This window comes from Nannobrachium achirus, assembly GCF_963921795.1.
Source record: "Nannobrachium achirus genome assembly, chromosome: 13".
Classification (NCBI taxonomy): Eukaryota; Metazoa; Chordata; class Actinopteri; order Myctophiformes; family Myctophidae; genus Nannobrachium; species Nannobrachium achirus.
In genome coordinates this window covers 2,455,353-2,577,248 of record NC_137833.1, presented here as the reverse complement: position 1 = coordinate 2,577,248, position 121,896 = coordinate 2,455,353, and the positions used below count along the sequence as shown (strand labels likewise).

The following is a 121,896-nucleotide window of genomic DNA, read 5'->3' as shown; positions in this document are numbered from 1 at the left end:
TAAGTTAAACTTCAACACGGAAAGAGTGGTGACTCGCTGCTGCGGTAGAGCAGAGGTGATGATGATGATGATCACACAGTGTGGCAGAGCGGAGAGTATACTATAGACGTTGGATAATCATCATAATAATAAACATTATAGGCTATTGTCGGCTATTTTCCACAGTAACGATTGTAGCCTATTAAAGCAGTCATTAAACTCTCAGTAGCCCAACTGTTACAGATGCGACCGGCCAGGGGTGCGTTCAAGAGTATCGTTTTTACGTGAACCGATACCCGATAGTATCGACGTCATGCGATCGATAACATTAAAAGTATCGCAGACGATACCCATCCCTACTTTATAAACATGGCGTCCAGTGATCCAGCGTGCAGACTCCTTTTTTGGGGGGTTCTGACCTCTGCCCCGGCACCTGGTGTTTAGTTGAGTGGATGGTGTGTGGTTTATCGTTTTGTTTCTCCCTTACTTTCACATTGTCGTCCTGAAAACAAAACTCAGGGTGGGTGTTTTAAAATTATTATTCAATCATGGGGTCGTCCCCGCTGTTGTTGGAGCCCCCCACCCCCACCACAGGGACCCTCAGGAAGGAGTGGACCTTGCCCTCGCCGCCGCCCCCGGGGCCGCCGGCGGAGAAGGTGGCGAGGCTGCTCTCCGACACGGTGGTGAAGGCCAGGTGGTCGTGCTCCAGGATGGCCAGACGGTCCCCAGCCTTGGGCTCCTTCTTCAGGTAGAACATCTTGCGGAGCTGCTTGAGCTGCTGCAGCTCACAGAAGGTCTCCAGCACCACCAGGATGACGATCAGGCCCAGGATCAGGTACACTGCACACACAAGACACAAGACAAGAAGACAAAGGCAAAGCAAATACAGTAAGGGTGATTGTCATGTTATTCATGTTGAGGAGGACCAACAGTGGAAATATAGTTTGTGGAGTTTATGTTTTTTTTTCCCCGTTAATGAATGCCATACTACTAGTCCGGCTGCCCCTGAGGTGGGGTCTGATATTTTGTATATAGTTTTTTTTTATTGGCCTAAAATATTGTCTATATACATACAGTCATGAATCCACCTGCTGACCGTCTGTCAGCATTGAGCAATTTCTTTTATAGGGGGTGAAGTTTTGGGGCCCATCACTTACTATACACTATACTATAAAGGAAAAAAATACCTCCAAAGAATCTGCTTTAAGTAGCATGAGAGGGCCTGAGGGGTCAAACTAGGGATTTTTTAATGATTCTGAATCCATTGCAAGCATTAATTTGGCATGAAAAACATTCCTTGGTCTGAAAACAGACACACAAAAATATGGTTTAGTGATGAGTCATCACTTTTCACAATTTCGTGGGGGGCTTTTTAAGCCCAAGGAAGGTTTTTCATGCAAAACAAATGCTTGCAATGGATTCAGAATAATTATAAACCCCTAGTTTGAGCCCTCACATGCTACTTAAAGCAAATTTTTTGGGGGTATTTTTTTCCTTTATTGTATAGTGTATAGTAAGTGAATGGGACAAACCTATACCCCCTATAAATAAGATTGCTCAATGCTGACAGGCGGTCAGCAGGTGGTTTCATGAATGTATGTATATAGACAAATTTTAGGCCAATAAAAAAAACTGTATACCAAATATCATACCTATGCCATAAAAGCCAAGTTGGCAGCCGGACTATACAGGGGTCTTCAACGTTTTCAGGCCAAGGACCCCTTAGTTAACTTAACCTTAGTCAATCCTTAATTAACTTGACCTTCCACTCTGTACTTAGTCTGCTCTTTTTCCCCTCTACACCAAACCTCTTTGCAGAAGCTGCGAGGCGTTGTGAGCTTGTAGATCAGCTTTTTTGGTTAAAGTTCTCGGAATATGGACGCAAGGGTTCAAGTGGTTGATATTAAAAAAAGAGATCACACAAATATTTGGAGGACCCCCTGTAGTAACTGAGGACCCCCTGTCGAAGACCCCTGCCCTTTTACTTATACTATGTGGTCAGTGGTCACACAAAACCATCAAAAGTTGCAGATCTACAAGCTTGAAATGTGGCGTGAAGTTAATCAAACTACCGTAATTGATTTAATCGATTACAAATATTTTATTTTAATGCAAAATCAAATTTCTTTATTACAATTTCATGTATTTTTTAAATATAGTAGCAAAAATATTGAAAATAGCGGATCGAAAAGCTAACACCTTGTGGCAATGACCTTGAAAATCATCTCTTACCTGTACCATGCATGCTCTAAATTAAAATGTTTATTTTTGCCAAAGGTTAGTACTGTCAGCCACACAACATGTGTTATTGTCCTATTAGATCACCAGAGGGCAGTGTGTAGCTTGCCTCACAGCAGAGCAGTGTGCTGAGGCTTTCAGAGCAAGGAGAAGCAGGACATTTATACCCACCAGGCCACTGTCGTCTTAGTCGGGTGGAAACCTCATAATTATGTCCAAAACCGATACTTTTCAGGATTCAAAATAGCAACAGTAGCGGATGGACAAGCTCAAAGCGTGTTGCGAAGGATCTGCTACTTTTGTGTGACGCTGTAATATCGTCAAGTAGGGCGTTAATTTACGACACAAAAAGTTACAAATATGAAGTTAATAGTCCAGTTCAATATGTCCAAAAAGGGGGGATTATGAGGGATTATGAAAACTATACATTTTTGGAAACTTCAGCAAGAATTTGTTGTGCACAAAAAAATCCCTTAGGGATTTTGCAAATGGAATCATGGATTTTCTGATTTGTTATACTCTGAAGTTTCCAAAAATGTGAACGAAATTACACAAGTGACTGGACTATAAGAGGTTTCTACCCTACAGCCACGATATCACATCAGTGGTTGACAAAGCAGTCGATCCCTGGTCAAATAAAATTCAACTTATAGTCAACTTTTTCTTGAAAAACGGACGCTAAAATAAAAAATAATGCCGAAAATATTTTATAAAAAAGATTAAGCTTCATAATATGTGTTTCAATTAAAAAATTACCACAAAAAGCGTAAAATAATGATAAAATAATCATTTTGGCCATTGTCAGGATGACTTTGTTTATATCCCACTTCTATTCTTTTATGGTACAGCTCGTTCCAGAGGCCTTGGAGCCACACAGTATAACTATAGTGTCTGACCATTCTTCTTTGCAGAACTACCTTGGCACGGACATGAGTGGTAATGTATTTCTAACCATGATATCATGTTACATAAACTTGACCACCACCACCTAATGCATTGTCTCCTCATTTCCTCATTGATTATTGATTGATCTGAATTCCTCCACACTTCCTAATCCTAATACCTTCTTCAGGTAGAAAATCTTCCTGAGCTGTTTTAAGTGCTTCAGCTCACTGCACGTCTCCAGACACACCAACATTACAATCAGACCCAGCATCAGATACACTGTGTGCACACACAAGCAAAGCAGGGAAGGGATTATGCCAGATACAGTAGGCCTTGGTAGTAGGGTTGGGCGATATGGAATATCACTATATATTTTTAGCCAATATATAAAATAGAAATAAAATAAAATAAAAAGAAAATGCGGAATTACTGGATCTACAAGTTCCCAGCATGTCGCAATGGGATGCATTGTTAGCTCTTGTAGATCAGGTATTTTTTGCTATGTTAGAAAATGTTTTAAAGTGTAGAATAGGGATTAAGCTGTTAAAACCCAGCAAAGACATACTTATGTATTGATATATTGCCCAGCCCTGCTATGGAGAGCCTCGTGTTGATTTAGAAAGAGAAAGGAAATATACTAAAATCATCTTACCTTCAGCATGTATTGGTTATTTAGCCAGAGGAATACTTTCAGCCACATAGAACGTGTTAATGCTCTATAAGGTCAGCAGGGGGCAGCAGTGTGCAGCTTAGCAGAGCAGAGCAGTGTTATTAAGCTCTAAGCTGTGTTACATGCAGGCCTGGAATTTCATAATTTTCAGGGCGTGGCCACTTGGCCTTTGGTGTTGTAAATGTTTTGGGGGCACAAAAGCCAAATGTCAGGGCAGGAAGGCCATCAAATGTTACTCCATTTAAACAATTAATTGAATTTAATGGTTAAGGATGATTATACATAATATGTTGACCATCTGCAGTGAAATAAATCAATTATTATATAATATGATCCATGCTCAGCCATGCACCAATCAAAGTCACTGGATTGGTTTAAAGATGGGGACACTGGTGTCTACATGACAAGAAAGAGAAATTGGTGTGTACAGATTATGAGACAGAGACAGAGGAGAAAGTGGTCCAGTCAGCTGGGGCATTAAGGCCACTGTGGCCTCAGGGGATGCCAGCTGGGGCATTAAGGCCACTGTGGCCTCAGGGGATGCCAGCTGGGGCATTAAGGCCACTGTGGCCTCAGGGGATGCCAGCTGGGGCATTAAGGCCACTGTGGCCTCAGGGGATGACAGTCAGCTGGGGCATTAAGGCCACTGTGGCCTCAGGGGCATTAAGGCCACTGTGGCCTCAGGGGCATTAAGGCCACTGTGGCCTCAGGGGATGCCAGCTGGGGCATTAAGGCCACTGTGGCCTCAGGGGCATTAAGGCCACTGTGGCCTCAGGGGCATTAAGGCCACTGTGGCCTCAGGGGATGCCAGTCAGCTGGGGCATTAAGGCCACTGTGGCCTCAGGGGATGCCAGTTCTTTGAGGTGCACAAGGCCAAACTCAGGGACAACAACGGCCATGGCCTTCGTGGCCTCCCTGAAATTCCTGCCCTGGTTGCATGCAGTTAGATTTTTATTTATTTAATGAACCTTTACTTAACCAAGCAAGACAAATGAAGAACAGATGATAATGTATTGTCCAGAGCAATCAAGAATCAGTGATCACTTGTGATTATTATTATTATTATTTTAGAAATGATTTAAATTCTCTTTATTCAGGACAGGTTCATCCAGCTACTCACTGCCTCACAAACAAAACAATGCATGAAAATACAGTGGTGGACATTTACCAACTAACTACATTATCTGAAGTTCTTCTGTATCTTCTGTTTACTCAATACTCAATACTGTTATATACTCAATACTAATATATTTGTATATATTTGTATTTTTGGAAACTTTTATACTCCAATACTTTTCAAAGACAAATATTGCACTTTTGACTCCACTACATATATACAATATCGGTATCGGCAGATACAAATTCCAGTTGTTTGGTGATCGGTATCTGCCCCAGAAATCTCAATCGGAGCATCTCTAGTTACACACAAGTTAGTAACAAAGAATGAGCAATGCAAACCGAGGAGTGAAAATATAATAGAAATGAAATAGGAAGTAAAGATTATTGGTGAAAAAGGAAAATGGCTGCAAAATGAAACAGACCTCAGTGGACCAATCATTGTGCTTTAACTGATGGAACCAAATGAGCTGATGGGACACTTTCCATTTCCACACAGAGTTATGGGGATCCTTGAAATAATTCACACTTCCACTTCAGGTGCAGGTGTGTTAAGAGTCCAATGCAGCCGAAGGTCCCTCTGTACCTTCAGTAGTCTTAACAGTTAGACCAGTGAAGGTAACAGTTAGTTAGTTGTCTTTTCTAACTACTGTTTTTAATAACCTGCCAAAGATCATGTCCTACCAAGACCAGGCATACATTTACCAGTGATCCTAAACTCCCATTTTCATAAATTACATTTCATATATCTTTAATTGCCTATCTACAAGCTCATAATATGTCGCATGTGAGCTTAAGAGCTGTTATTTTCAAAGAATAAAAAAAGTAACCTTCCCAGAATGTGGATGCTAGCGTCGTTAAAGTGGTTAAATATTGTCAGTGCATATAACCACACCCTTGAGGGAAACTTTCTGTAACTAAAATAACTGTAGGCATTTCATGTTCAATACATAACAGGCATTGACACTAAGGCTTGCCCACCTGCCCTCGGCAGGTAAATACAACTTTCGGGCAGGTGAAGTTTGCTTTCAGGTTGCCCGACCAGGCAAGCGCTCATTTGAGTCTATAAACACGAGATATCTGTCTAAACACCTGACTCTGTCTTCGGGTCTGTGTAATGTGAAATAAGAGCACTGTTTACCTATAATGTGCTGTTCTTACTGTTGCTAGTGCTACAAAACCATAGACATATTCAATTATAGTCATATCTGCCATGTGCAAATTCAAAGCCTACAGGCCAAACAGAAATGTAATTGTCAACGACAAAAAACACAATTAAAATTGTAAATCGCAATTATTTGAGTGACAATTAATGGTCAAGTAAAATGTCATAATAGAAGGTATGCGCGTGACATCACTGTTGCTGGAAGTTATGTGGGAACACGCCTACTGAGTGGCAAAACACTAATTTCTGCCATTGACAGCCCATACATCCAAACAGAAAAGTCCTATCTGATTGTATTAAACAAAGTTAAACTCACCAACATTGCGGCTGTACTGAAAGCTTGAATTATCCTCTTTCTATCTGCAAAGTTTTTGTTTCATAAAAATCCACCATAGGCATGTTATGAGCTACTTTCTGTCAAGACATTCTGTGCAGATGATAATTTTTTCCAAGTGTCAGAGTTTGGAAGCACTCGTTTTCAACAACACAACATCCTGCTGCCTCCTGCATTATGTGCCATGTAGAAACAGGTGGTATGCAGGGCCGTTGAGTGATTTGCAACTAGCACTTCCAAACTCCAATGCTCCATGCTGCTCAGTGTTTTGCCACTCAGTCTGGATTAGGGGGGCGGGTCCCAGTGGACGTGCAATCGTGCATACCCTCTATAGTGACAGACGGCCCTACTCACCCGTGATGCCCACTTTGTAGAGCTCTCTGTACTTCTGCTCCACGGCCTCCCCGGGCACGTAGTCCCCCAGGCCGATGGTGCTGAGCGAGATGAAGCAGAAGTAGAAGGACTCCAGGAAGTTCCAGTTCTCCTCCAGCGCAGAGAAGATGGCGGCAGGAACCAGGAAGAAGGAGGCCACGGCCACGGCGGCCAGCAGCGTGGCGTGGACGATGGCCACCAGGGGTTTGGACAGCCCCCAGCGTCTGTGTGGATGGATAGATAAGATAGATAAGATAGATACCTTTATTGTCCCAAGAGGGAAAATCAGTTGCCATGAGGCAGCACAGCAGTTTTAAGGTTACAAGATACAGAGAAGTAAGAAAAGAAAAAAAAGTACTGTTGTGAACAGTCCAGAAAAAAGCAAGGAACAATAATAAAAAAAAGAAAATATACATAAAGTGTCAAAAAAGCTACCAAAACAAAAATAATATATACTTGAAGTGTAAAAAAAAAAAAATCAACGGACAAAGTGTCACGTCACAAACAAATAGCAATACTTAAAGCACAACTTATCAATGCAGCGCCAAACAAAAGTGTTCATAACAGTCAATGCTAGTCAGTGCAACACAAGTATCTCACCACCATGCCAACACAGCAATAGTACTCAATACTACAACCAGGGTTCCCACACATATTTACCAATTAATTTCCAAAACTTTTCCAGAATATTTAACCCAATTTCCAGGACTATATAACAATAATTCAGCTCAATAACAGGTTGCTTACTCCTACGCGCAATGCCCAGAGACAGGTAGAGTATGCCAGTGGTTCTCAACCTTTTCAGGCTGTGACCCCCGAAATAATCATATGTGAACTGGGGACCCGGCACACTGACGAGCACTAAGAGTTGAGGAATTTTGTATAACACGTTTATATTGTGAAAATAGCAGATCTACATGCTCACAACGCCTTGCGTTGCGAGGCGTTGTGAGCATGTAGATCGGCTATTTTCACAATTTCTGCCTCTAATATTTGACAATTTGGCCAATGTTTAATTTGTCATTTCAGAGGTATTAACAAAATCAATAACCAAAGACAATGCATAGCTATTTTTTCCAGGACCTTCCAGGACCCTTGATCAATTCCAAAACTTTTCAGTACTGGAAAAATATTTTTCTAATTTCAAAATATTTCCAGGAATTTCATGACCCCGGGAACCCTGTACAACAAACCCAAAATTGCAGGGCCAAACAATAAGTGTCCATAGTCAGTGCAAATAAATCAAGAATAAAAAAGTAAAACATTAAAAAGCAAGAAAGGGTGACAGTGACAGTGACAGCAAGAAGCAACCCTCCCTGGGAAATTACTTTAGAGTTCAGAGTCAGTCCAACTATTGTTCCAGTTTAGTTAGGTAACACTTGTCCTAGGTTGTCCTAGTTGGCCTTGGCAAGCGACCACCGTGTGTCTCGCTGTAGAGCTTGAGAGAGTGGACAGGGTGGACAGGGTGGACAGGGTGGACAGGGTGGACAGGATGGACAGAGTGGACAGGGTGGACAGGGTGGACAGGGTGGACAGAGTGGACAGAGTGGACAGGGTGGACAGGGTGGACAGGATGGACAGAGTGGACAGGGTGGACAGGGTGGACAGGGTGGACAGGGTGGACAGAGTGGACAGGATGGACAGAGTGGACAGGGTGGACAGGGTGGACAGGATGGACAGAGTGGACAGGGTGGACAGAGTGGACAGGGTGGACAGGGTGGACAGGGCTGTCAACGTTAGGGCCGCGAATCTTCTGCCATCTCGCAATTCTTCTGATTCTCATTCTCGATTCAAAGAAATGGATTCTCATTTGATTTAACCCATTTAACCCACAATCTGTAGTTCTCACTTTCAAGATAAAAAAAATCAATAAAAACAGATAAAAACAATGCAGATTTTTCTATTAGCCAACGCTAAAATCTGACATGACACAAATGTCTAAGCGGTTTTAATGCGTTCAAAATCATTCCCAATCGGTTTTATCTATTTTATTTCACAACAGTCATATAGTTTTCATCTGGAGAAAGCAAGTGAAGCCTACAGTAGTTATAACAAACAGCCCAAACAAAAAGATTATAGAATAAATACTAGGGTCGCTTGTAAAGATTCTTGGCTTTGATGGTATGTCAGATTAGGTGTAGTTCTAACCACTTGATGCAGAAACAAAACATAATTGCCTTGTTGCAAGTAACATTAGCATCAGCTGGAAGCACACACACCCCTCCCCTCTGCTGCTGAACTGAAAGCTGAACTGGAGTGGGTTTTGTTTTCCCCCCTAAAACCCATGAATATGATTGAAGACATAATAACGTTTACTGTGATTATGGTATAAAGCTCACATTTCATATCACGCGCCATACAATAAGAACCGTAACTTTAAAAAATGCCAATTCCACTATTTTTCAACGTGTAAACGATTACGACGATTAAGCAAACAACTGTGATGGGGGCGAGTGTGAGATACTTGTGCCAGGCAGGCAGGCCTACCTGTGTATGTAGGAGATGGGCCTACCTGTGTATGTAGGAGATGGGCCTCCTACCTGTGTATGTAGGAGATGGGCCTACCTATGTATGTAGGAGATGGGCCTACCTGTGTATGTAGGAGATGGGCCTACCTGTGTATGTAGGAGATGGGCCTACCTGTGTATGTAGGAGATGGGCCTACCTGTGTATGTAGGAGATGGGCCTCCTACCTGTGTATGTAGGAGATGGGCCTCCTACCTGTGTATGTAGGAGATGGGCCTACCTGTGTATGTAGGAGATGGGCCTACCTGTGTATGTAGGAGATGGGCCTCCTACCTGTGTATGTAGGAGATGGGCCTACCTGTGTATGTAGGAGATGGGCCTACCTGTGTATGTAGGAGATGGGCCTCCTACCTGTGTATGTAGGATATGGGCCTACCTGTGTATGTAGGATATGGGCCTACCTGTGTATGTAGGAGATGGGCCTACCTGTGTATGTAGGAGATGGGCCTACCTGTGTATGTAGGAGATGGGCCTACCTGTGTATGTAGGAGATGGGCCTACCTGTGTATGTAGGAGATGGGCCTACCTGTGTATGTAGGAGATGGGTCTCCTACCTGTGTATGTAGGAGATGGGTCTCCTACCTGTGTATGTAGGAGATGGGCCTACCTGTGTATGTAGGAGATGGGCCTCCTACCTGTGTAAGTAGGAGATGGGCCTACCTGTGTATGTAGGAGATGGGCCTACCTGTGTATGTAGGAGATGGGCCTACCTGTGTATGTAGGAGATGGGCCTACCTGTGTATGTAGGAGATGGGCCTACCTGTGTATGTAGGAGATGGGCCTACCTGTGTATGTAGGAGATGGGCCTCCTACCTGTGTATGTAGGAGATGGGCCTACCTGTGTATGTAGGAGATGGGCCTACCTGTGTATGTAGGAGATGGGCCTCCTACCTGTGTATGTAGGATATGGGCCTACCTGTGTATGTAGGATATGGGCCTACCTGTGTATGTAGGAGATGGGCCTACCTGTGTATGTAGGAGATGGGCCTACCTGTGTATGTAGGAGATGGGCCTACCTGTGTATGTAGGAGATGGGCCTACCTGTGTATGTAGGAGATGGGCCTACCTGTGTATGTAGGAGATGGGTCTCCTACCTGTGTATGTAGGAGATGGGTCTCCTACCTGTGTATGTAGGAGATGGGCCTACCTGTGTATGTAGGAGATGGGCCTCCTACCTGTGTATGTAGGAGATGGGCCTACCTGTGTATGTAGGAGATGGGCCTACCTGTGTATGTAGGAGATGGGCCTACCTGTGTATGTAGGAGATGGGCCTACCTGTGTATGTAGGAGATGGGCCTACCTGTGTATGTAGGAGATGGGCCTACCTGTGTATGTAGGAGATGGGCCTACCTGTGTATGTAGGAGATGGGCCTCCGCGTGCTGAAGACCATGATCCTCTGCACCACGGCGGTGAGGAAGAGTAGGGTGAAGGGGATGCCGATCACAGAGTAGACGATGCAGAAGGCTTTACCCCCGTCTGACAGTGGTGCAGTATGGCCATATCCTGTGTACACACACAACACACAGAACATTGAATATACACACAAACAAGAAACAAGTGTGACCATAGGGTACCAAAGGTAAGCCTGTCACAATTATTACATAATGGCCTGATCGTAATTATTTGAGACATATCGTAATTATTTAGCATTATCGTCAGAACTGTCTCCATTCATCTGTGTTCTGTTGAAAGATAACAGCCGATCCACAAGTTCATAACCCCATCGCGTTGCAACACGTTGTGCGCTTGTGCACTATAAAATTATTGCATGCGTGTCCTGTTTTGGCCATTAGTTATTTTGATTATTGGTAATGGTCATTGTCATTCATTTCTTTGTATAGGCCTTTTTCCAGTGCTGCCTTGTAGCTGTGGGGTCGTGCACAGCCTTACACAGGTGCCGCTTGACACCGCAGTTATGGTTGCCACTCTATTGGTCATAAATGCCCATGTAATTTTTGTTTACACAGCCCAGATGTTATTTTATTCGTACATTTAATGTTTAATGCCAAAAATACAAATACACCACAATTGGTGTCAATTGTCAACTAAACGTTCATGATAGTGACTGACAGCCCGGTCCATAGGATGCACACTGAACCCTGAGAAGGTGTTACTACGCTGGGATAAAATAAGAAGCTGACATGTTCTGGTCAAGTGGACTTAGCAACAGAGTTAAACATTCCAGGGCACACTGACAGGACAATGTCAATTAGACTCATCATTCACTGGGGAAGTGTGTGTGTGTGTGTGTGTGTGTGTGTGTGTGTGAGAGAGAGAGAAGTCACCTATTCAATTTCATTTATGTGTATCAGTTCTGCAAATATGTTTCAACACATACAGTAGCTGTTTTAGCTGTTTTAGAAAACATTTTAAAGTATACGTTCTGGGTTTCCACTGAGACCTAAGGGTTATTACCACCTCCTGAGCAGGGCCCAATTTAGGTCCTGGGAACCTTATCTGGCTTGTAGAGCCGCTACTGTTGATGCTTTAGTTTAGTGTGATGCTGTAGTATGGTTAAATTATATAAAAAAAAAACACACAAAAGTTAAAATATGGAAACAGAGCTTTCTGCCCGACAGCAATGAAACATAGCACAGTTGGCTTAGTTTTTGTGGTGGAATTGTTGAAAAGAGCCATTTCATGTCTATTTGTATAGACATGTGACAATAGTGTGTGGTTGTAATTGCAGACTCTGAGTGAAGAGTTAAACACTGAGGATTTACAATGTAGATAGGAGTCCTGGAGATAAAACATGGCATGCATGTCAACATTTTGATTTCCTACTTTTACATTTGAGAATTCATCTTTTTTTTTTATATTTAACGTAAAAAGAAAGACGATTTAACAAAAACAACACCGGTACCTCCTGTACATAGACCGTTAACCCTTACTGTTCACACTTCACACTTTAAATAGCTGCATTGTTATCAAGGCATGCCAGGTATGAGCACAGAGCGTCACTAACCACACCGCTCCCGTCATGACAGCGTCATGCTGGTTCTTACATAAAGTGTGTCCAGTCAACAGAGAGGGTGTGTCTCTGCTCTCTACCGTAGATGATGTTTGAAACCTAAACAAGGAACTGTCAGCTTGATCTACAGGACTGACAGCTGGATATTCCTGTATTCTGAAACTTCAAAGATAAATACTGACTGATATGATCAGAGATGGTCTGATACCATGTTTTCCTTCCCCATAACTTGCATATAGCAGGGTTCCCACACATTTTTACAAATTTATTTCCAAAACTTTTCCAGAATATTTAACCCAATTTCCAGGATTATATAACAATAATTCAGCTCAATAACGAGTCACTTCCTCTTATGCGCAATGCCCAAAGACAGGTAGTGTATGCCAGTGGTTCTCAACCTTTTCAGGCCGTGACGTGACCCCCGAAATCATATTGGAACTGGGGACCCCGGCACCCTGACGAACACTAAGAGTAGAGGAATTTTGTATAACACGGTTTTATTGTGAAAATAGCAGATCTACATGCTCACAACGCCTCGCAACATGTAGATCTGCTATTTTCACAATTTCTGCCTCTAATATTTGGCCAATGTTTAATTTGTCATTTCAGAGGTATTAACAAAATGAATAACCAAAGACAACGCATAGCTATTTTTTCCAGGACCCTTGATCAATTCCAAAATGTTTCCAGTACTGGAAAAATGTTTTTCTAATTTCAAAATATTTCCAGGAATTTCATGACCGTGGGAACCCTGATATAGGTCGATACCGAGTACCGATCCGTTACCAGTGTGTAATTTTACCCATTACGACCTGGAATTATTTTATGTTTAGCTATTGAAAAATAGCAGATCTACAGCTTGTAGATCTGTTATTTTTGAGAAATCATGAAATGTGTGCAAATCTTTGAATATATATTTTTCAAATCACCCTTTTGCAACTCAAATCTCTGCTTCTGGGGGTCCCTGGAACAAAATATTTTGAGATGGGGGTCCGTGGCCAATTACTTGTAATTTTGGGGGTCCTTGACAAGTTTGAGAACCCCTGATTTAGAAGGAGTTAGACATTTATAGAATCGGGTCAAAATTCAAAGACTTTCACAAATGTTCACGATTTTTCAAAAATAGCAGATCTACAAGCTCGAGGTTTTATATCTGCTATTTTTGAATAGCTAAAGCATAAAACAATGGTTAAAGTAATAATCACGTTCCAAGTCTTAATGGTAAATCTATGACAGTGGTTCTCAAAGTGGGGTCCGGGGACCATCTGGGTTCCTTGAGGGGGTTCCATATGGACCCTTACAGGCCTGTAACACTGAGAGTAAGGTACGGTATGTGGGTCCATGAAATTAAAAAGGTTTGAGAACCCTGGTCTAGGAATAAATCAAAATGCCATTAATAATTGTTGAAGTGCAGCTACAAGTTTAAGTTAGTAAAATAAAAATGTAGTACAGCAAAGAGTAAAATACAGTTATGAAACATCAACTGAAGCATTCAAAATATGACTGTAAATGAAACCTCATCATGTGATAAATGACGTGGTATGGGGATGGCATAGATACCAGCATGTTATTACAGTAACGGCAGCTTTTCCGAACAACAACTTTACATATTATGGAGACTAAAGTTCCTCAGGAAACCTCAAAGGGGTCAAGTCAAGTCAAATGACATTTATTCATACAGCTCATTTCATACGACAAGCGCAGACTCAATGTGCTGCAAAGAAAATGCAAATAAACACAAAAAAATTGAAAATGCAAAGGTCAGCAATGACACAAAAGTGTGCAATAATAATTACAAATAATCGGTAACCAATCATTTCATGTAATAATAATCTATCCCGATTTTTGTCAAGCTATTATAGGCTAAAATGTCCCAAAGAAATTCTACACTAGATAAAACAGCCGATCTACAAGCTCACTCAGTATGTTCTGCATGACACAACGACAACGTAGAAAATACTGCCTCAGTCGTCAATTGACTTGTTGATACTGTACATAAACAGATATAAAAATATTCATATTAATATATTAATAATCCAAAACGTCCTAGATAGAATATTAAAGTATTCTACGGTTGCAGCCCTAGATGGGATTGAACTTCCTAATGTATAACATGGCCCTACAGTACATACTGTAGGTGATACACAGCTCTGATATCCGAGGTGTGTAGTCCTGTATTCTGACACCTCAAACATAAATACTGCCATATGCTGTCAAGGAGCAGTGAAGGGACTAAAGTTCTTCCAAGAACCCGCATGCCACCTGCCAACCATACCAGTGTTTTACGCAACACAAGATAAGACAAGATAAAGACGGCCGATGCACCGAATCTGTTCTGATGGGAAGTGAAGTCTGCACAACATCTTATCTCACAGTAGGGCTGTCACAATTATTACATAATCGTTTCGTCGCAATTATTTGACATAATCGCATTTATTTTGTCATAATAACAACGCGTCGCGAGTGCGACACCTTGGGTGCGTTTATATGCACAGATGTATTCCACTTATATTCAGAATGACTGCTCATTCAGAATAGAAATGCTCATATAAACGTTTAGGAATGGCCATTCCGGTCTGACCCGAATAAATTTTCATTCTGGTCTGAAGAGGTGGTTTATGCCGTTTCAATCGGGATACATTTGTCATATAAACGCTTCATTCGGAATGAACTGCTGTCTGAACTGTCCCCCCCCCCCCCTTCTCCGACCTGAAGTAGGCCTACTTTGCGCATGCCCAAAGTTCTATTCCGAATGAATCCTTTGGTCATGTAAACGACAGTGGAATGAGGGATACTTGTATTCAGGTCCCATGTAAACGTTTGGGTATGAAGCTCTATTCGTAATAAGTTCATTCTGAATGCCATTCTGAATGTGCATATAAACGCACCCCTTGTGAGCTTGTAGATTGGCTATTTCCACGATCAATGTTCTTTTTCAAGTATAAAGTTGTCAAATATGTCAGTCATTTCTTTGCATTATTTAGGTTATGTGTCATATCTGCCATGTGCAACTTCAAAGCCTACAAGCCAAACAGGAATGAAATTGTCAACGACAAAAACACAATTAAATCGTTAATCGCAACTATTAGCGTGACAATTAATGGTCATGTAAGACGTCATAATCGTGACATCCACATCTCCCAGAAATAACATTTTCTGCTGGGACCTAAAAGACAGTGAGCTGACTTCCCTTCCTTCTCCATGTGTACGTATTTTAGTTCAGCACCTGTAGTGTACATTGTTTTTGGGATGTGCGTGCTTCCCTTTGGACCCCATTACGTTAATTGATAGTCACTGTCGGTAAACAAAACCTTTGTTTGCACGTGATAAACAGACTAAAGCCTGCAGCATGTACAGTCCCTGGAATGTATGGTGTTGTTTGGATTAAGACTTCGAAGAAGTACTTCGATTACTGGTATTTACTTAAGTAAAACTATAAGTAGCAACAGGGATTCCACCAGACCAGTTCAGTGTAATAACAATATACCACAGTGGTAATTATATACAGTAGTTGGGTGTTCCATCATGTGTTAATGGTTCTCAAACTGGGGTCCAGGGACCCACCAGGGAGGGGTCCTTGTGGAAGTTCCATGGGGTTCTGAGCAAAATCAGTTAATATCACAATCAGTTTAACAATCAGTTTAACAATTTGAATAAGCGACCTGACGGTCGCTTATCTCCCGGATTAGGGAGTCTTACTGGTTTATGGGTTGTTGACATGTTTGAGAAGCACTGATGTACGTGACACCAACCTGTTACACAGTCTACGATCTCACAGGAGAACGTGCACTGAGGCTGAACGATCATCTCTATTGAGATATTTGAGGTATTATGTTTTGTCCATATTGTGCAGCCCCAGTGTGATAATGAAACGAACACAAACGGAACGTAAATGCGGCCAATTGTTGCACCGCCGGTGAGATTGCCCGCGCCTCCCTCCCTAACCTCTCATTGAACAAACATTGGTTGGTACAGTGCAAAACAATATAAAGCAATATAAATACCTAACAATTGTACAACTACACTACTCACTCTGTGTTTCATTGGTGGGCTGAGGACAGTTCAGAAACCGGCCTACCCATGACATCATCGATGAGGATTCCAAGCAAATAGAAAGCTAAATCTTTCACTTTCACTAAGTTGGAAATCTTGTTTGAGAATTACCAAAGTTTCCAACCGGTGAGGTTACTGGTAGGCAGGTTTCTGTCCACAGCCCTCCTCTGAGACACAGATAAAGTAGACAGAAAATGTGCCATCTTATAAATAAGATTAGTGGGGACCAATTATAGAAAAGATAGGTTGAAAATGGGTGTTGGTGGCTAGTGGGAGGCTGGGAGCCTACCTCCTGCATGGAGGGGAATCCAAATGGACCTTTACTGGTCTGCAAGGGTCCATTTGGTTCCATTTGGACGTTCTCATCTCAGAGTTACTGGCCTGGGGTCCTTGAAATTAAAACGTTTGAGAATCACCGGCTTACTATAAGGTCGGGAGTTGACCTCTCTAAATCAGTGGTTCTCAACCTGTGGGTCGGGACCCCCAGGGGGGGTCCCCAGATGATTAACTTAATGTGCAACATTGTTCTCTCACTCAACAGTAAACAAACCAACATACAGTTTAAGTGTATAGAGGGCTAACTGAACTGCACATTTATAAAGTGACAATTTAAGAACTTTTTAATACCTCTAAAATGACAGACAATACACTGGCCAAATTGTCAAATAATAGAGGCAGAAATTGTGAAAATAGCAGATCTACATGCTCACAACGCCTCACGTTGCGAGGCGTTCTGAGCATGTAGATCGGCTATTTTCACAATAGAACCGTGTTATACAAAACGTAATGCCTCAACTCTTAGTGCTCGTGAGGGTCCCCAGTTCAAATATGATTATTTTGGGGGTCGCGGCCTGAATAGGTTGAGAACCACTGGCCTATAATTGAAGGCGGACGACCGGACGTAGCTGACTGAGTAGAGAGGCTGCCTGGGAAACAGAAGGTCCCCAGTTCACGTCCAGGCCCTGGCCTACGGGACGCGCCACAGTGTCCCAGAGCAAGACACTTAACCCCGGCCTTAACTGCTCGCCACTGCTCCTGCTACTTAGGATGGATTGAGTGCAGATACCACCTTTATTTAACCGTACTGTTTACAGTCTCTGTCGAGGTGAAAACCTCACGTCCAAAACTGTCACTTTTCAGGATTCAAATTCAAAAACAGCAAAAGCAGCAGATCTAAAAGCTCAAAGCAACGTTGCTTCGCACTTAGGGCTGTCACGATATGACATTTTACATGACGATTAATTGTCACTCAAATAATTGGCGATTAACGATTTAATTGTGTATTTTTTGTCGTTGATAATTACATTTCTGTTTGGCTTTTAGGCTTTGAAGTTGCATATGGTAGATATGACACATAACCTAAATATACAAATACATTACTGACATATTTGACAACTTACTACTTAAAAAATAACATTGATAGTGGAAATAGCCGATCTACAAGCTCACAACGCGTCGCGATGCGACGCGTTGTGAGCTTGTAGATCTGCTATTTCCACTATTTCTGACATTTTTCAACATTCACGATTATGACGATTATGACAAAATAATTGCGATAATGTCAAATAATCACGATTAGACGATTATGTAATAATTGTGACAGCCCTATTCGCACTGCGTTTCCAGCTTGTGGATCTGCTACTTTTGATGCTTCTGTGTGACGCTGTAGTCTAGTGTGATCAAGTAAAATATGGAGATATGGGGTTTTCTGCCCGACAGTAACAAAATGCTAATGAACACCGAGACAAATACCGCACGGAAAGGAGTGCAGCAGACCACATTATTATTACGATCACTGTAATGTCGGGCTGTCTGTCATACTTCCTCTTTTACAACCAAGCTACAGTTGTGTTCTATTTTTGGCCCTACAGCGGGGCTGGTCCCTTTCAGGTAAGGCAGGTTGTGGGTCAGGGTGTTGGGTTACGTTTGTCAGACGAGGTGCAGGTGCTGCTGGGGAAAAGAGAACAAAGGACTGGCATGTGTGTGGAAAGTGGAAATGAAAGCAGCATGGTGGTGGAGATGCTGGGAATTAACCTTCATTACAAAGAGAAGCCAGGTCTAATAATACCTTGTCATCGTGCGACAGACAGTGTCGCCCACAAAATGTAGATCTGCCGTTTTTTTGTAGCCTATTACTTTAATGATCATCAACTATCACATAAGTAATGTAATTCTTAAAAATGCATTATTAAATACAAAAATACAAATCATACAGACCCTGTTACCCAGAGTGATAATATGTAGGGTCAATAAGTAGAATGTAGAGAGAACAGTTAGTGCATCAAGACATCATACCAGGTAAACAATGAACCTAGTAGTAGCATCAGTCTAAAAACAAACCAAACCATGTAAATAACACGCACATCTGATACTATAGATACCAGGTAAACAATGAACCTAGTAGTAGCATCAGTCTAACAACAAACCAAACCATGTAAAGACAATGAACCTGGCATCTGTCAAAATCAACTTTATATGTGTGGTCAAGAAAAAACAAATGTACCAAAAAAAAAAACACAGACACTTGGATCAAGACCATCTCGGGGCGGCATAGCTCAGGGGTAGAGAAACCGTTATTAGAGCACGAAGGGTTCCCAGTTCGAATCCGGGCTCCCCCTGAGTTAATGTCGAAGAGTCCTTGAGCAAGACTCTGAACCCCACATTGCTCCCGGTGAGCAGGTTGGTGAGTTCAGTCGCCGGTGTATGAATGTGTGCGTGAATGGGTGAATGTAATGCACAATCTATGTAAAGCGCCTTGGATAAAAGCACTATATAGCCTAAATGCACCATTTACAATTTACCATTTCAACAACAACTTGATCCAACCAAGGCACCCTCAAGTCCGACATCTCATTAGTCCTACATTGGTTAAGGTTAGGTTTAGGCATAGTTTTACAGAGGTTAGGATTAGGGTTAGGCATAGACCATTCACCAGGTTAGCATTCACCAGCGTCGGACTAATGGGACGTCGGACCAATACCATGGCAACAACACACACACACACACACACACACACACACACACACACACACACACACAGTCACACACACACACACACACACACACACACACACACACACACACACACACACACAGTAACACACACCTGTGGTGGAGAGCACCGTGCTGGCGAAGAACAGCGCGGAGGTGAAGTCCCAGTTCCAGTGGGCCGAGGCGTTGTTCAGGACCGACACCCCGTAGTTGCTGGCCTCCAGCGCGCGGCGGAGGAACTCCTCCAGGCGGGCCTCGGACAGGCACTGGTTGTCCCGCAGGAACTGCCGCTTGACGTCGCGCAGCTCGCGGCGCAGGCGGTCCTCGTAGGGCAGCTCCACGGAGCTGAAGACCACCGCGCCCAGCACCAGGTAGAGCAGGTAGCCCAGAACCAGCAGCACGAAGTACCAGGAGGAGCGGTGCGTGCGCAGGAGCCGCGAGCACGAGCTCATGCTGCTCAGAGACTGGAGCATTTTGGTAGTATTAGTATTATTACGGTCGTTGCGCGCTGCACCGCGTTTTTTCGGGACGAATATTTCGGAGCGAATTTCGGAGCACGTAAAATAAAGAAATCAACCTCCTCACGTTTGCACACTGCCGTGCCGCCCCGACGCCCGTTTCGTATTTATTTTCGGACCACCCTGTGGGTCCCTTGGTCTCTCTCGTCTCTCCTACCCTGAAAAACACATTTCGCAGCGAAAAAACGCAGCAGTGTGCAACCAATTATTATTATGTTGTGAGTTCCTCTCCTCCGAGGCTATTATTCAGGTGTCGTTCCAAATGCAACCATATAAACCCAGAAATGTCTCCACTCTCCTCATGAATAAAGCCTTCTCTTTCGCGGGCAAACGCTCTTAAAAATGCTCATTTCACGGTTAAAAAAACACATAAAAACAGCTCCTTTCGTGGACAAAACCCCCACTTAAAAATAAAACGCTGCTTTCGCTGCCTCTTCTTTGTGTGTCAGTGATGTGATGTGGATGTGGCCGTTGAGGAAGCCAGCGTGACGTGACGTCGCGTGCTTGATTTGTGCGTCGTCGTACGACGGTGTAGAGCGTTTTACTTATAGCCGATCTGCAAGCTCACATCGCTATGCGGAGGCGACGCGCTGTGAGCTTGTACATCTGCTACGAGTCTCTCTTCCCCTTTCTGTCCAGGTGGGGTGATCCCATGGTTCGAAGGGACAGCTAGGCGAATGAATGAATAATACCCCATGGTTCGGAGGGATGGTCACAATGCTATTGGCTTGTTGGTTGACAGGTAACCCCCAGAGTAGTGTCGTCACTCTCATACCGAATTCGCTCTTTGATTTGATTTGATTAAAAAAAGAAGAAAATATATATACCGGTAGACCTATTTGATTTGATTTTGATAAACATAAATATAAGTTATAGGGATTCTATCCTCACCCCATATGGAGACTTGAATTCATGGATATTTTTAACCCTAAATGATGACCCCCCCCCCCCAATGATCTTCATATACAGAGAGCATATTTCATAGTATGTGTTATTTATTGTATATATGTTTTGTATGCATAATATTTACTTGAAACAAGTAGGTATACGTTTAAAACAAACAGTGAACAAAACAGATAGGGTCAAACACAATACCACAACATTACACACACCCACACACACACACACACACACACACACACACACACACACACACACACACACACACACACACACACACATTATGGATAGCTGGCCACCTTTTCAAACACCTTATTCTATTGGGAGAAAAGAAAAATAATCAATTTGTGAAATCATACTAACAGACCTCTACCGCAGGCAGGCCTACTCCTACGGGCTGGGGCCAAGCCCCCAGGCATACTCCTAGGGGCCAAGCCCCCAGAACAGCTGGGAAACTGTGGGAAACTGAAATGATTATAGTAAACTGTGGGAAACTGAAATGTGTTGTATATAATAAAATATTAAACTGTGGGGAACTGAAATGTGTTACCCCCATGTCTGGCAGCACCTGTGTCAACATCAGTGTGTGTTGGGCAGGAGGAGTAGGACAACGGCTCTACGTCCCCCTGGTGGACTCCAGTGGAAACACACCAAAATAATACCATATAGATTGGGAAAAAAGGAAAACCTCCCCCCCCAAAAAAAGACCTGTCACAAACTGTGACATTTACTCTGTGTTGGCATGTTTTTCACAAACCGCTAGACGTACAGTATTTCTCCGCTTGGCAATGTTTATTCAGTATAACTAAACCAATTTCCAAAATTTCCAGCATCATATTTATCCTTCACATTAAGCGTATCATCTGGGGACCCCCCACAGGTTTATCCTTCACATTCAGCTTATCATCTGGGGACCCCCCACAGGTTTATCCTTCACATTAAGCTTATCATCTGGGGACCCCCCACAGGTTTATCCTTCACATTAAGCTTATCATCTGGGGACCCCCCACAGGTTTATCCTTCACATTAAGCTTATCATCTGGGGACCCCCCCCCCCCCCCCCCCCACCAATGCCTCTATTCTTAGTAAAACTGACCTGATTTGTACTTATACTTGGACAGTTTTCTTTTCCGTCAACACCAAGTCTCTTCACCAAATAGCCGATCTACAAGCTCATTTTGTTCGCCCAGCATAGGTGTAACGCCCAGGATTCCAACCCAGGTCTCCTGAGTGAACGCCTAAACAATAAACATCTTAAATAAACATCTTAACCATCAGACTAAGGGATCACTTCTATAGCAATGGAGGGAAAACTGGACGTCTTTGCACTGTTGTAGCTGATGTGACCCCTTTCTCTGACCCTGTTTTGTTTTGTTTACTATAGTTTATATACTTTTATTTCATGTATATTTTGTAGCATTTATTTTGTGTTGTGTCCGGTTTTGTTATATGTGTAGGTGGTGTTTGTCCAAAAAAAAGAAAAAAAAAGGGACACAGATCAAATTACACTGTACTTCTAAACAATGTCATGATGCATGTAACCTGTTGTACCCAAATAAACAAATATGAAAAAAACAACAACAAAAAAAGACCTAAGGAATATCCCTATAGAGCATCGCAGCGGAAGTTGATTCCTGGGGTCACTTAATATTCCCCATTCATTTTCGCCATAGACCTTTACAAATATATTTATAACAATTATGTTAAGCCTCGAACCAAGCCATCCAGGATGGAGGTGAATCATGATCATATAACCTTTGATCCTATGTGAACACATATTTTAATATTACATTATTTGATATACTACATTTAATAACTACCCTTTGTTTAGCGATTTTCAAAATGTTCTTTTCATAGAAAAAAAGGTTATATGATCATGATTCACCTCCATCCTGGATGGCTTGGTTCGAGGCTTAACATAATTGTTATAAATATTTTTGTAAAAGTCTATGGCGAAAATGAATGGGGAATATTAAGTGACCCCAGGAATCCACTTCCGCTGCGATGCTCTATGGACCGGGGGAGATACCAGACTTTGGACCGGGGGAGATACCAGACTTTTTGAGGACATCAGGCTGAGGCAGTGAGACACTCTGCTACAGGCATGTTGGGGTTCAAGTGGTTTAAGCATTGTAAGAAAGCAGTATCAACTTCAGGTGTGTGAAGTCATGGTGCCATCACATGACACACATGGATGTAGTTTTATTGTATAAAAGGTACATCCACTTTAAATTCAACTGTACGGTAAAAAAAAAAGAAGAAAGAAACGCATGAAAAACCTTGATGTTGAAAATACAACATAAACCTCAAATTACATCATTAACATGTTCCCATAGTCTACCACCAATTCCTTATAAACATTAACATGTTCCCATAGTCTACCACCAATTCCTTATAAACATTAATATGTTCCCATAGTCTACCACCAATTCCTTATCATTCTGAGGTGACATCATTAACATGTTCCCATAGTCTACCACCAATTCCTTATCATTCTGAGGTGTCCCTCAAACAAATTACACCCTCTTTATAGCATTACTGAAATGTAAACACTTTTCAGAAAGCAAGTGATTCATAGCAGACAAAAAGTAATAATCCTGAAATCTACCCTTTTAAAAAAGGTAAAATTGCTCTCATCTACAGGCCATAATCATAGTCGGGTTTCCCTTCCATGTAAGTCTTATAGAAAGCCCGGTAGGTGTCCACACTGTGCATGGTGGCTTTGACAGTAGCATCCTCAAACATGAGTTCTTTCCACTTCTTCAGTTCTGGAGTTCCATCCAGGCAACTGCAAACACAGAGACAATTCACTATAAACAACAGTGCTGGAAGAAGTACTAGTTTCTTCTTCTTCTTTTTCTTGTTAAGTAAGTAGCATACCAGCATTTTCAAGTAAAAGTTCTCAATTAAAATCTTTACTTGAGTTAAGTACTTACTTTATTCAAAATATACTTTATAGAAACAACAGTAGTCGTTTTGCAGAAATATAACTTTTTTTTCTCCATAACTTTTCAAAATTGGTCAAAAACGATTGATAGGCTCACAACGCCTTTCATCACGAGACATAGTGAGCTTGTAGATCAGCTATTTTCGAATAGCCATTTTTACACCTCTAAATGCTAGTTTTCATTTTTGTTATCACAATTGGCATTCTCACTACAGTAGAGGCACGCCGTGACATCATCAACAATATTAGCCAAACAGATAGCCAGATTTACCTTGTTTTTGCGTGTCATAACAGCTTTAAGTGCAGAAGAATGAAATACTTACTGCAGCAGCTCCAGCATCTCCAGTCTCTCAAACCACGGCCACATCATGTAGTCGATCATCGAGATGGAATCCCCACCGTAGAATTTAGTTTTGTTTTTGACTAAGACCTGAAAAACAAACGGTAGTTATTTTATTTACCACAGTATAAACAGTTCTGTCAAAGTAACACCATCTGGGGAATGTAAAATTCAACTAGTAAACGCAAAATTGTCTTTTCTTTTTTTAACGGTGTAGGCTAGCTGTCTATAATAGTGTGTGTTTTATTTAAAATATAACTTCAAATAATGCAACCCCCAAAGGGCAAAACAGCAACTTGCCTCGTTTAACTTGACAAACTTGTCTTTCAGTTCGTTTTCCAGTGGAGTTACATCCTCACCCTTGTTTCTGCCCATTGGGATCTTGTAGAAGTATGGCGTTACCTGTGAGCAGAAGATACATAGGCAATTGATTATGTATACAGTAAAATCTAAGAACAAAATTTACCTCCATTTCTACACTCCGCTAGCATTTCCCTCAACACCAGATCTCTTTGCCGAAAAAAGCTCACAACGTTGGGATGTGTTACGAGCTTGTATATGTGCTATTTTTGCTGAATGTTTGCCCCATAGTGTTGTATGGGTGATTTAATGTTTGGACTCTGGAGGGCATGACACGGCACAACCATAGTGTTGTATGGGTGATTTAATGTTTGGACTCTGGAGGGCATGACACGGCACAACAAATATACTGGACAGCATCTACATGCATCAGGACCGTGCAGAGAATGTTAGAGAGGCAGGGGCTGAAATCTCTAAAAGGGCCTTTTGGTGAAAATATCGAAAATAGCAGACCTCCAAGCTCACAACGCGTCGCAGCACGACGCGTTGTGAGCTTGAAGGTCGCCTATTTTCGGTACTTGATACCACACTGAACTAACCATTATCAAGTCAATACTGGAGATGTGGTGTAAGGCATGGATTTCTACACAGAGAGGGCAATTCTTTCAGCATAAGATGCTGCATTCAAGTTCAGGAGAGTTTGGATAAGGCTTGGATGCTGCCTTCCGGTATGGCATGGAAAGAGGGGGAATTTGCATTTCTTTCACCACAGTAAAAACTGCATTCATGGTCTGGAGAGGACACTTTTTACTGACGGGTAAAAGGGCAGCGTGCACGCGCCTGACAAGCGTGACCGGACCAATACCACACTGAGGATCTTACTGTGTAGTTTAGAGACGGTGTGCATGTACTGTACATAGTGTACATGTACTGTACATAGTGTACATGTAGTGTGCATGTACTGTACATAGTGTACATGTACTGTACATAGTGTACATGTACTGTACATGTACTGTACCTTGCTCCAGTGTTCCAGCATCATCTTCTGCTGAGCTTTCTCAAAAGGATCTGCAGGCAGCAGTTTAGTTCCAGAGTAGACTTCGTCCAGGTACTCACAGGTGATTGGAGACTCGTAGATCACCTGACCATTACCTGTCTCCAGAGTTGGAACCAGGCCAAGCGGGTTCTTCTCCAGGAACCATTCAGGTTTATCCTTCAGATTGATGTTGATGGTCTCATGCCTGTCAAAACAAACACAATGATGTTGATGGTCTCATGCCTGTCAAAACAAACACAATGATGTTGATGGTCTCATGCCTGTCAAAACAAACACAATGATGTTGATGGTCTCATGTCTGACAAAACAAACACAATGATGTTGATGGTCTCATGTCTGACAAAACAAACACAATGATGTTGATGGTCTCATGCCTGTCAAAACAAACACAATGATGTTGATGGTCTCATGTCTGACAAAACAAACACAATGATGTTGATGGTCTCATGCCTGTCAAAACAAACACAATGATGTTGATGGTCTCATGCCTGTCAAAACAAACACAATGATGTTGATGGTCTCATGCCTGTCAAAACAAACACAATGATGTTGATGGTCTCATGTCTGACAAAACAAACACAATGATGTTGATGGTCTCATGCCTGTCAAAACAAACACAATGATGTTGATGGTCTCATGTCTGACAAAACAAACACAATGATGTTGATGGTCTCATGCCTGTCAAAACAAACACAATGATGTTGATGGTCTCATGTCTGACAAAACAAACACAATGATGTTGATGGTCTCATGCCTGTCAAAACAAACACAATGATGTTGATGGTCTCATGTCTGACAAAACAAACACAATGATGTTGATGGTCTCATGCCTGTCAAAACAAACACAATGATGTTGATGGTCTCATGTCTGACAAAACAAACACAATGATGTTGATGGTCTCATGCCTGTCAAAACAAACACAATGATGTTGATGGTCTCATGTCTGTCAAAACAAACACAATGATGTTGATGGTCTCATGTCTGTCAAAACAAACACAATGATGTTGATGGTCTCATGTCTGTCAAAACAAACACAATGATGTTGATGGTCTCATGTCTGTCAAAACAAACACAATGATGTTGATGGTCTCATGTCTGACAAAACAAACACAATGATGTTGATGGTCTCATGCCTGTCAAAACAAACACAATGATGTTGATGGTCTCATGTCTGTCAAAACAAACACAATGATGTTGATGGTCTCATGTCTGTCAAAACAAACACAATGATGTTGATGGTCTCATGTCTGACAAAACAAACACAATGATGTTGATGGTCTCATGCCTGTCAAAACAAACACAATGATGTTGATGGTCTCATGCCTGATAAAACAAATGTAACTAGGTACAATACACATGTCAACATACTGTACTGTGTGATACAGCATCCTTTTAATACAGTGGTCCTCAAACTCGAGGACTTCCAGAACTCTCAGGGGCCCTTTCCACCTAAAGAACCTTGGTTCAAGAACCAGTGCTGTTCAACTTTCTTGGAACCTTGGTTCGTTTTTTTGCGTTTCCTCCAAACCAACTTTTACGGTTCGGAACCAACTGGGTTCTCGGTGGAAAAGCTCACCTCTGGTTCATCCCATAGGCGGGAGAAAGAACCAGAACCGGTTCTTTGCCAGTGGAGAAGTGCCCTCAGAGTTACAGGCCTGTAAGGGTCCACTTGGAAGACCCTCAAGGAACCCTGAGGGTCCCTGGACCCCACTTTGAGAACCATCGCTGTACATACTGATACATAGGCGTGCTCCAATTGAATGAAGAGAGGGTTAAATGCTACAAGGTAACTAAACAAAATATAGTACAAACAAAACAATCTTAACCTAGACCAGTAAAACCACCTGAGAACAGTAGTAGCTTTTTTTTATTTTATAAAAGATCGTTTTTCCGTATCTGTGAAATCTGACAATTTAAACCGATCGATCGGAGCACCCCTAGATAGATACAAACCTCATATTTCCAAAACCTTTCAGGATTCAAATTCAAAAATAGCGAAAGATTTAGAAAAACGTGTCGCTTCGCATGCCGTCTCAAGCTTGTGGATCTGCTGTGAAGCTGTAGTAGTATACACACATGCATGATCAAGCTGGGAATTCATTTATGAAAAAACCCAAAAAGTTTGAACATGGAGATAGGAGGTTTCTTTAGGCCTATATACAGCAAAGATATACATGTATATAGTGTGTGCCAGCGGCTACGTCATTGTAGTCCTTAGCGGCCATTTCTTGGGTCAAAACACAGGTGTTTCAATTGTTTGATTGCATAGAACTAATGCTATAGTCTAATCAGAACACCTGTGTAAGGCTGTGTCTACCCAAGAAATGGCCACTCTTAGAACTACATTTGGCACACCCTATAAAGAAAACAAATCTGTGCAATATTTTGAATGTAAATGTTTCGCACTTGATTCCTTTGGCGTGGAGCACTAATCTGGCCCTCTGGGCAAAGGGACAGAACCTCATGCTGTACAGTCTGATGTGGTCTTTAGGCACTGGGCCTGGGGCGGCGCTGCCTGAAACACAAACAAACACATGCCCACATTACACATCTGACAGTAGGAAGATACGGAGCTGTTTGCCAGTGGTTCTCAATCATTTTCATGTCAAGGATCCCAAAAATATATATTGTATGGGGCTGTTAAGTCTGACATCATTTTGTAGGCAGAGGAGAACTTTTGGGGCCAAAAGGCCCCAGCGCCCGTGAATCTTATTACTATTTTTACTATTTACTATTTTTTCTACTCTTTGGTGTTGAAAGGAAAGGGGTAGAATTATACTTTAGTCATTATTTTTGTCTCGGATCTGTTGAAATAGCGAGGGACAGATATTGACAATAAATCTGCTTGGAGGTCTGACTACAAAATGATGTCACAGCTTAAAAGCCCCATAATTGGCCATGGACCCCAACCTAAAATATTTCCCTGTACAAGAAGATGCTATTTTTGAATATTAAAAATAAAGTGGTTAAACAGATTGCAATTATGCTATATTATTTATTTTCTGGGGACCGCCCCTGGAACCCCTACAACAGGGGTCTTCAACAGGGGGTCCGGGACCCCTAGGGGGTCCTCAGCGTTACTACAGGGGGTCCTCTAAATCATTTTGTGATAACTTTTCTACAATAACCACTTGAACCCTATAGTATCCCTATTCTGTGTGGAACATTAAGAATAGCCGATCTACAAGCTCACAATGCCTTAAACCAACAACATACACTGATGATATTGCTGTCAAACAAGTCTAAGCTGTCTCAGAAATCTATGAAAATGTTTAATCTGCAACACCATTTTATATGATGTGTAGTGGGGGTCCCTACTTTATCTCTCTTTCAGCTAAGCGGTCCTTGGCCTGAAAACATTGAAGACTCCTGCCCTACAAGGGGGAACATGTCTCCATTCAGACATATCTCCATTCCGACAGTGACTTCTTATTGCAGCTCTTATTGTCGGAGTGGCGACACTCCCATGGGCCTAAGGTTTAGGGTTAGGGTTAGAGATAGGGTTAGTGTCTGAATGGAGACATGTCGGAAAGGAGACATGTCTGAATGGAGACATGTCGACATTTAACGGTACAATAGTTGCATGTCACTCAGTCATTCATCCACTATAAGGGTCACTCTATTAGAATCATGTTAGTTTTTTTTCCCTGAGGAAAAGTATGTCATTCTGCATTTAATTCATACAACTACAGCATTTCATACACTTAATTCATTCTTATTTCTGGACAAATCAGAAGACTCATTATTACTGCCAAAGCATAACACTGAATTGAGTGCAAAATCACCATGACTTTGCAAAATGTCACAACTGAGTCATATGACATTTATGTGGGCTGAAGAACACTTGAAAGGCAGACAGGGCGGAACAAGGAAATGGAATGCAATGCATTGAAATCAACTAATGATTAATGAACCTTTATTTGCTATGACTCACTGTAACCTGTATAGCAAGTTATATTATGTAAGAACAATAAGAGATGCATGTGACAGAACAAAGAATCTTCAGATCCTTTCAGTTCCAGCACATGTGGTCTAATCGGTGCATTATATAAAGATGAATAATAACAGTAGACTAATATGAGTCTTCAATATACTGTACAGTAGCCTAGCTTGATGATGGTTGAATTGGAATCTCGCAGTATAGCTTGCATATTTGTATATGTAGTCAGAAGTAGAATGGACTGCAGCTTGCAATAATAATAATATTAAGTCACATTATGTGCATTAGTAATAATAATAATAATAAAATGTGCGCCTTACCTTTGGCGAACGATTTCTGTGTTGCCATTGTGTGGTGTTGTAAGTGCAGGTTTTAGACGGACGGACACTCAACAAAAGCAGAAGCGGTCAAGTGGCTGAAAGCAACCAACTGTGCTTTTAAAACACAATCAGAATCAGTTACACAATCAGTTGCGCGCTGCACACAAATAGCAGATCTACATGTTCACCACGCGTAGTGATGTGACGCGTTGTGAGCTTGTAGATCTGGCATATTTGCGCATGACATTGCCCGGCCCCCGTATGGGCGTGTCGGAGGAAGTAAGCAGCCAATGGCGAAAGGTGGCGGGTCCACCTAGCTGTGACGTAAAGACGTAGCCCTGAATACATGACGGTCGTGTTTCCACTTCAACCTGGCTTCTAGCGAGGTGGACAATAAGCAACAGTTTGAGCTAAAAACGTCAGATTAAAAAAATAAAGTGCGTGCAAACCAAGTCTCATTTCGGTCAGAAATGATGCCGTTCACTCAGAATTACATCCGCTCCCGGATTGTTTAATAGAAAGCCTTTTCATCTGACAGATTTCTGCTTTTCATTGTTTTTCCTGGTTTTCCCAGAGCCCTGACTAGTGGAGAATCCATAGAGTTATTGGGGAGAATCACGCAAAGACGCAAAATCTTTCGGATAACATTTTTTTTATTAAACAATCCAGGAGCGGCATTTATTTCTTGTTGAACGGCATCATTTCTGACCGAAATGAGACTTGGTTAAGCACTTTATTTCTGAAATCTGACGCCTGTAAGGGGGGGGGGGGGGGGAGAAAAAAAGAAAGGGGCGGCTCCTTAGAGCATGTTGTGGTTGTCAAGGATACAAGCCTACTACACAACCCCGACTGCTCCTCGCTTGTGTAGAAAAAGTGTAATTATTCGTGCAATGATATAATTATTTAGTGAAATAATACAAAAATATATATATATTTTTAAATGGAAGAAGTTGGACATTTAGAAGTCAGGTATGTAGGCCAATACTAATTAAGCTATCTCCTTACAGCTGCTTTTAATCATCATTGTCCCTGTAACTTCTTAATTGTTTATACCCATAATGACAAACCAGTCACAGGGTTTTCAGCAATTAATAGCAATTGTATAAATAGATAGATAGATAGATAGATAGATAGATAGATAGATAGATAGATAGATAGATAGATAGATAGATAGATACCTTTATTATCCCAAGGGGGAAATTCAGTTGTCCAGTTGTACAGGCTTTCAATATAAAATATTCAAGCATGTTCAAATCATGTACTAGGCTACTTTACATTACTACTTCAGACTTTATGTATGTATGTATGTATGTATGTATGTATGTATGTATGTATGTATGTATGTATGTATGTATAGTATGTATGTATTCCCATAAGGTTGGCAATTCTTAGGCTACTGTTTAGAGTTGACTAATCCCATGACTTCTTTGTTTTCCAGGTGGGCACAAGGGTTCACAAAGCAACGTGTTGAGTTTATTGACAAGGACACAGTGTGTTATGTCAGTGGGAATTTCATAGTTTTCCTGAACACAGAGACCAGAGTGAGCAATGTGCTTCAGGGTCCTGGCCGAGGCATTGGAGCGTTGGCTGCTAATGGTCAATGTAGAATACTGGCATTCTCTGAACACAAGTTAAAACCATCTATATTTGTGTACAGCTACCCCCAACTAGCACTGAAGAATGAACTAAAAGGTGAGGCATTATAGAAGCACTGATATTTTAGTAAGTAGCAATAGAGGGTATGCGCATGCATAAAGTGAATGGCAAATTGAATGGCAAATCGAGTGGCAAAGTGAGTGGCAAAGTGAGTTTAACGTAGTTTAACATCGTATAATGCAATCACATAGGACTTTTCTGTTTGGATGTACAGTATGGGCTGTCAAGGCCAGATAAAGTTTTTTTTTTGCCACTCAGGCGTTCCCACGTAACTTCCGGGTAAGATGATGATGATGTCACACGCATACCCTCTATAGTAGAAATACTATGGGACCTAAGTAAAGGTCCCATATTTGTCTTTGTGTAAAAGAAGTAATGGCATCAAAATATACGACCTGCAAGCTCACAACACGTCACAATGCGACATGTTGTGTGTATGTAGATCAGTTTTTTAGAAAAGCATAGTATAAGTTAGGGTATAATTGATTATATATTTTGTAATAATCTAAATCTACAAAGTTACTTGTAACTAAATTCACTAAAATCAAATATTTGTAATGCAATACTTGGCTCTGAGATGTAGCCTACTGGAGTAAAAGTATTATATGGAAAATGGAAGTAATGTAAAAAATACCTACTGTAAATGTAGCCTACGTATATAACTTTCCACCACTGATGTCGGCCCATTAGAGCAGTCATATTTTCCAACAAAACTGCATGCCAAGGTCAAGTTTTTCTGGATTTGTTGATCATTTTTCTAGGAGCAGCACAGCTGGACTACACATCTCTGGCATTAAGTGACAGTGGTCCTTACTTGGCCTGCTACGCCTCTTCTCCAGACCATACTATAACAGTGTGGTACGTCCCAGACCATAACTTTAAAGTATTCCTTTACTCGTCTAGGCATATTATTAACATGTAAACTATAACTACTGTATGCAGGAATTGGGAAAACGCAGAGCGCATCTGTTGGCAACCCCACTCTGGGAAGGATGTTATTTCACTGGTGTTCAACCCCATGAACTGGCTCCAGATCTGTGCTCTGGGTTCTGCATCCGTCACCGTGTGGAATATTGAAAAGAGTGACGGCTTTCATATCATGCAACAAAGGTAACCTTTAGCTCTGCATACACCTTCACATCTCAATCTATCATTAGGACATACTGTAATATCGTTATGACCTGCCATCTGCCTGATATTAAACCCATGTGCGAACACTTTATCCAGAGTACACCCCAAAATACACACTCTCAGTCAGCACAACAGGTTATTCTGACATGAGCACCTTACATTCTTGTGCATTCGTTATATCCCCAACTTCCAGACAGATCTCCAAATCGTTGCCCATTTGACTCTTGGGAAGGAAGCATGAACTATGAACTTATTCGAGTAGTGTAACTGTTTTATATGACCTGAGGTAACCTGTATGTGTCCTGTGATTGTGAAGGCCTTCAGTTGGCCATTACAGGGGCATGCCCGGCATATATGGGCATATAATGACGACATGAGTGATCTCCATATATGGGCATGAAGGGACAAGGATTGACAGATAAGGAGATCCGGCCGCTATGCCCATATATGGTCACAGTGTTTCCATATACGATGGAGTTGTAACTGTGGCGCCATAGCTGGCTGGGCTCACATGCAATTCACATTCATAAATTATTGCCTCCTTATAATTAATAATCAGTCCATTTATCTATATTGCTGAATGCTGATACAGTCTAAGGTTGTTATGACACCTTGCCTATTGCGGCTGCTTACTATAGCCTACTGGAGGCCTGAATTATAGGTGAAGTGAATGTGTCACTCAGACTGTCCCCAAACTCATTATTTCATTTGGATGCCTTCTACCCTCAATGTTTGTGTTTGTGTTAATTTAACTAGGAGAGTGTACAAATGGAACCAAAAGTAAACTACAGTGGGTCCATTTGGTTCCATTTGTATTCTCTCTGAGCGTGGGGTGACAGTGGCTCAGGAGGTAGAGCGGCTGCATGGTAATCGGAACGATCCCAGTTCGATCCCGGGCTCCCCTGTGTTAGTGTCAAAGTATCCTTGAGCAAAACACTGAATCGCTAACTGCTCCAGATGAGCATGTATGATTTCCTCCACCACCAGGGTGTGAATGTGTGAATGCAATGCACATTGTAAAGACTATAGAGCTTTGGACAAAGGTGCATATATAAAAGCACAATTTACTGCATATGAATTTAGATACATTTGTACATTGCCGTACATAATTGAAGCAATTGAGTTATTTCTGTATTACAGTGTGATAGATCTACCAGGTTCTGATGGGTCCGTGGTTGACAAGGAAGTGATCCCTTCGCACACTGTCAATGACAGACTAACCTACATGGGTCCTCAGATGCCTGCGTCAGCCATCTCAGGGCTGACGGGAGACAATGCAGATGACTTTGTGGTACTGTCCTTCTTTTACCTTGTCTACAAACTAATAAATAAGACAATCAATATAAAATAACCACTAGCTGGTGGAATTGTGTGTTTCGCCAACATAGTGATCCTTGTGAGAACGAAATTGCATGCATTCATACCACATTATGGCAAAGATTCACAACTGAACATCAACACAAAAGATTACCTGCACGCCAATTGCACGGTACATGAAGGATGTATTAAGCATCGTTTCTGTGCTTTTAGACTTTTAATCCAGGTGTGCAAAAGTTTTTACAGTGTTTTTGCTACCCTACATGTCCTGTTGTTAAATAATTCTTTCTCCATCATCATCCCAAACTGTTGTTTCCACAGCCACAGAATTGCACCAGAGCAAGAGTGACTCCTACTGCCCTCTGCTGGACAGCCAGCTCACAGCTGTATGTTGGCTGTAAGGAAGGCTTTCTGTTGCTTGTTGACCCAGCCATTCCCTGTGCTTCAGTCCTGTTCAACCCCACAGGTACGTGTGTACAGTAGGACACGGACACACATGCATGTGCACGTGCACACACACATGTGCACGTGCACACGTATGCACACAACTCATTGATTAAATCATGCCTGCATGCTTCTGTCTGCTATCTGAAAACTCATGCATGCCTGAATTTCTCACAATACAATGCAGATATTTAACCATGTGAACCGTCAATACTTAATAAACTTGACCTTTCACTCTGTACTTAGTCTGCTCTTTTTCTCAAGATCTACAAGCTTGTAGATCTGCTATTTTCGGCTGAAGTTCTCAGAATATGAACACTATGGTTCAAGTGGTTAATATAAAAGGAGAAAAAAGGTTTCTGATTTCAGATTTGGAGGACCCCCTGTAGTAACTCTGAGGACCCCCTAGGGGTCCCGGCCCCCCTGTTGAAGACCCTTGGGTTAAATGCAGAGGTCCCATGCAGATCAGTGAAGTAGAACTTAAACATGCAAAGAATAAAATGTCATTTTCCACATTTGCACTACTCATAAGCACCTGGTTGAGTGAGTTTATTTTGGGACAGTTTGGAGACAAGGTCTGATGAAGAGCCGTTAGGCTCGAAACGTTACCACAAGTAAACTTAATGTTTGGGAGCAAAAATCGGTGTGCAGACTTTTATTGTTCTAACAGTTTGGAGACAACTCATTTAATTAAGTGTTTTTTTTTCTTGCCAATTCAGCTGTGGATTCCGTTCGTGAACTAAGAAACAGCTGCTTTGAAAGCTTAGTACTTCACACAGATGGATTGATAGTGTCAGGAAAGGTATGCATGTGTACTCCCCTGAACTCTCTGCTTCAGAAAGGTCATATTTGCAGCACTATTGTGTTCCATCTGATATAGTGAATGTGATATCTACATAAATAAATGTCGCTGTTTACAGGAGAACGTGATCCATCGTCTGCACGTCAAAGGGGTTCAAACGGAGATCACTCAAACATGGCATCTGGAGGAGCCTGTCGCAGCGCTCAAATACTCTCCCGACTACGAGACATTACTTTTAGTCTCCAATAAGGTGACCACTTATTGATTTAGCTGTATATATTTATATATACAGCATTATATATTATACAGCAGTATATATTACAGTATATATTCCATGCATTCTTCTGTGATAGAAGAAAGAAACATGACATGAAAATAGAAGCTCCTATAATTTGGAAGCAAATGTAACATTTCCAGTAAACTCTGACTCAAGTTTGGTCCAAATCAAGGTTACTGTATACATATCCATCTTGGAAAAAATTGAATTTCTTGAAACTTTCATATATTCTAGATAGTTTAAGAAACACAGGATAAGATATACATTGCACATTCAGTGAATTATTCCAAACCTTTTTTTGTTACATTTAAAAATGTATGACATACAGCTCATGAATATCAAAAGTCCATATTTCAAAATGTTACAATATTACACGAGACCACTCAAAACAAGGATTTATAATAGAGAAATGTCAACCCTCTGAAGTCAGAGTTGCTTGAAGACCAGTGGGAAGTTTCCGAAGTCAGTTATGATTTGGGGTGCTATGGCATCTGCAATGCTTTTTCATATTCAACATTTTCTAGATGGATCTGTATGTCTGTGTGATTTCACCTCCGTTTATACCAGGGGAGGATCTACAGGTACAAACCGACCCAGCTGGACAGAGTGGTCAAGGTTGTTGATGTTCTCAGTGGCAACTTTGTGGCAGGAGCTTCATTGCACAGGGACAATGACGGTGTTTCTATGGTAAGGCAAGAAAGTCTCATAGAAAATTCATAGCCCTGAATCTCCTGATTGTCTTTGATTTAGTACATTACACACTTTACGTGTTTTCTTTCTGTGATTGTCTTTGATTTAGTACATTACACACTTTACGTGTTTTCTTTCTGTGGCTTTCAGTCAGTGAGGGATTCGGGAGAAGTGCAGCTGTGGTCTACAGATGGCTCCTGCATTGGCTCGCTAGATATTCAAGCAAAGGTGGGATGCACAACATACAGTTTGGACAAGTCTAGTCATAGAGGGGGTTTCAACAGGGGCCCTCAGAGGTGCTACACAGGGGTCGCCAAATCTTTGTGCGTTAGGACGATCTTCTTTTACACTAGCACCATACTCTGAGGGATCTGAAAATATCAGATCTACAAGCTCACAATGCCTCACAAGGCATTGTCAGCTTGTCTGAAAATGCACATCAACATGAATCCAACATATTAATAGAAAAGATCCCTGCTTCATCTCTCGCTCTCAGCTAAAGGGGTTCTTGGCCTGAAAAAGGTTGAAGACCCCTGATTTAAAATCGTTAAAATGAATTGCTGTATAGAAGTGTCTGTCTTTGTGTGTGTTGTTTAGGTGACAAGCGTGGCTTGCTGTCCTGTTGCACAGTACGCCGCCGTGGGGACCGCATCGGGACATGTCCTCTTTATTGACCTGACCAGGAAGGAGCGTCCTCGTCTGGTTCATAAAGTTCACCTCTACGACAGGCCTGTCCACCACCTGCTGCAAGTGGACTTACATTTATACCTGTATTATTAATAGGATTTTTGTTGCATTCATTATTGATGGTGAACGATTTAGATTCCATCACACGATGAAGTAGACGTGATGTGTTGCGTTGTGAACTTGTAGATTGGCTATTTTTGTCCATACAACAGCGTTGAACAATGGTGTGCAAATTAAGCAAGTTGTGTTTGGTCAGGTAATTCAGTTCCTCATCAAGAAGATAATTCGAATTCCTTTGAGACAGCTCTGAAATCAATTTCATTTTGATGGAATGAGAGAAGCCAAGGCACTCCAGTTCAAGTGGAAAAAACATAAAATGGCTTTATTTCACTGGCAAGCTCAGCTCTATATATAATACAAAAATAGAGTGATTTACAGCCAACTTAATGGTGAAAAATACCAGTACACAGAGGGCAGCCAGGCAGCCTGCACAGAGTAAATCTACTGTAACTACTATCCTGACATGTTAGCAAGCGGTCACCATTTTTGGGTTCACAGTCATTATCCCCATGTCTACCATTTAGTCCAGATGCTGGCTCAAAAACTGCTGACTGCAAAAGACTACTTCTAGTCTTCCAGGTTAATATTTTAATCATGTTCTATTTATAGCATTTGCTAATGATATAAAGGTGTTCTATCTTCTTTCATTTGAAGTCAAGTTCCTTGGTCTCCATCATTGCCTTAAGAAATACCCATGCCTTCAAAGAACACTGTCTCGTTAAAAACGACTGGTTTGTGTGTGTGAGAGAGAAGTCACCTATTCAATTTCATTTCTGTATCAGTTCTGCAAACATGTTGCAAACATGCAGCTGTTCTAGCTATTTTAGAAAACATTTGAAAGTATAAGTTCTGGGTTCCCCAGACCTCAGGGTTATTACCAGTTCCTGAGCAGGCCCCAAATTAGGTTCTGTGAACCTTATCTGACTGAAACTGAGCCATAGCTTATGGAAACAAACCCAGAAGCTGTGCAACGTGTGCGTTTCTATGTTGCAGTTTCGACCAAGGAGGGAACTACCTTCTCACAGGTGCCTCAGATGCACATGTCTATCTACTGGATCCAAAGCCATCAAAGAGATTTTCAGTCATAGGCTACACAGGTAGATATTTTGTATTAAAGGTTTAAATTAAACTGAATTGCTTTGCTCTATGCTTATTCTACTAAAGGAGGCAATAATGGAAATACAGCAAGTCTTTCTTTGGTGCACAGAATTATTATTATTAGACGGGTTTCTGGTCCACGTTACACTGATAAAACTAGATGAGTGCGCAGGGTCCGTACCAAAATTAGCCAATGAAACCAGCGCTCCCCAAAACAACAGGTTTGGGGATTGGACGGAATTGATTACATGATACAGTCAGCTGTGCATTTAGTCTCAATGTTTGTAAACAAGAAACCCGTCTATGCTAGCGATTGACATATGGTTACTATTAGGCAGACATACTTTATCTTGGTTACTTGTTTCTCTCTATCACAAAATGTTAAAGGGATGTTTCTCTTAAAAAAAAAGAAAACACTTTTGTCTAATCAGTCTTTTGGGAGCACCCGGGACAGTTTTTGAGTTGCTTGATTCAGTATTTAGATAATTTATATTAATTTGATCAGACACGACATTAACTCAGGGGGAGCCCTGATTCAAACTGGGAACCCTTCGGTAACCCTTCGTGCTCTAATGACGGTTTCTCTACCCCTGAGCTATGCCACCCCGTCTAGACAGATCCTCGGTTATGAAATAAATTGGACAGCACAAGACTGCACTCTCACTGCATTCTCTATTGCTTCACAGTTGTTGCCGGGTCGATTGTGCAACTTTCCACCCAGTGTGTTAGGGACAGCGACCAGGTGAAAGTGCTTGCTCTGTGTTCCGGACAGAAGGACAAAGTGCACGAGGGCAGCCTGGTCACAGTGCTCACCCTGCCTGTGAAGGTCCTTACGGGTACGCTGCCTGTGAAGGACCTTACGGGTACGCTGTCGCTGCTTGTATTGGTTTTGGTACTCTGCTGGTATTGTTTCCAGTGGTACAGAACCCAAGTACATTCATACAAAACAATTAAACATTTAGACAAATAATGTACTTTTTACAACACTGCATATATCTGAAAACATTGCTATAGGTTCACGGTTTCCTATAGTTTCAAATGTACAGAATGTTATTTAGGTAGCATGTTGTTTAGACATATGCTAGCTAGGTCAATTGTTTACTTGGTAGGCCTATATCAACTTACGTGATAATTTAGTTTATTGACTAAGGTTCATGCTTACTCATATTCTAGTTTCATATTTGTAACTAAGGGGTCCGGGCCGGTATTCCGACACTAAAACTAACCCTAACTCTACCCCTAACCCTAAACTTAACCTCAGTAACTAACAGCGGCCCGTCGGGATAGTGAGCGGACCCCGTAACTAAGTTGCTCGAGCGTCAGCTAAATTGTAGCATCTATGATTTTCAGGATCAGGGTGTATAGACCGGTTTGGCCGTCTGTCTAAGGACATCCTACAGGGGTCCACGTACAAAGTAACTCCTGCGCTGCAGTCATGTGTCCTGGGAGTGAATGAGTTCTTTGCATACTGTCACCAGAGGAAAACGCTTCAGAAATTCACACTGCCTCAGGTGAGGATCTATCTATCCACATCTGTTTATCTTGTGATCGGTTTGCAGGGGTTCTCAAAACTTAAAAAGGGTCTTCAACAAGGGTTCCGGGACCCCTGGGGTCCTCCAAATCTTTGTGTGATAGAAACCTTTTTTTCTCCTTTTTTATATTGACCACTTGAACCCCAGCGTCCATATTCTGAGAACTTTAGCCAAAAATAGCAGATCTACAAGCTCGGCTATTTTCAGCAAAGAGGTTTTGTAGAGGGGAAAAGAGCAGACCAAGTAGAGAGTGAAAGGTCAACTTTATTACGTATTGACGGTTCAAGTGGTTAAACATCTGAAAACACAAATTGACATGAATCCAAAATACAATGATGATTGTGCTGTCAAACGATGAAACTATATGGAATCTACAAAAAGGGTGTGTGGGGGTCCCTGCTTCTTCTCTCTCTCAACTAAGGGGTCCTTGGCCTGAAAACGATGAAGACTCCTGTAAGCGCTATACAAATATTGCTCCCCCATAATATCCTGACCTCTCTGCCCCAGGATAAAGGTCCTCTCTCCAGTCACAGAGAGGTGCAGCTGAGACCCGTGCAGGAGGTGAAGGGCCATCCTCTGGGTCCCGCCACCCTGGTCCTGTCACCCCACCTCCCCTGGCTCGCCTCTGGGGGCCGGGACGGTCTGCTGCGTGTCTGGGAGAGCACCTCTTTGGTAGGAGCTTTAACGAATGTCTGCAAAAATAAAGGTGTCATCTGTCTTATCTATCTATCTATCTATCTATCTATCTATCTATCTATCTATCTATCTATCTATCTACCTACCTACCTACCTACCTACCTACCTACCTACCTACCTACCTACCTACCTACCTACCTACCTACTTGTCTTTCTGTCTGTCTATATTGTAACTGTTGAAATCCAATCATCCAATCATGGTTCAATTCAAGATTCAAAGATTTGTCACATGATGTGTTGGTGGCTTTTCTGTTTGCTAAAGTACAGTAATGTCCAAATAGAAGCCATAATACAATTAAGATAATCAGTAATGGCAATAAGGCAATACAGTTCTTGTCTGAGGCAATGATGTGCTGTACTAAACATTATTGACAGAGAATAACACAGTTCAACTGTTATACAAAATTAAATGTTGTTAATGAGCCACCAAGTTAAATTGGAAAACCACTTTCAACATTGATACATTGTGGGGGTCTTGGCTTGCAGAGTACATCTGCAAGCCATGACCCTCCATGCAGTTCTAGGCAACACAGAAGGGTGGGGACCTTTTTCTTTAATTCCACACAACTCCTCTAAGGTTCAATGTTGAAAATGGGTGGTTGTCCTCCTTTAACTGTGAATGATAGACAGGCTAAGCAGCTATAACAAAAAACATTGTAGTAGATGCACATGAATAAAGTTCTCAGTCGCCACGACTGATTTCAGTCATTTGGATTCCATAGAAGCTGGCTTCCATGTCTTCAATGGAATCCTGTTGCACAGGGAAAATAATTATCTTAAAATATAATTTTAAGATAACCCCTAGGGCCAGGGGGTCCTCAGAGTTACTACAGGGGGTCCAATATATATAATTTTAAGCTTAGAGCATTTAAAGTAGTCAAACTAGCAATATGTTCGTCTTCCATAGAATCCTAATGGTCTCGGAGAATTCATATAAAAGCAAAGGTTAAGCATCAACTGTCATTTTTCACCTGGTTTGGCAGTATGTAGAACAGTGGGAATAATATTACTAAAACATAATTTTACACATTGTTTTAATTGTTTAGGAAACAGCGCTGCATGTGAAAGGAGCCCCCAACAAATCGCACAACATTATTCTTCAGTCATGAGGTTTTATTTTGCTTTTTTAACCCATTATGAGATCCATGTTTCAACTGTTGCTGTGTGCAGGAGCGATGTGCTGAGGTCCAGTGTCATTCCCGCCGTCTGGGCGGCATTGGGAGAGTTTCCTTCTCCGCTGACGGCCAGACACTGCTCACAGCCGGCCGTGCCGACGGATCCCTGGTCTGCACCCAGCTCAGGTAAATGGTAAATGGTGCATTTATATAGCGCTTTTATCCAAGGCGCTTTACATAGATTGTGCATTACATTCACCCATTCACACACAGATTCAACCAGGGGTTCAGAGTCTTGCCCAAGGACTCTTCGACATTTACTCAGGGGGAGCCTGGATTTGAACTGGGAACCCTTCAGGAACCCTTCGTGCTCTAATGACGGTTTCTCTACCCCTGAGCTATGCCGGCCCCAGGTGCAGTGCTTCTCAAATGTCTAGGACCCCCAGAATTCATGTATTTGGCCGCAGAGTCCCATCTGAAAAGGTTTTGTGCCAGGGACCCCCAGAAGAAAAAACATTTGTGTGCTTTTGAAACCTATTGAAATATAAATTATCGCCTACAATGATATGCCCAAATTAGGGATGCCAGGTTGAAAGCGTGGCACGAAGTACAGTGACGTACTTGCATTTTTGGGCCATTATGTCAGAAACATGTCAATTTCTCAAAAGGTTTTAAAAACAAATAGTCGAAATATCTGATCTACAAGCTCACACAGCTTCGGCTATTTTATCTTTGCAGTAGTTGCGACCATAGGTCGCATTTACTATCAAACCCTGCACAAAGTGTAAGTCAGTCCGTCAGTCTGTCTGTCACACCTCACACGTCACACTCTTGCCCTGCTCATATCTCCGCAACCGTTGCCCCGATCCATGCCAAATTTTGCACACACCTTCCTTACCTGCCAAACTACAACCTCCAAGGACCCCCGGAGCTCCAGGGACCTGGGGGGACCCCCAGATGTAAAAAATGACCAAATGTGCTAAACTGACCAAATGACCACCCCCACGGGGCTGCTCACGGGGAATTCCCGGGGACCACCCACTCCTGGTGCTCCAGAACGGATGCAAAAGTGGTGGCGCCCCCAGTGGAGGACCCCCTACACTGCAGCTCACATAAAATGCCGTAACTCCGGCTAGGAGCGACCGGGACAGCCGGGGCCGGTACCTATTCGTCCGCCTTGCCGGCGCGGAGACCCCACCCCTCATTTCTCACATGGCCCTCTTCTAGCGCCACCATGAGGCCGATTCTTGCAAAACACATTTTTGGACACTGCTCCTACAATTTTTGCCCTAAAATCACGCAAATCGGTACACAGTATGTCTACACTCATCCCATCAACATGAATCTCTCCCATATAGCGCCACCTCCAGGCCGATTTTTAAAAACACATTTTTGGACACTGCTCCTACAGATTTTGCCCTAAAATCACGAAAATCACTACACAGTATGTCTACACTCATGTCATCAACATGGATCAGGAAGATTTTGGCAAAACACATTTTTGCCCTATTTGTGGAGATAAGTGACCTACGGTCGCTTATCTCCCGATTAGGGAGTGTTACTGGTAAGTATAGGCTATATAGGGCTTAAGTGGCTAACATTTCTGAGGTGGGGGGGGGGGGGGGGTGTCAGCTTTTGCCAGATGTCAGAAGCAGGGGCTCCAAGGAAAAATACATTAACCACTGTCTTAATGCCATTATTAGTGCACTGAACACTAGAGGGCACAGTTGCTCACAACCTGCATATGAGTCTCTAAAGGAGCATGTCTTATTTTACTCACTCACTGTGTGTGTGTGTGTGTGTGTGTGTGTGTGTGTGTGTGTGTGTGTGTGTGTGTGTGTGTGTGTGTGTGTGTGTGTGTGTGTGTGTGTGTGTGTGTAATGATAGGCTAATGATAATGAATGATATTGAATATAGTATGTAGCCTACATGTCTATGTCTAGACATGTGCTACACAAATGTAGTGTAGCACATGTCTAGACATACATATGTAGTCACAAAGGCTTTACAGAGCAGGGTAAATAAACAATGATGAACATTAGGGGAAAACTACAACAAAAGATCAATACCGGTATTTAAAAAGCACAGTAGGCATAAAATGAAAAATAGACACATACAGATATAATAAATGAAGCAAAAATAAAAAAATAAATGTACAAAAAGCATTTAACATAGAGGTGGGTTTTCAGGCAGGAGTTAAAAGATGACACAGATTTTACACGTCTTAGGTCAACAGGTAGGGCGTTCCAAAGCTTAGCGGCCCGGACTGCAAAAGCCCGCAGCCACCTTTTGTGACAAGCTCTGGTGTAGGAGTCTCCAGGAGGCCCTGGTCTGAGGATCTGAGAATTCACACCGGCTTGTAGGCTTACAGCATGTCAGAAATATGACTTGGAGCCTGACCATTCACAGCTTTAAAAGTCATCAGTAAAATCTTAAAATCAATTCTAAAACCAACGGGTGACCAGTGCAGGGCAACTAGAATGGGGGTGATATGGTCACAGTTTCTTAGAATTGGTTAACAGTTTGGCAGCTGAGTTCTGCACTAATTGGAGACGTGATGCTACAGAGAGGCTTACAGAGGCTGTAATAAATAGAGTTACAGTAGTCTAAACGAGAAGAAATAAACGTGTGAATTGCCTTTTCTAGATCTGCAGCTGACAGGAAACCTTTAATTCTTCACTTCCAATTTACATCCTGAATGAGTTAGGTAATCTCCTCTGATTGGATAAAATTGGTACAGTATTCTGACCTGAAAATGCCCATTTTCCTGTGGAGAGACAGGGAGAACGATGTTTCTGAACTGTAGCAACGAATATTGAGATATCTGACAGTCCAGTGTTCTTTAATAATACATAATAATTTGCTGTTTGATGCAGAATAAAATCTTCAGGTGTTTGCAAAGGGGACGAAGCTACGCAATCCAGCCAGTCTACCGGTATGTTCCATCTACTGGAGAGGGATCTGAATGCAGAGGACAGTGTTCTCAGTCATTTGGAACCACTGTTCACCGCCCGTTCTGCACACACACAACGACACGAGCAGGTAAACTATGGTTACGCTTCAAATATTCTACATTCCTCTGTTTATCATCAAACTTTTAGATTTGAAAAGTATCAGTAGCATAGATCACTGGTACCCAAGCAAATTGATATACTCCCCCAAATAAATATGTATTTTGGCCGCAGACGCCCTTTTGAAAAGAGTTTGTGCTAGGCACCCCACTTGAACCCCAGCATGACCATTCTGGGCGCAACATTCGCCCCCAAATACTACATCTACAAGCTCACGGCTTGTAGATGTAAGCCTCGTGCCACAACCCTGAAACAGTGGTAAATCAGCCAACAACCCACGACCCTCGAATGGTAAATTGCTTTTCTACCACTTCTACCATATAAATGAAAGAAAACACAGTTGTAACTTGCAAAGCTATTTAGTTATACAACTGCAACACAACAGTGGGCGGGGTCCATGAGCCAACTCAAGGTTGTTGACTGATTTACCACTGTTGTAAGCCAATCAGAATCCAGTATCTGAACAGTTTCTGACTAAGTTAACCCCTGAAGAGGATGTTGAAGCTTATCTGGAAGTGTTCGGGCGCACCGCCACAAAAGGTGGTAGAATTACCTTTTTTTGGCCAAAGGATTTGGTGTAGACAGTGTAAACGGGAAAAACAAATCACTCCAAAGTACAGTTGCAAATCAGCTTGTTTCACCAAGACTATTTGGTTTATGAGTGCAATATTGGTGTATTGTCTGTAACTGTGTTTGTGAACACGTTTCTCTCCACAGACACACGATAGAGCAGAGTCTGTGGATGTGACAGAGGAGGAGGCTGCAGATCACACCTGGCTGGAGCAGCAGCATCAGGCGGTCAGTGATGGAGGAATGAATGAATGAATGAATGAATGCAGTAGGTGGTTGGTGGCAGTACAGTACAGTATGTGTGTGTCAAGAGCTACTAGAGGACATTGACATTACCTTTACGTCAATGCCGCACTATAGATTATTCTCTGCAAGTAAAATTAAGGAATTCCAAATTTACTTGTGTAAAAGTACAAAGTATAAGGAACAAAATTTTCTTAAAATACCAAAAGTAGAAAGTACTCATTATGCAGAATATCCCATTTCAATGTATACAAATCTTTTGAAATAAGACGATCTACAAGCTTGAGCTTGTAGATCAGCTATTTTTATAAGGCCAAAATATATAGGGCTGAACTGGAGTGGGTTTTCTGTCTTGTGTGATAATGATAATAATCAAAATACACAAAGTAACTAATAACTTTTTTTTTTAAATAATTGTGGTGAAAAAAAAAAATGCCTGTGGAGTACTGAAAATGGGAAATACTCCAGTAAAATAAAAATGCCTCAAAATTGTACTTGTTACTTTACACCACTGAATGGATGGATGAATGGATGAATGGATGGATGGATGGATGGATGGATGGATGGATGGAGGGATGGATGGATGAATGGATGAATGGATGGATGGATGGATGGATGGATGGATGGATGGATGGATGGATGGATGGATGGATGGATGGATGGATGGATGGATGGATGGATGGATGGATGGATGGATGGATGGATGGATGGATGGATGGATGGATGGATGGATGAATGGATGGATGGATGGATGGATGGATGGATGGATGGATGGATGGATGGATGGATGGATGGATGGATGGATGGATGGATGGATGGATGGATGGATGAATGAATGAATGAATGAATGAATGAATACAGTAGCTGTGGTTGGTGTGAGACTCATGTTTGCAGGAAACACTGACATGACCTTTACACGTTCACTCAGTGCCTGGTTCTGATAGCAGCTGTGTTGATGTTGGCAGCATTATTCTTGCACTTTGCAGCACTTTGATTTCTCATTGCTCAATAATATCGTGTGGGAACATCGACCGCAGAACGTGTCTAAGAAGCAAGATAAGGATTTGTATTATTTATTGAAATGCATTGAGACATTTCTGGCACAGGGATGCCATCCTCTACGCCAGTAGAGGATTCCATGGTCCCTCCCCTTAACTCTGACAGTGTACTTTGTACACTGTCAGAGTTACAGACTTGTATCGGTCAATTTAGACCCCTTTAAAGGAACCCACAGGGTCCCTGGAATCCACTTTGAGAACCACTGTTCTATGCCAGACTCGACACAATATAAATATTCTCTTTTAAATATTAATATTTCACAATTCAAAACATACTACCCTGCAAACCACCTACCACCCACCCACCCACCCACTCAGTCACTCACACACCCCACAAATACATCCGTAACCCACATACAATCCTACATATACGTACAATGTCATATACACACAGAATTCCACATTTTACATTATTATATTACTTTTGAAACCTATTCAAATATAAATGATTGCCTATAATGTGCAAATTTGGTACGCCAGGTTAAAAGTGGTAGAATGTGTGTAGAATGTGTCTGTAGGGCTTTATAAATATTGATGCAATGAAAAGTATGAACAAGAGATAAATAATAACTACTGGATCCATTGGAACACTGGTTATTGTGTCCATTATAACGGTTTTAGACTATAATTCTACTATATACTGTATGTTGGCTACCTTGTCACCTTGTTGATAACAATGTGTATAATTGAGTATACACAAAAGGTGTGTAAATAAATACACACGGTATATACACACAGAAGGTGTGGCACTCTTTGTGTCGTGTTCCACCTTGTTCACAGTTATGGGAAAGAGGTAGACTTAGATACTCTTTAAGCCCTCATTAATGCTGCTATAGGCCATGCAAACAGTCCCAAGTGATTCGTGATCACTTTATCTCTTTTACTCAAGTCGCATCACGTCCGGGCCATTAACTATTCCGTGGTACATAATTGTCTTATATAAACTCATACCTGATTTAAGAGTCAGATCACATACCATAGACGTGTTGTTGTTTGTGTAAAGGTGTTGCGCAAATTGGCAGGGGCACATACGTTGTCAGTGTCTAGCTAGCAGTTGTGGTAAACGTCATGGAAATACACTGAGAATATTCCACTGTAAATGTTTTATGAGATGTAGACAGTATTATGCACCACAAATAAGGAAAATGTCCAAACAGTCATTATGATGAAATAGATATGTAATATGTAATACACCAGTAAGACTCCCTAATCGGGAGATAAGCGACCGCCAGGTCGCAGCGTGATTTTAGGGCAAAATCTGTAGGAGCAGTGTCCAAAAATGTGTTTAAAAAATTCGGAATGATGGTGGCGCTATATGGGACAGATCCATGTTGATGACATGAGTGTAGACATACTATGTACCGATTTGCGTGATTTTAGGGCAAAATCTGTAGGAGCAGTGTCCAAAAATGTGTTTTAAAAAAATCGTCCTGAAGGTGGCGCTATATGGGACAGATTCATGTTGATGACATGAGTGTAGACATACTATGTACCGATTTGTGTGATTTTAGGGCAAAAATTGTAGGAGCAGTGTCCATAAATGTGTTTTGCAAGAATCGACCTCATGGTAGCGCTAGAAGAGAGTCGTGTGAGAATTGATGGGTGGTGGTTGTGGTTTGGCAAAAGTGTGACGTGTGACGTGTGACAGACTGTAGCATTATTTGCGGGACACTTCCGGTTAACAGCAGACATAAGCTCACGTCGCGTCGCAGATGCAACCGTTGTTAGCTTGTAGATCACTCTCGGCTGCGGCGCCGGAAGCTGCCTGCACATTCTGTTTTTTGGGTAATCTCTTTCTACGCAGGTACGTATTGTTCTCTTTATTCAGTTTGTCCCACTGTTGAGCACAAAGACCTTCTACCCACAACGGGCTGAAGAACATTGGAAATGTCGTGTGACATCACGGTAGTGATGTCATAGTACTGATTAGCAAATGTAAAACTAATACAATTGCACTTATTGACATCATCACACAATGGCTCTCACAACGACATCATCACAACCCTGTAATTGTCCTATATGTCCTGAATTGACAAATAAACAATAGTCATTTAGTAACAGCAAGAAGAAACTTTTCCCTGAACACGATTGGCGAACTGCTGATGTTAACTTGGACGATACGTCTGAACGGAGGCCCAAAGAGACGCTTCCATGCTGCTGTCATAGTGGAGCACAAGGTGTTCTCCTTTGGAAGAGGTGACAACAATAACAGAGATCACATTGAGGTTCATGTCTTCAACACTGTGTCTTTGTGCTGGATGAGGCTGTCCCCAGTTACACCTGGAAGAGGAGAACTTCACCTTGAGGTTCCCTCCAGTCGCTGCTACCACACAGCTGTGCTGATAGAATATACCATCTACATCTGGGGAGGACGTATTAACAAACCATATAAGAACTGCAACTTGCTTTATGCATTTGATGTAGACACCCACAGATGGTTCAAGCCCAAGGTTTCTGGAACCATTCCAGAGGCAAGGGAGGACCACTCAGCCTGTGTCTTGGAGAAGGTCATGTTTATCCATGGAGGATACAACACTAGTGTGTATACCGGTAGATACTATAATGACATCTACAAGATGGACACAAACACAATGGTCTGGTCTTTAATTAACACCAGAGGTACTCCAGTATGTGTTTCATGTCGTCACTCTGCCACCATAATCGGGACAAAGATGTTTGTATTTGGTGGCTGGAGGAACGATGACACCTACGACAACAAGATCAGAGTGTTTGACACAGAGACCAACTGTTGGCTGAACACACCTCTAGAAGAGCTTCTTCCAGAAGGACGCAGCTCTCCTTCAGCCTTCGCCTACAATGGAGAGCTGTACATATTTGGCGGCTACAAATGGGGAAAGAGATTCAATGATCTGTGGAAATTCAACCCAGAGACCTTCTCCTGGAAGTTTGAGCCCAAAGGAAAAGGCCCCGATGGGATGTTTAGGATGTGCTGTTGCATGGTGGGAGATCGTGTCATTCTCTTTGGAGGATTTGACAAACCTGATGACCTGTACATCTTAGACTTAAGTCCTAGTCTGAAGACGTTATGCAAGCTAGCTGTTATTCAGTACGGACTGGAGCGGTCTGGACTCCCACACAACATCAGGTGGGAACTGGTAGCCATGACTACCAACAGCAACAAATAAAATAACATTTAGGGAAAACATCTGGCCTGATTTACGGTACATTGCAGCCAAATCCAGCCTGAATCAGATCTGTGTCACATCCAGATTGGAATCTGATTGGTTCCAAGTGACCATGTGACCATTTAAACCAATCAGATTCCAATCTGGATGTGACACAGATCTGATTCAGGCTGGATTTGGCCTGCATTGTAAATCAGGCCTATTGTCTGCTCCCCAACCCGAGAAGGTAAGAAAACAAACAAACAAATGGTACTTCTTCCTGATGAAGGTGTGAACAGACACAGGATTCTCTTCTTCATGGACACAGCCCGACCCAACTCATAACCCACGCCTAGAGACGGCTGCGTTACCTCTGCAACGATCACTGAAACACAAAGACACAAAAAAACATTTTTAATCGTTTCAATATTTGAACAGAAATGTTATTTATTGGCTTTGGTCATATGGGTAATTTTTCTTTTTTTTTTGTTCCCCTGTTGCTCCCCATGGCAGTCCTTATGGCAGTTTACTCCTCCCCTCACACATCTCTGTGTGTTGTCACTGCTGTCTGTCTTGGTCAGTCACCTACCAGTGAGGAGCCCCCATCGTGAGGATGTAGAGCAGGGGTGGGCAACTTTGATGATGGAGAGGGCCACTATATTTTCACACTCACTCCAGAGTGCCACAATGCATATACAGCCAAAAATAGCCGATCTACAAGCTTAAAACGCGTCGCAGTGCGACAAGTTTTGAGCTTGTAGATCTGCTATTTTTCATTTTTTTTTAATTGGAAGCCGGAATTATTTTTACTTATTATTATTATCCTGAAGAGTAAAACTTTTATGTTATTCACTTAATACAAAATACACTGGACATAAGAAAATGACTAGCACTAGTCATAAGCCAATAATATAGAATGAAGTAATTAAAGCGGGTCATGTTTGCATGTTTGGAATTGTAACAGCTGAAATCAATAATATATCAGTATTCCGATATTAACCTGCGGGCCGCATTAAGTGAATGTGGGGGCCGCATGTGGCCCCCGGGCCGCCAGTTGCCCATGTATATGATGTAGAGCATCCAAAACAACATGTTACGTGAGGGGGCTTTGGAATAGCAGCCCTGGTGTAACATACCGCATAAGACAAGCACACATGAAATAGAAAACCGTGGGGGGGAAAGTCTTCATCCCATTCTCTATGGAAGTGGTAGGTTTTGGGGTTCTTTGTAATGCTATACTGACTCTTGAAAACAAAGCATTGCATTGAGGGGTTTGCCTACTTTAGAAGCCATGGAGGGTAGGGTGCATCAAAATATACATTTGCAACCGGCTGTTCCATTCCATTGATAAAAGTGTTCCAATGCGAATATTCCACTTTAAATGTTTTATGAGATATAGACAGTATTGTGCACCAAAAATAAGGAACATGTCCAAACAGTCTTTATGATGAAATAGATATGTAATATGTAATACATAAACTGGGTATAAAAAGTCCAACAAATAAAAACAGAATTAGCTTTCATAATTTGTCACATAACAGGTTTACAGGTGTAAGGGCACGGTCACACTGTACTTTTATTCTACAGTAAAGTTGATGTGTTGAATGTGTGTTGGTGAGTAAAGTGGTGTTCCTCAGGGCTCTGGTTCAGGGTGTTAAAGTAGTGCCCCAGTAGGTCTTCAATCTGCTGAGGGTTGTAGTCCATCACCTGGACCACATGTCCATCCTGGGCTCCTGGGATCATGGCAGACAGACCTTCACACAACACACACCTATTGTTAGCATCAACACCTGTGGAGAGGAGAGGAGTTTCGTGGGGCTTAAGGGGTTAATCTGCCTAATGATATATTGTTATAAAAGCAATCAATTAACATTTTATTGTGTTGATTAATTCTGCGTTCTTGTCTGTCGCTGACCACGCCCACATATGAAGATGACTGACATGATGGTAGTTAAAACCTTTTTTTTCTTTTTTTTTTAAATAATTTTTATCCCACAACGGGCTGAAGAACATTGGAAATGTCTTTGTGACATCACGGTAGTGATGTCATAGTACTGATTAGCAAATGTAAAACTAATACAATTGCACTTATTGACATCATCACACAATGGCTCTCACAACGACATCATCACAACCCTGTAATTGTCCTATATGTCCTGAATTGACAAATAAACAATAGTCATTTAGTAACAGCAAGAAGAAACTTTTCCCTGAACACGATTGGTGAGAACTGCTGATGTTAACTTGGACGATACGTCTGAACGGAGGCCCAAAGAGACGCTTCCATGCTGCTGTCATAGTGGAGCACAAGGTGTTCTCCTTTGGAAGATGGAGATGGAACATTGAGGTTCATGTCTTCAACACTGTGTCTTTGCGCTGGATGAGGTTGTCTCCAGTTACACCTGGAAGAGGAGAACTTCACCTTGAGGTTCCCTCCAGTCGCTGCTACCACACAGCTGTGCTGATAGAATATACCATCTACATCTGGGGAGGACGTATTACCAAACCATTTGAGAACTGCAACTTGCTTTATGCATTTGATGTCGACACCCACAGATGGTTTAAGCCCAAGGTTTCTGGAACTGTTCCAGAGGCAAGGGAGGACCACTCAGCCTGTGTCTCGGGGAAGGTCATGTTTATCCATGGAGGATACAACTACACTGTGAATAGATACTATAATGACATCTACAAGATGGACACAAACACAATGGTCTGGTCTTTAATTAACACCAGAGGTACTCCAGCACGTGTTTCACATCGTCACTCTGCCACCATCATCGGGACAAAGATGTTTGTATTTGGTGGCTGGGGGTTCGATTATACCTACGACAAGATCAGAGTGTTTGACACAGAGACCAACTGTTGGCTGAACACACCTCTAGAACAGCTTCTTCCAGACGGACGCATCTCTCCTTCAGCCTTCGCCTACAATGGAGAGCTGTACATATTTGGCGGCTACAAAATTGGAAAGAGATTAAATGATCTGTGGAAATTAAACCCAGAGACCTTCTCCTGGAAGAAGTTTGAGCCCAAAGGAAAAGGCCCTGGTGGGATGTATAGGATGTGCTGTTGCATCGTGGGAGATCGTGTCATTCTCTTTGGAGGATTTGACAAACCTGATGACCTGTACATCTTAGACTTAAGTCCTAGTCTGAAGACGTTATGCAAGCTAGCTGTTATTCAGTACGGACTGGAGCGGTCTGGACTCCCACACAACATCAGGTGGGAACTAGCAGCCATGACTACCTAGCCTGATTTCAGACTCATCTCACGCTTTAGTCTGAAACTGTGCCCTATTCTGAGCGATTTACGGGGGAGGGACTTTTTTGCGAGCGTGCGCGCGTCCGCTGCGAGACGCACGGTGGACGCGACGCATGGTCGCGGAGTGTGTGTGTGATTGTGTGTGTGTCTGTCTGTGCCAGTGATTGCTTCCACACAGAACTGCGACCAGAAACATGTAATCAACATTAACAGCTTGGTGAAATAAGTGCGCGCGCGCGTGTGTGTGTGTGTGTGTGTGTGTGTACCTTCCTCAGCCTGCCTGTCTGTGTGAACTTCATTTGAATCGTTTCAACTGCTGCGCGGATTGGATATTCGTTAGACCCACCCCCACCCCCCGCGCTCATTGGAGCAGCCGAAAATAAAAAACGATTCATGTACTCAGCTCCAGACCAGAGAAAAAGTCCACTCTGAGAGTGGGCGGTAGTGATGCGCGGGCCGACCCGGTGCCCCCACCCGCCCGCCAACCCGCCCGCGTGCGGGTGGGTGGGTCAAGGTTTGAGACTCAATATTGGCGGGCGGCGGGCGGGCGGGTTATCACCACTCTCATGTGCAAAAAATAAATAAGAATAATCACCTGTTCTTATTTGCCTTTTATTCTTAATAAGAGTAGTCCTATAAGAATAAGAATATAACGTTTGAATACGAGCATGAGCGAGCGAGCATGTTTTAAAATGCGCCAGAGAGGAGCGAGGTTTCTCCTCCGCTCCTTGGTGCGAGGACCGTCCCAATTCCGCTCCTGTTGGGCCCGCGAACCGCATTTTGACAACATTAGACACAACGTGAGCGCTGCACCTGATACACGTGTTATCATATCCTATGGATGGGACTGTTATCAAAATTGTCATACCTTAGCCAAGGCTCAGTAGTCAGACTACCAACTACCAGTAGCTGGGTAGTCCCAATATCAACCTTAATATCAGCCTTGAGAAAGAAAAAAAAAATTGTTCCCGAAGCGGGATTCGATACCGCTATGAGGTGGTTACCAGCCACCCGACGCTACCGTTCACGCCACTATAAACGACGGAGCCGCGCCGTCTCAGGCGCCGATGAGCCCCGAGAGCCGCCGCCGAGGGAGCGGTAGCGACCGAGTCGCCGCGGCGAACGGTGCGAACGGCGCATGAGCCGACTCAGCAGCGTTACCGAATTATGTGCCGTTATGGACAGAATAGTAAATTTTGACCAGGGGACTGCTCCCGTTACCGAGTCATGTGTAAAACCAAGCAAAAAACAAAAGTCCGCCAGCTGCCTTGGTTAGCTCAGTCGGTAGCGTCGGGGACTAGTAATCCGACGGCCGGGGTTCGATTCTCACTGACGGAGCGACCAGTATACTGTTCCTGTGAACGTGCATTGGCGCATGCGCATTGCAATGACAAGTCTATGGGCGATAACGGATCTACCAGCTCCTGGTAGTTGGTAGTCCGACTACTGAGCCTTGGCCAAGGCATGACAGGGGTGAAAACAGACCCATACCAAGGGAGGATAACACGGAGATCGGCTGGCACAGCAGAAGAATGCACAAACAATTCAGCAGGATTTCACTTACCGTATGTGTCTCTGTCATCCACACAAGTCCGTTTATAGCTAAATACTTTGTGTCGGGTAAGTTATATAACCAGCCAGTCAACGGATACGATTTGAAACACAACTTTCGCAAGTGAGGCGGATTTTTTGACTCAATGAACCAACCACGCTCGCCTCGAGCGAGGGCAAAATCTCGATATTCCGACGGCCTGAAAGTCCAACGGCACGGAGATCCGAATCCGATGTCTCAGAGAGAGAGAGCCCCCCCCCTCATGCGCAGATCGAGGTTGGCATGATTAAAACAATTAATTAATTAGCCTAAAAGCCAGCAAATAAATAGCCAGATCTGAGCACATATCAATATATAAGGCCAAATCTAATTAAAAAAAGTATAAAAGCTATTTGAGATGTTTATAGATTAGAATCTTTACACACCTGCTCCCAAATAATTAATTATATAATTCAAGTTCACTGCGCATATATTATGTAGGTCATTTCAATTAAGCTCTTGCACTCAATTGTGTCAGCGCTCGTCTGAAAAGAGTCGAGCAGCTCCCGCCTCCCTTAGTTTAAACTAGGTTATAAAATGACATATAGGCTATATAGAATAGATTTTCAGTCAAGAAGTGAATGAAAACGTAGGCCAGTGCTTTCTTATTGTCCATGCTGGATTATTATTTCTTCAAATTGACTGCATCCATCCTGGATCACACAATAAGAGGTAACATCCAGGTCTTTATTATCCATCATGCTTTCAAATCAAACAAAGTAATCACTCATAGGCCTATGTGTGATGATGTGTGAGACCAAGTTTAACATCTTAAACATCACATGCTGCGCATCCAAAGTCAGCCGCCTCTCCTCCTCTTTCTCTCCTCCCCCTGTGTGTCTCCGCTCTCATATAGGCTACTAAATTGAACAGCCTTTCGGACTTTAAGTCACTCGGACTTTAAGGCCATCGGAAAATCACCATGCGCCCACCTCGAGTCGCTCCCATGATCCCATCTCTCTAATCTGGTGAATCAATAACCAACAGAATGTAATATTGTCCGTCTTTTGCTGTCTGCACTGTATAAATATGATTGACATAAAACCTGAAACGCCATTCTTACCCCGACGATGCCCCAGAGAGAATGAACGTCTTTGAATGAATGTCTTTTAGGCTAAACCCCAATTTGAACAACACGTTTGTTTATTTAGCCCATGACAATATTGTGCTACTGTAAACCTTTCTGTAAAGCGACGTTGGGTACTTAGAAGAGCCGTATACAGATGAGCTATTCTGGAGATGATATACCATCTTTTTTTTAAATGCGGGTTGCGGGGCGGGCGGATTCGTTGATTTGTATATTGTTCTGCGGGGCGGGCGCGGGCGGGTTACGTTTCGTGCGGGCTGTGGGTCGTGCGGGTTATGAAAAAAACCTGACCCGCGCATCACTAGTGGGCGGGGTCTATGGTCTGGAAGCAGGCTAATGACTACCAACAGCAACAAATAAAATAACATTTAGGGAAAACATCTGGCCTAGATATGGCCTATATCTTGGCACAAACAGATATGGCCTATATCTTGGCACAAACAGATATGGCCTATATCTTGGCACAAACAGGTATGGCCTACATCTTGGCACAAACAGATATGGCCTATATCTTGGCACAAACAGATATGGCCTATATCTTGGCACAAACAGATATGGCCTACATCTTGGCACAAACAGATATGGCCTACATCTTGGCACAAACAGGTATGGCCTACATCTTGGCACAAACAGGTATGGCCTACATCTTGGCACAAACAGATATGGCCTACATCTTGGCACAAACAGATATGGCCTACATCTTGGCACAAACAGATATGGCCTACATCTTGGCACAAACAGATATGGCCTACATCTTGGCACAAACAGATATGGCCTACATCTTGGCACAAACAGATATGGCCTACATCTTGGCTCAAACAGATATGGCCTACATCTTGGCACAAACAGGTATGGCCTACATCTTGGCACAAACAGGTATGGCCTACATCTTGGCACAAACAGGTATGGCCTACATCTTGGCACAAACAGGTATGGCCTACATCTTGGCACAAACAGATATGGCCTACATCTTGGCACAAACAGATATGGCCTACATCTTGGCACAAACAGGTATGGCCTACATCTTGGCACAAACAGGTATGGCCTACATCTTGGCACAAACAGGTATGGCCTACATCTTGGCACAAACAGATATGGCCTACATCTTGGCACAAACAGGTATGGCCTACATCTTGGCACAAACAGGTATGGCCTACATCTTGGCACAAACAGATATGGCCTACATCTTGGCACAAACAGATATGGCCTACATCTTGGCACAAACAGGTATGGCCTACATCTTGGCACAAACAGGTATGGCCTACATCTTGGCACAAACAGGTATGGCCTACATCTTGGCACAAACAGATATGGCCTACATCTTGGCACAAACAGGTATGGCCTACATCTTGGCACAAACAGGTATGGCCTACATCTTGGCACAAACAGATATGGCCTACATCTTGGCACAAACAGGTATGGCCTACATCTTGGCACAAACAGATATGGCCTACATCGTGGCACAAACGGCTCAAAGTTTGGATCACATGACCACATGGGGTGGCAATGCAGCCAATGAGAAGCTTCCGCGTGTGGGTCTTGCCTCACCCAACAGCTTCTGATTGGCTGCGTTGCCACCCCATGTGGTCATGTGATCCAAGATGGCCGCGGTGTGAATAAGGTCAATTATTGGCTAAGCTCAGCTAGACTCACTGTGATTGGCCAGTGGAAGGCTTAATGAAATTAACCCATAAAGCAAAAAATAAATATATTAAAAAATATATAATAATAATAATAATCCCAAGTCTTAAATCTATTTTCAGGTGGGATTTTTGAAACATGGCGTGCGCAGCACACACCAATATTTGGGGTGTTTCCCTGACGTTCTGAACTGCCTTCACTGAATGTGGTTTGCTGCCCTGAAAATGCATTGGCAGAATACACCCTCATAGGTAGAAGTAGGGGAAATATATTTTTTTAGGGTTTTATTTTAGTTTTATTTATTTTTTGATAAGTGAGGATAGAAACAGAGCAGGAGAAAAACACAGGATAGAAACGGGTCAAATAATCAAATGATATAAGCCTAACATACAGACTTGTACAGATAGCATAATGTATAAATATGTACATGTTTAGAACAAATAGCATCATACAGATAAAATAATCAATAAAAAGGAAAGGTGTTATGCTATCACATGCGAGAGCTTCCAACATAAAAAAAAGGCCCTAAAAAGTCTTATTTGGGATGTTCCGTTTAGGCAGGGTGTTTAACTGTACTTGTACTGTACTACATTTCAGTTGTATTGACTATACTTGTACTGCTCTCCATTTTTGTCTAATAAAATAATCAATCAATCAATCATTATTGCATCTTGTTTTTTCTAGTGTTTCTGCGTTTAGTTAATATTTCTTTCTTCTGTTCTGACGTCACAACTCCACAGGTTGCCGAGGCAGAAAGCCTGCAGTATTCTCCGATAAAAGAAGATTTGAGGAAAAATATCCAAGAACTGCGTGACACAGTAAGTGAGCTGTATTTTGAACTATATCAGGGGTCTTCAACAGGGGGTCCGGGACCCCTGGGGGGGTCCTCATAGTTACCACAGGGGGGCCGCCAAATCTTTGTGTGATAGGACCATGTTTTTACATCAACCATTTGAACCCTAGAATCCCTAGTGGAACATTAGCCAAAAAAATAGCAGATCTACAAGCTTACAACGCCTCGCGCTGCGAGGCGTTGTAAGCTTGTAGATCGACTATTTTGTGGCAAAGAGATTTGTAGAGGGAAAAGAAGAGAAAGTATTTGTCGGTTCAAGTGGTTAAATATTTGAAAATACACCTTACATGATGACAGTGCTGTCAAACAAAGCTGTCTAAGAAATCATTTTTTATATTGTAAACATAAAACACATTTAAATTAGCTCTTGAAACTCAATGAATGAAAAGTACAAAACGAACGGTGCGAACCTTCACTTGAGCATGAGCCCGTCGAAGCTTGATTCATGCTTGATTGGACGCCGATGACGTGCACCGGAAATAGCAGGTCTACAAGCTCACTTGAACTTGTAGATCTGCTATTTTTGGCTTGCGGCAACTAAGTATAAATCAAGCCCTATAAGCGCTCAGTGAGATCACTCACAGATGTTGGAAGATCAAAACATTGACACATGCAACGCTGTCTGTTTGTTTATTGAATCCGACCCAAAATGCTTCCTATTCAAACAAACCCACTCATAGCGTGTTGACTTGCTGTTACCCACTGTTTATAGCAGTGGACAATGGACAACATAATCACTAAGTAAGGTACGTTTTAGTTCTAACAGTCTAGCATTCATTATGCTGACATGAAGGTGCTGTAGGTGAATTATTTTGGTTAATAGAACATTCATTGTTTGCCCGGTAACAGGGGTCTCCCCTCCAATCAGGGGTCTCCCCTTCTCTCCAGCATTTTAATAAACAGATTTCATCCAATCAGGAGAGAGAACCTACACATCAGCTTCAGTTTCTATCATCAGTGGTTCTCAAACTTTTTCATGTCAAGGACCCCCAGAAATGTAGGTATTTGACCGCGGACCCCCATCTCAAAATATGTTGTTCCAGGGACCCCCCAGAAGCAAAGATTTGAGTAACAAAAGTTTGCCTTAAAAAAATGGCACTCGGTGCTGCGCTGTGAGCTTGTAGATTTTCTATTTTTCAATAGTTAAAGCATAAAATGATGATGTTTCCCTGTGGCGTTCAGGTCCAGCAGGTGATGTTAGTATGTTCCTGTGACGTTCAGGTGATGTTAGTATGTTCCCTGTGACGTTCAGGTGATGTTAGTATGTTCCCTGTGATGTTCAGGTGATGTTAGTATGTTCCCTGTGACGTTCAGGTGATGTTAGTATGTTCCCTGTGGTGTTCAGGTGATGTTAGTATGTTCTCTGTGACGTTCAGGTGATGTTAGTATGTTCCCTGTGACGTTCAGGTGATGTTAGTATGTTCCCTGTGACGTTCAGGTGATGTTAGTATGTTCCCTGTAGCGTTCAGGTGATGTTAGTATGTTCCCTGTGACGTTCAGGTGATGTTAGTATGTTCCCTGTGACGTTCAGGTGATGTTAGTATGTTCCCTGTGGTGTTCAGGTGATGTTAGTATGTTCCTTGTAGCGTTCAGGTGATGTTAGTATGTTCCTGTGACGTTCAGGTGATGTTAGTATGTTCTCTGTGACGTTCAGGTGATGTTAGTATGTTCCCTGTGACGTTCAGGTGATGTTAGTATGTTCCCTGTGACGTTCAGGTGATGTTAGTATGTTCTCGACGTTCAGGTGATGTTAGTATGTTCCCTGTGACGTTCAGGTGATGTTAGTATGTTCCCTGTGACGTTCAGGTGATGTTAGTATGTTCCCTGTGGTGTTCAGGTGATGTTAGTATGTTCCTTGTAGCGTTCAGGTGATGTTAGTATGTTCTCTGTGACGTTCAGGTGATGTTAGTATGTTCCCTGTGACGTTCAGGTGATGTTAGTATGTTCCCTGTGACGTTCAGGTGATGTTAGTATGTTCCCTGTGATGTTCAGGTGATGTTAGTATGTTCCCTGTGACGTTCAGGTGATGTTAGTATGTTCCCTGTGGTGTTCAGGTGATGTTAGTATGTTCCTTGTAGCGTTCAGGTGATGTTAGTATGTTCCTGTGACGTTCAGGTGATGTTAGTATGTTCTCTGTGACGTTCAGGTGATGTTAGTATGTTCCCTGTGACGTTTAGGTGATGTTAGTATGTTCCCTGTGACGTTCAGGTGATGTTAGTATGTTCCCTGTGACGTTCAGGTGATGTTAGTATGTTCCCTGTGGTGTTCAGGTGATGTTAGTATGTTCCTTGTAGCGTTCAGGTGATGTTAGTATGTTCCCTGTGGTGTTCAGGTGATGTTAGTATGTTCCCTGTAGCGTTCAGGTGATGTTAGTATGTTCCCTGTGACGTTCAGGTGATGTTAGTATGTTCCCTGTGACGTTCAGGTGATGTTAGTATGTTCCCTGTGACGTTCAGGTGATGTTAGTATGTTCCCTGTGACGTTCAGGTGATGTTAGTATGTTCCCTGTGACGTTCAGGTGATGTTAGTATGTTCCCTGTGACGTTCAGGTGATGTTAGTATGTTCCTTGTGACGTTCAGGTGATGTTAGTATGTTCCCTGTGACGTTCAGGTGATGTTAGTATGTTCCTTGTGACGTTCAGGTGATGTTAGTATGTTCCCTGTGACGTTCAGGTGATGTTAGTATGTTCTCTGTGACGTTCAGGTGATGTTAGTATGTTCTCTGTGACGTTCAGGTGATGTTAGTATGTTCCTTGTGACGTTCAGGTGATGTTAGTATGTTCCCTGTGACGTTCAGGTGATGTTAGTATGTTCCCTGTGACGTTCAGGTGATGTTAGTATGTTCCTGTGACGTTCAGGTGATGTTAGTATGTTCCTTGTGACGTTCAGGTGATGTTAGTATGTTCCCTGTGACGTTCAGGTGATGTTAGTATGTTCTCTGTGACGTTCAGGTGATGTTAGTATGTTCCCTGTGACGTTCAGGTGATGTTAGTATGTTCCCTGTGATGTTCAGGTGATGTTAGTATGTTCCCTGTGACGTTCAGGTGATGTTAGTATGTTCCCTGTGACGTTCAGGTGATGTTAGTATGTTCCTGTGACGTTCAGGTGATGTTAGTATGTTCCCTGTAGCGTTCAGGTGATGTTAGTATGTTCCTTGTGACGTTCAGGTGATGTTAGTATGTTCCCTGTGACGTTCAGGTGATGTTAGTATGTTCCCTGTGACGTTCAGGTGATGTTAGTATGTTCCTTGTGACGTTCAGGTGATGTTAGTATGTTCCCTGTGACGTTCAGGTGATGTTAGTATGTTCCCTGTGACGTTCAGGTGATGTTAGTATGTTCCCTGTGACGTTCAGGTGATGTTAGTATGTTCTCTGTGACGTTCAGGTGATGTTAGTATGTTCTCTGTGACGTTCAGGTGATGTTAGTATGTTCTCTGTGACGTTCAGGTGATGTTAGTATGTTCTCTGTGACGTTCAGGTGATGTTAGTATGTTCCTGTGACGTTCAGGTGATGTTAGTATGTTCTCTGTGACGTTCAGGTGATGTTAGTATGTTCCCTGTGATGTTCAGGTGATGTTAGTATGTTCTCTGTGACGTTCAGGTGATGTTAGTATGTTCCCTGTGATGTTCAGGTGATGTTAGTATGTTCTCTGTGACGTTCAGGTGATGTTAGTATGTTCCCTGTGATGTTCAGGTGATGTTAGTATGTTCTCTGTGACGTTCAGGTGATGTTAGTATGTTCCCTGTGATGTTCAGGTGATGTTAGTATGTTCTCTGTGACGTTCAGGTGATGTTAGTATGTTCCCTGTAGCGTTCAGGTGATGTTAGTATGTTCCTGTGACGTTCAGGTGATGTTAGTATGTTCCCTGTGACGTTCAGGTGATGTTAGTATGTTCCCTGTGACGTTCAGGTGATGTTAGTATGTTCCCTGTGACGTTCAGGTGATGTTAGTATGTTCCTGTGACGTTCAGGTGATGTTAGTAATCCCCTGTGACGTTCAGGTGATGTTAGTATGTTCCTTGTGACGTTCAGGTGATGTTAGTATGTTCCCTGTGACGTTCAGGTGATGTTAGTATGTTCCTGTGACGTTCAGGTGATGTTAGTATGTTCCCTGTGACGTTCAGGTGATGTTAGTATGTTCCCTGTGACGTTCAGGTGATGTTAGTATGTTCTCTGTGACGTTCAGGTGATGTTAGTATGTTCCCTGTGACGTTCAGGTGATGTTAGTATGTTCCTGTGACGTTCAGGTGATGTTAGTATGTTCTCTGTGACGTTCAGGTGATGTTAGTATGTTCCCTGTGACGTTCAGGTGATGTTAGTATGTTCTCTGTGACGTTCAGGTGATGTTAGTATGTTCCCTGTGACGTTCAGGTGATGTTAGTATGTCCCTGTGGCGTTCAGGTGATGTTAGTATGTTCCTGTGACGTTCAGGTGATGTTAGTATGTTCCCTGTGACGTTCAGGTGATGTTAGTATGTTCCTTGTGACGTTCAGGTGATGTTAGTATGTTCCCTGTGGCGTTCAGGTGATGTTAGTATGTTCCTGTGACGTTCAGGTGATGTTAGTATGTTCCCTGTGACGTTCAGGTGATGTTAGTATGTTCCCTGTGACGTTCAGGTGATGTTAGTATGTTCTCTGTGACGTTCAGGTGATGTTAGTATGTTCCCTGTGACGTTCAGGTGATGTTAGTATGTTCCTTGTGACGTTCAGGTGATGTTAGTATGTTCCTGTGACGTTCAGGTGATGTTAGTATGTTCTCTGTGACGTTCAGGTGATGTTAGTATGTTCCCTGTGATGTTCAGGTGATGTTAGTATGTTCTCTGTGACGTTCAGGTGATGTTAGTATGTTCCCTGTGATGTTCAGGTGATGTTAGTATGTTCCCTGTAGCGTTCAGGTGATGTTAGTATGTTCCCTGTAGCGTTCAGGTGATGTTAGTATGTTCCCTGTGACGTTCAGGTGATGTTAGTATGTTCCCTGTAGCGTTCAGGTGATGTTAGTATGTTCCCTGTGACGTTCAGGTGATGTTAGTATGTTCCCTGTAGCGTTCAGGTGATGTTAGTATGTTCCCTGTGACGTTCAGGTGATGTTAGTATGTTCCCTGTAGCGTTCAGGTGATGTTAGTATGTTCCCTGTGACGTTCAGGTGATGTTAGTATGTTCCCTGTGACGTTCAGGTGATGTTAGTATGTTCCCTGTGACGTTCAGGTGATGTTAGTATGTTCCTTGTGACGTTCAGGTGATGTTAGTATGTTCCTGTGACGTTCAGGTGATGTTAGTATGTTCCCTGTGACGTTCAGGTGATGTTAGTATGTTCTCTGTGACGTTCAGGTGATGTTAGTATGTTCCCTGTGACGTTCAGGTGGTGTTAGTATGTTCCCTGTGACGTTCAGGTGATGTTAGTATGTTCCTTGTGACGTTCAGGTGATGTTAGTATGTTCCCTGTGACGTTCAGGTGATGTTAGTATGTTCCCTGTAGCGTTCAGGTGATGTTAGTATGTTCCTGTGACGTTCAGGTGATGTTAGTATGTTCCCTGTAGCGTTCAGGTGATGTTAGTATGTTCTCTGTGACGTTCAGGTGATGTTAGTATGTTCCCTGTAGCGTTCAGGTGATGTTAGTATGTTCCCTGTAGCGTTCAGGTGATGTTAGTATGTTCCTGTGACGTTCAGGTGATGTTAGTATGTTCCCTGTAGCGTTCAGGTGATGTTAGTATGTTCCCTGTGACGTTCAGGTGATGTTAGTATGTTCCCTGTAGCGTTCAGGTGATGTTAGTATGTTCCCTGTGACGTTCAGGTGATGTTAGTATGTTCCCTGTGACGTTCAGGTGATGTTAGTATGTTCCCTGTGACGTTCAGGTGATGTTAGTATGTTCCTTGTGACGTTCAGGTGATGTTAGTATGTTCCTGTGACGTTCAGGTGATGTTAGTATGTTCCCTGTGACGTTCAGGTGATGTTAGTATGTTCTCTGTGACGTTCAGGTGATGTTAGTATGTTCCCTGTGACGTTCAGGTGGTGTTAGTATGTTCCCTGTGACGTTCAGGTGATGTTAGTATGTTCCTTGTGACGTTCAGGTGATGTTAGTATGTTCCCTGTGACGTTCAGGTGATGTTAGTATGTTCCCTGTAGCGTTCAGGTGATGTTAGTATGTTCCTGTGACGTTCAGGTGATGTTAGTATGTTCCCTGTAGCGTTCAGGTGATGTTAGTATGTTCTCTGTGACGTTCAGGTGATGTTAGTATGTTCCCTGTAGCGTTCAGGTGATGTTAGTATGTTCCCTGTAGCGTTCAGGTGATGTTAGTATGTTCCTGTGACGTTCAGGTGATGTTAGTATGTTCCCTGTAGCGTTCAGGTGATGTTAGTATGTTCTCTGTGACGTTCAGGTGATGTTAGTATGTTCCCTGTAGCGTTCAGGTGATGTTAGTATGTTCCTTGTGACGTTCAGGTCCAGAGGCTGATGCGCGAGAACCAGGAGCTGCCAGAGGCGGAGCTTCTGGAGCTGCAGGACTTCAACCTGGACGTGGAGGAGCAGAAGAGGATGGAGGCCAAGGGGCAACAGGAGCTCACACAGGTCAGGGCTCAAGTTCACTCTCACACACACATGCTTCACACACACATGCTTCACACACACATGCTTCATAAACACATGCTTCATAAACACATGCTTCATAAACACATGCTTCATAAACACATGCTTCATAAACACATGCTTCATACACACATGCTTCACACACACATGCTTCACACACACATGTTTCATACACACATGCTTCATACACACATGCTTCATACACACATGCTTCACACACACATGCTTCACACACACATGCTTCACACACACATGTTTCATACACACATGCTTCACACACACATGCTTCATACACACATGCTTCATAAACACATGCTTCATACACACATGCTTCATACACACATGCTTCATACACACATGCTTCACACACACATGCTTCACAAACACATGCTTCACACACACATGCTTCACACACACATGCTTCATACACACATGCTTCATAAACACATGCTTCACACACACATGCTTCACACACACATGCTTCATACACACATGCTTCATAAACACATGCTTCACACACACATGCTTCACACACACATGCTTCACACACACATGCTTCACACACACATGCTTCACACACACATGCTTCATACACACATGCTTCATACACACATGCTTCACACACATGCTTCACACACACATGCTTCACACACACATGCTTCACACACACATGCTTCACACACACATGCTTCACACACACATGCTTCATACACACATGCTTCATAAACACATGCTTCACACACACATGCTTCACACACACATGCTTCATACACACATGCTTCACACACACATGCTTCACACACACATGCTTCATACACACATGCTTCACACACACATGCTTCACACACACATGCTTCATACACACATGCTTCACACACACATGCTTCACACACACATGCTTCACACACACATGCTTCATACACACATGCTTCACACACACATGCTTCATACACACATGCTTCATACACACATGCTTCACACACACATGCTTCACACACACATGCTTCACACACACATGCTTCATACACACATGCTTCATACACACATGCTTCATACACACATGCTTCATACACACATGCTTCATACACACATGCTTCATACACACATGCTTCACACACACATGCTTCATACACACATGCTTCACACACACATGCTTCACACACACATGCTTCACACACACATGCTTCATAAACACATGCTTCATACACACATGCTTCATACACACATGCTTCACACACACATGCTTCACACACACATGCTTCATACACACATGCTTCATACACACATGCTTCATACACACATGCTTCATACACACATGCTTCATACACACATGCTTCACACACACACATGCTTCATACACACATGCTTCACACACACATGCTTCACACACACATGCTTCACACACACATGCTTCATAAACACATGCTTCATACACACATGCTTCATACACACATGCTTCATACACACATGCTTCATACACACATGCTTCACACACACATGCTTCACACACACATGCTTCACACACACATGCTTCATACACACATGCTTCACACACACATGCTTCATACACACATGCTTCATAAACACATGCTTCACACACACATGCTTCATACACACATGCTTCATAAACATGCTTCATACACACATGCTTCACACACACATGCTTCATACACACATGCTTCATACACACATGCTTCATACACACATGCTTCATACACACATGCTTCATACACACATGCTTCATACACACATGCTTCATACACACATGCTTCATACACACATGCTTCATACACACATGCTTCATACACACATGCTTCATAAACACATGCTTCATACACACATGCTTCATACACACATGCTTCATACACACATGCTTCATACACACATGCTTCATACACACATGCTTCATACACACATGCTTCATACACACATGCTTCATACACACATGCTTCATACACACATGCTTCATACACACATGCTTCACATACACACATGCTTCATACACACATGCTTCACACACACATGCTTCATACACACATGCTTCACACACACATGCTTCATACACACATGCTTCACACACACATGCTTCATACACACATGCTTCACACACACATGCTTCACACACACATGCTTCACACACACATGCTTCACACACACATGCTTCATAAACACATGCTTCATACACACATGCTTCATAAACACATGCTTCATAAACACATGCTTCACACACACATGCTTCATAAACACATGCTTCATAAACACATGCTTCACACACACATGCTTCACACACACATGCTTCATAAACACATGCTTCATACACACATGCTTCATACACACATGCTTCACACACACATGCTTCATAAACACATGCTTCACACACACATGCTTCATACACACATGCTTCATACACACATGCTTCACACACACATGCTTCATAAACACATGCTTCATAAACACATGCTTCATAAACACATGCTTCATACACACATGCTTCATACACACATGCTTCATAAACACATGCTTCACACACACATGCTTCATAAACACATGCTTCATAAACACATGCTTCATACACACATGCTTCATACACACATGCTTCATACACACATGCTTCACACACACATGCTTCATAAACACATGCTTCACACACATGCTTCATAAACACATGCTTCATACACACATGCTTCACACACACATGCTTCATAAACACATGCTTCATAAACACATGCTTCACACACACATGCTTCATAAACACATGCTTCATAAACACATGCTTCACACACACATGCTCCATAAACACATGCTTCATACACACATGCTTCATAAACACATGCTTCACACACACATGCTTCATACACACATGCTTCACACACATGCTTCACACACACATGCTTCATAAACACATGCTTCACACACACATGCTTCATAAACACATGCTTCACACACACATGCTTCACACACACATGCTTCATAAACACATGCTTCACACACACATGCTTCACACACACATGCTTCATAAACACATGCTTCATACACACATGCTTCATAAACACATGCTTCATACAGGTCAGAGGAGTCACCTTTCCTGTTTTCCCGTGCAGTGACATAGCACCTGTTTACCTGTTTACCAGCTAACACATCCCTGGACGTGATAACGGGGCTGTGGCGTCGTACCGGCGTAATTCTTATCACGTTCCTGGACGTATAATTGGCATCGGTTAATAGGAAAGAAACACCACGCTTGACTCAACTTGGCAGCCATTTGACTTGTAGTTTTCTTTCAGTGAGATGTAGATCTGCTAGTGTCTATTAATTGTATGACAAAGTGTATTTGATTGAGTGGACACACACACACGCACGCGCACACACCACGGCACGCACGCACACACACTATCCAGGGACGTGCTGGCCATTGAGAAAAGCGGAACAACTCCCGAACTAGGGATGTTAATCGACGCATTATTTGCGAATCGACGCGTCGTGGCCGAAAATCGACGCGTCAAACGACTTTTTTCACTTTTTTTTCCGCTAAGCAGCAGCTGAGAGGAGAGCAGCACAACGGCGCATTACTTTAAACAACACAACGTATGCTGCACCCATCAGAACTTGCATCAAAGCCCTAATAATAATGATAATACATAATTGCTCTTCCTTGTTAGCATGGAGTCTGTTCTCTAGAGACTAGAAGCGGAGTGACAATAAGTCCATGGAACGTGCGGGAGCGCTGACCGCTCGCTCTCATATATCCCCGGTGTGTCGCATTAACGTTAACGACGAGTAGTGTGGTTTGTGATCATCGCACACAACGGCGACGCTGCCATTAACAAGCGAGCTTTCGTGTCAAGCATGCATGCAGAGGCAGGAGGTAAACAAAATGCATCCAGTCCATAGAGTCGCACTGCTATGACGCGCGCATCATCCCGTAGTAGTCCGCGGACCTGACTAGCGCCGCATGCATGCAACAGTCTCCGACACAGACACACACACCCGGTCCTCTCACATTTGGAAAACATTAACGCTTATAACCTTTTTGAACAACGATTAAAACAGTCATTTTTGGGGGGAAAACTTTCGAAAAATAAAAAAATATATATATTTTTCGATTTTTCGACTCGTACTTTTTGAGTCGCGGTGAGCATGAGTCGATCGACGCGTCGATTTTCGATTTTTTTTCACATCCCTATCCCGAACGGCCGGTTCATTCCCGGTCGGTCCAGGCCGGCCAGTAGGAAAGAATTTAAAATAAAATGTCGGCCTTTGTTCCATTTTGGGGGCTGGGCGGCCAACAAAGTAAATTGTCACTGTTGGGCAGAAACCTCGTATCTCCAAGTTTCAAATGTGTAAATTTTTTCGCGAAGCAAAGCCCTGCTTCATCATACAAGGCCGACGCACAAAAGTAGTGAAAACAGCAGATCTACAAGCACACAACGGCTCGCGGTGCGAGGCGTTGTGTGCTTGCAGATCGGCTGTTTTCACTAGTTTAATTCATTTTTTAAATGATAAATACAAAACAAACGGTTTTGGACATACAAGGTTTCCACCCGACAACGACGAAATATAATAACTCATGTAATTGGCCCACTGGCTTGTCACTTGATGACAATGGCAAATCTTTGGAGAAGCTAACCACTGCAGCCTGCGGGAAGTCTGCAGCATGTCTGCAGACGTGGGTCTGAAGACCCGGGTTTGCAGACCCATACTACTTGACTTTACTGCCCCTAGTGCTTCGGTGACTGTGCAGACATTGTAGTCACTTGGACAGGGCGTTTATCGTGGGCTTGCCCAGGCCTTACGGCCTGGGCATAAATAGAACGATTGCATTCACCACGGCTTCGTAACTCGCGCGGCCGGCCCTGGCCCGCTCTTCGCGGCCACTCGCGCCTGCGGCGCTCGGGGGCGAAGAGCAGGACCAAGGTCCGCTGGCCTTCGCGCCGCTTGCAATGTCGTGGACAATCGAGCGGCTCCGCCTGGAGCTAAGGCTGCCACTGGGAGCAGTAGAGAGGTTGACCTGGGTCTGCAGTGCTGGGTCTGCAAACAGGTCTGCAGTGCAGACCTGTTTGCAGACCCAGGTCTCGCAGACGCCTTCCCGTCTGCGAGACCTCTACAATGAGGGCCTCTACAATGAGGGCCTCTCCAACTCTTTTTCCCGGGCTGAATTAGGGGCCCAGCACGTCCCTGACACTATCACTATGCACACAAATATGGAGAGCCAGGTTTATCCGTATGGAGCTTATATTGAGCTAACAAAGTGTTTTAAACCTCAGGTGAGAAATGAAATCAAGCTGGAGAACCTGGCTAAACAGTATCTCCATGACCTTCTCAAGAGAGAGTGCTGGGATTCTATGAAGGTCAAAGGTAAAGCCGTGAAGGTAAGGTTGCTCTCATCATCAATAGATTTCTTTACTACAGCAATGTTTCGAAGATGCTCTTATCCAGAGCGACTTACAATAAGTAAACAATAAGTCAAACACATACAGTACATCAAATACAGAGAGACAATGTAGTGACCCAAGCTTACAAAATACAGTATGAATGAATAATTTAAGTGGGAATCACTGATCTACAGTGGTGTCGTGAAGGCTATTTTGCATGGTAACATGTCATTTGGTCGAACACCCTTTGGCTCGACCACCACACTCTAACCCAAACCTAATCTTAACCTCAGTAAAACTATGCCTAACCCAGTAACCCTAACCCTAACCTCAGTAACCGTGACGCGGGTGATTATCTAACCTGCCGACGCTGTTCGACCCAACGGGAGTTCGATCTATGGGGCAGTCCCCGTTTTGGTCACATATGAATACAGGCTTGCCTTGACAGTTTGACTTGTGTGCCTTGGGGGCACAACATTTCTGAAACCCACTGATCTAAACTAAACACTTTTGACTTGGACACCTGCAGACAGGGGCGTCGCACCAAATTCTGGGCCCTGGGTACAAGGATTCACTGCGGGCCCCCCATGGATGTTCTTCATAGGAGGGGGGGTTTAACCCATTTAGACTGGGAACGCATTATTTTCTGCTTTAAAGGAGCTATAGTCAACTTTTTCATTGTAGGGCCGACACTGTTTACATCCTAGTCTATAGACTAGAATGTAAACAAAGTGTCGGTCTGACAATGGCCACAATGATTAGTTTATCATTAGTTTACGCTTTTCGTGGTCATTTTTGAATAGAAACACACATATGAAGCTTATTTCTTTATAAAATATTTTCGAAACATTATTTTTATTTTAGCATCCGTTTTTCAAGAAAAAGTTGACTATAGCTCCTTTAACTATTGAAAAATTGCAGATATACAAGCTCACAATGCGGCACTCAGTGCCCCGCTGTGAGCTTGTAGATCTGCTGAAAAATCGTGAAAATTTGTCTTTGAATATTTTTGACCCGATACTATAAATGTCTTCTGAATCCTTCTAAGGTTTTTGGAAAAACGCATGTTTCTATGTCAGTGGTGCTCAAACATTTTCATGTGAAGGAACCCCAAAATTATATGTATTGGGCCATGGACCCCCATCTCAAAATATTTAGTTCCAGGGACCCGCCAGAAGCAAAATCTGAGTTACAAATGTTCGCTTAAATAAAATACATGTTCAAAGATTTGCACACATTTTCAGGACTTTTTCCCCTGCCTGCAGGCGTTCCACTGTGAAGACGAGGTGAAGAATTTCCCCATGAAGGAGCGAACGCAGAGGGAGCTGGACGAGCTGTTCAGAGTGCAGAGCATCAGGAAGACTGAGATGATCCACAACATGGTGAGGCAGTGTGCTGCTCAGAGTGGGGGTCCTTGAGATGATCCACAACATGGTGAGGCAGTGTGCTGCTCAGAGTGGGGGTCCTTGAGATGATCCACAACATGGTGAGGCAGTGTGCTGCTCAGAGTGGGGGTCCTTGAGATGATCCACAACATGGTGAGGCAGTGTGCTGCTCAGAGTGGGGGTCCTTGAGATGATCCACAACATGGTGAGGCAGTGTGCTGCTCAGAGAGGGGGTCCTTGAGATGATCCACAACATGGTGAGGCAGTGTGCTGCTCAGAGTGGGGGTCCTTGAGATGATCCACAACATGGTGAGGCAGTGTGCTGCTCAGAGTGGGGGTCCTTGAGATGATCCACAACATGGTGAGGCAGTGTGCTGCTCAGAGAGGGGGTCCTTGAGATGATCCACAACATGGTGAGGCAGTGTGCTGCTCAGAGTGGGGGTCCTTGAGATGATCCACAACATGGTGAGGCAGTGTGCTGCTCAGAGTGGGGGTCCTTGAGATGATCCACAGCATGGTGAGGCAGTGTGCTGCTCAGAGTGGGGGTCCTTGAGGGGAGTTTCCAGGGGGTCCAGCAATATAAGTTAATATAGCATCAAGATCACTTTAACCCTATATATACTAGTAAGATGCCTAAGGGCGACAAGTTTTAGAGCAAGGTCGCACCATGTCTTGGCCATCTGGCCAGTAATGTATATCGGACAGTTACCCATACATGGTGACCCCTGGTACCCATATATGGAGATCCATGTACTGTATATGGAGATATGCTGTGAGGGCCCACACATGCTTACTCAGTTATCTGACACCATACATAAATCCCTTTTATGCCCATATATGGAGATCCCTGTAGAACCAGCCACACAGATATGGGCTGTCTTCCTCCAATATGGCCGTTCCCATATGAAGTCCTGTTAGATATGGGCTTAATATTGATGACATCAGGGATCACCATAAGGGCGACCGAGCCTTTGAGGCCATAGCCCCAAAGCTCTGGAACGCCCTCCCCCTGGACCTAAAAACGTCCCCCTCAGAGGCCTCCTTTAAGAGGCATCTAAAAATACACCTGTTCAGACAGGCCTTTGGTCACTTATAGGCATCCCTGTTTTTACTGTTCTTTTGTATTCCTTGTTACTGTGGGTGTTTTAATTTATTGGTGTCTTCTCTGCAACTGTAGAGCTTATTCTTATTTTTATTCTATTTTGTATCTCTGCAACTGTAGAGCTTACTTTTTTATTGATTATTGTGTATCTGTAAAGCACTCTGTGCATTCGTGCTGTGAAGATGTGCTATATAAATAAAGTTCATTCATTCATTCATATATGGGCATGAAAGGGATTCTGTTCGTGTGGTTCCCCTGACATCACAGTGATGTTAGAGCGTGAAACCCATATACCGTAAAAAAGCGTACACGGACAGACGGACGGCCGGAGACATGATGTGCCGTTTCTCATACTAAACTGCGACCGTCGGTCGCAATCAGTGGTTCTCAAACCTTTTCATGTCAAGGACCCCCAAATTGATACTGTACATATTTGGCCGAAGACCAAATTTGTGTCAAATTGTTCCAATACTTTCACGATTTTCAAAAATAGCAGATGTACAAGCTCACAGCACGGCACAAAGTGACGCTGTGAGCTTGTATATCTGCTATCTTTGAATAGCCAACGTGTAAATGATAAAGTGGTTCAAATGACTGTGATGCTGTATTAACACATTGTATTGGGGACCCCCTGGAACCACCCCAAGGACCCCCGCACCCCACTTTGAGGACCACTGCATATATACCGCACATCAGCTGCAGTATTTGAAAATAGCAGATCTAAAAGCTCACAACGTGTCATTATGGCTTGCCACGTGTTGCGAGCTTGTAGATCTGCTATTTTAACAACACAAATCTTGTAACAAAATATTTAGCCTGAGGCTCACATACCTGTGAACACCTTACTGAACAACACGGCCCATATTTTATGACTTTCAATTTCATCACACAAACAGAGACAGAGGGGGAAAAAACAAGACATCAACAAACAGACAGACAAACACGACCCACATTCCCCAAAAAAGTAGAACAAAAAAATCAACAACTTTGAAACAGAAATATAACGGGTGTGACAAACATCAGACATCCTGAAAGTCAGCTTTTGTGTGTGTGTGTGTGTGTGTGTGTGTGTGTGTGTGTGTGTGTATGAATGTGTGCGTGCGTGCGTGCGCGTGCGCGCGTGCGTGCGTGCGTGCGTGCGTGCGTGCGTGTGTGTGTGTGTGTGAGTGTGTGCGTGCGTGCGTGCGTGTGTGTGCGTAGTCTAGAAGATACAACAATACAAATTTATGAGTCGGATTTTTCTTTTTTATCTTCCTCTTGAATCTTGCGGCAAGACAAAAACAACTTTGTGGCTGGAATGTTATTTAACGCTCGCCAAGAAATGTTTGTTCCACTTTCGTCTGAAGTTTTGACCTTTTCAACGTCGTTACTTTTCAAGATGTTTGAAACAGATCCAGACCCCTCAGGGTCATGACCCCTCCACATGTGAACAGTGGTAAAAAGTACTCAAATTGTTTTACTTAAGTAAAAGTATCAATACTGTAATATAGAAAGTCACAAGTAAAAGTCTGGAATTAAAAATGTACTTGCGTAAAAGTACAAAAGTATTGGTATGAAAATGTACTTAAAGTACCAAAGTTATTGATATGAAAATGTAGGCCTATACTTAAAGTACCAAAAGCAGAAAGTACCCATTATGCAGAATGTTCCATTTCACAAGTTTTCAAATGTATAAAATGTACAAAAACCTTTTGAAAATAGCAGATTTAAAAGCTCACAATGCATAGCATAGCAAGCTTGTAGATCGTCTATTTTCAAATAACCAAAGTTTAAATAGGGCTGAAGTGGTTAATGTACAGTCTGTAAAAATAATAAAAACCTACTAGTAATTAAAGTTTTCAAATAATTGTAGTGGAGCAAAAGTGAAATATTTGCCTCCTCTGAGATGTAGTGGAGTAGAAGTAAAAGTACTGAGAACTGGAAATACTAAAGCGCAGTACTTAGTTACTTTCCACCACTGTCTTTCATAAAGCTTTGTTTTTTAGAATAAGTAGGAGCTGTCGCTGGTAGGGAACCACACTCTGGATTGAAGAGATGCTCTCAGGGGAAATGTCCACCTTCCACCTTTTATTACATACTGTTCCACAGTAGGGATGGCACCATATGAACATTTCATGTCACCATTATTGTGACCAAAAATATATATATATTGCGATTTATGATATTATCATGATAATCAAAATATCCCCAAAATCCATTATCCTGGGGCCGAACATTTGCCAAAAAAGGTTGTAGATCGCAATTCTTTGGCAAAGAGATTTGGTAGAGAGTGAAAGTACATTATTTCCAGGTCCGTTTTACCAATTATAAATGGTTTAAGTGGTACCGCATCTGCAGCTCACCAAATAAAAGGTGAATTGATCCCAGTGCATGACGGAGGATAATTTCATGATAAAAGTATAATTTTAATCTCCACACTACGATTATAATGAACACGATAATAGAGATTATCGTCCCATCCCTACCACAAGTCACTCATAACGTGACATTTGTTTGGCACTGCATTGTTAAGTTGTGCTTTGAGTATTGCTATCTGTGTGTGACATGACACTTATGAGTGTTGAATGTTTCTTGGACACTTTATGTTTATATTCTTTTGTGCCTTGCTTTTTTTTGACTGTACACAACAGTACTTTTTTTTCCTTTCTTACTTCTTTGTAACCTTAAACTGCTGTGCTTCCTCTGGGCAACTGATTCTTCCCTGTGGGATAATAAAGGTATCTATCTATTTATCTATCTATCTATCTATCTATCTATTTATCCCTGGACATTCAGCACCAACAGGAGGAGACCACGGTGAAGAGGTCCAGTGAAAAAGAGGATGAGGAGCAGGAGGAGGATGAAGGCCAGGAGGAGGAGAACGCCGCTCTGAGCGGGAGTCTCAGCGCTCACCTAGGATGTTCAAGTCCCTTCCTTTACCACCAGTTCAACCTGCACTTCAGAGAGCAGAAGATCAACCAGATCACCCTGCTACAGGTACCAGATCACCCTGCTACAGGTACCAGATCACCCTGCTACAGGTACCAGATCACCCTGCTACAGGTACCAGATCACCCTGCTACAGGTACCAGATCACCCTGCTACAGGTACCAGATCACCCTGCTACAGGTACCAGATCACCCTGCTACAGGTACCAGATCACCCTGCTACAGGTACCAGATCACCCTGCTACCAGATCACCCTGCTACAGGTACCAGATCACCCTGCTACCAGATCACCCTGCTACAGGTACCAGATCACCCTGCTACTACAGGTACCAGATCACCCTGCTACAGGTACCAGATCACCCTGCTACAGGTACCGTACAGATCAACCAGATCACCCGCACAGGAATGTCATGTACAAATGAAAATCCTTCATCCGTGTAACAAGGCAGCCTAGAGGTGTGCATAGTTGAGCTGCTGAGCTGTGTCTCAGCCAGAACTTGTTTTGGTGTTTTCAGCAGCCTCTGGCGGACAATACTTACTTAGTATGTACGTACCGTTATGCTTTAATGCAGTTAGCTTTGCACTCACATCTCAACTATAGTGATGATAAACCGTTTTATATAGCCTTCCCAAACTAGTTTCAGAGCACTGAAAATGTTTAAAAGCATTTGTGTAATATGATGGTAATTAAATGATAATAAAACACATCAAATTAAGCAAATACATTTGATAAAAAAAAGTTTATATAGAAAAGTCAATGAGGAGTGTTTTGAGAAATGATTTCTCTGGCTTTTACCCTGACTTTGTTTACCTACATTCCCTAGCTGTACGTTTCACAACAAAAGGTATTGATTTGGTGTATTTGACCCTTCCCCCAATCTGTCCACATCTAGGATGTCATTCATCAGGTGAAGACGGCCTTCAACGCTGAGTTTGAGGCGCTGTACCAGCGCAAGCATCAGGAGATCAGCCGTGTCAAGGACAAGAACAGGCGCATCAGGGAGATCATGTCTGATCTGGACCTCCAGGGGGTGCTGTGGGAGCCTGGCCTGGCAGACAGTGAACAGCCACAGAGGATGCTCACTGTGGCAGACTCAGAGGTAACTCCAGGACAGCAACTATCCATTTATCATCATAATATATATATATTTTTTGTCAGAGATTAGCAGATTTACAAGCTCTCAACGCATTGCAACTGTTGTTGAGCTCATTGATCTGGGGACATGTTGTACCAACATTTCACTACTACCGAGTCGGTGATGGTGACAAATAAAACCTTGATTCTGGACTATAAAAATAAATTGCACAAATTGCTATTTTTGCTATTATGTTCTATAGGGCTTAAAAGTATTAGTTCACCCCCAAATTTACTTTATTTCTATTGATTACTCACGCCATGGAGAGTTCAATAAAACATTTTTGTATTTGTCGCATTCCAAAGGAAAAAAAAAAAAAAAAGTATATAATAGTATATTGACCCCCATTCATTCCGGCAGGGGACCCAAATGCATTTGGTTTTGGTCCCCACCAGAATCAATGGGGGTACATTTATTGTAATCACATTTTTGTCTGTGTCAAAAAACTAAAAATATTATTAAACTCAAGTCTCCATGGCGTGACTAATCAATAGAACATTTTTCATTTTGGGGGTGAGAAACACTCACAGCATCTTCTATTTCTTAAGGGCAGAAAATGAACATGTCAATCCATGAACATCCTCAGGGCTGACGATTGCTTATTACTGAAATATGTCATTAAATGGATGCTGATGATGATGGACCTGCCAGCGCTGGTATTCTGTTAGTTTTGTTACTTGTCACAACAGCACACCTGAGGCAGTTTAAACCAGCGAATCTCAACCTTTTGCATGTCAAGGACCCCCAGTTTGATATGCATTATTATTATGGCCACGGACCCCCATTTTATACCATGTTTGAATCTCTGGGAACCCAGTGAAGCCTGTCATTGTGAACTCTTTTGGTACCTTTAGAAGATTGTGTCTCAGCGTAATAAAGACGTTGAAACCACATTGACAACCATGTGGAGCCGTTGCCACTTCTACTCTTTAACTTCTGCTTAGAAACACTGATCCTCCAAAGTAATCATCAATAAGTAATAAGGTAATCATCAGAATATGTTCACTGGCCACGTAACTTTCCATAAGAGGAATATGATTTGGTGCCTTGCTCTCACATTAAGGAAAAAAACAGTACACCTATTTACAGCAGATGAAATAAAAAAGTACAACAGAATAGTAAAACAGTAAATGTATGCATGTAAAAGTAAAGATTTGAAAGATGTGTTTGTACTGTATATATTGAGTATCTGTGTGAGCCATGTGAACATTGTGAACTGTGTTTATAATGAGTCAAGTCATTTATCATGTATTGCGCAGCCCTGTTATAAATACAGCAACAATAACATGCACACTTGTGTGCATGTGTATGTGTGTGTGTGTGTGTGTGTGTGTGTGTGTGTGTGTGTGTGTGTGTGTGTGTGCGTGTGCGTGTGTGCATATTACATCACCGTGTAGTTTATGCAATGTGTGAGATAATGCAACAGGAAGTGCTTGGCAGTGTTACCATCAAGTTAAGAAACCATACACACTGAACTACATCTATTACCGATGTGAAACACACCATGCATGCTGCTACCACTGGTGATATGAGATGATGTATGGCAGCTGCTCTAACTCAGTGGTTCTCAGGCCATGAGAAACCCCCCAAAATAATCATATTTCAAATGGGGACCCAGTTCTGCAGATACATATTGTGAAAGATCTACAAGCTTGTAGATCATAATTTTCTTCCTTCTTTTTGCCTCTTTCTTATATTATTTGACAATTTGGCCAATTTGTGACCAGTCTTTATATACTATAGTTTATTGATTACTTTTGATGCAGTATTGGTATTAAAAAGGTCTTAAAAGTCCTTATATTGTCACTGTAAATAATATAATAAAATAATAAAATAAAATAAAAAATTATCTTGTGGGTCCCTACCCACAGGTTTATGAACCACTGGTCTAACTAACAGATGTGTACAATACATAGATATCTTTGACCCAACTCAGATAGAAAAGTATACCTGACTCCGTAACAGATGTATTATCTTTGACCCAACAGATCACAGTAGAAAGGCACCTGTCTCCAGAGCAGTTGGTCTATCTAACAGATGTATTATCTTTGACCCAACACAGATCACAGTAGAAAGGCACCTGTCTCCAGAGCAGTTGGTCTAGCTAACAGATGTATTATCTTTGACCCAACACAGATCACAGTAGAAAGGTACCTGTCTCCAGAGCAGTTGGTCTATCTAACAGATGTATTATCTTTGACCCAACAGATCACAGTAGAAAGGCACCTGTCTCCAGAGCAGTTGGTCTATCTAACAGATGTATTATCTTTGACCCAACACAGATCACAGTAGAAAGGCACCTGTCTCCAGAGCAGTTGGTCTATCTAACAGATGTATTATCTTTGACCCAACAGATCACAGTAGAAAGGTACCTGTCTCCAGAGCAGTTGGTCTATCTAACAGATGTATTATCTTTGACCCAACACAGATCACAGTAGAAAGGCACCTGTCTCCAGAGCAGTTGGTCTATCTAACAGATGTATTATCTTTGACCCAACACAGATCACAGTAGAAAGGCACCTGTCTCCAGAGCAGTTGGTCTATCTAACAGATGTATTATCTTTGACCCAACAGATCACAGTAGAAAGGCACCTGTCTCCAGAGCAGTTGGTCTATCTAACAGATGTATTATCTTTGACCCAACACAGATCACAGTAGAAAGGCACCTGTCTCCAGAGCAGTTGGTCTAGCTAACAGATGTATTATCTTTGACCCAACAGATCACAGTAGAAAGGCACCTGTCTCCAGAGCAGTTGGTCTAGCTAACAGATGTATTATCTTTGACCCAACACAGATCACAGTAGAAAGGCACCTGTCTCCAGAGCAGTTGGTCTATCTAACAGATGTATTATCTTTGACCCAACAGATCACAGTAGAAAGGCACCTGTCTCCAGAGCAGTTGGTCTATCTAACAGATGTATTATCTTTGACCCAACACAGATCACAGTAGAAAGGTACCTGTCTCCAGAGCAGTTGGTCTAGCTAACAGATGTATTATCTTTGACCCAACAGATCACAGTAGAAAGGCACCTGTCTCCAGAGCAGTTGGTCTATCTAACAGATGTATTATCTTTGACCCAACAGATCACAGTAGAAAGGCACCTGTCTCCAGAGCAGTTGGTCTATCTAACAGATGTATTATCTTTGACCCAACACAGATCACAGTAGAAAGGCACCTGTCTCCAGAGCAGTTGGTCTATCTAACAGATGTATTATCTTTGACCCAACACAGATCACAGTAGAAAGGCACCTGTCTCCAGAGCAGTTGGTCTATCTAACAGATGTATTATCTTTGACCCAACACAGATCACAGTAGAAAGGCACCTGTCTCCAGAGCAGTTGGTCTATCTAACAGATGTATTATCTTTGACCCAACAGATCACAGTAGAAAGGCACCTGTCTCCAGAGCAGTTGGTCTATCTAACAGATGTATTATCTTTGACCCAACACAGATCACAGTAGAAAGGCACCTGTCTCCAGAGCAGTTGGTCTATCTAACAGATGTATTATCTTTGACCCAACACAGATCACAGTAGAAAGGCACCTGTCTCCAGAGCAGTTGGTCTATCTAACAGATGTATTATCTTTGACCCAACAGATCACAGTAGAAAGGCACCTGTCTCCAGAGCAGTTGGTCTATCTAACAGATGTATTATCTTTGACCCAACAGATCACAGTAGAAAGGCACCTGTCTCCAGAGCAGTTGGTCTATCTAACAGATGTATTATCTTTGACCCAACAGATCACAGTAGAAAGGCACCTGTCTCCAGAGCAGTTGGTCTATCTAACAGATGTATTATCTTTGACCCAACAGATCACAGTAGAAAGGCACCTGTCTCCAGAGCAGTTGGTCTATCTAACAGATGTATTATCTTTGACCCAACAGATCACAGTAGAAAGGCACCTGTCTCCAGAGCAGTTGGTCTATCTAACAGATGTATTATCTTTGACCCAACACAGATCACCGTAGAAAGGCACCTGTCTCCAGAGCAGTTGGTCTATCTAACAGATGTATTATCTTTGACCCAACAGATCACAGTAGAAAGGCACCTGTCTCCAGAGCAGTTGGTCTATCTAACAGATGTATTATCTTTGACCCAACACAGATCACCGTAGAAAGGCACCTGTCTCCAGAGCAGTTGGTCTATCTAACAGATGTATTATCTTTGACCCAACAGATCACAGTAGAAAGGCACCTGTCTCCAGAGCAGTTGGTCTATCTAACAGATGTATTATCTTTGACCCAACACAGATCACAGTAGAAAGGTACCTGTCTCCAGAGCAGTTGGTCTATCTAACAGATGTATTATCTTTGACCCAACACAGATCACAGTAGAAAGGCACCTGTCTCCAGAGCAGTTGGTCTATCTAACAGATGTATTATCTTTGACCCAACAGATCACAGTAGAAAGGCACCTGTCTCCAGAGCAGCGAGAGAAAGAAGAGACGCGCAAAGCCGAAGAGCAAAGACGTCTGGCTGACATGGTGACATGCTTTATGGCGAATGTTTCGCTAATGATCTCTGAACGTTTTCTACAAACATGGAAGCTGGGGTTTAAGCGGTCTTTATAATGACTGTTTTTAATCTGGTTTTTGTCATGATTCCAGGCGGACAACATCAGAGAGACGGCTCTGGGCGGCATGATGGGCGGGGTGCTGGAAGTGAAAAAAGAGGACATCTTGAAAATGGTTTGTTGAAATCACACAAATCATCCAAATGTTTCTTGGGATAAGGCTGGTGTGATTATTTTGCAATAAAACGTAATTCAGGGAATAGGGTGTTTGAAAAACAACGTGTTGCTTAGGTTGGAGAAAGGCAGATAACACCAACTATTACTATAACTAGATAACACTAGTATTTCAGACTTCTTTTTGTTTTAACTTTTTAGTTGTTTTACACATAACATACAAATGTAAATGTTTTAATTAAATATAATAATTAGTTTCAGAATTTGAAGAATAGAATATTCTGTGACATTAACATTAACATTAACATAATATTAACATTAATATTAACATAATATTCTGTGACATTAACAGCACCATGTGTGGACTAAAAGCAACGGAACTCCCCCGGTTCAAAGCTGTTGGATCACAGAGATTCTTTCCAGATGGGGGAGGGTGAAGTTGATGCTGAAATACTGGCTGACCTCAAGGGTTTAGGAGGCAGTTGTTTATGGAGTGACGCCACCCTCAAGCACAGGGTTGATCCGCCTATAAATAAACTCCTCTTTTGCGTTCAGAACTGCAGACTCACTTTTCCACCGAAATCTGAAGCCTCACCTCTTCAGACTCCACCTCACCTCCCCCTAAGCACGTCACCCTTCCCGTACCCCTTTCGATGGAGTCTAGTGACTGAACAAGATATGGCTGCTATCCAGGCATATCTTGGTCACTTTCCTCATGTTCTGTACTAATGTGATTTAGATATTGATTGATTGAAGAATGTATTAGAAGTTTGCAATAGGAAAAGGTACAGTTTCATAACAGCACAAATCACTGATACACGGTCAACTAAAAGGAGATCTTAGTAAGCTTTATGGCTTATTTACACAGGAACCACTTCATGTATCTCATATGACATTGAAAGACAGACGGATAGAACAGAGTACTTTGCATAGCATCAATTACAAAAGCAGAAAAATGGGGGGAAACAAGGGGGGGGGGCATGGGGGCTTATTCTATTTACAAGTTTCGAGTAGCAGCCATCTGAAGGTGACTTTTCAGACCAATTTTGAGGGATTTGCACTCCTTTAAGGCCTGCGGTAGGGTGTTCCACATGTTGGTGGTATAACTGGAGAACAAATTAGAGCCTTTTTTTAGTGTTAAATCTAGGTTGAACATGATTAGATAGCATGTTATTTAGACAAAAGCTGCGTTCATTGTTCACCAGGTATCCTAATCTCTTTGAAACCCTATACATGGTTATCTCTGGACTCTATTTAAGTGATTATATTTACCTTGTTTATTGACTAGTGTTCAATATGAACTAAGAACTCACATTTTGTTCTTATATAATATAAACTAAAACATGAATAGTCATTTTAGCCATTTTAGCTGGGGACCCCCAGGGGTCCTTGAGAGTATTTCAGGGGGTCCCCAGCTAAATGATTGACGGTTAGTAACCAAATGGACCTGTTTTGGGCCAGATCATGTGAGAGCAGTACAAGTCATCTATTGCTCAGAACTGTTATAAACATAGCTGTAATAACATATAAAATATGTGTACAGTATGTGTACGAGCGCATATGACATCAGTGCATAGTTAGTGTAATATGAATGTGAGATAATGCCAACAGGAACCTCTTGGCAATCTGTTTTGAATCATACAATAGGTGTATTATATTCTCCCCCAGGACATACCTGAGCCAGAGTTTGTTTTGGACAAACCAGACATTCAGTGGAGCGAAGAGGAAAAAAAGATCTTCAAAGAATATGAAAAGAAAACCAAAGAACTGAGCGAGGAAAAGGAGAAATACAGGAAGGTACAATGGCTTGGCTGCATTTCTATTTCACCATGAGGACATGATGTGCCTTACTTTGTTTATTATGACTCAACATGATGACTGGGGTAGGCATTATAAGCATAAGCTTCTGCCTATACCTTTTCGGACCATACAGTGTATACTGATATTGAATGTATTGTACTATACTGGCTGCCAAATGGGACCGAAATAAAACTTTCTAACTAACTAACTAACTGGATGTCCCTCTCCTGTAGATTCTTGAAAATGAAATGAAGAAGCTACAGGGGTCCATCAAAGATGCCACTCAGGGCTTCGACGAAGCCTTAGGAAAGCTCTTTGAAAGGAAAGTGAAATCTGAGATGGTTATATGCCAGGTGAGCCAACACACTCACACGTAAAATGTCCAAAGATTTGATCTGCCACATGTATCAATAATATTATGCTATCAAGCATAGATCAGGCTTTACTCATTCCATGGCTTTGGTCATTATTTTATTTAAATTATTATTTTTTGCCATTGAGATAGAGCCTGCCTGCTTCCTCAGAGAAGTGCTCTGATGATTTTTGTTTAGTTTCCATAATAACTAAACAACAATTGACAAAAGTCATTATATATTAGGTTTGATTGATTGAAGAGTTTATTAGCAGTTTGCGATAGAGAAAAGTACAGTTTCATTCATGACAGCACAAATCACTGGTACAAGGTCAACTAAAAGGAGATCCTAGAAAGCCTTACGGCTTATTTACACAGGAGCCACTTCAAGTATCTCATATAACATTGAAAGACAGACGGATAGAACATAGTACTTTACCTAGGATAACAGCAATTTCAAAAGCAGAAAAAGCACAACATCAATTACAAAAGCAGAAAAGGGGGGGGGGGGAAGCATGGGGGTTTAGTCTATTTACAAGTCACGAGTAGCAGCCGCCTGAAGGTGACTTTTCATACCAATTTTGAAGGAGGCAAGGGATTTGCTCTCCTTTAAGGCTTGCGGAAGGGCGTTCCACATGTTGGTGGTATAGCAGGAATTAGAGCCACTTGAAATCGACACAAATTACCAAATATTAACACAGGAGAAAGTGATGCGAAATTACCAAATATGGGCCACGGCACCCATAGCCAAATCTATGGGGCCACACCACCAATGGCACGCGTACATGACATGACGAAATGACTAGGTGACTACAGTAGGTGCCGGATGAGATATAGATTGGATCTGGCGACCTGATAAAAATCACACCTGTGTGCAGTGAGCAGTGATGATGGTGATAATAGACCCACATGACGTCTCATCATTATGTTGTCCAATCAGAAAAGGGACATACGGTTACGAAATAATACGTATTTGATGGCCTGTCCATTTTGCATGGACATGCACACAAAGCCAAGTATTGGTGCGTCTAGCACCGCTCAAAAATAGCAGAAAATAATGAAAATAGACGATCTACAACAGGGGTAGGCAACTGGTGCCAACATTGGCACAGGGGAGGGTGATCACTGGCACACTGGCAGAAGTGTGAGAGAGAGGCAGACATTTGTTTTAAACGTGGTCAATTAATTGAAGTTAGCTAATGAATAGCAAATTACATCTTGCAGATAATTCTACATTCATCAAAACTCTGACTGGGGAGGGAGTCGGGGAGATAGGTGGATTATTGCTCTGGGTCTAATGATCGTTATAACAATGTCCTGCCAATCAAAATATGACAAAAATATTTGTCATTAAAACGTATGTTGACATGGCACACTGACACTCTAGCAAATAAAAACCTGGCACTTCATTTCAAAAAGGTTGCTGACCCCTGATCTACAAGAATAGAGCGTGTTGCAACGAACTTGTAGATCTGCCATTTTCAATATTTTAGAAAATACAAATTAAAGTATATAAGTTCTGGGTAACCAGAACACAGGGTTTGTAGCTACTACCTCCTGGGCAGGGCCCGGTGTGACGGCAAATGATAGAACATGCTTCCGTTATCAATATCTGTGATGTTATACTGTATTATTGTACAGGAAGAGCTGAAGATGGCCAACCTGGTTCATTCCATCCTCATAGAGGAAGAGATCAACAACCGAGAGGCTGAGCTCGGCCTCAAGCTGGAGAAGAAGACAGCCTGCAAGGTACAAACACAGTGGTTCTCAACCTGCTGTTTGATAGGCATTAGGCCACGGACCCCCACATGTCATACCATGTTTTTAATCTCTCTGACCCCCATATACACTGCAGAACAGGGGTCTTCAACGACCCGGTCTTGTTACGGCCCGGCTTAGGGGAGCCGAGGCCGCAAAACAAAAAGGTGGACTCCCTCCTTCCCAGTCCCAAAACAACAAAATCAACACCAGTTTAAAAGTCCAAACTACAGTGGTTTATTACACAAAGTTTAAAACATGGATGCGTTACCTCAGGGTGGGCCCCTGTACCATAACCCTAACCTTACCTGTAACCCAAACAGAAAGAAAGAGTTCTTACCTAACTGAACTAACACATGAACAAATAGAAACAAAACAACAGAAAGGCCTGCACCCACCCCTACCAAACCAAAGGCTGTACACTAACCCATGTTAAAAACTATAAACTCAAACACACTACAAAGCTAAAACCACTGGCAACACAGAGGACTGGTGTTTTGAGGCTGCCTAGGAGGAAGACACCAGCAACTGGAGGCAGCCATCTTTATAGTCTCCAGCCTGGTCACAGGTGCCAATCAGCAGCATGCTCCACCTAGTAGTTATCCAATCACACTCAGCCACCACTCTCACCATTCACACCAGTCAATACTCAGTCACCCCTCACCGGTCCACACAATCACAAATACAGCAATAAGGAGGGAAAACATACACAGGGCAACATCACCAAGGTCGAAGGGGGTCCGGGACCCATAGGGGGTCCTCAGAGATACCGCAGGGGCATTTTTGGCAAAGAGGTTTGTTGTAGAGGGGAAACAAGGGCAAACCAAGTACAGAGGGGCGAATGGTCAAGTTTAGTATTGAGGCTTATATGTTGTTAAATGTCTGAAAATACACATTAACATGAATTAATAGAGAATCTAAGGTGTAACACTCTCAGAGTTACAGACCCCTGAAGGTCCCCAGACCCGACGTTGAGAACCACTGGTATACACCCAGCTCTTACAGTCATGCTTGTGGTATTTACAGCTCCTGGATGCAGATGTTATCATGCATTGTGCTATCTGGGCAAGGGCATCCCTCTGAAATTCCAAATCAATGGCCCATCACTAAACGGGACTGACATGCGTTGCAAGAACTAACTTGCGTGGCATCTTAATTCCCTTGGCTTCAGGACGACCCGTCGTCACCTTTTCCAGTACTCGCTTCTGTGCTCACATCTTTAATAACGTGCATTTTTCTTGACAGACTGAAACTGGTGAGGAGCTTGAGAAACACAAACACGATGTGGAAATGTTTCGCGAGTCCTACGACAATCTGGTGGCCGAGGACAAAGTAAGAATGTCATATACAGTATGTTCCACACAGATTAGACAGTAAAATACAGTACAATAAATCATTTTCTCAATGTCTCACAAGCTTCTGGATAAAGGATTCAGAAAGGAGTTCTTTGATTTACCTGGACCCCTTGTTGATCACCTGTATAAGCTATACAAGCGCAGACCCAGGTTGGTAATATTTTAACCTATTAAAACCAGGAAAGTGTAGTAGATATTATATGATCATGATTGATTATGTGTGACATTATTAGTTTGTATGATGCTGTATACATCATGAATGATACAAGAGTCTGGCTGTATTTTGAAGTACCAGCTCTTATGCCTTAACTTAAAGGCCTGTCCATACCGTCTCCGAGCACCAAACATTTGTCCGAGAGTTGCGACTTTCCAACGTGCAGCTTTCCGAACTCTAATGCGGGGAGATGCTTTTCAGAAGATGCGAGTGGCGTTATTTTGTAGTTGAACCGGACTTTTCCGACGAAAGGTTTGTTGGTCGGAGACAGTATGGACAGGCCTTTAAGTTAAGGCATAAGACTGGTACTTAAGACAATCAAAACAGAGCCCATGTCTCACTAGGACTGAGGAGCTGTTGTTTTGGTAAAGCCTATCTTGTTATGGTAAAGCCTATCTTGTTATGGTACAGCCTATCTTGTTATGGTACAGCCTATCTTGTTATGGTACAGCCTATCTTGTTATGGTACAGCCTATCTTGTTATGGTACAGCCTATCTTGTTATGGTACAGCCTATCTTGTTATGGTACAGCCTATCTTGTTTTGGTACAGCCTATCTTTTTATGGTAAAGCCTATCTTGTTATGGTACAGCCTATCTTGTTATGGTAAAGCCTATCTTGTTATGGTACAGCCTATCTTGTTATGGTAAAGCCTATCTTGTTATGGTACAGCTCGTTCCAGAGGCCTTGGAGCCACACAGAATAACTCTAATGTCGGACCATTCTTCTTGGCAGAATTACTTTACCACTGACCAGAGTGTTAAACTATACTTCTGTCCATATCATGTTACATAAAGCATAACCACCACCACCACCACCTAATACATTGTCTTGTCTCCTAATTTTCTCGTTGATTATTGATTGATCTGAATTCCTCCACGAAAGCATCTGTGTCGTTTTAGATTTTAGCTTTGGCAAAAGAAATAGCAGATGTGGTGCTGCACTGCAAGCTTGTACATCTGCGTTTTTTTTAAAACATCTTGAAATGTGAGTGCGAATTATTTAGAAGGCATGTTTTGATTCGGCCTCAGGTCTTAATGGATTCACTGAGAACAGCTCACAGCCACACATAAAATGTGTTTATCTGAATTAGCAAAACAAGACCTTGCAGTTCACAAACAGAAAATACAAAAGAATGTGCAGCGTTTGTTTGACACTGTGTCTTGTGCGTCTCAGATTGCAGAAGAGAAGCACTCCGGCTGACAACAACGGCAGCAACAACAACCCGTATAAAGACCCTAACCCTAGTGTGTACAGCTGCTCTGCAGCCGAGGAGCTGGACCAGACGCTGAAGGGCATGGGGGACTTGGACTCAGCAGAGAACATGCCTGAAGGCCTGGATCCTTCCATCTGGGACAGGTTCTGCCTGCTGCGCTCAGCCAAAGTACAGTGTGAGCACCAGGTAAGAAAGAACAGTACATACTTTACATTGTGCCCTAGCCCATGCAGTGGTTCTCAACCTTTTCAGGCCGCGACCCCCAAAATAATGATATTTTAACCACCCTGAGGAGCACTAAGAGTTGAGGTATTACATTTTGTTTAACACGGTTCTATTGTGAAAATAGCAGATCTACATGCTCACAGCGCTTTGCGTTGCCAGGCGTTGTGAGCATGTAGTTCAGCTATTTTCACAATTTATGCCTCTAATATTTGACAATTTGGCCAATGTTTAATTTGTCATTTTAGAGGTATTAAAAAGTCCTTAAATTGTCCTTAAAAGATACCCTCTATACACTTAAACGTTATGTTGGTTTGTTTACTAGTGTTGAGAGAGAAAACAATGTTGCACGTTAAGTTAATCATCTGGGGACCCCCAATGCCCTAGCCGGGCGTCTTCCAAACAATGGGTCACGGACCCATTTTTGTGGGTTTGCAAATAAATATGCCTTTATTCATGTTTATTTCAAAATCATTTCCAGAAAATTGCATACTACTTTTTTTCTATTTCTTTTTTCAAAAAGAATTACAAAAAAAAAAGAAAGAAAAAAACGTTTTATTCTGGATATGCCTATTAAAACGTGTCACTATATTTTCACTATTATATAGATAATAAGTTAATTCCTAATGTATGTTGGTACGTTTGGGCCCCAGGGAGACACCACGTTTCTGGATCTAAAACATTTGGGAAACACTGCCCTGGGGTCGTTTCTGCCCTGGGGTTGTTTCACTGCGTGCTTCTGTTGCCTCCATTAGCCAGGACATTCCCATCAACACCACACCAATACAACATGCTTCTGCACGGCTGCATAGTTTATAAATGCTTGTTTTCGGATGTTTTGAATGTCTGAGGTTTGGAACTGAGGCGTGATAATTAACAGTGGTTAGGAATCCTGTGACTTCCTTTATGAAGACAGAGAACACGTGTATCATTTCACGCTTCAGATGGATTCAGCATATCAGGTGCGTCTCCACCTGATATGAGCACCTGATAAGGTTTAAGTGCTTGTTAAGCACCTTGTAGATCGTCTAATTCTGGCAAATGTTCCCCCAGAAAAGAGGGGGTTTGGGGGGGTTCAAGTGGTTAGACGTGTTACGTAGTTCAGTGTACAGAGAGAACTCGCCAAAGTGCAATTTTAAAGGCCCACTTCACCTCTGGGACAACCAGATCTTATTTTATTGTTGTTTGGGACTCGATCAACACAATCCTGAGTAATTTTTTGTGTTCAATCTGTGTTTTGAGATATTTTAGTGTTTCAGCATTTGATGAAATATGATCGTGTCCCAAACAACAATAAAATAAGATCTGGTTGTCCCAGAGGTGAAGTGGCCCTTTAAGTTCCTTAAAGGAGCACGTCGCCCATTTTGCACCTTATCTTCATATATTAATGTGTCCTCAAGGATGCTCATTAAAAGACGGCACCATTTTTGTCAACTCACTCTGTCTTAGAGGATGTCTGTGGACGGTTCAGAAACCTGCCTACCAGTGACATCATTGGTAGGCAGGTTTGGTGATTTCACAAACGCCTCCCACTCCCATCTCAATTCCCACACAACGCCACAACAATCGCCCACCCCCCCACCCTCATACCACACAGCCTTGACGCAGTGCCCTGCCAGCCTTATCCTTCGCCCTCCGTAGAGGTCCATGTTTCTGCTGTGGTCCTCTACTGCCCATGTGACACAAAGTGCCATACGTAGCGTTCTTCTATAGTCGGCTAGGCGCCAGAGCCTTTTTACACACTGTGCTGTGAGCGTCCACGTCTCGGCCCATAAACGGCATTATAGTTTTAAGATAAGATAAGATATAAGGTTGAAAATAGCTGGAGTGCTCCTTGAGCCACTTAAGGCCCAAATAGTTTGTCGTATGACGAATAGCGAAATAGCCTTGTACTGTTCTGTACACATGTTTTCTCTATTTTTAATTCAGGTGTGTGTGTGTGTGTGTGTGTTTGTGTTTGTGTGTGTGTGTGTGTGTGTGTGTGTGTGTGTGTGTGTGTGTGTGTGTCCTTTGCAGGTCAAAATGAAGGCTTTGACCCTTGTTGAGATGCAGGCTTTCCTACAGAGGAGGATTGATGACGATGACGGCGCCAAACAGCAGATTAAGACGCTAACTGAGGAGCTTAATGGGTATTAATATGTTGTTAAATGCTGCTGTAAATCAACCATAACAAGTGGTTTTAAAACTACCGTATATTCATTTTCCGGGAAAAAAGGTCCTTGATTTAAATCCATCTTAAAGGGGAATACCATAATACTCATTTTCAACATTGAACTATGTCATTAATATACCTTACCACAATCAATCCTCTAGTTCAGGGGTCTTCAACGTTTTTAGGCCAAGGACCCCTTAGCTGAGAGGGAGGTGAAGCAGGGACCCCCACCCCCACTGCTATTTTTGGCTAAAGTTCTCTGAATTATGGATGCTAGAGTTCAAGTGGTTAATATAAAAAAGGAGAAAACAAGTTTCTATCACACAAAGATTTGGAGGACCCCCTGTAGTAACTCTGAGAACCCCCTAGGGGTCCTGACCACCTGTTGAAGACCCCTGCTCTAGTTCTTAACACTTTAAGTAAATATCTGACATAATGACTTATAGTAATTAAAAGGACTTCATTTCAGTAGATACAGTATAATGTTGCTATTCTTTGAATGATTTTGTAAATGAAAGTAAAAGTTCCTAAGTGTGTCTGTGGGTTTTATACATGTTGATCCAATAAAAACATTTCCTGAAAAGCAACAGTTTGGGACATAGACACACATATATACATAGAATACAAGGCAGACAGCAACAATATTCTCATGCTCCAAAAGAACGTTCCTTGGGTGAAGGACCTTTAGTGCACTGCCAGTAGCTCATTAAAGGAACAGACCGCATCCTCATCCAGCATAATGAAACATAAACACCTCTTAAGACTAAGCAGGGTTTCTGGCCACCAGGATACGTTTATACAGTAGATATTATGACGCCTCCTTACATGGTGATGCGTATTTATCAAAACATGGATCACAATACGTTATATGGAGCGGATTGCCACTGGCTCTGACTCACGCCGGACTGTGCAGAGTGCCGGGCAGCCTAGCTATGTTCAGCACGTCTCTGGTGCAGGACAGGGCATTACTGCCAGGTGACACACTTTATGAGCAGCAAGACAATTCCTCTAACGTAACGTCATTCAAGATAGTCAACTCAAGACTGTTTTATGCTTGGCCACAACAAGCTCACAACACATGTTGGCGTGTTGATCGACAACCCGCTTGCTCCTGGAGATTAGCTATTTTCGGTGCGTGATTCGACAGAGCACAAATGGGAGCATACCTAGGTTCTCTTAACCCCTATGTTCCCTTCACATTACCGTCTCCACTTTGACCCTGTCTCCAACCACAACCTCAACCCCAAACTGAGGGGACATACTGTAGGGCAGTGGTGGAAACAATTTTGAGGTACAGAACGCACCGTTCAATATTTCGGTTATTCGAAAACATCCAATCCAAAAACCAGTAAGACTCCCTAATCGGGAGATAAGCGACCGTTGGTCGCTTATCTCCACAAATAGGCCAAAAGTTTGTTTTACCAATTATTACACTCTATGTGAACATTTACATCAACAAATCCCAAGTACTATGCAGAACGACCCATTTCAAGTTTTTAATGTACAACAATATTTAGAAAATAGGTCTACAAGCTGACAGTCCTCGTCCCTTATATTCCCATAGGTTATATGGAGATCTCAGTGTTTGTCAGTCCTTGTTCATTTATGCCCATATATGGACATCTCTATATCTACTGTAACAGTCCTTGTCCCTTTATGCCCATATATGGAGATCTCTTAACTGTAAGTCCTTGTCCCTTTTATGCCCATATATGGATATTCCTGATGTCATCAGTATATGAACATATATGGGCTTTCTGATATGCCCATATATGGAGATCTCTTAACTGTAAGCCCTTGTCCCTTTTATGCCCATATATGGATATCCCTGATGTCATCCGTATATGCCCATATATGGGCTTTCTAATATGCCCATATATGGAGATCTCTGTATCTCCATATATGGGTATAAAAGGATACTTCAGGTCTGACATCAGGTTTGTTTATATTGGGTTGCTAGGTTTGACATCACAAACTATATGGGCCATCTGACCTAGAAATCTATATTTGGGCATAGATGACTCATCGTGACCTCATCACACGTCGACCGCACGTGTGACGTGCGGTCGACTGCACGTGTGACCGACGGACGGCCGGTGGAGGTTTTCATACTAAACTGCGACCTTACGGTCGCAACTACTTACAGTGCTTTGGTACTTAAATATATTTTGATGGCAATACTTTTGGACTTTTGTAAAATGTGGAATATTGGCCTTTTATTTATTATACAGTATTTTGTGGATATATCGTAACGTTTTGGCTTAGCAATTTTAAGAAGGAAATTTTAAAAGAGGGGTTTAATTACTTTTCCATTCCATATAGCTACTCTTGGTCTATCGATAAATGTGTGTAGCCTAATCTCTGTGTTCATGTCAAGGTGTGGGTTCGTCAAATATGTGTTGAAATATAATGTCCATGTATTTGCTAGAGAATCACAGTGTTTACTTATTTATATCCATAATAAATGTTCCCTTAAAAACCTGCTCTATTGACACGTTTCACACAGATTTAATTTATTTTCTAAATAGTTACTATATCGATTTTAAATCATTGAATCGAATGTATCGTAATGCCATGAATTAACCAATATCGTCCATGTATTGTATCGTCAACCATGTATCGTGATGCGTATTGTATCGGTGTTAATATGTATTGTTACACCCCTACTGAGTAACATAGCGTCATTGTCGGGTGGAAACCTCGTATCTCCAACTTTCAAATTTGTACGTTCTTTCGCAAAGTAAAGCCTCACTTCATCATACAAGGCCGTCGCACAAAACTAGTGAAAACAGCAGATCTACAAGCACACAACGGTGTGCTTGTAGATCGGCAACCACCCAACAACGACGATAGGGCTGACCCTGTATGAAAGATGCCCTAACATTGCATTGTTTTTCCTTCAGGCTCCGCGAGGAGAAGATCCGCTTCCTGCTGGACATCCTGGTCAACCTGCTGATGAAGCAGGGCCAGGTGGAGGTCCCCATGAAGCAGGGCCAGGTGGAGGTCCCCATGAAGCAGGGCCAGGTGGAGGTCCCCATGAAGCAGGGCCAGGTGGAGGTCCCCTCCACCGCAGACCTCATCACACACTACTCTGACACCGTGCTCCAACACAGGAGCGTAGTGGAGGACCTCAACGGAAAAGTCAGGGTCAGTAATGTCAAGCACTTTCTACATCGTGAAACATTGTTTCCTGTTCTGTAGCAGTGATAGCTGAGTGGTTAGTGTCCACACCTAGGACTCCGGAGGTCCCAGATGTCGCAGGTACGATTCCCTGCTCCAGCTATCACTGCTCCCCTCCCCCCGCGCGCCTTGTGCGAAGCACTGGGGGTCAGCTGGGTTAAGCTGAAAACTGAATTTCCCTTGTGGGAGGACGTAGGTAAATTCTTTCTTCTTCTTTTCTCACTCAACAGTAAACAAACCAACATAAAGTTTAAGTGTATAGAGGGTTTCTAAAGTGACAATTTAAGGACTTTTTAATACCTCTATAATGACAAATTAAACATTGGCCAAATTATCAAATATTAGAGTCAGAAATTGTGAAAATAGCAGATCTACATGCTCACAACGTGAGGCGTTGTGAGCATGTAGATCTGCTATTTTCACAATAGAGCCGTGTTATACAAAATGTAATGCCTCAACTCTCAGTGCTTATCAGGGTGGGGGGTCCCCAGTTCAAATAAGATTATTTTGGGGGTCGCGGCCTGAAAAGGTTGAGAACCACTGTTCTACATCAGCTAACCAGAGGTTCTCAAACTTTTTTTTCATTTCAAGGACCCCCATATCTACAAGGGTTTAAAAAAACGTAATTTAACTCTGAGAGTGTACAAATGGAACCAAATGGAGTTACATGCCCATAAGGTTCCATTTGTCTCCTAACTATCAATAATTTAGCCGGGGACCCCCTGGAATCCCCTCAAAGGACCCCTGGGGGTCCTCAGGCACCACTTTGAGAAGCAGCGCTCTTAACCACTTGAACGCTATAGAATCCTTCCCATATTGAGCTTGTAGATCTGCAATATTTGGTGAAGAGATTTCATGTAGAGAGAAAAAGAGCGGACCAAGTACAGAGCTGATCCTGGTCAACTAAGTATCAGTATACTAAGCATAGAAGTGCCATAAAAGGTGAACATTCGTCTAAAGCAGCATATTTACAAGCTCACAACTTGAACACGTCATGACATTACAACGCATTGTGAGCTTGTAGATCTGCTATTTGATATACGTATAGTAATTTAGGGTAAAGTTAAATAGAGTTCAAGGGGTTAACAGTTAACACATGACGTGGGCTTATGGGCAAGGCTTTGGAAATCACGGACGTCACAATAGCCTGATGACGGTTCTATACACAAAGAAGCTGGTGTCAAGTCACACCATTAACAGCAAACGTATACAGTACATTCATTGCATGTGTAACACAGAGGTAAGAGTAACAGCCAACTGTGCCACCTAGGAAATAGTTCTACAAAAGGGCACATGTTTGAACAATGTAACTCTCCATACGGTTTGTTGTACGTTTAATGATAAGCCAGAGGCGTGGCATCAAGTGCAAATATGTAGGCTTTATTTTCAATCGCCATTAAAATAGGTGTTTGTATATGAGCTCCATAATTATGAGTCAGCAGTCACTATGGTGCTTAACAATACACAATCATAGCCAAACATAAACCATACTAAACAAAACATAATCCCCATGAGTAAAAGGGAAAATAACAGCCCAGGGTGGTGGAGGGTGGAGGCTCACCACGTGAGTAGGGCTGTCACGATATGACATTTTACATGACGATTAATTGTCACTCAAATAATTGGCGATTAACGATTTAATTGTGTATTTGTCGTTGATAATTACATTTCTGTTTGGCTTTTAGGCTTTGAAGTTGCATATGGTAGATATGACACATAACCTAAATATACAAATGCATTACTGACATATTTGACAACTTACTACTTAAAAAATAACATTGATAGTGGAAATAGCCGATCTACAAGCTACGAGCTTGTAGATCTGCTATTTCCACTATTTCTGAAATTTTTCAACATTCACGATTATGACGATTATGACAAAATAATTGCGATAATGTAAAATAATCACAATTAGACGATTATTTAATAATTGTGACAGCCCTACACGTGAGGACGGGTAACCATGGTAACCATGGCACACACGCAATAAAAGAGGCTCTCCTCGCCGTGGACTGAGAGGAAAGCCATCCTAGACCAGCGCTTCCCAACGTGTGGGCCGTGATGATATTGCACGTGGGCCCCCAAATAATTGGCAAAACACTTTGATATTGATAATATAACATTTAAATGTTTTTCTTTAAAAACCTTGAAAAATCTTCTTTCATTGTGAATTTGTGATACAGCTGAAAAGGATCTTGAAGTATACAGTACTACGTTAGTTCCATTGAGCCAAGCTGGAACACAATCAATTAAATGAACATGCTCTGGAAATGCACACGGCCCACCCATCTGACAAGGTGTGCGGCCAGCGGCCCACCCACATTTGCGAGATTTTCATGTGGGCTCCCGATCCAGCGAAGGTTGGGAACCTGCTAGAATCGACAATAATACAGCCATGGTGTCCCAATAAGCATGCCATGTGAATGAGCCTGTAGCATTAATTATTAATATTATAGATCAATCATATTCAGAGAAGCTAATTTGAATGTTAATTTCATAACAGGGCCCTGCAACAGTAGCTGTTTCACTGAAATACGATCATCAGTGTTGCCAGATGTACGATAATTATCCTATTTGTACGATAATTTGACCCTCTGTACGATATACGATCAATAATTCCAAAAATGCCCAAATGTACGATAATTTCGGCATATCACCAAAAAGAGCGTGAATTCACTATGTTCCCTGGCTGCTGATCTGGGATCTGGTTTGGCTTCTCAAAATAAGCCAGGAAATCAGTCAATCTGACCCTAGATCTGTACTTGGAGCCAGGTTAGCGCTTCGCCTCACAGCTAGAAGGTCCTGGGTTCGATTCCCACCGGGGGACGCTGTGGGCACTGGCGGCGTGTTCCTCCCTCTGCGTCATCAGCGCACACACCCTAGGTGGGGATGGCGATAGGGCCTTTCTGTGTGGAGTTTGCATGTTATCCCTGTGTCTCCTAGGGTTGATACCCTCACAAAAACATGCAGTAATCCTGGTCTCAATAATGCCTCCCCCTGGCCACGGACGGGGCGCCTGATGGAGGGGAAAGGAACTGGTTGGAATAACGTGTTCCTTCCACGCGCTACGTCCAAACCGGGGAAATCCCCACTGTCAGGTGAAAAGAAGCAACTTGGACTCCTCATGCATAGAAGGAAGCATGAAGTCAGTCTGTTGTCTCCCCAGGCGCGGCAGAGGGAGAGCAGAGCCCAGGATTACATAGGCAATTGGCACTGGGTGAAAAAATGGGTTACAAAATTGTGGGATAAAAATTTAAGAGAAAGAAAAAAAACACCGGTTGCATCTTTCCAGACCAGTTTCAGGCTTTTATTTGTGTAAGCTCCAGGAAGTTGCCTGCCTCCACGCAGCATGTGTGATGCGTTTTTGTCACGCAGGAGTCTCAAACAAGGTTGTTTCTTACACTAAAGACGCATTTTTTGGTGAAATTACGTTTTTACGCGAGTGATTTCTCTTTTTTCGCTGTGTACGATAGTTTCATGTCAAATATGATAATTCTGAGCCTCCGGTACGATAATTCAACATTTCCCATCTGGCAACACTGAGGATCCTCATCTCTGTGGTTTCAGACGCTGGGTGAGCAGAAGATAGCCAGCATGGTGCGCTGCAAGGACTTCCGTAAGGGCATCATCCAGCAGGAGTGGGACCATCAGAGGATGAGGATGATCATCGAGGACCTCAACACCAAGGCCAAGGACATCCAGATGATGAGGCTCCATGAAGAGCTGCAGGAGGTAGCGTGTTTCTTAAACGCTTTCATTTCAAGGACCCCCAGTTTGAGATGCGTCAGACCAGTGTTTCTCAAACTTTCAAATTTCAAGGACTCCCCATAACTCTGACAGTGTACAATTGGAACCAAATGGACCCGTTAGGGTTCATTTGGTTCCATTTGTACACTGTCAGAGTTACAGACTTGTATGGGTCAATTTAGACCCCCCTAAAGGAACCCACAGAGTCCCTGGAATCCACTTTGAGAAGCACTGCGTTGGACCACGGACCCCAAGTTGATGTTTTGTATTTTGGGACCCCAATCTACACTGTAAAGTCCTCAGTGGTAATTTAACTCCTGTAAGGGTCCATTTGGTTCTGTTTAGTTCTAAACCCACGAGGATCCATTTGGTTTCCTAACTATGAATCATTTTGCTGGGGACCTCCCGGAGCCCCCGGCCCTCCAGGACTCCTGGGGGTCCCCGTACCACCCCACTGTGAGAACCACTGGTATATCGCTGCTCATCCCCCGTTTGAAGCCTGTCTGAGCTGCTGGAGCTTAGACATACTGGTAGGGATGGCAAGATTTGAAAATGTCATATCACGATTATTGTGACAAAAGAAATCGTGATTTATGATATTATCGCGATAATCAAAATCCATTGTCCTGGGGCGGAACATTTGCCCAAAAGATAGCAGATCTACAAGCACGCCACGCAACGTGTTGTGAGCTTGTAGATCGGCTATTTGTTGGCAAAGACATTTGCTAGAGAGTGAAAAAAGGACTGTATCAAGTTTCCAACATCCCATGGTGCATTGCGCAGAAGTTGCTCGGAGCTTCCGGTGCCGCAGCCGAGTGTGATCTGCAAGCCCACAACGGTTGCATCTGCGACGCAACGTGAGCTTGTATGTCTGCTGTTAACCGGAAGTGTGGTGCAAAACACTCTCCAGTAAATTCCCGCGGAAAGAGGTGGATATAATAACTAGGGATGCGGTATCGGCACTCGTGGTATCGGTACTCACCCCGATACCGGCCTATTTTGCGGTATCGGTACTCGTCCGATACTGCTCACAAAGCGCCCGAGTACCCTGTGTGTTCCGCCACTTCGCCTTTCTCTCTCTCTCTTAAAGTATCAAAAGTAAAAATACAAAATGTTTGAGCATAGCAGATCTAGAAGATCATGCACAGTACAGGAATTTCCATGGGCTAAACCTGAAAAAAAAAGTGAAATGTGTGGCAGTTGTGCCATGTTCTGGGAAAGCAATGCAATTTAATGTGTTATATACAGCCAGAAAGTGAGGAACATCTGATAAAAAAAAAAAAAAAAAGTAATTTAAAGACATTTTGTATTATTAATTGTACTCGTATCTGTACTCGGTATCGGCGAGTACTCAAAATGAAGTACTCGTACTTGTACTCGGTCAGCAAAAAAGTGGTATCGGGACATCCCTAATAATAACCTTTTACCAATTATAGAGGGTTTAAGTGGTAAAGATGAATTGATCCCAGTGCATGACGGAGGACGATATCACGATAAATTAAATCTCCACGATGCGATTATCGTGAGTTTTTCATCACGATAAACAATAATATCGCTTATCGTTCCATCCCTATAATACTAATAAACCAATAACCTGACTTGTGAACTGAAAAGATTAGAGCACTAAAACGTGTACAGTTGCACAGATTTACTTAGATATCGTCTGTCGCCATTTGATTTCATGGTTAACCTAAACTGTTCATTCGAGGGGTCACATTTTCTAGTTAGCTGAAGTACAAGATGTGAAATGCGGTTTGGTGGGCGGTCCAAAAAGTACTGGACCAGCGGTGGGATTCCACCAATAACTGAGACAAAATATGACTGCTATAATCACCCGTCTCTCTCTCGCACTCTCTTTCTCTCTAACTCTTTCTCCCTCACTCTCACTCTCTCCCTCTTTCTCTCTCTCTAAAAGAACACAATCACTCTTTATGTGTCAGAATGCAAGCTGATATGTTCACAGCACACATAACCACTCTTTATGTGTCAGAATGCAAGCTGATATGTTCACAGCACACAGAACCACTCTTTATGTGTCAGAATGCAAGCTGATATGTTCACAGCACACAGAACCACTCTTTATGTGTCAGAATGCAAGCTGATATGTTCACAGCACACAGAACCACTCTTTATGTGTCAGAATGCAAGCTGATATGTTCACAGCACACAGAACCACTCTTTATGTGTCAGAATGCAAGCTGATATGTTCACAGCACACAGAACCACTCTTTATGTGTCAGAATGCAAGATGATATTTTCACAGCACACAGAACCACCAGGCCTGAATTACAAAGCCTGTTGTAAATTACAACAGGCTGGGATTCAAAGACCTAGCTCAGGTAACCTGAAATCTGTTACCTCCCGCCACTCCGACATGTCTCCTTTCCGACATGTCTCCATTCCGACATGTCTCCATTCCGACATTTCTCCTTTCCGACATGTCTCCTTTCCGACATTTCTCCATTCCGACATGTCTCCTTTCCGACATGTCTCCATTCCGACATGTCTCCATTCCGACACTAACCCTATCTCTAACCCTAACCCTAAACTTAACCCCTATGGGAGTGTGTCGCCACTCCGACAATAAGAAGTCAATTTCGGAGTGGTGACATGTCGGAATGGAGAGAGCCTCCCCCTGAAATCACATTAACTGAGCTTGCTGCTTCACAGAAAGGCCCTGCTTTCCTCGTCTTGCCTGGTATACTGTACGTTGTCAGGGGTGTCGCATCAAATTCTGGGCCCTGGGACCCATTTAGTTATCATGCATTAAGTTATCACACATTAGTTGGTGCTTTAACTATTGAAAAATAGCAGATATACTGCAAGCTTGTAGATCTGCCATTTTTGAAAAATCGTGAATATTTCAATTTGGAAAAACCTATGTTTCTATGTCAGAGATGCACAAACTTTTTCATGTGAAGGACCCCCAAAATGATATGTATATGGCCACGGACCCCCATCTCAAAATATTTAGTTCCAGGAGGCAGGGACCCCCCAGAAGCAACATTTGTTACAAAAAATACACATATATATACACACATATATGCACACATTTTCATGACTTAAAAAAAAATAGCAGATCTACAAGCTCGCAGCGTGGCGAGCTTGTATATCTGATATTTTTCAATAGCTAAAGTATAACATAATTAGGGCCCCTCCACCTTGGGCCCAGTAACTCAGTCCACTTGTCTCCCCCTTGTGACGCCCCTGGTCATGTGATCTAAACTGTCAGTTGTTTTCTTGATAACCGACAGTAAATGAACTCTGTGCCCTTGTTGCTGACAAACGAACAAAGACTCCTCTTCCTTTTCTTCCAGTATCTGACGGAGACAGATCATCACAATCGCATGTCCAAGCAGGTTTCCACGTTGGAGAAAAGGATAGCATTACAGGAACAGGTAACGGCACATCAAAATGTAATCGCCTCCTCAATGAAGCGCATCATTGTCTTTTATAACTTGTACTCCATGTGAGATTGATACCAAAACAGTAATAATTTCGGGCCAAGGACCCCTTAGTTGAGAGACCTGTTCAATAGATGCCACAGTTTCATTGTTTGACAGCACGATTATCAGTTTAAGTACGAAGGGGTTGTTTTTATGTCATATGTTGTTAATTTGTTTTGTATTTTATTTCTTGTTTGTTTTCAGCTCTTCTTTCTCTCTTTCCTTAAATATGCTGAAACAGAACATTGTTAATCTGATAACATGTCCATTTTGTTGTTGATAATCTTGGCAATAAAACTTATTTGAAAAAAAAAAGAAAGAAATTAATTTTTCAGAAATGTAACCACTTGAACCGTCAATACTTATTAATAAACTTGAACTTTCAATCTGTACTTAGTGTTCTCTTTTTCCCCAAATACACCAAAGCTCTTTGCCAAAAATAGAAGATCTACAAGCTCTCGACGTGTTCAAAAAATAGATACAGCTAGATAGGTTGTTCAGTGTGTATGTACTGTATATAATGTTCTAGATAGGTTGGTCAGTATGTACTACTGTATAATGTTCTTTTGCTTTTACAGACACACCTAAAAAACGTGGAACACCACAAGAAAGCCATCAAGCAGCTCGACCGGCAGGCTGTGCTGAAAGCTGAGAAGAATGAAATCTTAGAGCAGCAGTTGGCTGACATGCAAGTGACTGTAGCGGAGAGGCAACACATCTATGAAGCAATCGGTAATCTCACAGTAGCAATGCTCTAATATTAAAACATGCGTCACAAAATGTATTTGTTCTGTTCTATAAGGTCTTGGCAACTTTACATTGTTTAAAACATGCATCACAAACTGTATTTGTTTTGTTCTAAAGTGACTTGGCAACTTTACATTTTATCTAAACCACATTTAAATGTTTTAGCAATTTATGATTAGGAAAATAATAATTACGTAACCATTGCAAATACATAACGCAATCAAAAGCTAAATGAATTGTAAGACATCCTCCCCCTTGATCATCTCATGACTGGTGAATGTGTGTGGTTTGGATTGTCACTGGTGTTAAGCACTGATAAAAGTAACTAAGTACATGTACTCAAGTACTGTATTGAAGTTACATTTTTAGGTATTTTTACTCAGTATTTACAATACATTTACGTCTACTCCACTACATCTAGGAGGCTCCACTGCAATTATATGAAAACCTTTAGTTACTAGTCATAGTGTAGATTTGGATAATTATTACAAAACATTAACCACTTCAGCCTTATATTTTGGCCATTTGATCTACAAGCTCACAATGTTTTTTTTTTTTATGCATTTTGAAACTTGGGGACATTCTGCAAAATGAGGACTTTTACATTTGGTAAATTTTCATGCAGATACTTTTGTTACTCAAGTACCATTTTTAATACAGAACCAATTATGCTTGGTTCAGTGTGGTATCAAGCACCGAAAATAGCCGACCTCCAAGCTCACAACGCGTCGCGCTGCGATGCGTTGTGAGCTTGGAGGTCTGCTATTTTTGATATTTTCAACAAAAGGCCCTTTTAGAAATTTCAGCCCCTGCCTCTCTAACATTCTCTGCACGTCCCTGGTGTTCAGCTATGGAGGACAAGCAGGCGGTGAACACGGAGGCGCGCTACCAGGACATGGTTCAGAGGAAGAGGCTGGTGGAGATCACCACGACCCAGGCAGAGGAGCTGGCCATGCTCACAGCAGAGGTGGAGCGCCTGAGGAGGAGGTCCTTCCCTGCCCTGGACAACCTGAAGCATCACTAAACAGCCTGAGGATCATGAGGATGGGACCATATGAAAATGTCATATCACGATTACTGTGACCATATTGTGATAATCAAAATATCCCCAACATCATCCATTATCCTGGGGCAGTACATTTGCCAAAAAATAGCCGATCTGCTTGTAGACCGGCTATTTTTTTGGCACGTTTTGTAGAGTGGAAGGTAGAGTGGAAGTATGTATATTATAAGTACGTTTTACCAATAGAGGGTTTATGTGTTACCGGATATGAAGCTCGGCAAATAAAAGGTGAATTGATCCCAGTGCATGACTGAGGACGATTTCACGATAAATGAAATCTCCACGATACGATTATCGTGTTTTTTATCACGATAACCGATAAACGTCCCATCTCTACCTGGGATGAGGTCCTTCCCCGCCCTTGATAATCTAAAGCATAACTAATAAAAAATGTTTTAACAAACTGTACTTGAAAATCAGGTATTATTGTGACTGATACATTTCTTGCATCTGATGTAACTGTACACTGTTTCTTTCCTATAGTAGTCTTTCCCTGCTAACCCTTTTCTCCAGTCAGAACTACAATGGAAATGAGCTATCAAGCATTTATTGTGTCTATCCTGTTGACCGCTGTATCTTCATTTGTATATTTCATCAATAAAAATGTCAATCAATCAATCTTTCAGGAAAACAATAAATGTTTATTCTCCTTTCTCACTGTACAGCAAAAATAACAAACATCAACATGACATGTACTGTTTGAACTGGAAATAAATAACGGTAGCAGCAAAACAAATTTTAACATTTACACAACTGGTACCAAAGACGTGATCCTCTCCCTTTGCGTATGGAAGATTTGAGCCACTCTGTATAAGACAACGAAGAGGGGTCCTTGAGATGGTATAATCTGATTCACTGGTTCTCAATATAGGGTCCGGGGACCAGCAGGGGTCCAAATGAACCCTTACGGGTCTGTAAGCTGTAAAAATGTATTAGTTGTTGCCACGCAATCGATATACCAGGCAGGGCCTTGAGAAGAACAAGTGAACAACAACATCTCCCACCGTGCACTGCTTGACTCCCACCTTGACTGGTTCTCTCTCAGGAAGTGAAGTCGTCTTCAGCGCGGTCAAAGTGCAGCATGCCGTCCTCCAGGCCGAACATGTCCATGAGCTGGGACAGGCTGGCCTTGCGCCCGTCCACGGGGAGGTCGGCCTGGAGCTCGTACAGCGCGGCCTGAGCACACGCCCGCCACTTGTCGATCAGCCGTTGGAGCTGTGTCAAGTCGTTCTGGAGAGAGAGAAATGACTTGGGCAATTAGAAAGGGAGGCAATATTCATCGCATTCATACTGTAGTTAGTGGTTCCTTTTTTTTTCCATTGGACTCCCCCTTCTTACATCTGACATGTTAACCACTTACCACTTACTCCTTCTACACATTCAAGTCCTGTTCCTGAGATGCACCGGACCGGCCTGAACTAGGCTAGAGGCGCGATGGATACTCCTCATGTTAACCACTTAAGTCAGGGGTCTTCAACGTTTTCAGGCCAAGGACCCCTTAGTTGAGACAGAGAGAGATGAAGCAGGGACCCCACAACCTTTTTGTAGATTCCATATTATGTAGTTTGTTTGACAGCACAATAATCAATGTATTTTGGATTCATGTCAATTTGTTTTCAGATTAACCACTTGAACCGTCAATACTTAATAAACTTGACTTTACACTCTGTACTTAATCTGCTCTTTTTCCCCTCTACACCAAAGCTTTTTGCCGAAAATAGCCGATCTACAAGCTCACAACGCCTCACACAGCTCGTAGATCTGCTATTTTTTGGCTTAAGTCATCAGAATATGGACGCTAGGGTTCAAGTGGTTAATATAAAAAAAAGGAGAAAAAAAGTTTCTGTCACACAAAGATTTGGAGGACCCCCTGTAGTAACCCCCTGTTGAAGACCCCTGACTTAATGTACAACGAAGTGAAAGTAGCAGATAAAAAAAAAAAAAAAAAAAAAAAAAAAAAAGTAGACTATTTTGAACTGTTTGACAACATAATGAGTTATGACCCAAAAACGCAAGTTATGATGTTGTGCAACATGTTTGAAAATGTTGGACTACCTCCAAACAGACCTCCCCTTGCGATCTTTGGCGTCCCGCCAAGGGGGGCCCCGAACCCCAAGTTGGGAATCACTTGGACTTGGTACACACAAAAATAGATAAGTCATTTGGCCCGATTCTGTGTTTGTTGATACCTTGCCTCTGTACATCTGCACCATCTTCAGCCTGCGTAGCGTCTCCGTCTTGTCTTTGATGTCCAGCTTGAGTCGGTCCCGTAGCTGCAGCACGTCAGCTTGAAGAGGAGGAGGAGGACAAGGCTGTGTTGTTTCTGCCTCTGTGATAAGCACAGCAGCAGGAACTCTCACCGGGCTCGACCTCACCACCTCGTTTCTGTTCAAGTCAACATCCGGCCTGCAAGGGCGCCACAAGGGGGGGGGAAGTGGGACTGAGTTACTAGGGCCCAAGGTGGACGGGCCTTCATTATTTTATACTTTAACTACTGAAAAATAGTGGGACTGAGTTACTATAGGGCCCAAGGTGGAGGGGCCTTCATTATTTTATACTTTAACTACTGAAAAATAGTGGGACTGAGTTGCTATAGGGCCCAAGGTGGAGGGGCCTTCATTATTTTATACTTTAACTACTGAAAAATAGTGGGACTGAGTTACTATAGGGCCCAAGGTGGAGGGGCCTTTATTATTTTATACTTTAACTACTGAAAAATAGTGGGACTGAGTTGCTATAGGGCCCAAGGTGGAGGGGCCTTTATTATTTTATACTTTAACTACTGAAAAATAGTGGGACTGAGTTACTATAGGGCCCAAGGTGGAGGGGCCTTTATTATTTTATACTTTAACTACTGAAAAATAGTGGGACTGAGTTACTATAGGGCCCAATGTGGACGGGCCTTCATTATTTTATACTTTAACTACTGAAAAATCGGCACCAAGTGTATTTTTAAGGGAACATTTGTAACTCAAGTTTTGCTTCTGGGAGGTTCCTCCCTGGAACTAAATATTTTGAGATGGGGGTCTGTGGCCAAATACGTATTATTTTGGGGGTCCTTCACATGAAAAAGTTTGAGCAAAGTTTTTCAAAAAACCTTAGAATGATTTGAAATATTCAAAGACTTGCACAGGTTTTCACTCTTTTTCAAGAATAGCAGATCTACAAGCTCGTTTGAGCTTGTATATCTGCTATTTTTCAATAGTTAAAGCACAAAATAACATGTAATAATCCGTTCCCAGTCTAAATGGGTTAAACCCCCTCCTCCCCCTATGAAGAACATTCATGGGGGGCCCGCAGTGAGTCCTTGTACCCAGGGCCCAGTGTTTGGTGTGACACCCCTGCTTGCCTGTCTCTTGTGGAGGAGTTGCAGCCCGCCGTCGTCGTCTCTTTGGTTTGTGTTGGAACACGCCGTCTATCCTCCTCCTCTTCCTCCTCCTCTTCGTCCACACAGAGGCGCTTGGCCACGGAGAGCAGGGTGGGCGAGGTGAACGACCGCCTTGATCTCTTCAGTCTCTGCCTCAGCGAAGCACTCATCTGTTGTTTAGGCTGCGAGAGGAAAGACATAAGACACAAACTCAAGTGTCTAGGCTTTTGTATCTGTAACGTGAAGCAAAAAAGCTCAGTGTAACTACTGTTAAATGATACATTTCTAACTTAAGGGTCTACAGAAGGGGTCTTCAACGTTTTCAGGCCAAGGACCCCTTAGCTTAGAGGGAGATGAAGCACAACCTTTTCATAGATTCCATATAGTTTCATCGTTTGACAGCACACTCATCAGTGTATTTTGGATTCATGTCAGTTTGTGTCTCCAGATATTTAAAGACTTGAACAGTCAATACTTAATAAACTTGACCTATCACTCTGTCTGCTCTTTTTCCCCTCTTTGACGAAAATAGCCAATCTACTGCGAGGTGTTGTGAGCTTGTAGATCTGAGCTACTATTTTTGGCTAAAGTTCTCAAGAATAGAGGGTATGCACGTCCACTGGGACCCGCCCCGCCAATCTAGACTGAGTGGCAAAACATTGATCAGCATGGAGCACTGGAGTTTGGAAGTGCTAGTTGCAAATCACTCAACGGCCCTGCATACCACCTGTTTCTAATTTGCACATAATGCAGGAGGCAGCAGGATGTTGTGTTGTTGAAAACGAGTGCTTCCAAACTCTGACACTTGGAAAAATAAAAACCTGCTCAGAATGTCTTGACAGAAAGTAGCTCATAACATGCATATGGTGGATTTTTATGAAACAAAAACTTTGCAGATAGAAAGAGGATAATTCAAGCTTTCAGTACAGCCGCAATGTTGGTGAGTTAACTTTGTTTAATACAATCAGATAGGACTTTTCTGTTTGGATGTATAGGCTGTCAATGACAGAAATTAGTTTTTTGCCACTCAGTAGGCGTGCTCCCACATAACAGGAGAAAAAAAGTTTCTATCACACACAGATTTGGAAGACCCCCTGTAGTAACTCTGAGGACCCCCTAGCCCTAGGGGTCCCCGACCCCCAGGTGAAGACCAATGGTCTACAGGACTGGATGTACAAGCTCTGTGAACTTCTAGATCTTCTATTTTCTAAAACAAATATTGAAAAATACTTTAAAACAATTATTTAAAACATTTTAACAACACAACTCTGCAATCTTGTATGGGTGGTCCCCATGCAGCAGCCTGTACACAATATTTTCACATGAGGAGGGTCCACAGTCAAACACATTAATTTAGGGGTCTTTGACATGGACAAAGTTTGAAAACAATTACAAAAATCAGTGCAACCAAATATTACATGGGCCCATATTTTGTCTGGTAGACTTTCTGAGTTAAACTTTAATGAACTTGATGAGCACTGACTGAGGGTTTTACAACTTCAGAAAGCATGCAGTAATAAAAATAACTGGGGTAAAAGTGATTGAAGATGCAAGCTCAAACAAAACAACATACCTTGTGTTTGAATAGAGTGGGGCTAGACTCCCCTGGAGGTGGAGGTGAGCTACACCCAGCTGTTAATGTGGATGCAGGACTCTCCATTTATCATCATTTATATAGCAGTGCCTTGCTAAGCAGACTGCAGTGTTTGCACAGCAGTAGTAAAGAAGTGACTCCTGAGTCTGACGCAGAACAAAACAGCCTCGACAAATTAATTAAAGTTTGGGTTACAGTTTTACTAGACTTTTCTACTGTTATAAAGTTATTCCCCAAACCCTTTACACCTTAGATAGTCTTTTTATATCTGTGCTTTACACGAGCAGTTTGACAGCTATAATGCTATGCCGCGGAGAAGAACAACTCTTCCGTGTTTTCAACCTCCAAGTGCAACGATTGGCTCAAAACCGAACGCGTCCAGTGGTGCACTGTGGGAGCTGTAGTTCATATTGGCTGAATGGGACTTCCACACTTTTAAATGTTTGTACCAGACAGTGGTGGAAACTAAGTAACTATGTACATTACTTAAGATAGATCGGTTATTTTAGCTATTTTTAAAAGTTTAGAAAATCCATGAAAATGTAAAATTCGATTAAAAAAAGAATATAATAATAATATAATAATGCCTGAAATAAGGCAGGCTGCAACTTGTAGGCTATAGAATGTGTCACTGTGTTGGGAAATGAGTGATAGGTAGGCTATAGTACATTTAATTCATAACTTTTTTATAGCATTGCTCTTAACGCTTTTTTATTTCATTTTCTCCTGATATATCTACTGCATACTAGGCTACTAGTACCGTGTTCTATCCATCTGTCATTCAATGTTATATAAGATAGGCCTACTTCAATGGTTTCCTGTGTAAATAAGCCTTTCCTAGGATCTCCTTTTAGTTGACCTTATAGACGGGGTTCTGGTCCACGTCACGTTTGATTCGGTACCAAAATTAGCCAATGAAACCAGGCTTAACCAGCGCTCCCCAAAACAACAGGTTTGGGGATTGGACGGACTGATTACATATGATACGGTCATGCATTTAGTCTCAATGTTTGTAAACAAGAAACCCGTCTATACCAGTGAACTGTATAGACTACCATCATGAAACTGTACCTTTTTCTATGCAAACTTCTAATAAAGTCTTCAATCAATCAATCAATAGTATATAGACCAGAGCTATAACTTTTGACATTTTCCTAAAAAGATATATTCAGTAGAACAGTGAAAATAGCAGCTCTACAAGCTCACAATGTGTCACACGCATGCAGTGTGTGCTTAAAGATCTGCTATTTTTGAAAGAGTTTGACAAATTTGGAAAGCCTTGTGAAATGGCACATTCTGCATAATGAGAACTTACTTTTGGTATTATTTTGATGCCAATACTTTTGTACTTTTACTCAAATTTTACCACTATGTGGAAATACTTTTATTTCTACATTGTGGTTTTGCTATACATTTTTACCTGAGTCATAAAATCAGAGTAGCCTCGGCTACTTCCTCCACTACTGTTCATATGGTCATGTTTGGTCTAAACACCATGGTTACTGTTGCTAGGGTCGGGTCAGTTCAATCTCTCTTCCCCAAAAAAGCTTGCTGATTCATCCTCCCATGAAAGGATTTATGGTTAATCGTAGAGAAGACGTGTCACTTCAGATGATGTCTGTAGGGATTTATTTGTGTGTATTCTTTTTTTTCTGTAGCCTTGAGGAGAAAGGTGTGAGTTGAAATGTTATCTTGCAGAGACTTGAACATCAGAAGTTAGTTGTCTGACATTACTCACCCGAGGGCATGCATGCATGCACCGTGATGCACGGGGCTTTTATAACATCTTATGTTGGGCAGAAAGCTCTTATCTCCACATCCTAACTCAAGGGTCTTCAACAGGGGGTCCGGGACCCACTAGGGGGTCCTCCAAATCTTTGTGTGATAGAAACTTTTTTTTCTTCTCTTTCTTAAAGGGGCACTCCACCACTTTTCAACCTATGTTCATATAATTGGTCCTCACTCAAAAATAGCTTTTCTTCTTTTTTTTTTTTTTTTTTCTCTCAGGAGGGCTGTGGGCTGGTCAGAAACCCATAGTCTTGTGACATCATCGATTACCAATCCAGCTTATAGAAACTGCAGGCTTTCTATTCCTGAAAAGTTGCAATTTTAAAGTGGAAGCCATTGTTCTCGCGATATTAAAAATCAAAATATTTTTTTCAAAAATATTGATTAAATTTTTTTTTTGGAAAATGATGATGTCACTAGACTATGGATTCTGAACTTCCCACAGCTCTCCTAGGAGACTTGGACTGAGTAGGAAAAAATGGTGATATTTTATCATGAACATTAGTGAGGACCTATTATATGAAGACAGGTTGAAAAGTGGTGAACTACTCCTTTAACCATTTGAACCCTAGCGTCCATATTCTGAGAACATTAGCCAAAAATAGCTGATCTACGAGCTTGTAGATCGGCTATTTTCGGCAAAGAGGTTTGGTGTAGACTGGAACAGACTAAAGTACAGAGTGATTAAGTATTGACGGTTCAAGTTGTTAAATATCTGAAAACACAAATTGACATGAATCCAAAATACACTGATGATCGTGCTGTCAAACAAAAACTGGAAACTGGAACCTTATGAACAGGTTGTGGGGGTCCCTGCTTCATCTCTCTCTCAACTTAAGGGGTCCTTGGCCTGAAAACGTTGAAGACCCCTGGTCTAACTCGTGTAAATTAACGCCCTACTTGATCATAGGCCTACAATGTCACACAAAAGTACCAAGGCAGCAGATCTACAAGCTCGCAGAACGTTTTTGAGCTCGCAGATCTGAAACTATTGAAACTTTTGAATTTGAATCCTTAAAAGTACGTTTTGGACATACGAGGTTTCCAGCCGAACGAGACGATATGAGGGAGTCCCACAAGGCTTAGAGTTAAAACCCATTTAGGGTTAGAATTATTGAATGCTTTAACCAGTGAAAAATAGCAGATATACAAGCTCACAGCGCGGCACCGAGTGCCGCGCTGCGAGCTTGTAGATCTGCTATTTTTGAAAAAGTCGTGAAAATGTGTGCAAATATTTGAATATATGTATTTTCAAAGCGAACGTTTGGAACTCAAATTTTGCTTCTGGGTGGTCCCTGGAACTAGATATTTTGAGATGGGCGTCCGTGGCCAAATAAATATCATTTTGGGGGTCCTTCACATGAAAAGGTTTGAGCACCACTGACATAGTAGTCTCTCAAGAACAGACTAACTGAGCTCCAGTTAAGTGAAAAGGACCTTTTCTTTGACGATGGCTGGCCAGATTGCTGACATAGAAACATAGGGGTTTTCAAAAAAACCTTAGAAGGATTCAAAAGACACTTATAGAATTGGCTCAAAATTCTAATTTTCACGATTTTTAAAAAATAGCAGATCTACAAGCTCGCAGCGCGGGCACTCGGTGCCGCGCTGTGAGCTTGTATATCTGCTATTTTTTTTAATATTTAAAGCATAAAATATTGCGTCATAATGTGTTCAGGCCTAAATGCATGGGTTAAAGATAATTACTACTCTCATCTAGTGTGAGTCAGACAGACATTTCTTTTTTATTTCTTTCATTTTTTTTCTTTTTGCTCTTAAGAATTTAAGAACAGTGAGCACTAGATGTGTCACACTTTTACTTTCTCTGCTGTTACTATTTTGTAGCTTCATGCACTGTTGTTTGTTTGTTTGTTTTTGCTCAGCAACTGCTTTCACACCCAGTAATAAAACGTGGCTATTGTTATTGTGAAGACTGTCTATGAACAATGCAAAGTCAGCAAGTACTGTAGATCCCGTTTGAATTCATGTCCACATGGGTACATGTACTGTACAACACAAACTAGCACTTCAAATATCTTTATGCTCAATGATTGTTACAGTATGTAGCCTAAAGTTGCCTAAAGCATAAAAGTGACAGACAGACAGCAAAGGATCTTGGCATTTTCCGATGTATCTTGTATACAGGATTTGCTTGGAGACCATTTCTATCATCACATCATCCTTTGGGCAACAAATGGCATGTATTTTAATTAATTTTGATAAGGATAGACAGGTTAAAAGGACCTTGGAGGATGAAGAGGGAATCCCCCTCAAGGGGCTTCACACGGGGATCACAAACTGTGCACCTTGCATGTCTCATCAACCCCCCCCCCCCCCCCCCCCCCCGCATCCCCCCTGCCTGCCAGAAAACCACACAAAAACACGCACATGCACTAAGCACAGCACACGCAACAGACAGTGTTAACCTTCATAGTGCATGACAACATGGTACTGTAGATCGATAACCAATTTCACTTAGCATCTGTGACTTTTATAATATTTATTACTCCCTTCCTTGTATCCCTTTTTGTCACCTTTAGATTTTTACTATGCAGATATATTTTGGTCAGTGGTTTTCATGTTATCATCTTCATCTTATGTAAAGCTTATTTGGAAAAGCGGTATATAAATCTGAGCTATTATTATTACTATAGTTTTTGTTAGATTAGTTGTTTTTCTTGACCACAATACTATTTAAACAGCATGTTGTTTAGACAGATGTTAGGTTCATTGTTTACTTGAAATCCTAGTTTATTTGAGGCACCGTACTCTGTTCTCTCTGCATTCTAGATATGTGACTATTTACCTTGTTGTTTGTTAGGCCTACTCTGCTTATTCTCCTCACACACTTGTTTTCTCTGGATAGGAGTGCCTGCTACAGCAAATGCCTATGATATTAGGATAATAACAAAAAGCAAGAAACTGACTGCTTACTCCTATCCTATATCTGCATGTATCAAATGTCATCATTGTAAGCCAGCGAGCCGGTCACGTGCACATATAGGGGATCAAAAGATTTGTTCCAGGACGTATGGATGTACCCTGCCCGGTGGGCACATGTGAACGCGTACGGAAACGCATATATCAAGTCACTGCCAGATTTTACTGTGGGAAGAAAGTGCCCTAATGTCTCCCACATACCTCTACACATGTAAGACTTGTAAGCCACCACAGCCACTGTCAAACGTAACTTGACATAAAGTATTATTTAAGAGAAACCAAAGCGGAATAAATTGGAGAAACATAAATGCAGATGCTTCCTTACAGGGGCACTGCATGATACAATTAAACAATTAACATCCCATCATGCTCTGAGGCACGTATAAAAATGCTTAGCTGGCCCGGCTGAACTGGATTTTTGGAAGAAGGCAAGAGAAAAAAACATCTACAGTAAGTGAGAGAAAAGTGAAAAGGGGGTTCGTTATTGAGGCACGGATTGGGAGGAGCTTCAGTCACAAAGACTGCTAAACTGGCTAGAGTTTCAATAGGAACAGAGCAGAGACGTGTGGGCAGCTGGAGCTGAGTGGGAGAGGAGAGGAGAGGCCATTCAGGAGTCAGAAGGTTGCCGTTTAGCCCTACGGGCAGCGTCTGTGCGTCAAAGTGTCCCTGACTCCCTGAGCAAGACACTTAACCCACTCACTGCTCCCCGCTGCTATATGAATATGCAGCCCACAGCAATTTCACATACTGTAAAGCAGGGCTACTCAACTTAAGATGGCTCAGGGGCCACTCAGCAAAATACAAAATGTCCAAGGGTCGCAAGCTAAACATGACTGTCTATTTGGATGATTAGACTATGGTTTTGTAACACACTACATGAGTAGTCTAAAGCTGAAGGAAACACACAGACAACAGTCACATTTCCATCTATAAGGCCAAACCTCATTGATTGTCATGGAATGACTTAATGATGAAATGACGAAGATTCTTCTTTTGAAATAAACACAATAGCAAAATAAGTATTGCGTAAAACAAGACAAAAATTGTTTCCTAGTGGTTTTGGAGAGAAAATATTTGTCCACACTGAAAGTAGTCAAAATGTGTATTGGTATGACCATGCATAAACATCCTGCAAGGGCCGCATGTTAACTCACTTACTGCCAATTAAAAATGCCCTCGAGTGGCATTAGTGCCAGAAAATCTCCATAGACTTCCATGTAATTTGTAGTGCACAGATCATGCACGCCCATGCACAGATCATGCACCATGTTTGTGCAGGCTGTTCACAGCTTTCAAACAAAAAAAAAAGATTGGAAATCCGTTCAGGCATTCTTGAGATAATAGCCATTATGTCTTACATGTTATGTAAACAAAGATGGCTGCCCTGTATAAAGATGGGGTTGTATGGGGGTGGAACATGCAAAATCGCGATTGAAATCATGTTTACTAGATTTAATGGGGTCCAAAAAAAAAAAAAAAAAAAAAAAAATTAAAAATCAAAAAAAAAGATTTCTTTTTTTTTTGGGTTTTTTTTCTAAGTAAAAGTCGCCCAAAGTCGCTTGGCAGGGAAGCCCATAGTGAGAAAGTTGCTCTAAAAGTCGCCTGGCACTGTAGCGCTGCTGTAAAGTAAATGTACAGTGTCAAATACCCCACCACAACATTGGTATTAAGAGCACATTGATGACTGTGACGATCACACATTAGTATGTAATAGTGAACTGAACCGAGAATGTCAATGCAGGATGTAATAGACCATACATGGGCAACTGGCGGCCCGGGGGCCACATGCGGCCCCCACCTTCACTTAATGCAGCCCGCAGGTTAATACTGGAATACTGATATATTATTAATTGTGGGCTGGCCTATAAGGCGAGCACACTTTAGATATTGTCATTATTTATCTATCAGGCAGGCAGGCAGGCAATCAGTAGACGGGAACTTCGGTTCCTTTCTACTCCTACATACTTAGTGAGAAAATGAAAATAAAAACATCAATGTGTTCAGTTTACTGGCGAAGTGTGCTATTATTTTCTATAGCAATCGGCCAAATGGTGGCGCTGTAGGAAGCCTTCGAATGTGTGAACTTTGAACAGATAGAGCTCATGCTCTGTTTGAGGTACAGCCATGAAACCTGTACACACGTATGCGTCTCCTCATGCCGAACAACTTTTACACTGACTTTTGACCTCTGACCTTTAGATCCCCCAGAATTTTGAATTATATGAAAAACAGTAAAAATCTATCTCCTCCTGGGATTTTTGCATAACGCGCACGAAACTTTTTTCACATGAACTTTGGACCAATACGGTCAAACTGTCTGGTCGGATTTCTTTTAAAGTGAAACATTATTTTTTAATAATTCAATCAATATTGCGGTTTTATGCAAATTATTCTTCTGCCTCTAAATCATGCATGCAAAGTTACACGTTCATGGCATTTGGCAAAGATGTGGAGGGTTAGTCAAAGTATCACTGAAACCAATTTTATTCCAATCGGCCAAAGGGGGGCGCTATACGAAGCGTTTGAAAATTCAAACTTCAAACGGGCATAAGTCATGACTCGTTTCGTTTGATGACATGCAACTTGTTACACGCGTGCTTTGACTCAAGCGGAAGACATCTGTGTCGTTGTTAAGTAAGCTCCGCCCTCCGATTTTCCGCCATTTTGAGCAGTTTGTAAAACGCGTAAACCCGCTTTTATTCTGGAATTTTCGCTCCACGTGCACAAAACGTTTTTTACGTGAACTTTGGACCGATATCTAAAGATCTGTCAGATCGGATTTCTTTTAAATTGAAACATGCTTTTTTAAATAAATTCAATGAATATTGCAGTTTTATGCAAATTATTCTTCTGCCTCTAAATCATACATGCAAAGTAACATGTTCATGGCATTTGGCAAAGATGTAGAGTGTTAGTCCAAATATCACTAAAACCAATCTTACCCCAATTGGCCAAAGGGGGGCGCTATATCATTTTGAGCAGTTTGTGACACGCTTAAACCCGCTAGGATTTTTTTTGTGCAATTTGCATGAAACATTCTACACACAATCTAAGGACCTTTATCTAATATGCCTATGAAGTGCACACACACAAAAAAATAATAATAATAATGAATATAGCTGCAAGCAGCGATAAAGTGGCCAAAGCCAAAAACACCTCAAATCATGAACACAGCCTGCAATGTGCGTGAAATTTTGCAAGCACATTCCCAATAGGTCAAGGAACAGATACCACCCTTCTTACATTGGCCTGTTATAGCGCCACCAGCGGGTCAACTTTTGCACAACACATTTTTGGAACAAAATGTACCAATCTTTGACGTCAGTAACGTCAAAGAGAGCACTGCCTGCGATCTTGACATTTTGTACTTTTATAGCCATTGTTTTCTGGCTTGAAGCGAGCCCACAATTGTTTCGAAGGAACAATATTTTTCTAGTCTATCAGTCAGACAGTTCTCCTCAAAACTTGGGTTCCTTTCTACTCCTACATACTTAGACAGAAAATGAAAATAAAAACATCAATGTGTTCAGCTTACAGTGGCGAAGTGTGCTATTACTTTTTACAGCAATCGGCCAAATGGTGGCGCTGTAGGAAGCCTTCGAAAGTGCGAACTTTGAACAGGTAGAGCTCATGCTCTGTTATACGTACAGCCTCTGACTTTTGACCTCTGACCTTTAGATCCCCCAGAATTTTGAATTATATGAAAAACAGTAAAAATCTATCTCCTCCTGGGATTTTTGCGTTACGCGCACAAAACCTTTTTCACATGAACTTTGGACCAATACGGTCAAGTGAAACATTATTTTTTAATAATTCACTGAATATTGCACTTTTATGCAAATTATTCTTTTGCCTCTAAATCATACATACAAAGTCACACGTTCATGGCATTTGGCAAAGATGTAGAGGGTTAGTCAAAATATCACTGAAACCAATCTTATTCAAATTGGCCAAAGGGGGGTGCTATACGAAGCGTTTGAAAATTCAAACTTCAAACGGGCATAAGTCATGACTCGTTTCGTTTGAAGACATGCAACTTGTTACACGCGTGCTTTGACTCAAGCGGAAGACATCTGTGTCGTTGTTAAGTAAGCCATTTTGAGCAGTTTGTAAAACGCGTAAACCCGACTTTAATTCTGGAATTTTCGGGTCACGTGCAAAAAACTCTTTTTTACGTGAACTTTGGACCAATATCTAAAGATATGTCAGATCGGATTTCTTTAAAATTGAAACATACTTTTTTAATAATTCAATGAATATTGCAGTTTTATGCAAATTATTCTTCTGCCTCTAAATCATACATGCAAAGTAACATGTTCATGGCATTTGGCAAAGATGTAGAGTGTTAGTCCAAATATCACTAAAACCAATCTTACCCCAATTGGCCAAAGGGGGGCGCTATATCATTTTGAGCAGTTTGTGAAACGCTTAAACCCGTTTTTATTCTAGGATTTCTTTTTAGCAATTTGCATGAAACATTCTACACGCAATCTAAGGACCTTTATCTAACATGCCTATGAAGTGCACACAAAAATAATAATAATAATAATTGCGACCGAAGAACCGTGTCGCTTGAGTGTCCTTCCTTCCTTCCGTATCCTCGTGACCGTCCGTATCCTCTGTGATGTCAGTGTGATGTCAGCGAGTTGTGACATCACCTCCTGTACAGGGCGGCTACACGAAATGTGGATAACACTATATATGGAGATAGTCCAGTCCATCATGTCATATGGGACTACCGTCATAGAAAGTAGCCATTGTTAGGCCGGAGTCATTGGCTGTCTAAACATGGAGATGTGGATAACACTATATATGGAGATAGTCTAGTCCAATATGTCATATGGGACTACCGTCATAGACAGTAGCCATTGTTAATCCGGAGTCAATGGCTGACTGTCTGTACAGGAAGTGATGTCACATGACATACTTTTTATGCCCATATATGAGTCCTAACATGGAGATGTGGATAACACTATATATGGAGATAGTCTAGTCCAATATGTCATATGGAACTACCGTCATAGACAGTAGCTATTGTTAGGTCGGAGTCAATGGCTGTCTGTCTGACTGTCTGTACAGGAAGTGATGTCACATGACATACTTTTTATGCCCATATATAATACCTGCACTTCCTTTGGATATGTTTAGGTTTGACTTGGTTTTATTAGTTTTTATGTATCATTTGAAACAGTTAATACAGTTCATAAACTGCATTACCTGTAATGACAGACAGACAGACAGACAGACAGACAGACAGCCAGACAGACAGCCAGACAGACAGACAGACAGACAGACAGACAGACAGCCAGACAGCCAGACAGACAGCCAGACAGACAGACAGACAGACAGACAGACAGACAGACAGACAGACAGACAGACAGGTTACATAAGTGATTCACATAGATTGGTGGCTCCACTCCTCTCAGCTAAGCAGACAGTTAATAGGAATTCAAAGGACTGTGCTCCAGTCAGCTATTAAAGCCCCTGCCTCATAAAACACCACCTTATGCAATACCTGCTCTCACGCTGCTTATACTAACCCAGGGGTCTTCAATAGGGGGTCCCAGACCCCCAGGGAGTCCTCAGAGTTATACCACAGGGGGTCTGCCAACTGTAGGCTAAGGTTAAAGCCATTGTGAGCTTGTAGATCCATTGTACACTCCTTTCCCATTGAAAAGCATTGTCAGATAGTAGTCTAGGACCTGGCTAATATATGTAGGCCTATGCACTTCATTTAGGAGAGAATATCTCAACTGCTCTTGACTAATATGACCCCAAGGAACAATGCAAGAACTCCTCACTGGCCTCCCAGCATGTGCACTTAAGCCTCTCCAACTGATCCAAAATGCCGCGGCACGACTGGTCTTCAACCAGCCAAAATGTATCCCCCCCTTTCCAACTCCCTGAATTAGAACTACAGACCCGTTTCTTGTTTACAAACATTGAGACTAAATGCACAGGTGACTGTATCATGTAATCAATTCCCACCAATCCCCAAACCTGTTGTTTTGGGGAGCGCTGGTTTCATTGGCTAATTTTGGTACCGACCTGCGCACGCATCTAGTTCTTATCAGTGTAACGTGGACCAGAAATGCGTCTACACAGACTCACTCCCTAACTCCAACTAAGCACTACTGTAACACTTCCCTTCCTTCGGTGACCACACATGAATCTAGGGAGCATTTTTAGGTTTTAGTAAAGTTTTTACTGATTGGGTGCATGGTCTACCTATGTTATTGTTTTTCTAGATTGATATTCCTATGCATTTGTTGCATTGTTGACTTGCTTATTATAGTGATGCATTACCAGCTTGTTGTAAGTCGCTTTGGATTCAAAGCGTCTGCTAAACTGTAAACTGTGAGAAGATTCTTTATCCGGGACAAAATACCCAGAATGACCACACCCTTTTAAAAATGACCACAACTTCCAACATGGCTTCATCTTGTAAACCGTTGGGGCTACACATTTTCGCTGGAAATATTCAGAAGACCAATGTTTAGGGGGACCTCTAGGTTTATGACATGTCAAATTTAAATATGTTATGACAAACTAAGAAACGTTAAAAAAACTTCAACTTATTATTGTCATGCAGGGCATTAGGTAAATATTTTGCACTAATCAGTGTAAAAGCATGAAATTATGTTTTTGTGAAAGTGTCTGCTGTGTTTGACATGTAGGCCTATTGTGACGGCCCGAAATGGTCCCGGAGCCGTCCGTTTCCCAACCCGCAGTCACCGTTGTGACGTTGTCTTTAAATGCCCTGTCAATGCGCCTGGCGCGAGCTTGAGTGAGCGCCGTTGGACCTTTGAATGTGAGGAAGTCAGACCCTCTACACACAGCGTGGAAGCTGTACGTTTTAGCCCGTGTAAAGTGTGCGTTAGGCCGGCCGTTGTGGACGTTAAACCCCGCGGAAGAGAAGCCAGTGCACCCCAACACGGAGCGTTATTCAACGACAGCCCGATGCGACGCTGGGAGACGAGGAGCAACATTGTTTGGCCGTGAACTTGAACGCCGCCGCCACGCAATGGAGTTGTTCCCGTAATCCCGTTCATCATCACTGCTGCGCAGGACGGTAATTCATTCATCTGAGCTCTTTCATGCATGCCTTTCTGAATCGACCCTAACTGGGAGAGTTAACTTTATTTCGTTTTGACTGCCAACTTCCTCGGTGAAGCGGAGGAACATTGACATTGACTTTGCGTTGTCTCGCCTTCACCTTGCGTTGCGTGCTTGCGTGCGTGCGTGCGCGCCGTGCGTTCATTCTGGAGAACGGACAGTTGTTTATTCATTTATTAAAAGACTGGTTACATTTATTGAATTCTATGGTACACGCCACGGCCAATGCTGTGTTACGTTCCAGTGTGTTTTCGGGTGGAAACGTAACTTGTATGTAACCAAGGTGCACTGAATGAGCTGACTACATTTTGTTTTTGTTTTCTTCTGTTTGTTTTGGAAACGTGAGCTCCTCTTGTTGGTTTATGGTTCGTTGTTTTGCATTTGATGATCTGGGTTATGTTTTGAACTTGTGATGAACTTGATGATGATGATGATGATGTGACTTCTGGGCTGGTTTCAATCACTAAATGAGTTGAACTTGAATTGTCAAAGTGTTGTGTTGGTTTATTTCTCAACAAGGATTATATTTTATATATAAATCCTTTGTGCGGTATTCACATGGTTTAAACTCCAGATGAGGAAGAACTCATAAATATATAAAAAAGGAGAAGTATCGAATCAAATATTTCTCTGGTAGACAGAGTCTACCTGGCACCCCTGAACGAATACAAGTGGAAACCGTTACAACATGCTCACAACGTTGTGAGCATGTAGATCTGCTATTTTCACAATGGAATGTTTTTATTTTTTTACTTTGACTTTCGACTTATGTAATGAAGACGACTGAAGCCCGTATCAGAGTCGGGTCCGGTGTAGTGCGGTGTAGTCTTTTTGAGCGTTAACGTTGTAGTTTTATGACTCAAAAAGACTACACCGCACTACACTGCGGTGGATAGCCTTCCACCGCGGACCCGACTCTGATACGGGCTTGAGTCAACTTGTCGACTTTTTTGTTAATGCCCTAAAACACACACAGACATGCATAGATTTGTATGACCTGCTTATGCTCCAGCAGAGCGGGCCTTGTAATTTATATCAGGCCGCACTTGTTGATGGTGACGTCACCAAGAACCGCAATGCTGGTCCCATTGAATGACGTCACTCTGCGTTCAGGGGTTTAACCCATTGGATGGGTGTAAGCGCAGACAGACAGACAGACACACAGACGGACATAGATTTGGCTAATTGTGGGCTAGCCTGAAAGGCGAGACCAGTATGTTATCTTCATTATTTATTTATTTGTGTATCTATCAAGTTCTCCCCGACAGTACAAAGGCAGGGCCCTTAGCCAATGAGGTGCAATTGGAAATTGGTGGGAAAACATCTGGGAGTGGTGGTAGCTGGAGTATTGGTTGAGCTTCACATGACAGCACGCTGCAGAATATAGTCACGTCAGCAACCACACTTGCAAAGGGCAGATCTTTGTGCCCATACATGGTGTTACATGCGTGCCCACACTGTTTCATAGGAACAGTATTTTTGAGCGGTGCAAACCGCTCCTATAAGTGGCTGTGCGTGTGTCCGTAGCCTTTTTCCTCAGCGTTTTGCCATAGTAAAATGTGTGTGCGTAGCATCATGTTTGTCTAGTGATGTCATATGTCGTATGTCTGTAGCCTTTTTTTCTCAGCGTTTTGCCATAGTAAAATGTGTGTGCGTAGCATCATGTTTGTCTAGTGATGTCATATGTCGTAGGCTATGTCTAAAGTGCATGTGTATGTAGCCTTTTTCCTCAGCGTTTTGCCATAGCAAAATGTGTGTACGTAGCATCATGTTTGTCTAGTGATGTCATGTGTCGTATGTCTGTAGCCTTTTTCCTCAGCGTTTTGCCATAGCAAAACGTGTGTGTGTAGCATAGCCTGTACATCCTTAACTCAAATCCTAGTCTGAAGACGTTATGCAAGCACGACCACCGCTCACTTCACGTTGGGTGTGATTCTTTTGTAAACATTTTGAGTAATGTTAACCAGGTTGTAAGGCTGCACAGAGAAGTTAAGCTGTTGGTCAGGCAACCACACTTGCAATTTCCCAGAATTGCAACTTTCTAACCAGAAATACTGTTCCTACGAAACAGTGTGGGCTCACATGTAACACCATGTATGGGCACAAAGATATACCCTTTGGCTGCACCTCATTGGCTAAGGGCCCTGCCTTTGTACTGTCGAGGAGAACTTGACTGATAGATAAATAATGAAGATAACATGTGTTTATTAGTGTGGGCAACACACTATTGTTCCCTGCGTTTTTACTCATCATCCCTTGTAACCCTTCAGCCAATAAGACATCACAATCTCCCCATATATACCTTGTTATCGTGGGCATAGACGGCCCCTCTCATGGCCCTTATATATTGTATGCCTCAATATTATGACATCACCCTTTAATTCAGGGGTGGGCAACTTTGATGATGGCGAGGGCCACTATATTTCCACCTTCACTCCAGAGGGCCACATTGCTACGTTCTACTTTGTCATTCTAGTATCTTATACAAAAGAAGCAAAAATAGCAGATCTACAAGCTCAAAACGCATCGCGCTGCGGTGCGTTTTGAGCTTGTAGATCGGCTATTTTTGCTTCTTTTGAATTGGAATCCTGAATTTTTTTTTTTTTTTTTGAACAGTAATCCTGAAATCTAACCTTTTGTTTTCATTTCAAACGTTTTTAGTTATATACTCATGTTATCTTTATGAACCTAAATACAAATACATTGGACATACAAAAATATATACATTTTAATACTACATACTAGTCATTAAGCTACTAAGATCTTCTTTCTTTTTTGTCTTTACAGAACATGAAGTTGACAAGAAGAAGTCATCTGTGCGGTGGAGATAACCAGGAAGTGGTGTTAGGATGACGACCGGAGCGTCGTTGTGCTGTTACAGGGTCCACATACACAAGGGTTCAATACAGCACTGCTCAACTGTCACTCAACTGTCACCCGGCAGTGATAGACACTAACCAATGGGACAGACCTAAATGCCGGTATAAGAACTGGCGCTTTGTTGAGCCCTCCCATCAGCC

At 42.3% G+C, this 121,896-nt stretch overlaps 4 protein-coding genes across 4 annotated transcripts; 1 reads left to right on the top strand and 3 right to left on the bottom strand.

Moving 5' to 3' along the window:
- Positions 1-517: 517 nt before the first annotated feature.
- Positions 518-19,774, bottom strand: LOC308296744 (potassium channel subfamily K member 1-like; the record flags this gene model as incomplete). The annotated part of the gene is made up of 4 exons (XM_080740071.1): positions 518-819; positions 6,742-6,983; positions 10,636-10,789; positions 19,417-19,774. The coding sequence occupies 4 exons, from the start codon at positions 19,772-19,774 to the stop codon at positions 518-520; spliced, it is 1,056 nt and encodes a 351-aa protein (XP_080596197.1).
- A 3,104-nt stretch (positions 19,775-22,878) lies between these two features.
- Positions 22,879-29,730, bottom strand: LOC308297108 (glutathione S-transferase omega-1-like). The gene is made up of 6 exons (XM_080740519.1): positions 29,625-29,730; positions 27,771-27,879; positions 25,325-25,547; positions 24,307-24,408; positions 23,990-24,096; positions 22,879-23,507 (listed from the first exon to the last, which is right to left on the bottom strand). The coding sequence occupies exons 1-6, from the start codon at positions 29,650-29,652 to the stop codon at positions 23,357-23,359; spliced, it is 720 nt and encodes a 239-aa protein (XP_080596645.1). The 5' UTR covers positions 29,653-29,730; the 3' UTR covers positions 22,879-23,356.
- A 134-nt stretch (positions 29,731-29,864) lies between these two features.
- Positions 29,865-102,032, top strand: cfap43 (cilia and flagella associated protein 43; the record flags this gene model as incomplete). The annotated part of the gene is made up of 38 exons (XM_080740070.1): positions 29,865-29,956; positions 31,063-31,316; positions 32,042-32,138; positions 32,223-32,390; positions 33,552-33,702; positions 34,050-34,194; positions 34,892-34,974; positions 35,093-35,224; positions 35,819-35,938; positions 36,092-36,169; positions 36,539-36,711; positions 37,682-37,785; positions 38,473-38,649; positions 39,137-39,297; positions 39,826-39,990; positions 41,185-41,315; positions 44,006-44,171; positions 44,918-44,998; positions 48,744-49,031; positions 64,067-64,192; positions 69,475-69,579; positions 70,848-70,964; positions 74,845-75,045; positions 75,890-76,096; positions 80,531-80,617; positions 80,741-80,821; positions 82,489-82,617; positions 82,854-82,973; positions 84,614-84,721; positions 85,976-86,062; positions 86,147-86,235; positions 87,475-87,700; positions 89,753-89,865; positions 92,792-93,035; positions 96,636-96,800; positions 100,133-100,213; positions 100,840-100,993; positions 101,857-102,032. 38 exons carry the CDS (start codon positions 29,865-29,867, stop codon positions 102,030-102,032), a joined length of 5,382 nt encoding a protein of 1,793 aa, XP_080596196.1.
- A 953-nt stretch (positions 102,033-102,985) lies between these two features.
- On the bottom strand, positions 102,986-107,186 carry sfr1 (SWI5-dependent homologous recombination repair protein 1). The gene is made up of 4 exons (XM_080740069.1): positions 107,012-107,186; positions 105,421-105,620; positions 104,261-104,477; positions 102,986-103,301 (listed from the first exon to the last, which is right to left on the bottom strand). The coding sequence occupies exons 1-4, from the start codon at positions 107,096-107,098 to the stop codon at positions 103,113-103,115; spliced, it is 693 nt and encodes a 230-aa protein (XP_080596195.1). The 5' UTR covers positions 107,099-107,186; the 3' UTR covers positions 102,986-103,112.
- Positions 107,187-121,896: the final 14,710 nt, after the last annotated feature.

Excerpts from the sequence above, each read along its gene's own strand:
- LOC308297108 (XM_080740519.1), bottom strand. The coding sequence starts at position 29,652 with ATGGCAACACAGAAATCGTTCGCCAAAG. Across the intron at positions 27,880-29,624 it reads ACAGAAATCGTTCGCCAAAG|GCAGCGCCGCCCCAGGCCCA; the intron begins GTAAGGCGCACA and ends TTTGTGTTTCAG. Across the intron at positions 25,548-27,770 it reads CTCCACGCCAAAGGAATCAA|GCATGAGACCATCAACATCA; the intron begins GTGCGAAACATT and ends TTGTTTTGACAG.
- sfr1 (XM_080740069.1), bottom strand. The coding sequence starts at position 107,098 with ATGGAGAGTCCTGCATCCACATTAACAGCTGGGTGTAGCTCACCTCCA. Across the intron at positions 105,621-107,011 it reads CCACTCTATTCAAACACAAG|CCTAAACAACAGATGAGTGC; the intron begins GTATGTTGTTTT and ends TTCCTCTCGCAG. Across the intron at positions 103,302-104,260 it reads TGCAGATGTACAGAGGCAAG|AACGACTTGACACAGCTCCA; the intron begins GTATCAACAAAC and ends CTCTCTCTCCAG.